The following is a 121,896-nucleotide window of genomic DNA, read 5'->3' on the forward strand; positions in this document are numbered from 1 at the left end:
CACACACACACACACACACACACACACACACACACACACACACACTCATCCCTCCACCTCCCTGGCCCCCCGTGGCCCCCAGGCCGGGGCCTCTCAGCTGGGACTCTGCAGCAAATTGAGTCCCAGGATCCAAACCAAAGTTATTATAGTGAACGAAAACTAACAAAGTAACAGAAAAAAAAAAAAAATGTATTAACTGAAATAAAATAAAAACGAGTATTTTTTAACCCTGTGGAGTCCAAAAGCTTCAAATAGTTCTTAAAGTTCTGGCTGTAAACTCCATGAGGCCAGTTTCAGTTTGATGATGATATACCAAGTAAAACTGGAGACAAGCTCAAATATATTTAGTATAAAATGATAGAAATAGATGTAACCCTCTTATATGTTAGATTTGACACCTTTGGTCACATTTGCAACATTTAAAATTCTTTATTGAGCATGATAGTGTTTTGAAAGTAAAAAAAAGATTCAAAATCACATTTTATGTTGGACTAAAGGACTTAAAATGACACAAAATGATAAAAAAAAGACACAAAATGACTAAAAAAAGACACAAAATGACAAAAAAAGACAAAAAAAGACACAAAATGACACAAAATGACAAAAAGAAGACATAAATGACCAAAAAAGACACAAAATGAGAAGACAGAATGACAAAAAAAAAAAAAAAACCACAGAAGAAGACAACCAAAATCATTATCAAGAAAACCATGTTGAATGTCTAGATATCAGCTCTTAAATTACTTAAACTCTCATGAGCTATTTTTGTTGTTATCATTATATTTGTCCAAACAAACATGACTCTAAATTTACTGCAAAAACTCTTAAAGAAAGCTTCCACTGATGGTTTAGTGTGAACAGCGCCCTCTTCCTGCTGTATGCTGCAAAATAATCTGTCAGATTTCAAAATAAAATGCAAGTGGGCAGCCTGACAGTCTTAACAAATGGCATTTTTTGGGATAATAAAAGCCATTTTTCAAAATAAATGATGTTAATATTGAGTGGATATCACTTAGCTTGTATAGATATGTAATAATTATATTTTCATTCACATTTTATGCACTGTGCAGGTGATTTCAACATACTTTTATTCCCATTTTATTCATATTTGATGCTTTATTCTAACAAACCATCCCTGGATTATTATTATTATATTGAAGGATTTTCCCATTTAAAGAGTCCAGACTGAAAGTGAAGGTGTTAATTAAATGACATCTCGCTGCTTTTACAATAACCACAAGATTAAAAACAGCATCTTTCATAACCTGCAGCCCACTCGTCTCTGTTCTGCTCATTCGGCTTTAATTTGACCTACATTTGCTCATGTTGCTGTCATGCATTCTGAGAAATATCATCGGAGAAAAGCCAGCCACCATAACTGAGCGCAATAATACCGTCACTAAGCGGACACGACAGTAAATGTAATATAAAGGCATTTCCTGTCCCCAGTGCCTTTCAGTGTAAACCGCGTTTTTTTTTTTATTATAAGACGTTGCACAAGGGAATAAAGATCCGGGAAGGGACGCTGTGACCCCCAGTACGAGCCCACAAACCTGCGTCAGAGGCCGGTAAGTGTTGGGGAAGGCTTTCCTTTTTTTTTTTTTTTTTCAAATCATTTTGTCATTCACAACCAGATGTAAGCATCTTGAGCCTGTCAGCGTCTTCAGTATAGAGAGATACTTGCGCGTTCTCTCAATGGGAATGACACGTAGCCTATGCCAGACTCCCTTAAAGAATCATACATTTTAACGTATTCCTGCCTGTCAGCGAAAATATGTGAATTAAAAACACAAGTAAACATGTTTTCTGAATGAATAAAAGACTAATCTTAAATTCGGCATAAATAAAATCAAATAACAAGCAACATTTAAGCCTCACACACGCTGGTTTTCCTCGCTACTCGCTGTGTAGTAGGGTACTTTTGATAGAAGGGGGCTGGATGGATTACAAGCGGGACACTTCAAACTTTTAAAAGTTGAATACAGACACACATACCTATATTCTTATTATTTATGCCGATTATTAGAGTGAACCCGCCTGATGTAGAAAAACACATTAAGTCCACTGTTTTCTTATTATTTTTTGTCTATGCGTGTAAAAACGTTTAATTCCTTAATTTCTGAATGGAGTTTTGTTAATCTGACGGGTCGACAGAAGCATAGTGCACGTTATGCTGCATAGCAAAGCTATGATTTATAATTAAAAAAATGCTGTTGAATACATTTTTATGTAGCTATGACTTAAAAAATAATAACAATCTGTTAAGCATCCTGAGCCTGGCAACATCTTCAGTATAGAGAGATACTTGCGCGTTCTCTCAATGGGAATGACATGTAGCCTGTGCCAGACTCCATTAAAGAATCACACATTTTAAAGTAATCCTGCCTCTCAGCGAAAATATGTGAATTAAAAACACAAGTAAACATGTTGTCTGAATGAATAAAAGACTAATCTTAAATTCGGCATAAATAAAATCAAATAACAAGCAACATTTAAGCCTTACACAAGCTGGGTTTCCTCGCTACTCGCTGTGGAGTAGGGTACTTTTGATAGAAGGGGGCTGGATGGATTACAAGCGGGACACTTCAAACTTTTAAAAGTTTAATACAGACACACATATCTATATTATTTTTATGCATGCCGATTATAAGAGTGAATCCACCTGATGTAGAAAAATACATTAAGCCTACTGTTTTCTTCTTATTTTTTGTCTATGCGTGTTTAAAACGTTAAATTCCTTAATTTCTAAATGGAGTTTTGTTAATCTAACGGGTCGACTGAATCATATTGTAGGTTATGCTGCACGATACCTGAAAGACACAATGATGGTTTATTAATGCTTTCTCGATATATGTTTTTTAGATATCAGCGTGCATGACTTTGATCTTTATCTTAACTCAGAGGCTTAAATCAATATCTGTCAATAATAATCGACAGCAGATGATTGTGTCTCTACTGACCCGATCCAAGGTCTTCTGTCCCGCATTTTAATGCCCAACAAAGCGGTTTTCACGTGTGAATCCTGCAAAATCAGATATATTTTAGATCATGGATGCAATAATAACATGATGCTGTGCATGCATGCAGACAAAATCAGATTATATGGCCTGTTTCAGACCATGAATCATTATAAATACCATTACATTCTAGCACAGTTTATTCTAAGAATAGCTCCTTAGTGTGTTCAGTTTCTATGATGTAAAAAAAAATACTTGGCCAATATTTCAGATGCTTTTTTAAGTAAGAATTTGTGAAATATTTGAAATAAGACATACATATGATTTACTACTGTCATTTATGTGTTTTTCCTCAATATTCAATAGGTTTGAAGAGTTTTTAGACATGCAAATGGCATAATAATACATGCAAATATGCCAAAAACTGTAACCACATGAAGTGATATTAATTCAGCTGCAGGTTTTATTAAATATGTGAGTAAATAAGGTGTCAGTCGGCTGTTGAAGAAGCCCATAATGAACCCCCTTCACACCACTAAACTGGTTCAAGTTTGGAAATCTGATAGGAGCCAACGTCGCATCAAGTTCACGAAAGTTAAGTACACTTGTACCGGAAGTGGAAACTTTCAAAAATAAAAACAGTTTTTTATCACAAGGGAAAAGGAACCCTTATTGTACTCTTTATTGAAATATACAAGCAAAAAAGAGAAAATGTAATGGAAAATAATTGAAATGGGCGAGTCAAACAAATGAAAATAATGTATAATACGACAGCCTAATAATACTTATGAATATAAATTATAAATAAGTATATGTTGTGGTATATATGAAATAAAATAATAATGCTGGGTGTGCATAATGTGCAGCACTAACCAGGACAAAGAGGCAATATCAGCAACATTTAAATGATCTCGACCTTCAGGGCTCCTCCCTGTGGGGCCTTTAGTTAATGGTTTTATTGATTAGTGGAAAGGGAAGTTGCTTTAAGAGGAACTGCATTTGGATTTAATCTTAAGAACCTGCTTTGTAGAGGGCCCCTGTGTCAAATATCTTCCTTTTTTAATACCTTTATGTTTCATTTGATATAACACTTGCATTATATTGTAAAAATTACATTTAACTATCTCACAATTAGACAAGACCAAGAAATACAAGAGGCTTAGTGTTGACTTGCAGCCACTTTAAATATTTTAGTGGTTTAAGTATTTTATTTTATTTATACTAGTGATATTTATGTAAAGCTATGACTTAAAATAATAAAAACAAATCCTGGTAAATAAATGTATATGTAATTATGACTTCCAAGAAAATAAATACTGTTTAATACATTTTTACATAGCTATGTTAAATTAATTTTTATGTAACTATGACTTAAAATGTTTTTTTAAATCCTGTAAAATATTTTTTTTTACAGAGCAATGACTTAAAAAACATTTCATACATTTTTACATAGCTATTTTTAAATCATCATTTTTACATAGCTATGACCCAAAATCAATACAAATCATGTTAAATAAATTTTTTATGTAGCTTTGACTTTAGATAGAAAAATCCTGTTAAATACATTTTTATGTACCAATGACTTAAAATAATAAAACAATCTGTTAAATACATTTTTATGTTGCTATGACCTAAATAAAAAAAACAGTTGAAAACATATTTATGTAGCTATGACTCAAATATAATAAAATAAATCATGTTAAATACATTTTACAAAGAAATAGTTTTAAAAATCCTAGTAAATACATTTTTATGCAATTTATAACTTCTAGTTCTAATAATCTTGTAAAACACTTTTATTTTATTTTATTTTACAAAGAAATGGCTTAAAGAAATTTTTGCATAGCTATGACCCAAAATCAATACAAATCATGCTAAATAAATGTTTTATGTAGCTATGACTTTAAATAGAAAAATCCAGTTAAATGCATCTTGTACATAGCAATTACACATTACAATAAAAACTAAAAACTGTTAAATATATTTTAGCGTAGTTATGACTTATAATTAAAAAAAACAACTTCATACTATAATGTAATACAATTTACATGTTTTACTTTGAAGGAGACCACCGGAAGCGTCGTATGGTACTGGGTGTAACTTGACCGTTGGCAGAGACAGACAGCAGTAACATGCGGAGCAGCTGATGCTGAACGGGGCTAAAAATAATCAACTTTTTACTCTTCAACTCTCACTCTATTCTGCTTCTTTTATTCTTTTTTCCTTCCCTCCGTTTGTTCTCCTTTGTTTTTAAAGAATCTGGACATCCGGAATGAAACGGTGTCATTAAGGATTATTACTTTTCTTCGAGGTAAGAGACTTTTTTTAATTAATTAATTAATTTAACGACTGCATTTATGACTGAAATTAGCTTTTTAATGTCGGTTGGAGCTGTATTTAGCGTTTTAAAATAATATGGTGTGATTAATTTAACTGTAGTCAAACTCAAATGTTGTTTTAAGTGAAAGCTGGAAGTTTATTTACGTCTGTCAGCTATAATTTAAAGATTTTTTTTTACGTTCCTCGCTACACCAGTTAACCCCCTAAAAGTTATATTAAAGGGTCACTCATGTAGTAAAAAAATAGTTCACAGAAATATAAAATAAATGGACAGATAAGTTATAGTGATAACCAGGAAATATTATTTATTGTTGTTGTTGAGAAAACTTGTTGTTAACTAAAATTCTGACAGTTATAATGGATTCCAATGGTGCCAAGTTTTAAAGTTTGAGAAAAAGTAAAAACGTATAAAAGAAAAATCTCAAACCATCTCTGTAATATAATATATATCTCTGTTATGAGGTCTGTATTTCCATCATGTTCCAAATAGTGATAATAATTCCACAATTAGGCACCAAACTACAAATAATCAAAACAAAGATGACCCAAACAAAGATGGCTGCAAGGTGACACTTTTGACCATCTTTGGTTTTGGTTTGGAGCGGAAACAAATCACTCTACAACTCATTTAAAAAAGACCAGCTATTATTTTACCCAGAGCAAAGTCAAATATTATACTGAATTCATCTTAAATCGCCAAAAATACATTATTTTTTGTAGAAAGAAATGGTAAAAACAGGCATTATCATCGGAACTTTAATTTTTTCGACGGTTCTCAAGCGGATCATAGGTTACAAAAGTTTCTGTCAAAAAGTGACCAAGACGAAGCTTAAAGTTGTGATATTTCTGTCAGAATCTCTTTATTCTCCAAGTGTCATTTAAAATAAAGTGTTACTGAAAATCTGTTTACACAGAGCAGAGAGGAGAGGACAGGAGAGGCTGGAAACATGACAATACTTCAATATGTGGAGAAAATTGTTTTTTTGGGGTCTCTTTACGTAGTTATTTGGTAATTTAGTGTCGCTTTTGGTAACTGTGTGAGTCGTTTTTTTTGTCATTTTACATCTTTTGTGGGTCATTTTATGTCTTTTTTTGGTCATTTTGAGTGTGTGTGATCAGATTTTTTTCTCACATGGAAATTCCATTTTATTCCAATTCTTTAGTTATTTAACAGAGAAATTCAATTTGCGCTTTTTTTTTTTTCTGATGCCAGACATTCTAACTGTGTTATTCTACACAAAAGACATGTTTGAGTTGTTCCTACTTCTAGCCATGATTGTGCTGATTCCACAGAGCTGCAGGACTTATAGATTTATATCGTTTTTTTAAATATTGCATTGAAATGAAGGACACAGAGAGTAAAATGTAAAAAGGGCAAAAAAGTGCCCTGATATGGCTTTCACTACACTTTTAAACCTTTAAGCCTGTCACTTTAAAAGTTGTTGACAGGATTCAGGTCAGTAAACAGTAAAAAAATAAACAAGGTGAGGCTCCTGAAAGTGAAGTCATGGCGTCATGACAACTCTTAATAACTCTCCAACACTTCACTTCATTCAGTAATGCACAGTAAGCCAGAGAGCATGGAGCTGGACGCTGCCCTCACATAGCTCTCATGCCTCACACCCGCCTGCATTTGTGTATGTGTGTGTGTGTGTGTGTGTGTGTGTGTGTGTGTGTGTGTGTGTGTGTGTGTGTGTGTTCTTGTACTTCCTACATAGTGAGGACCAGGACACGTTTTTAACCAACAGAGTGAGGACATTTTTGCAAAATGAGGACATTTTGGCCGGTCCTCACTTCTTTAAAGGCTTTTTTGAGATTTCAGACTTTGTTTTAGGGTTAAAGGTTGCAATCAGGTTTATGTTAAGGTAACTATGGTTACCTTAGGGTAAGGGGCTCAGGAACAAGGTTATTATAGTTAAGGAAAATTCACCGAATTAACAGAAACTAGAATTGAAAAAACATTTTCGTTAACTGAAATAAAAATGAGAGTTTTAAAAAAAAAACATAACTAACTAAAACTGTATTGTGCGGTTACAAAACTAACTAAAATTGTAGTGAAAATGTCCTTCGTTTTCGTCTTTGTCAACTTTTTTCATACATAATGAAGATGGATCAGACAAAGGAAATAAAGGCAAAATTTACTGTGACCTCTTTTAATCTCCCACCCAACAAATACCCCATTACAAAAAACTACAACTAATAAAAACTAAACGAAAACTAGCAAACTCACTCTAAAAACTCATTAAAACTAACTGAATTTGAAAAGAAAATTGACAACAAAATTAAAACTAAAACTAATGAAAAATCCAAAACTATTATAACCTTGCAAGGGAATTCACTGTTCCAATGAGGGTCCTCACAAAGATAGAAGTACAAGAATGTGTGTGTGTGTGTGTGTGTGTGTGTGACATGCCACGAAAATGTCTGAGCGAGTCTCCAAAGTTCAAGCCAAAGCAGTAATGACACAGGCAGCTAACTGTTTAAGGATGATTTAAAAGAAAAAGAAAAGAAAAGATAAATATAACACACAATAAAGTTCATATTCACAGATTTTTGCATGTCAGAATATTTATGTAATATGACGTTGAAGGATCTGATCTGGAGTGTTGTGTCCTCAGAGTGACTCGAGGCCTGTGTGAGTCGGTGGTGTTATGGCCTTTTCGTTTTGCGGCAACGACAACTTCAGCAAAAGTTCCCACAACCCGTACAGCGTGGTCAACGGCGTGCTGAACAATGGCTGCTTCGTGGACGCCCTCAACCTGGTCCCCCACGTCGTCCTGCTCTTCATCACCTTCCCCATCCTCTTCATCGGTAAGTGATGGAAACTGACTAACACATATGGGTGGTTGACGTGACGCTCAATTTTTGTGTTCCCAGTGAAAAATATTACTAAAATTTGATGATATTTCATTTAAATTCATGTTTTAATATGCAGTTCATTCTTCTACATCTAATCCATCTGCAAACAATGAGTATCGTTCTTCAACTATGCAAATATTCTGTTTTGAACATGACATTTGTCCACCGGAGCAACTGTACTAGGTAGCATTACTTATCTTAAAACAACTGTAATTTAATGAAAAATTAATCTAAATACATTAAAATACTTGAATGCATGTCATACGAGTGTCACATATAAGGGAATATAATTGTATGTCATTTGACATATATTTTTTGAATTATTCTTTTTTCACTTTTCACATCAACCGCCCATATACAGCTGCTGTATTTATAACCTATGGAATAAATTACAAGCAGGTGAGGCTAACAAATTATCCAATGGGACATAAACGCAACATTTGAAGAAACTCAACAAAAAAACTTAAATATTATATATATCATGTATTTTATTTATTTATTTTCTGTTATAAGTTCTGACCCTAAGTCACTTTTTCATTATTATGAAACAATCAATAATATAGCACTTTATTTGACTTATTTACTCTTTAGATTGAATAAATAAACTTGCACATGGTGAATTTGCACATATTTATACTTTCCAGTCTACCTCATTGCATTATTTCATTTAATTTATTTATAAATATTAATTTTTTTTAATTTATTTATTTAATTGTATATATGTTTTTGTTTTTTTTAATCTAGATAATAAAATCATATCGGTTTTTGTAAAAATTTCCAATATTACACCATTTATCATATCAAGAAACTGTAAACACAAGAAATATTGTTTTTTATTTTATTTCTGATGGTCCTTGAACAAGTCACATGTGGTGAATACTTCAGTCAAGAAAAAAAATCTTAGCTCCAAATAATGATATCTCCTCTAGATAACTTTAATCTACATTGTGCCAAAAATCAACATTTTGCACTGACCAGATCAAATAAAAAACATTAAATTCTGCACTCCTCAGCACAATTAGGAAGCCAATTAATGACTTAACTGACAATATGACAAGATACACACATTTATTCCAGTTCTATATCTGTATATTGGCCAGTTAAATAAATAAAATCCTCTGCTGAAACTATTTTGAAGAGGGAAAAAAGATAAAAATAAACATTTTCTGGAGTAAATATCTGGATATGTTTAGGAACAAAATGATCCGGATTAACAAATGAGTTTCTGTGCTTCTGCATAAAAAAAAAAAAAAAAAACCTCCCAAGTGTTTGAGTTTGTGTGTGGTGGCAGATGTTGAGGAGTTTCCTGTTTAAGCCTCTTAAAGCTTCACCTTTTCTGCTGGAAGTCTCAGAATGAGTTCAGCTGTCAGGAGAGGACTAATCCTGAGAGGATTACTGCAGCAGACAGTTTGATCTTTGTTTACCTTGTTGATACATATACACTATTTAATACATGTGGTTATGTAACACTTATCACAGTAAGCATGCTTGTTTGTCTCTATGCTAGATGTGTCAGAGGATCAGAGCTTTAGATGCTAATATGGACCGAGGAGCGGTCACTAATCCTGCAGCACTGACTCTGATTTTTTTATTACATACATAAAGTGAAATAGTAAACTTAATGAAAATTCAATACAAAACTTTTTGTTTAATATATCAAATTAAATCAAGGAACTCTCACTCACTCATCAGTCCTCCACATCCTCATTTATTGATTAAGATTTACTATATATATATATATATATTACAGCTGCAACAATTATTTGATTAATCGAACAATAATCGATTATTAAGTTAATCGTCAACTATTTTGATAATCGGATAATTGGTCCAAATTCAGACAATAAGTCCAAATTCTCTGATTTCAGCTTCTTCAATGTGAATATTTCTGGTTTCTTTGTTCCTTTATGACAATAATCTGAATATCTCTTTGGTTTGTGGACAAAACAAGAGATTTGAGGACGTCATCTTGTGGTTTTGGGACACACTGATTGATATTTTTATACATTTTATTGACCAAACAACTAATCGATTAATCGTTTAAATAATCGACAGATTAATCGATAATGAAAATAATCGTTAGTTGCAGCCTTAATATATATATATTCTCAGATTTTCAATTCATATATATATAATAAATTCCTGAACGGCTTGCTATAATATATATATGTATATATATATATATATATATATATATATATATATATATATATATATATATTTATTTATTTATTTATTTATTTATTTTTTAATTTTATGCACTTTTTTATCTTAAAAAAAATCGGAAAAAAGTTTTTTTTTAAATTTATTTAAAAAATAAATAAATTATATATATTGTTAAAAGATGCTGAATGCTGTGTGGAGAAAGACGTTCCTTCTGGTCTGTCTTTTGTCTCGTTGTGCTAATCAACATTTGGTCAATGCTGTCATAAATCTAAATGCTTGTCGTGTATTTGCTGATATTTCTGCAAATATCGGCATACATTTTGACACACAATGTAAAAGCTAAAAAAAAATAGTAATAATATAAGTGGTTCTACAGGTCACAGTCAGGACGATTTTAAACATAAAAGCAAAAGGTCATGACCTGTCCCTGTCTCAGAACAATGTTTCAACCCCGTGTCTCGGGATGTCTGCCGTCCTGATAAGACCGGACTGTCTCCGTCTCCTAGGAGACCAAAGGTTGTAGCTCAGACTCAACACACTGACCGACTGTAGATGAGCTGCATGTGGTCAGAGTGACATACAACAGGACTTAGGGGACTGTAGGTGAGCATAGCTTCTTATTTGGGCTCCAATATCCAGTAGAATCTTCACACACATATAGCTGAGCAAAGAATAACCTTATTAGGACATGTGGTGAATCTCGTAGGTCTATTAAAGGGTCAAATCCTCTCAGACAAGACGTAACATTCAGAACTGGCATCACACAGGGGACAATAAGTGCTTCTGCAAAAAACATCCATGACACGTCTCCTGAAACTTTTTCAATCACAAGTTAACCAGCTCTCAAGATTTCCTTTACAAAAGCCAAACATAATCAAAAGAAATGCACAAATGCACAAATAAAACTGTAAGTGATTACTAGAGCAGTGGTTTTCAAACTTTTTGTGCCCAAGTCACACCAAAGTGCAAGCCAAAATCTCAAGGCCCACTTGTATTCATGTTCTTTCAGTACTACTTCCAGTAGTCACACAGACCTTGTAATACTTCACTTCCAGCATTTATTTACTGTTTAAGGCTCCGTTCACACGAGGACGGTCTGAACAGAAGACGCAAAAGTGGCGTCGCGTCTTCACTTTTTATTCCTCGTTTAGACGAGCGTTTTCGGGAGGAAATCTGCTGCATACGGTGACGCAAAAGTGTGTGAAATTCGATTGTATGCAGCCAGGCGGCATCACTTAAAGCCATAAGAGCATCTTTGGGCATGCGGAAATTTTCACGCCACGCATTTTCATCAACTACTCCTTCCATAAAGTTCTCCACCATCACTAGATCTCCCAGGTCTCGTTCACAGCCGTCTGGCTCGCCTCCGACGAATTGCTGCATCCAGAATGTGATGGAGGTAATTCCAGATCCTTCTCTGTTCACTAATACTATCTGTACATATCCTGTACATTTGGTGGAAAGACTCCTGTAAGTTTATTAGAGCTGCCAGAGCAGCTTGAAGATCCGACGCATGGAAATAATCCCATGTTTGTTTATTTTCCTGTACTGGAGCATGGATGTGACGTAAACACATACGTGACGTGAGCAGATCAGATCAGAGTTTTGTGTCTTGTCAGTGTAGACGACACGCTACGGCGGAGCGGATTCAACTTTTCCACTTTGGAAGGTGGTTTCAGATTTTTGCATCTTTAAGCCCCCAAAACGCTGTCACCGTCTAAACGAAAGGCACTTCCGATCAAATATTTTGTCGTTTTCACCCGCGAGCGTCCTCGTGTGAAAGGGGCCTCAACTGTCTTCTATAAAGCCTTACTAGGATATCTTTTGACCTAAACCTACATCAGTGGTTTTGTAGCCTAAATTCAATGAAACTGCATCCTTTTTTTTACAACACAAACCATGTTTTTATGAATAATTACTTGTTTTTTATTCTCCGAGTGCTCTGCAATATGGGTCATTCTTGGTGATTTCAGCAGGTGCAAGTGATGTCGATCAGCCAAGCCACAGCACCTCCATCTAACTCTTTTTGTGCCTAAAGCTAAATAACCTGCGACGTGTTTAAAATATCAATTATTACATTTTGGAATGAGGACATGATGATCTCCTGCTGCCAGCAGCAGCTCATTTTGGCAACACTGCTGTGAGCCATACTGCATTAATAGTGTATGGTTGTCTCAAAATTCCACGGCACACCATTTGGGAACCACTGGACTAGAGGATTTTGAGGATAAATCATTTTACTTGCATGTTTTGTAGCTGTTTCTGTAGCTGGGCCCATTTTCAGCTTGATAAAATACCTGGATTAGATCAGAGTCAGATCAGAGTCAGATTTTCCAACAACAAGTACTAGGACAACGAAATTAGCCATCAACCCGTCCAAGCGTACACTTAAAACACACATATAATATGACAGAGGAGGACAGGGAGACAGAGATGAAAGAAAAGAAATACAGCACAACGAGAGGAGAGGAAAGGATGAAAAAACTATGGAAATAACCTCAGCAACATAATCACATACTCAATAAACTATCTGTTATCTCCTTTTTGAGCTTCCAGGTAGCCGGCTGCACATTTTCATGCAGCGCTGATGCTCGTTCCTTCTGCTTAGTTTAAATGACAAATGTGTCTGCTGGCAGATCGTATCAGCTGCCGTTGAATAAGCAACCCTTCCAAAAGTCAAAGTCTAGTCATATGTTTCCTGTAAAGCTTTTGTACCAAGATGCTCTATGAAGGCAAGCCTCCCTGTTAGCTGATTGTCTTTCAGCTGGTAATGCTGTTGTTGTTTTGCAATGTTTTTGTGAATGAATCCACAAAGCTGAACCAAGGAAGCCTCATTAGAGTGATCTAAAGTATTGCAATTTTTGCTCCACTGTTTTTCTTTCTGTATGAATATATATATATATTTTTGTGACTATATATTTTCCCAGAAACTATCCCTATAAACGATGTTGTTTTAGTTTTACAACGATATTGGAGCATAATAAGTACATCCTTTTCCACAACAATTAACTTTTTAATCTTGAGAATATTAAACATTGGAATTGAAATGTGGAAAAGAAATATTAAAACATCCTAGATAAATAAAACCTGAATAAATAAACTACAACCAAAACAAATACAACTTCAGTCTTTAAGGTTCTGTTAACAAAACATTGCAATGAGATAAACATTATGCATTATATTATTTTATTGTTAAAATAACATATAAACAGCTGGAATGGCTGCATGGGAAATATAGTTATTTTTCAGCAATTCATGCTGCCTGTCAAACATTTGCAGCATTACTTTAAACACAACACAAAAAAGCACAAAAAGTCAATATATTGAGTCCAGAAAAAAAATATAGGTCCATTTTTATATATCGAACGATAAGTCGATATAGTAATTATCGTGACAGGCCTATCTAGGGCTGCACAATTAATCAAATTTTATTCGTGATCACGATTAAATTAACCTGATCGTCGGCGATATTTCCATTTTAAAATGCAAGCTCACAGTCCTCCTGCAGCAGTCTCTCCCAGCTGCAGAGTCAGAAGGGATGTTAACCCCTTAGCGTCCAGTCTGCAAATTGCTAATAGGCTAACAGTTAGCTCTGTAGCAGTACAGAGTGTGTATGTGCTAACAGGCTAACAGTTAGCTCTGTAGCAGTACAGTGTGTATGTGCTAACAGGCTAACAGTTAGCTCTGTAGCAGTACAGTGTGTATGTGCTGCTGCTGTTCACTTAGCGATCTCTGTTTGTTTACAACAAGCACCAGACACGCTTTGCACTAAAAACACTAAAAAAACAACTAAAAACTGTTCCTATTGTTTGTTTAAAAGTAATGCAATAAAAATACAGATGTTTTCCCTAACGTGATGAATAATCATGATGAATAATCGTGATTACGTGATTATCATTTTGGCCATAATCGTGCAGCCCTAGGCCTTTCTATGTGTTTATAATGTGTTCAGTCCTGTATTCAGAGTGTGGTATAGTGACAGACAGGTGTTGGAGAATGCAGCAGTAAAGTTTGACCTTTGACCCTACATGAGCTTGTCATATAGCAGGTTTTGACCTTGTGAAACAATCATCTTCCATGCTTTAGTGTACACTTAATCCTCTTCATCCTCTATAGTACAAAGAGCCATAATGAGCTGCGTCCATTGTTACGTATCTATGGCGACACGTTGAACTTCACCCCAGGCTGAGGTCGTGTTCTTGGCTTGCTCACTTGACATAGTGGTTATTTATGGTCTTCCTGGTTTCCCAGTGCAATCTATTTGATACAATGTAGGGCTGGGCGAGATGGACCAAAAGTCATATCCCCATATATTTAGACTGAATATCGATATATGATATATATTCCAGTTTTTATCGCAAACTGAGAGCAAATGTTCAGTCAAAATCAAAGTCAAATCTGACATGTCACAAGTAGTTTTATTGAAACCGTTTATTAAAGTGAACATAAATACTGTATAAGAACAGGAGAACCTTTTTATAAAAATCAAAGATCCATAAAGTGCACATTAAAATAAAAAAATATCTTAAATAAGAATTGCCTATAAAATAAAATAGGCCAATCTTTTTCTGAAATTAATATATTTATATGAGAAAAGAATAATGAACATTACAAAAGAAGTAAATATTGCGAACCCTAGTAAGGGCAGCAATTAAATATTTAAAAAAATTGAACTATTTTAATATATGCGATATGGTCTCATTCCATATCACATTTAAAAAATATATCCATATATTTTTTATATGGATATGTCGCCCAGCCCTACTACAATGTTCCAGGAAACAACTGCCTTATTTCAGTGAAATTACTGCTACAACGTTTTCTCATACCTTCAAGTTTTTATACCTGAACGGCAGAATAAGACTGACTTCACATTGTATTTATATTTAGTAGATGGATCTTTGTTTATATGCCTTTTTTTTTTTTTTACTTTGGTGTACCCTGGACTTTACCCAAATCTTGCTTTATTTGGAGCAAATAGCAAGAAAAATAAGGCATTCAAATATCCTGCAACTGTCAGATGTACAGTCATGGAAAAATTATTATTAGACCACCCTTGTTTTCTTTAATTACTTGTTCAGTTTAATGCCTGGTACAACTAAAGGCACATTTGTTTGGAGAAATATAATGAAAACAACAAAAATATGTTCATAAATATAACATTTTCCATGATTTTAACCAAAATCATTATGAAGAAAACCATATAAAATGTCTAGATATCAGCTCTTAAATTAAACTCTTATGAGCTATTTTTGTTGTTTTCATTATATTTCTCAAACAAATGTACCTTTATTTGTACGAGGCATTAAAATGAACAAGAAATTGAAGAAAAAGGATGGTCTAATAATTGTTTCCATGACTGTATTTATGTAACTTTTCATATCTTCTGCTGCTCATCTCACTTTAATTTTTCTCTCAGCCACTAAAAGCTGATTACAGATCTCTCTAAATCCTAGAATATTAGTTTCATAGTTACTTAGAGATTAACATAAATAGATTTGAGATGATTCCAGTGCTGACACCTCTCAGCTCTATGTATCACCAGAACATTTTTCCTTGAGTTTTCCTAAGAAGAGCAGTGAACAAAGTAGAAATCTGAGGAGCAAAAGAGGAAAAAGAGGGAAACTTGTGTTGTTTCCCACTGAGCTGTGAGACAATAATCTGTTAGTCGGGGATCACTCCAGGTCATCTGACGGGCAGAGCAGATGTGTGAGTGATATTAACTCTCCACACAAGCTCATGCACACACACACACATTCTTGTACTTCTATCTTTGTGAGGACCCTCATTGGAACAGTCAATTCCCTTGCAGGGTTATAATAGTTTTGGATTTTTCATTAGTTTTAGTTTTAATTTTGTTGTGAATTTTTGTTTTCAAATTCAGTTAGTTTTAAGTGTGAGTTTGCTAGTTTTAGTTTAGTATTTATTTTTTGAAAAGCTTTATTTTTTATTAGTTTTAGTTTTTTGTAATGGGGTCTTTGTTGGGTGGGAGATTAAAAGAGGTCACAGTAAATTTTGCCTTTATTTCCTTTGTCTGATCCATCTTCATTATGTATGAAAAAAGTGGACAAAGACAAAAACGAAGGACATTTTCACTATAATTTTCGTTAGTTTTGTAACCACAAAATACAGTTTCAGTTAATTATCATTATCATGTAACCTTTAACCCTTAAAACAAAGTCTGGAATCTCCAAAAAGCCTTTAAAGAAGTGAGGACCGGCTGAAATGTCCTCACTTTGCAAAAATGTCCTCACTCTGTTGGTTAAAAAAAACGTGTTCCGGTCCTCACTATGTAGGAAGAGAACACACAGAACAGACACACACACACACACACACACACACACACACATTTCAAGTCACTTTCTTGTCACCAGTGTGAACATTAAGCAGCTTTGAGGAGTCGTTAATATGGGATTAGATCTGTTCAGTGATCCACTGGAGGCTGGATGTTGCTGCAGGAAATAGTAAAACAAACTGTAGTAGAAAAAAAAAAATCTGAAAATATTATAGAATATTAAGCGGTGAGGATGGGAGTTATTATCTTTCATTATGTTATGAAAAAAATTAGGAGTAAGAGAAGGGAAGACTTTTATTTTATTGCTGCAGAGAATTACATTTAATGAATCTGTGTGTGTGTGTGTGTGTGTGTGTGTGTGTGTGTGTGTGTCTGTGTGTGTGTGTGTGTGTGTGTGTGTGTGTGTGTGTGTGTGTGTGTGTCCAGTAGTTTATGGGAATAGTCCTGACCAGAAGCCCTCAGTCTGCTCCCTGAGGACTCACTAATTGATGCTTCCTGGTTCTAGTTTTTTATGCTCTCTGTCCCCTGAGCCTCTAAAAGAGCTGCAGTCCATTGAGTTAAGAGCAGAAACAAACCTCCTAATAAATATGATGCGTATGAATAAAACCCTGTGGTGCTGAGATCCCACAACAGCACCTTTTTTTTTTTTTTAAACTTTTTTTTACCAATAAACCGACACAAAGTGTATTAGAGTTGTGTAGGAGTTGCTGAAGAATTAGTACTTTGCCTTTTTTGTGTCCTTTTTTTAGTAGTTTTGTGTCTTTTGTTGGTCATTTTTTGATAATTTTGTGTCTTTCTGTTGGGTCATTTTGTGTCTTTTTAAAAAAAATAATTTTGTGGGTTTTTTAGTAATTCTGTATATTTTTTGGTCATTTTGTGTCTTTTTTGTAATTTTGTGTCTTTTTTAAGTAATTTAGTGTTTTTTCAGTCATTTTTTGTCTTTTTTTTTGTAATTTTGTGTCTTTTTGGTCGTTTTGTGTCTTTTTTGGTCAGTTCGTGTCTTTTTTTTTAGTAATTTTGTCTCTTTTTTTGGTCATTTTGTGTCTTTTTTTGGACATTTTGATACTGCCTCCAGCGGCCCCCAGGTAATTTGAGTTTGAGACCCCTGCCCTAGACCTAGTCAAGTCTTAACCTTCAAACAGGCCTTTAAAGAAAAAATGTCCTCAGTTTGGTGGTTAAAGCCAAGGTCCTCACTATGTATGAAGAATGCTGAAGAATGAGTACTTTGCCTTTTTAAGTTGTGTTTAGATTAGTCGATCAACAGAAAATCAAACTACAACTGTTTTTTCAGCTAATTCTGTCAATTTTTAAGCAAAATGACCAAATATTTGATGCTTCCAACTTGTCAAATTGTAGTATTTGCTGCCGACCACCATCCCCCTTTCTCTTCTGTGTCTCTTTTCCGTACAGGTTAAATTTTTCACACCATCCTCTATTCTTTTCTGTCTCTGTGTGTGTGTGTGTGTGTGTGTGTGTGTGTGTGTGTGTCAGGTTGGGGCAGCCAGAGCTCCAAAGTCCAGATCCACCACAACACGTGGCTCCATTTCCCCGGACACAACATGAGATGGATCCTCACCTTCTCTCTGCTTTTTGTCCACGTCTGCGAGTTCGCGGAGGGCATCGTCTCCAACCAGTGAGACCTCACAAAGACGTTTTACATCACATTATCACACAAAGTACTTCTTGTCTGCAAAGTTTTACAATAATCACTAGAGGTGTGAATCCCCAGAGGCCCCACGATACAATTTTAACCCGGTACTTGAGTCACAACACGATATTATTGCGATTTTAAGCTTTTTGCGATATGGTGAGTATTGCGAATCAATATATTGCAATTTAATTTTTTTTTTACAACAATATATATTTATTGAGTTTTGTTTTACAAAATTGACACATAGGTCACAAGAAAAATACAAAACAAGCAAACATACAAGAATTTAGAGATTATTGTTCTTAATATAATGTATATAACGTCCCCACACTCTTTGAAACACCTCTAGTTATAAACAAACAAACAGAACTTGGGTGTTTCCATCTACAGTAAGTAGTAAAAACAGATTAAAAAAAGAAAAAAAAGAAAGTAACATAATATTAAATAAAAGAAGGGCGTTTCGGGGCGATGTACAATCTCCACTTTTCCCAGATTTCCTCAAATTTGGCTTTTTGAAGCCTCACAGAGAAAGTGATTCTTTCCATTACAAAAAGTTCATAGATGATGTAGATCTTCTAGTTTCATATGATATTTTACGGGTCGCCGGAAAGCTAAATATGGATACTTGGTGGCCATGAATCTATACAATATCGCCTCGTAAAATATCGTGACACTATGCTGTATCGATTTTTTCCCACACCTCTAATAATCACATAAAACTGGAGATTTCTTCTCCAATGAACTGTTATTTTTAATATAATAACTGTGTTTTGTGCTTGCGTCTCGCTGTAGGATGCAGAATACCAACCACCTCCACCTCTTCATGCCGGCCTTCATGGGCTTCGTTGCCGCGACGACATCAGTGGTTTACTACCACAACATCGAGACGTCCAACTTCCCCAAACTGCTGCTGGGTGAGCAAAAAGTGACACGACTAAGTTTTTATGTTCTATATCTTTGCAATAAATTAATTTCATCATTCAGTATTGCAGGTTTTCCTCAAATAACTTGTTTTTGATCATCATACATCCTGATTTTTTGTTTTCATTTGTTACTTTTTGAATAAAAACCCTTTTTTTATCACTACGCTTTTAATGCACAAGGTCATTTTAGACCCATGTTGTGCATTAGAAGGTGTTTATATGTTGTCACCAATTTAAAACCTGAAAAAGAAGACACAGATATTAACTCTCCTACTTTGTTAAATTGTTTTTTTTTTCCAATGGAAATTATTATTTGGTGGCTCTAATAAGTCTCAAATGTTAAAATATGTGATTTTCCAATGTAATCTGGTGGTTCTAACAACTCTTTTAAAGTTAAACCTTCAAAATAAGACAAACATAGTTACACATACACTCAAATTGTTAATCTAGTGAACCACTTTTTGTATCACTAAACTTGATGTAATAATACAAAAACTATTTTTCTTTATAAAGTATGAAAGGAAAAATGGATATAGTAATCTGTTGTAATAAAAAAAGATATTCAAACACACAGCCAGTATTAAATAACATGGGAGATGAATGCAGGTAATTTTTGACCCATGTTGTGCATTAGAAGGTGCTTATATGTTGTGCATTAAAGGGTTAATATTAAACTATCACTCTTTTATTTTCCTGCACAGTCCTGTTCATCTACTGGGTCTTGGCGTTCATCACAAAGTCCATCAAGCTGTGGAAGTTTGCGGAGGAGCACATCGGCCCTCAGCACCTGAGGTTCTGCATCACGGCGCTGCTGGTGCTGCTGTACGGGCTGCTGATGGGCGTCGAGATCAACGTCATACGAGTCAGGGTGAGCCATCACTAGGGATGTGCAAACAAGCTTATTTTCCCAAAAATGGAACTTTAAACTTGGACTAGACAAAAGGTCTAAAAGCAAGAAAACAATTAAATGTAGCACAAATCAAGCTATTGTCAAACAGGCAAACACAGGTCAAATAAATATGTTTAATACTAGAAGTAAACACAAAAAAAGTATTTTTTTTTTCAAAGGCCTAAAGTCTAAAGGCAAGAAACACTCAGAAAACAATTCAATTTTTAATCTATATTGTTTTAACATTGTCTTAAGAAATATCGTGTATATTGTAAGAGCCATTTAAGATTGTTAAACACATTTTTAGATTATCAAATTATATTTTTAATGCAGCTAAAATTATTATATTAATGCTAGAAGTAAAAAAAAAAATGCTTTTTTCAAAATAAATGTAATAACCTATTTTCCAAAAAATATAAATGATGACTGGAAACTTTTCCTTTAATTTCTTTTAATTTTTTTTAAATTCCCATTTTCCTATATATTTAATTTGTACAGTGTGTGTAGATTTTTTTATTTTCTAAGACTAATTTTGTCCCTTCTCTCCCCCCGTAGAGATACGTGTTCTTTGCCAACCCCCAGAAGGTGAAACCACCAGAAGATTTACAGGATCTGGGCGTTCGCTTCCTGCAGCCGTTTGTCAACCTGCTGTCCAAGGTAAACACAAACACAAACACACATCACCTTACAGCCAAACATAGTGTCTAGGTCTCATAATGTCAAACATGACTCCAGCCATACTTGGCAGTGGAATAAATGACACAATTTCTTGGCTCGTTCTTAGGCGACATACTGGTGGATGAACCCTCTCATCATGGGAGCTCATAAGAGGCCGATAGAGCTGAAGAAGATCGGCAAGCTGCCCATCGCCATGAGAGCCCTCACCAACTACCTCCGGCTCAAAGACGCCTACGAGGACCAAAGGGTGAGCAGATGGAGCCCCTCACCTTTTTATTTTATTTGTTCGTTTATTTAACAGGGACAGTGCATGGCTCTCAGCCGTACCAGAGTTAGCTACTAGCTAAATGTTATCTGTAGTCCCTGCATGGCAGGAACAAATAACATCTAACACAAACAAACAAACAAGCCTTTTAAACAGCAACAACAAAGTTTCACACTCTTAAAACACAATACAACAATGTTAAAATACAACACTAAAGAGATTGCAAAATAGTGAGCTAATGTTAGAGTTTATAGTTGGTAGGTGCATGATTGAGTGGATTTAAGCCAGGATTTTATATTAGATTTAAAACCAACGAATGTGCTGATGTCTCTGATCTCATTTGGTTCTGAGTTCCAATAATTAGTGGCTCTTATAGAAAAAGCTGATCTGCCATTGCACCACCATTGCATCCACCTGATTCAACAGTTTTTCCTGCTGCTGACAGTTAACAGGAGTTCACATTTAAATGGCCTCTATCTCCACGCAGACAGCCGAGGACCCGAACCGCGCCCCGTCCATCTGGCGCTCCATGTATCGGGCGTTCGGGCGGCCCATCCTGCTCAGCAGCACCTTCCGCTACCTGGCCGACCTGCTGGGCTTCGCCGGGCCGCTCTGCATCTCCGGCATCGTCAAGCACCTGGAGCCCTCCAAGAACGCCACAGTGATGGGGGTACGTACGAGTACCTACTCTGTTCCTACTGTTTTATCAGCAGTGTTGGGCACGTTACTTCTAAAAAGTAATTTGTTATAGTTACTACTTACTTTTCCCAAAAAGTAACAAAGTTAGTAACTGAATTACTCCACTATAAAATTAACTAGTTACCAGGGAAATTAACTTAACGAGCCATGGGGGTCGGCAGCTTGTTAAGAAGAGTAAGAACGAGTCGAAGCGGCCCAGTCCTCCTGCAGCAGTCTCTTCCAGCTACTGAGCCGGAGGGGATGTTAACCCCTTAGCGTCCAGTCTACAAATTGCTAATATGCTAACAGTTAGCTCTGCAGCAGTACAGTGTGTATGTGCTAACAGGCTAACAGTTAGCTCTGAAGCAGTACAGTGTGTATGTGCTAACAGGCTAACAGTTAGCTTTACAACAAGCACCGGATACTCTGTGCACAGTTAGGGATGCCGGTTAATTCACCATCACTATGTTTATGATCAGCGGAGATGCTGTGCATAGTTAGCCATGCTGGTTTGTTTATGAGCAGCTGCTGACATTTTGCACAGTTAGTGACGACGGCCACAGTTGTGTCTCCCGTGTTTAATCCAGATTTAATTGTCAGTACCAGTAACGGCGTTGTAACGATGGAAATAGTAATTAATTAGATTACCCGTTACTGAAAAAACTAACATCGTTAGTAACGCCGTTTACAACAAGCGGAGTCGCTCAACACGAATGGATCTCGCCTAGGGCACCAAATGGGCTAGAGCCGGCCCTGCACAGGTATGAGGGGAGCAGCCCAAGAATAGATTTATAGATAAAAACTAACCAATGAGAGAGACATTCATGAGGTGCTGCTGTGACTTATACTGCACATTGTTTCTGCACCAGTTGAACAGAGCTTTTCTGTTCAGATTTTTTGTAAAATGCCACAATGTGAACAGACTAATTGTTCTAGCGCTGCATTGAATATCTGCACAAAATGTTGACTTCCAGGTAGATTAGGACCTGCAGCAGTGTTCATGCATCAATATCAGCTGCACCAAATGTGCAGCAATTCCCCTGCAGTAACACCAAACAATAGTATCTGGCTTCCCAGTCATGATTCAAAATCACATTTTATGTTGGACTAAAGGACTAAAAAAAGACACAAAATGACCAAAAATAGACACAAAATGACTTAAAAAATACACAAAATGACCAAAAAGACACTAAAAGACACAAAATGAGAAGACAGAATGCCCCCAAAAAAACACAAAATGACCAATGTGAACAGACTAATTGTTCTAGCACTGCATTGAATTTCTGCACAAAGTGTTGACTTCCAGGTAGATTAGGACCTGCAGCAGTGTTCATGCATCAATATCAGCTACACCAAATGTGCCACTATTCCCCTGCAGTAACACCAAACAGTAGTATCTGTCTGTGACAGCACAGTGAGGAGTGAGCAGCAGCAGACAGACAGAAAGCAGACTCTCTCCCAGCCGCTCCATTTGGCCCAGGAAGAGACGCTGGCAGAGCTGATCACAGACATCGACTCCTCTTAAATCCATCTCCGCCTCGTCCAGAGGTCATCAGACACACGGAGAGGCAGAGCAGATGCTCCTGTAATGGCAGGATATTTTCATTGAGTCCATTTGGCTCGATGTTGTTCTCGCTGATGAGTTGGATGTGAGATGTTGTCAGCTCCGTGCCGGCCTATTAAAGTGGGTATAATGGGCAGCAGAGATAAAGAGCAGAGCAGGGCTGCATTTCTGACTGACATGGAAAATTCCCCACTCACCTCACACTTTAATACAGGAGGAAGGTCTGTGGAGCGTCAGACGGGCTTTTACTGCTACTGTGTGTGTGTGTGTGTGTGTGTGTGTGTGTCTGTGTGTGTGTGTGCTGTTACTTCTTTAAGTAGTGCAAAAAACATAGACATTTCCCATATTTATATACATATAAATTAACTGAATTTTGATTTATTATTAACTTGTTATCAGGGTTAATGCTAAAAAACAACTGTTCTAACTAATCTAGATTATGGTTGCAAAATTGGAAACTTTCCATGGAAATTAGCAGGAATTTATGGGAATAAACTGGGCTTTATGGAGATAAACTTGATTTTTTTTGGGAATAAACTGGAATTTATGAGAATAAACTGGGAATTTATGGAGATAAACTGGATTTTTTGGCGAATAAACTGGAATTTATGAGAATAAATTTGAATATATGGGAATAAACTGAATTTATGGGGATAAACTATTATTTTTTGGAATGAACTGGAATTTTGGAAATAAACTGGAATGTATGGGAATGATCTGTGATTTATGGGAATAAACTGGAATTTTTGGGAATAAACTGGAATTTATGAGAACAAACTGGAATTTATAGGAATAAACTGGGATTTTTGGGAATACATTGGAATTTATGCGAATCAATGTGCAAACAGTAGTACCTATTGGTTGATTCTGTTGATTTTTTTCCCCTTTTGTTTCTTCAGTGCAGCCTTTTTTTAATAGCTTTGGTACTTTTGATGCTATCTAATGTATTGGAGATTGTATCATCAAAAAAGTATTGAACTGATGAATTAGCTGGGTAACATCAGCTGTTCATCAGTTCAGACAACAGATGTGAGACTTTAAGTTGAAACTGTGTGCAGCCTTTGTAAACAACTTGATGTTTTTTTAAAAGTTGAATGTATCTCTCTGCTTTGTTTGTAGGAGAGACATCCAGTCTCTAATCTGTACTTCATGTCCTCCACCGAGCTGCTGCAGAACACTTCGGTCCTGGCCGTGCTCCTCTTCCTGGCTTTAGTCCTCCAGAGGACCTTCCTGCAGGCCTCGTACTACGTCACCATAGAGACGGGCATCAACCTGCGGGGAGCTCTGCTGGTGAGAGAAACACGACGGAAATTGTTTCCACGCTGAGGTGTTGCTTTGGAAAGATTAACATGAGTCATCGTTCCTAATGTTTCCCAGGACAAATTAATTTTATCCTCATGCAAACAATCTCCACAGCAGATCATTTAAAATGCTGAAGGTAGCTGCCAGTTTAAAGCTTGTGCAGCACAAAACTTAGAGACCATACAAGTGATTTAAGAAGTTTTTTCGCTGCTAAACATGCACAAATAAGGCAAAAACAAATAAATTCTCAAAGCATCAGCAAAGGGTGAAATGCAGCCCTAACTGCACTGTCAAGCAAATTTGGTCTCGGTGATCCGGGTCTGTTTGCATGTTTTTAAATGAGATAATATGCATATGCATTCTGTGCAAAATTGTCTCATGGTAGCGTGACAGGTTCCCAGTGAAGTCAATAAGATAAGAAGAAATGTGTTTATTCTCAGAGGGGAAATTTAGGTGTTAAAAAGTGTACAAATAAGTCTAGATAAACAGAGAAAAGAAAGGCAAAAATAATAATTGGAAGTACATGAATAATGGGAATAAAAATAGAAACCATACAAGAGCAATTAAGCTAAAAAATAATAACTTGGCAAGCAGAACAAACAGTTCTTAACAGGTTTGAAATCAGCAGCAGCCACCAGCCAACTGCTGGTAAAATATACAAAATGCTGCCAGATATTCTTCTCTCACCAGCCAAAAAACCACAAGAATAATCCTAGTTGCAGATGGAGAAAGAAGTTTATTTCCAGCCATGGTACTAATAGTGCAGAAGAGAATCCATGCACAGTGCAGCAGTGCTGTGAGCCCGGATAGCTCAGTCGGTAGAGCATCAGACTTTTAATCTGAGGGTCCAGGGTTCAAGTCCCTGTTCGGGCGGTGATGTTTTTCTCTACTCTCTGTGGCCTAAAAGACAGAGAATTGGGCCTGTTACTATAGGGTTAAATGCAGAGGTTAGGGTTAAAATTCAAAAAAATTATTGAATGTTTGGTGGTTTTGAACATGTCTGAAGTTGTTTAAGAGATATATGAAAAAAAAAGCAGAAAAAATATTGATGTATGGTAATTTAATAGCAGTAAATGTGTGTGTGCCCATTTTTGAGGAGGACATAAGAGTAAAGTAATTGTGTGTTCGTATATAGAAATATATGTGCATTATGTGTTGTAATAAAACATTTATAACATCACAATATAACATTTAGTAACCTAACAATACAGTTTAGTAACATAGTGCTGCAATATGTAACATGCAATAGAAAATGTCATGTATGTGAAGGATGAGTATAGTGTACTGTGATATACACTACCGGTCAAAAGTTTTACAACACACCAACTTTTCCAGAATTTAATTGAAAATTATGCAATTTAATGTCTCAGTGTACTCTGAAATGAATGCACATTTGCAACATTTAAAATTCTTTATTGAGCATGATAGTGTTTTGAAAGTTAAAAAAAGATTCAAAATCACATTTTATGTTGGACTAAAGGACTAAAAAAAGACACAAAATGACCAAAAAAAAGACACAAAATGACAAAAAAGACACCAAAAGACACAAAATGACCAAAAAAAGACACAAAATGACTTACAAAGACATGAAAAGAATTAAAAAATGGACAAAATAGCCCAAGACTCCATATTTCCCTGAAAAAGGCCTACTTGTATATTTCTGAAATGTACATTATTTTTCAGTTTTGGTTAACCTTACCTTTTTTTATTTACCTCTGGCAGTTCACCACTTACCTTTGTACCCTTTCAAGCTGTTCATTTGACGTGAACTGCTTGAATTTCAATAAAAAACTGGAAAAATTGGGGTGTTCTAAAACTTTTGACCGGGAGTGTATATTAGATAATAAATATAGTAATAACTGTACTTTCAAAGTATGCATACACATTTCTGCACTATGCAGTCATGTCAGATAGAAATATCTTGTCACCGGGGTAGAAAAGCCTCTTGCGTTCAACCCACGGGACTTAAACTCTAAACTCTAAATCCAGGATCTGACTGCAGCTACTACTGCTGAATATTACATATATATTAATAAACCTGGTACATAATCTGCTGTATTAATCCGCTGTCAATCAAACACAAGCTCACATTTCTGAATGCTGTATCATATCCATCATGACATATACTGTATACTGTATTACACTAACATCAAGTGTCTGTTTCATTAACCAGGCGATGATTTACAACAAGATCCTGCGTCTGTCCACCTCCAACATGTCCATGGGGGAGATGACGCTGGGGCAGATCAACAACCTGGTTGCCATAGAAACCAACCAGCTGATGTGGTTCCTCTTCCTCTGCCCTAACCTGTGGGCCATGCCTGTACAGGTGAGCTCAACAACACCTCCATACTGCACATTTAGTCTCCTGTAGTGATCTTTGAGTGACTTTCTGTCTCTTTCTCTGTTGTTCCTGCAGATCGTGATGGGAGTGATCCTGCTCTACTACCTGTTGGGCCCCAGTGCTTTGGTTGGAGCGTCTGTCATCGTGCTGCTGGCTCCGGTCCAGTACCTCATAGCTACAAAGCTGGCAGACACACAGAAAAGCACACTAGTGAGCAGCATTCTTATATGATTGTTTTGGTTTGAAATGCTTTATAAGTCCTGCAGACTTCTTAGAACTTTTAAATATCAATATACGATATATATCCCAATATTTTTATCGTAGAGTAAGGGCAGATGTTCAGTCAAAGTCAAAGCCAAATATGACATGTAGTAGCTTTATTGAAACCGTTTATTTGAGTGAACATAAATACTGTGTAACAACAGGAGTACCTTTTCTTAACCCTTTGATGCACAACTTGGGTCTAAAGTGACCCTTCAGAGTTTTTATGTTCTATATCTTTGCAATAAATTATTATTAGCTCGCTAAGCTAACTACTTAGCTAACTTCTTGGCTAAGTATTTAGCTAAGTAGCTTGCTAAGCAAACTACTTAGCTAAATTCTTGGCTAAACTGTTGACTAAAAACTGTGGTCTCGTTCAGGAACACTCCACAGATCGTCTGAAAAAGACCTCGGAGATCTTAAAGGGCATCAAGTTGCTGAAGCTGTACGCCTGGGAGAATATCTTCTGTGACAGCGTGGAGGACACCAGAGGCAAAGAGCTCACCAGCCTCAAGACCTTCGCCTTCTACACCTCAATGTCCAGTAAGAGAAGAAAATATATGACCTGAGATAGATTCCCAAGGCTTCTTCAGGATCTGATGTGTTTCCATGTTGTATCTTGATTTCCTGTCACATTTAATGCTATTTCCATAATGTCATATCTAAAGAACTTGACGTATTTGAACCTTAGCCCATATATATATACACACAATAAAACTTTTCTCTCTCTGCAGTTTTCATGAACGCTGCTATTCCCATTGCTGCCGTACTTGCGGTAAGACCATGACACCTTACTTGTTCACAAATTTCATCCTGCTTTTGTAGCGGCTTGGTACTCTCTCTCTTGCATTGTGTAACTTTACGACGAGACGAAGACAACCATCTCAGTTGGCATCCAGCTGTTTATTCTGGCACAGGAATCAATTGTACAGTCAGTCAGTTTTGCTCTCTCACACACACATACATGCACATCTGGAAAATATAAAATGAGAAGATAGTGCAGGTTCGCTAACTTGTAGCACTAGCCATTTTGTAAACAAAAATAAAATAAAAACACCGTCAACTTTCTACGAAAAAGGACGGGCTAAACCGTAAGGGAGTTATATGTTTAAAAAAACACAACTTAAACCACCCATTTGTAGTGAAAATTATTTAATTAATATGGAAAAATGACGGAGCTAATAGCTCGTGCACCTACCAGAGAGCCACGAAAGTCCGACTGTTGTTGCCCCGCAGGGTTCACCACCCTAAACCACAGGGGTGCTGCGTTTAAATACTATGGTTGTTTAGAGAAATGCGTTTTTATATGGCAAGTGGAATCAAATTTCTTATGAACTCATTAAGTCAAGTCAAGTCAAGTCAAACTTTATTTATAGAGCACATTTAAAACAACCGGGGTTGACCAAAGTGCTGTACAGATATCACAGTTGCAGGAAATACGGTAAAAACTAAAAAACTAAAATACATAAACACAGTGCAACAATAGAATAAAATAAATTAAAACAAAATGCTGAGCAGACGAGGGAGATGAGGCTGAAGGCTTGCCACCACAGGCGCCATCTTGCACTCAACCTTTTCAAGCAATTGTGGTTTAACTCGGTTACACTTTTTAAACTTTTATACGATGTATCAATATCGACTAAGGCTGCTGAAGATGAACAAGGGATGGTAAAGTTGTGAATCTTGTCTTGTAGACGTTTGTGATGCATCACTTCCTGACTCAAACCGGTCCCACTCCCTCTGAGGCCTTTGCAGCTCTGGCGCTGTTCCACATCCTGGTCACCCCTCTCTTCCTGCTCTCCACTGTGGTCAGATTTGCTGTCAAGGCTCTGGTCAGGTAAGGGTACAACCTGCAATAGCTGCAACCAACCACATGCATGCATCCATGCATTCACACAAACAAACACAGCATCACAAACACCTAGGGGTGTGGCGGGATCTTTAAACTTGAAAATATTTCTCGTCGTGTTAAAAATCTGTCTCGTGAGATTTGTGAGCTATCCAAACTTCTATTTGTGAGCTGTGGGGTCAGTAAAAGGAAAAGAGGAAGAGGAGGAGAAGAACTTGTTGTGATTCAGCGGTGAAGTTGCAACATCATTGCATTCTTCTTTAATGCATTGTTAGCAGAGTATTTTAATGCATTGATCCGCTGGGCGATCGGATCCATTAGCCACCATTCTGTGGCTAAATCATTTGAAGACTTTGTTGTTTTTGTGTTCTGTGATCGTCTGACCATATTTGGATAAAGGCCTTTACTTCATCATTAGACCCAACTCTCCATGAGAAACTTTTTACATCCTGCTACTACTGTGACTTGCATTGATTCTCAAATTTCCACCCAAATTCAACCCAGAATGCTCTGTGTTTTGGTCGGCTTCCTTCCTTTGGTTCGGACTGCGTTCTCACCTGCAGAGAACTGAGCTCTGGTCACCTTGGAAGTAGAGTTGTTCCGATTCCGATACCAGTATCGGAAATTGCTCCGATACTGCCGAAAATGCTGCATCGGTATCGGCGAGTCCTGGAGTCCAGGCACCGATCCGATACCACGTAATTTATTAAATTAGTAATCTATTTACTGGTTCGGAGAACGTGTTAGACCCGCCTTCAAAATAAAAGCAAACACATCTAGCTTTCAAAATAAGAGCACATGGATGTGTTAGCAGAATCCACCACAGAATTTACAAGAAGACTGTCAAAATAAGATGCCTTAAATAAAACATAGAAGAACCCTTACTCTCTTTTGCAATAATTCTAAGAACGTGTTAGACCCGCCTTCAAAATAAAAGCAAACACATGTAGCTTTCAAAATAAGAGCACATGGATGTGTTGGCAGAGTCCACCACAGAATTTACAAGACTGTCAAAATAAGATGCCTTAAATAAAACAGAAGAACCATTATTCTCCTTTACAATAATTCTAAGAACGTGTTAGACCCGCCTTCAAAATAAAAGCAAACACATGTAGCTTTCAAAATAAGAGCACATGGATGTGTTGGCAGAGTCCACCATAGAATTTACAAGAAGACTGTCAAAATAAGACGCCTTAAATAAAACATAGAAGAACCCTTATTCTCCTTTACAATAATTCATTAAAATATGCAATGATTAAGATGGAATAGTGGCATTAGAATGTGCGAGAGGCACCAAATTTAGGCTTTTAGGGCAAAAACGTTCTCCGGGGGAGCATGCCCCCAGACACCCAGATTTATTTATTTAAGTTGCTGTTGCACTAATGTTTTATTTAAAATTGAATGTAAAAATAAATGGCTTGAATCTGCTGTATTTATTCATGTTTTACAAAGGGTTTAACCTGAGCCAGGCCTTTATTACAATGATAATCATATCACAGTCATGCAGGTGTAGGATGATATTTTTTTAATAACATACTGGTATCGGATCGGTACTCGGTATCGGCCGATACCCACAGCACAAGTATCGGAACCGGTATCGGGAGGGAAAAAAGGTATCAGAACATCTCTACTTGGAAGTGAACCAACACCCCAATTTTTAGCGGTTCACCAGAGTTCCTTTGAGCTTTCACTCCAGCAGTCTGTGGCTTAGAGGTTAGGAATCGGGCTTATAACTGGAGAGTCACTGGTTCGAATCCCGATACTGACAGTCTAGGAATGCATGGTGTGTTTACTTGTGTGTAAAAAAGGATGGGTTAAATGCAGAGGTTGGATTTCCCCATTGTGGGATTAATAAAGTAATCTTCTTCTTCTTAAAAACCAAAAAGACTATCCAACAAAATGCACCAGAGTTATTTTAAGTGGAGCAAACAGCTCAGGTGTGAACGCCCCTTATCAAAGAGAACTAAAACCTCGCCAATATGGGAACATTTTCGGCAAAAGTTAAGCCTCACTCTCGCCCCATCCTTACTTCATTCTCATTGTAAAGAGACTGTTACTGGTTCTGGTGTTCAGGCTGAGAGAGAGAGAAGGGCACTGGGACATGACTAAAGAAGGAAGACAAACTGGATGTGGTTCCTGATAAATCTAATTAAAGGAACACGGAGGAAACCTGACGGCAGCGAAGAGAAACTCTAAACTCCTGAGAGATTTCTGGTATTGGTATCATCACAATCACACTTATTCAAGGACTCAATGTGTGTGTGTGTGTGTGTGTGTGTGTTCACAGTGTCCAGAAGCTCGGTGAGTTTCTTCAGAGCGACGAAATTGGAGACGACAGCTGGAGAAACGGAGACATGTCCGTTTCCATGGAAGCAGGGAAAAAACACCTGGGGGTGGTGAGTGTTGATGAAGCTGAAACAATTAGCAAAAACTGAGCAGGGAAAATGTAGCATGACTTTTTTAATTTTTTTTATTTGAAAAAAAAGTGCACTTCAGATTACCATAATAACTTTGTGGGCTTCCAGGAGAGAAATTACCGTAATGACACCATATTGGCTGTAAAGAGCAACTTCTCAGCTTTCAGAAAACATTGGAATTTCACCGCTAGCGCAAACAGTTTAGTTGTTATGGTAACCTGAAGTGCACTTCCGCAAACGTGTCGCCGGCGCAACACTGTGCAAGTGAAAGTCTTCAGTCCAGCCATGATATTACAAATCACATTTTTTTTTTACGACGGCACTGAAAATCCAGCAGCGAAGGAAATAAAGCCAGCATTTATTATGACCTCTTTGAATCTGGCACCCAACAAATTGAAAAAAAAGTGGAACAGATTCCACTTCTTTTTTTCAAACAAATGCTCCAGACAGGAAGTCAGACTTTCTGTCAGAATCAGAATCAGAAAGATATTTATGGTCATTAAACTCTGGTACAATGACATTTTAAATGGCTTCTGTCCATGCACATAAAACAACCCACAAGGCATAAAGATATACAGTACAGGCCAAAAGTTTGGACACACCTTCTCATTCAATGCGTTTCCTTTATTTTCATGAGTATTGACATTGTAAATTCATCAAAACTATTAATGAACACATGTGGAATTATGTACTTAACAAAAAAGTGTGAAATAACTGAAAACATGTCTTATATTCTAGTAAGCAAAGGGTGGTTACTTTGAGGAATCTAAAATACAAGACATGTTTTCAGTTATTTCACACTTTTTTTGTTAAGTACATAATTCCATATGTGTTCATTCATAGTTTTGATGCCTTCAGTGAGAATCTACAATGTAAATAGTCATGAAAATAAAGAAAAACGCATTGAATGAGAAGGTGTGTCCAAATTTTTGGCCTGTACTGTAGAAGAATAAAAGATAGGAAAAAAACTGGAAAAAAAAGAATAAAGATATTCTACTCTGTGACTTGACGTCAATGGATGAACCTGCTTCAAAGACTGTCTGATACATGTCACATTAACTGACTTCTGAGTAATGAAGAGCTTCAAACTGCAAAAAATCCAAACATTTATCTTGTATTAAAACCAGATGGTGTTAACAAAGTACACCAGGGTGCCAAGAACTCTCTTTAATGTGCTGTTTAACAGTGCTGGAGCAGGGCTCTGGATCAATGAGGTGAGCCAGAAGACTCGGCACACATTCCTTCCATGTGACTGCAGGTGACTGGCGTCCTGTCCTGTCTAGCGACAGGTTGCTCTAACGGGGTGTTGAGGGACGTTGTGTAACTTCGTCCTGCTGCTGATTCCTGCTGCTCCTTAATGAGCAATGAGCACATCCTCCAAGGAACACTCATGTGTTTAGACAGTTACCGCGACTAACAGCAGGGCATCGAGTTCATACTAATTAATTTCAGAAGGAGAAACAGAAATCTAATCTGCATTGTTTTAATATCTTTTGAGGGAAGTTTGTGTTTCTGTTGGGGCGGTGAAGGCATTAAAGAGAAGAAAGAAATCTCCAAAACCAGAAAGGGTTATCTTCTAACATGTTTACTTTGCAGCTGGCAATAGATTTTTTTTTACCTTTTTTTAATTTATTTATTTATTAGAAAAGCTTATTTAAAAGCTGTACACAAGTTTAGAAACGTCCAGTTCCTTCAGTGCTTATCAGAGAGTCCAATTCTGAAATGTAAAAAAATTACACAAAAAAAAGTAATTTTTTTGTAATTTTGTGTCTTTTTGTTGTGTCTTTTTTTAAGTAATTTACTTTTTTCTGTCATTTTGTGTCTTTTTTTAATAATGTTGTAATGTTGTGTCTTTTCAGTAATTTTGTGTCTTTTTTTGTAATTTTGTGTCTTCTTAAAGTAATTTAGTGTTTTTTCAGTCATTTTGTGTCTTTTTTGGCAATTTTGTGTCTTTTTTTAAGTAATTTTGCATTTAAAGTTTAAATGTCACTTAAAGTCACTTGAATTTCAAAAACATGTCATTTTGGTTCAAGCTGTGATTGGCTGGTTGTTGCAACATAACACAGAACACAAAAAACCTGACGAGCTGAACAGTTAAGCCTCCAAATATTCAGAGTGATTCTGACATGAGGTGTTACTTTACTGATATTAAATGTCATGTTATTTCCTCCGGACTAATTGTTATGTTTTGGAGGCTGCGGGGGTCTTGGAGAACATCACCCCCTCAGTGACCTGCAGCCCAGACTTTAATCTCGTGGCTGTCTGAGGTTTCAGCCGACTGAGTCACATGGCGACTATTATGTTGCACAGGGATTAACACTGTTTGTGTCTAAAAAGGACAGTGAGCTCACAGAGCCGAGTGACTCACGGAGCCCTGCAGAGCTTTAATGGTTTTTAAATAGGATTTTAAGGCATAATGACAACACACAACACTTTTATAGTGGATTGCTTCTTTGAATTATTATTCAGGAGCTGAATTCAACCATTTTAGTAAGCTTAAATGGAAACAGTGATATTGTCCTCAAGCAAAGTTTTTCTGCTTGTCACTTTATTTTATTACCTCCTCGGTCTGAAAGCCCCATTTGCAGCCATTCTGTTGCATTATGTCCCTTTTTATGAAGCCATTACAAACTCAAAGTGGCAAGACTCTCATTTTTTAACATTTTCACCAGGATATCTGGAGGCTAAGTGGCCTCTGCCATGGTGTTATTAGACTTTGCTTTCCATAATATTACTGAATCAATCAGTGTAGCAAGCAATGTGACATTCTGTGAGCTAATGTGTCCTCGTCACAGCTACCAGTACTCAGCTAGCTAATTCTGCAACTCTAAAAGCACCACTTCCTTTATTGTGGAAGAGTTTTTCAGTGAAAGAGACCATTAGAGACAGGGTGTTATCATCAGCAAATGTAGAACACTTTATCAATCAATCAGTCAATCAGACTTTATTTATATAGCACTTTTCATACAAGAGATATGCAACACAAAGTGCTTCATATAAAAAAGGAAAAAGTAATAATAATAATACTAAACATAGAAACAAACACCCTCCGACAACCCTCCATCCCATTAAAAACAAAGCACAAACTTTATGATTCGCTGCCGGACAAGTTTGATGCTTTTGGTTTCCAGAGTTGCAGAGATTCTTCCTGTCGATTTTGTTGACTTACTGAGCTATGATCTAGCTTTCTGTCTGATGAAAATGTCCCTATGATCAGCACTTTGGTCATTGATAAGTAGGGCTGGGTATCGTTTAACAAAAATACAATACCACTACCAATAACAGTACCCTGAATAGTCAGGCGGCTGAGCTAAATAAAGGGGACACGCCGGACAAAAGCAGCAATTTTTTTCCACTTGCTGTCTTTCACTTTAGGTTTCAATTTTTGGTAGGAGCCACTTCAACTAGATTGTGGATTGGAGGTGGCAGCCATATAAAGTCTATGAGAACCAATATATCTTCCAAGCCACTTAGAAGGTCAATCTTGGTGTCAAAATCTACATTTTCTGGGTCAAAAAATAATTTAAAGCTATAAAGAATATCACTAGATGATTATTTGATCAAATAGATATGTTCATTTTTACCCAGACTAGTAGGCAACTTGCTTCAAGTGCTGCAGCAGGAATCCTGAGTTGAAAGTGTTTTGAATCTATGTTCACGGGAGAGTGCAGATTAGCTGCCATGTACACTGCTCAAAAAAAAGAAAGCTTTCATATCATGTCAGATCTTCTATGTAGTGGCTTGGAAGATATATTGGTTCTCATAGACTTTATATGGGTGCCATCTCCGATCCACAATCTTGATGAAGTGGCTCCTACCAAAAATTGAAACCTATAGTGAAAGAGAGCATGTGGAAAAAATTTGCTGCTTTTGTCCGGCGTGTCCCCATTCTTCTAAAATCTGGTCCTAAGCCGCCTGACAATGAAGTGATACCAACACCAATAGAGTCATTTATTTGCTATTTTTTTCTACTTAATTCGATACCTTTGATTGGAAGCATTCAGTCGATTTACATGCCATCACCAATGCATTAATGTTTGTCAGATGCCACAGGTGTGTAGTTTAGGCTTATTTTTTGAAAGTTTGCTGCATTAGTGAGCCAATCACACGTTGCATTAGCAAAAACACAAAAAATAGTAATTTTCTTCTAGATATGGGTACAAAATGGACCAAATCCAGGTTTCATTTGACTGGAAAAGTTTCGATACTCCTTGGTACTGGGTTTTCTTTCAGTCGATACCATATCGAGTACCAACACCAAGCACTATTGACAAGTTAACTTGAAAAGTAATGGAGATGAAATTTGACAAGACATTTGTAGCTCTAATCTTAATGACATTAGTTCCCCCCTGATCTTTCTTTTACAGTCATTTTTAACAAAATCCAATGGCCAAATTTCATGGATTCTTTAAAGAATATTCATGCTGCTCAGATGAATCTTTATTTACATTTTTAGCGTTGCAGCTGGTTAGACTTAACCACAGCGAAACTGGCAATGTGTAGTGTTTTGTCTCACTATTTTGAATTAATTGCAGTCTCTAGAGTGTCTGCAGTGTGCATGAAAACACCAGTGACAGTTGTTTTCTATGCAGACCTCCATAACTGGAGAGTGCCACCTTCTCCCAATACTCCACTATGCTATTTCACAGCATTAACACACATCAATGCACCAGAAAAGCGGCAGTTTTAACACATTTCCTGGCTACTGTAAGTCTGAGCACTTCCTCCGATGGATGCTTTCAGCTTCAGATAACATGATGCTACGTGACACGGCCAGTTTGATCTTTAGCCTCGCTAATGATGCAATTAATGTACAGCAAACACACAGCACAGATAACAGGACTTCACATGCACTACAAAGACCCTGGTGTGCAGAGTGTTTGTATGTATAGTGTGTCTGAATAAGAAGAACAGAATATTGTTGCTCCAGAGGGATTGAACCCTCTGGTGCAACATCCTCTAGGCTCATATCAGGAGGAACCCCCACACTCCTTCTTCTCCCCAAGGAGCTGAAGCGGATGCAAGAAACTCTTTAGTGTATTAATAAGCTAACTTCAAATCTCTCTCTCTCTCTCTCTCTTCCAGCTTCCCACAGAGTTACGTTCTATTTAAAACTATATTATTAGAGCATTTAATGCTTCATCCAAAAAATGAATCCAAAAAATAAAGAAAACCAGTGTTATACTGGCCAAGCTTTTTTCATCCAAATGTTCTGTTCCCAAGCACCCACAAGTGATCATGAAAGAAGACAATGGGTTTACTGTAATCAATGTTAGAGAATAGAAAGTTAAAAGTAAACTTAATGGAAAACACACATTTGATATGCCTCCACCTGGCCAGAGACTTTGTCCATCTATCCACAAAATTACTATAAAAAAAAGACACGAAATGACAGAAAAAAATAAATTACTTAAAAAAGACACAAAATTACAAAAAGACACAGAATTACCAAAAAAATCATATAATTACCAAAAAAAGACACAAAACTACCAAAAAAAGAAACAGAATTACCAAAAAAAGACACAAAATTACCAAAAAAGACACAAAATTACCCAAAAAAATCACAAAATAAAAAATAAAAAAAATGACAGAATTACCAAAAAAGACATAACATTGTTAAAAAAAGATACAAAAATATATATAAAAAAAGACATCAGGAGGCCCCCCCCCACTCCTTCTTCTCCCCAAGGAACTGTTGTGGATGCAACAAACTCTTTAGTGTATTAGAACGCTAACTTCAAATCTCTCTCTCTCTCTGTTTAATCTCCCCCTGAAGACCAAAGCCATCAACAGGAAGCAGCCGATGCGCTACCAGATGGACAACTACGAGCAGCCGACCAGGCGGCAGATGAGACCCTCGGAGACGGAGGATGTGGCTGTGAAGGTCAGGGTCGAGGTTCATGTGTTGGAGGAATGTTTGAAGGGGTGTAGGGACGGAAAGAGAGCATGAACTCTCAAAGACGCCAGGGACACGACTACAAGTGTCCAAGGGTGATGGTTCAGAAGAGTTTAGACATTTCTAGATAATAGTTTGTTAATGATTAAGTAAAGAAACTGATTCTTTATGGCATGATACTGCTGTTTCTTAGCCTGACTAACTCCAGGCTAATCACAAATGAGATCTAGTCTGGATACTACCAATTAATTTTTCCGTAGAGGAGGCGTGGTTTACGGTCCTCCAGAGCCGTTTATTGGGCGCTAAGAATGTCTATCATAAGCATCTGTAGGTAGCTCTTAGCCAATCGTATCAGTTATACCAGATGACGTATGTAGAGCGACAGAAATTGATGTTTACATAGCCAGACTAGCCTATTTCTACCTTGAGACTAAAATGCTCAATTCGGCTTTTGCAACGTTTTTCTGCAGCATGTTCTGACTCTGGCTGCTCTGTAGTTTCAGCTCACAGTCTACGTGTGTGTGTGTGTGAGAGAGAGTGTTGCTTGCTGCTTTGCTTCTCCAGTTCTCGCTTTCTGCAAGATTATTTATTTTTACGTCTTATTCCCCCTCATGTCATTCAGCCACACACATCCACTGATTTTATGGTCAATAGACGAGCTGCTGGGGGTCTCTGGGCGGCTCCGCTGTCCCCCGGCTCGTAGCCAGATCACCGTGGTTACAGCAGCGAGCGGTAGCAGGGCTAGTTGGTAGATTAGGCTTTGGCCAAATCCTGTCGGAAGCTAGGCTAAAACATCCTTTTTGGTGGTGAAACAGGAGTTTAAAGTCAAACGTTGTTCTTCTTTTAAAATCAACTTTGGCTCTAAACTTTTTAAAACGCCGTCTACAGCTAGATCCAAAGAGAGTTTCGTGTCTGCTGCAGCCATGTTGGATCTGAAAGAAAACTATAAAACTACAAGCTTCCATCGTCTTGCCGTCCCTCCCCGTTCTGTGATTGGATCCCTAAAACAGGGCTAAGAAACGGCCTTAGACACATTTGAAATTAAGTCGAGCGTGCAAGGCATTCTGGGTATACCCAGGCTAGGGCTTTAGAGGCAGAACCACATCTCTAAAAGTAACAGTATAAACTTTGTCTTGATGTCAGAGTGAGACTGAGAGAGGTGCTTAGAGACGCACATTCAGGAGAGATGAACTCAGCTCTCCAGACCGCTGCCTGGCACTTTACAGCCCCGTCGTAGTGATAAAGTTTAATGAGACCTCGGGGAAAAGACAAGTTTAGGATACGCAGGGATGAGCTGCCAGTTTGATGGAAATGAAGATTGAAGAGGGGGCAATTAACCAAAGAAAATAAAAACATGAGAATGCTAAAGCGAGATATAAATAGGGCTAATCTTTCTCATTTGATACTTAGTTTAAACAAAGAATATCAGCAGCGCTTCCCACAGAATCACATTCTATTTAAAACTATATTATTAGAGCATTTAATGCTTCATCCAAACAATAAAGAAAAACAGTGTTATACTGGCCAAGTGCTGATAGTTATATATTATATTCATCAGCTATTTTCATCCAGATTTTCTGTTCCCAAGCACCCACAAGTGATCATGTAAGAAGACAATGGGTTTACTGTAATCAGTGTTAGAAAATAGAAAGTTAAAAGTAAACTTAATGGAAAACACACATTTGATATGCCTCCGCCTGGCCAGAGACTTTGTCCATCAATCCCAGGGGTCTCAAAGTCAAATTACCTGGGGACCACTGGAGGCAGTATCAAAATGACCAAAAAGACACAAAATGACTAAAAAAGACACAAAATGACCTAAAAAGACACTAAATTACAAAAAAAGACACTAAATTACAAAAAAGACACAAAATTACAAACAAAAAAAAATTACTCAAAAAAGACACAAAATTACCAAAAAGACACAAAATTACTCAAAAAAGACACAAAATTACCAAAAAGACACAAAATTACTAAAAAAAGACACAAAATTACCAAAAAGAGACATAAAAAGACACAAAATTACAAAAAAGACAAAAAGGACCAAAATTACTTAGGTCAGAGGCTGCTAAAAGGTTTGATGTGGTGAAAATGAAAACAGATACTGATATTTTTGGATTTATTTCAGAGTCACCTCTTGCATCAAGTGTTTCATTGATTGGAGCTCATTAGCTCTCACACATACATGGACACTAAGGATCTGCTCCCTAATCCTCTCATTTATTTAACTTCATCAACAGCTGTTTCATATCTCCACTGTTTGTATCCACGGGTCAGTTGTTGGTGCGTGGAATCATACATGATGTGCCTCCGTGTGTGTGTGTGTGTGTGTGTGTGTGTGTGTGTGTACTCTCTGTCCTCTCAGGAAGTGTAGGATTCACACGAGAATTCGTTGCCCCTTAAAGGGCCTTGTGAATGTGTGCAGCATTTTCTCAGCCCCTCTGTGAAGGCTGCTCTTCCTGTCTCATCCCTGCGGAGTGACGCTCCGACCAGTCGGTGGTCCGCTAATTAAAAAGAGAGGGATGAAGAGAGAGAGAGAGAGAGAGCGACACTAACCCTAAACCTAACCCTAACCACAGTCTCTGATGTCAGCGTGGCATTTATCAGCTAATCAATTAAGAAGAATCTCTGTTATTGCTGATTCAGCAGTAGCTCTCGCTTGTTGTTTTTTTAGAGACAGACCATTAGATTAACTACATAAATAAATACATAAATAAATAAAAAAGAGAACAAACAACTGCCGATGTTCCGTTCAGGACCATTTCCGGCAGATTTTAACATTTTGTTTTTAATAGTTGTTCTTTGATTATACATCAGGGACCCCACATCTAACCCCATATGTCCCTTTTTCATGTTTCACTCCCCGTTTTACATATCTTTTCTCGACCTCTGCTCTCGTTCCCTCCCTCTTCTTCTCCTTTTTTTTCTACCTCATCCTGCTTCTGGCAAACTTTTTATTTTAATTTTATTTTTTTTATTAACAATGAAGGAAATACAGGCATTCAGTATATAAACAAGATTTACAAAGAAAAATGTTACAGTATCTGTATAATTAAATATGTATATATATATATATATATATATATATATATAAATAAAATAATAACATAATAAGGCACATAGGGTATAAGGTGCTTCCCTTTATATTATTCTGGGGTTTCTGAAAATAAGTTTTTAAAGTGTATGATAGTGCGTTCACATTTTTTATTTGACATCAACTCTAAAGTTTCGATATAAGCTTCTGGCAAACCGTTTGTTTATCAGTTTATTTAAGTATGATGCCGGCAACAGTTACTTTACGAAACTGCTCATTTTACGATGTATCTGAAATATTCATTTATTCGTTATTTATTTATTTATTGATTGGATCTCCATTAGCACCAGCACATTAGCATAGCTATTCTGCCTTGAGTCCAAACATTAAGTCAAATTGTCCCTTCTCCGAGATCATCAACAAAACAAAAACAACAACAACAACAACAACAGTCAATACAGTCACGACACACATACAATCATAGATGCTGACAAACATGTATCAAAACACATGATGCAACACTTGTACAGTAAAATTAAGAGTCCATACACAACATACAAACACCATAACACAACATACAAACAGATACCAAAAAAATTAATAAAAGATAAAGAAAAGAAAAGAAAAAGCGGCAAGTAGCAGGTCTTGTCAGATAATTATGTTGACTCCACTGACGTGAGAAAAGACAATACAAAAAGTTTGGAGACTTATTTATAATAATATTATGCTTAACCGCTTATCCGCAATTGTGTCGCGGCTGGGAGACAGACAACGACTCATGCTCTCATTGACACCTACGGGCAATTTAGAGTCACCAATTAAACCTAAGTGCATTTTTTTGGACTGTGGGAGGAAACTGGAGTACCCGGTGAGAACCCACGCTGACACGGAGAGAACATGCAAACTCCACAAAGAAGAGCCTTTTTAGTATTTAAGTATTTTTCCGCTCATCCCTGATGTCTAAAACCACCAAAAACAAATGTGAGTTTAACCTTTTCGCTGACTATTTACTCACAAAGGAACAAAGTTGTTTTATCTTTAAAAAGGCCTTTTGGGATCTGTGTCGTGGGGAGAAAGCCACAGTGGAGGAAAATACTGGGGGGGATTGTCAGATAAAATAAACATAAAAAAACAAATAAATGCAACAGATGGGAGGAATGTAAACAGAGTCCTAGCAGGAAGCCGGGTGACAGATCACTGAACAGGGATTAGATATGGAGGCCTTTTACATGTTGCTACGCTGTTGAACCGTGATCTCTTTCTCTGGGACCTTTAATGCTGCAAAGCCTCATGAAGATGGTTGACCATATACGTTGTTTATTTCATCAAGTTAAGGAACTAAAATTAGGACACAACAGCTTTTATATGCAGAAACAATGGAGGCTAAAGATAAATTACATACCGAGGGAAATCCCAAGCTGTTATCCATGTTTCAGACCAAATATTTATTCAGAATTGTCATTATGGTTGTAGGAAAAAAAGTTGGCACATCAAAGTTTGGATTAGAAGTTAAACGAGCTGAATGAGTCATCCCATTCCTTCCTAATGTTACATTTTTAATGATTTGACAGGAATTTGGATGCACAGTTATACTTTATTGAGACTGGGATGTTACACGACTATGTGAGTAGATTGCCTTCAAAAAGTTCAGCACTTCACTCACAAAATTCAAAACACCTGGAGCTGCGAGAGTTAATCACCTTATTGGGGCTAAGATGGATAAGGCAAAATTTATTCAGAATTTTTTTAATTTTCGCACGCAACAAATACCCCATTACAAAAAAATAAATTAAACCAATAAAAACTAAACTAAAAATCTTTCCAAAAAATAAAAACTAGCAAACTTACACTAAAAGCGAATTAAAACTAAGTTAAAAATACAATTCTCAATGAAATTAAAACTAAAACTAATAAAAAAATACAAAACTATTATAACCTTGCTAATAAACTTTAAAGATTATCCAACACTCCATTTTGTTTGAGAGAAGTATTTTTGTTTTATGTCCAAAAGCATAAAGGGATCTTTTATGGTTGTTGAATTAGTCATTCCAGTAAGCTACAACAGTGGGCCAGCATGAACAATAAGAAGGACCTGGCACTGGCATATTTAAGTGTTAATTCAGACATCATTAATGTTATAAGTTAAACCAGCGTTTGCTTCACATAAAGTAGTGACTCAAAACACTGGATGAATATATAAAGCTGGTTGTCATCAGCGTAAAACTTTAGATTTACATAATAGTGCCCCTGAACTCCCTGAAATGTTCTCATTGTTTTGAACCTAGATAAAGTTCAGGTTTATTACAGCGGCTTTAAAAGAAGGGTGCATCTTTGTTAAATAAAACTGTGAAGAAAATCTGGTTATTGCTTTTTTATCTGGTTTTCCCTCATCTGAACTGAGGGACTAGAGAGTGTTGCTTGCTCTCCAGTTTGCTAGGCCTTTTAATGCAAATTTGGGATTTATGGCCATAAAGATACAATTGGCTGGACTTGATTTAACTGTAGGATACTATTATTTTAGCCTCTGTGATTATTCTACCATTCACTATGTCAAGAACACAGCACTGAACATAGATCAGGACTACAGTGCCGGTCACTGTTGTGTAATGGGGTTTAATTTCTTAGCGTATATTGAAATGATCTCTCCAGAACCTGAGAAATGCGTCACAGGGTGACGTTTGTCATCAGTCCCACATACCAGCAGCACAGTATGTGTCTTTGAGCGTGTGTCATAGTGTCTTATTACACAATAAAAGTTTGGGTTTCTTAATCTCTGGGTCAGGACATAAAACGGGTCATGTACTTTGATCTGCTGGGTCTACACAGAACAAGAAAACAGCACGTAGTCATGTGTTGAGCAATGAGTGAGACGTCCACTGCAAAGAAGAAATAAATGCAGCATAAATTTTAAAAAAGTCAATTTCCAGTAGTTTAAGTCAAATAGCCCCAACCAAGTATTGAGTCATATAGATGGACATACTTTTCAGAGGCCAACATTTCCATATTCAACATACTTTTCAAAATTGGTCTTTTGTAATATTCAAATTTGTTGAGACACTGAAATTAAGGACTTCATTAAATGTAAGCCATAATCATTATAATTAGAAGAAATTAAATAAATTAAGACATGAAATGTTTTATTCTGTGTGTAATGGATCTATAAAATGTGTTATTTCCACTTCATTTTGAATTGAAATACTGACATAAATAAACTTTCTATGATATTCTAATTTATTGAGATATACCTGTTGTCGTTTTGAGAGACATTCCTGTATTGATTGTCTCTTTTTTTTCTTCAGGTGACCAATGGATTCTTCACCTGGGGAAACAACCTGTCCACGCTGTCAGACATCAACATCCGCATCCCCACAGGTAGGACCAACCATTTCACCAGACAATATGTAGTGGGGCAGCTTAGCTAGAAATTATAAGGATTGTGCATTTTATGATAAAAGCGCCAAATTTGGTACACTTAATTGTATTAAAAAAAAAATTAGATGTGGAGGCACGACAAATTTTCAATATGGCGGCCATTTTCAAGATGTGTGTGTGTCTTTTTTGATAATTCTGTGTCTTTCTTTGGTCATTTTGTTTCCTATTTAAGTAATTTTTTTCCTGTCATTTTGTGTCTTTTTTGGTCATTTTGTGTCTTTTTTTGGGTCATTTTGTGTCTTTTTAAAAATAATTTTGTGTCTTTTTTTGTCATTTTGTGTCTTTTTTAAGTAATTTAGTTTTTTTTTAGTTTTTTTTTTGTTTTGTTTTTTTGTCATTTTGATACTGCCTCCAGCGGCCCCCAGGTAATTTGAGTTTGAGACCCCTGTATTACATAGATACTGTGATGTCAATGGTCAATCTGACCCTGAACAGAAGAGGCGACTCGTGTTAATTTATCAACTCACTCCATAAAATAAAAAATGTAAAATAAAAAATAAAAAATCAATGTAATGTAAAACCATTAACCCACGAAAATGATTGCTTAATTTTAGTTCATCTGTTTCTACTCTGTGCGCTAAAAAGTTAAATGTGACTGATTCATGCAGACCTGTGGTAAGAGTGTTCCAGTAACGGTGCAGAGATGTCAGTGAAATAAATACCAGGTCTCAGGAGAGCAGGTCACGCTGATGATCCTGCACATACTCACTCCTCCTGGGAAGTGACCTGCTTGCTATCCCAGCCATGCTACTACTAAAGACAAACAGGATCTGCAGTCCTGCCAACTTCTGGTGTCGTGTTATTTGGAGTGGCTGAAGTGTGCTTGTATATCCTCACGTCTTCAAGGGATTATTTTAGCCCCAGAGTAAGACTAAGAGTGAGGTTAAGGTTAACTTTAGGCATGCAGTGCTGACGGTTAAATTTAGGGGAGAGGGATGAGTGATGTCACTGGAGGTATATAATTTCAAAGATTTGTATGTGTGTGTTTTTAATAACCAACATCAGAACTGTTTGAGCTGATCTGCAAAAAAGGGGGTGTCTAAAAACAAGATAAAAACACTAAATCTGAGGGAAATGCATGGACAGATAGTTTCACTTGGCAAGATTTCTTAAATTAAAATTGTTAAATCTAGAAATAAGCATGTTGAACGCTTAAAATAAGAAATTAACTCTTAAAACAAGATAAATTACCCAACACGTTTAAATCTTGCAGCTTTAATTTTTCTTGTTTTAAGAGTTAATTTCTTATTTTAAGCGTAAAACATGCTTATTTCTAGATTTAGTAATCATAATTTAAGAAATCTTGTCAAGTGAAATTATCTGTCCATGCAGCAAGATCATTTCCCTCAGATTTAGTGTTTTTATCTTGTTTTTAGACACAACTTTTTTGCAGTGTGGAAGAACTACTTTTTTCAGAGCGAGTATCAGTGTGTAGGAGGATTATTCAACCTTTTCTGACCTGTGACCTCATATTTAGGTCACAAAATTCTCACGACCCCAACATGCATTTGTCAAGTTGTCATTTAAATTTGGGTTGTAACATTATCATGCATTCTGGTTTTACAAGCATGCATGCAATATGAACAAATTACAATATAATTAGATTTTAAAGTCAATTTAAATCTATTTATTCTTTCGAATTAAAGCAGGTTTTAGGGTTTATTTTGGCAAAAATACCATAAAACCTTTCAGCATAGAACTAGACTTCTGCAACTCCTCTTGGCTCTGTCTTCAGGCTTCAGAAATTTTAGCCCATGATGGAGACTTAGGCCAATCACAGGTATTTTCCATTTCGCTTCAGATGGTGAAAACTGGATTCAATGCCAGTCAATCCTTCAGAACAGAATGCTTTCCAGCATTGGCAACAACTGCCAAAGTAACTCCAAAAAAGAAAGAAGGAATTATGAAGATAAAGTCTAAAAGAGAGTCCAGAAAACTGCCAAACCCAACTCGAATAAGTCAAATTTTCTGTTAGGCGACCAAATCTACCTACTGTATGACGCAACCCCACGTAGGATCCCAACCCAAAAGTTGAGGAGCATTGCCATATATATATCCACCGGGAAAGTCTCAGGCCACACCCTCTCTAAAGTCCGCTCACTCTGTGTGTCTCCACTACAAGTTAGCCCCAGAGGGATTTAGAGACTCTGGAGGTGACGTATGGTTTTCGACCGTCGCGTAATCGCTTAGTGACAGTTTCGTCTCTGATCATAAACATAGTGATCGTGAATTAACCGAGTGTCCGGTGCTTGTTGTAAACAAACAGAGATCGCTAAGCTAACACCTCCTGCGGCAGCAGCACATACACACTGTACTGCTACAGAGCTAGCTGTTAGCCTATTAGCACTTTGCAGACTGGATGCTAAGGGGTAAGCATCCCCTCCGGCTCTGCAGCTGGGAGAGACTGCTGCAGGAGGACTGTGCCGACTCTACTCGTTGTTACTCTTCTTAACGAGCCGCCGGCTTGCTAAGAAGAGTAAGAACAAGTCTCCAATAACACCAGAAAAAGTCCCTGGATTTGTCTCCAGTCGCTTTCTTGAAAAATTGTCGCTAAGGGGGTCTGAAAAAAAAGGGGGCCGCTCCGGACGGCTCGTGTTCAAATTAGGGGCGTTTCAGTGAGTGAGACCCGCCTCATTCCTGGTATTGGGCGGTAGTGGAAACAGCCCTAAAGTGTATCATCCATAAATGCCCATTAATGAAATTCGAACTCCATCTTTTTCATTATATTAGAGGAGTAAAACATCAACAATAACATTTTCCACCACTTCTTTCTGTTCAGGTCAGCTGACTATGATTGTGGGCCAGGTGGGTTGTGGGAAGTCGTCCCTGCTGCTGGCCATGCTCGGAGAGATGCAGACCAACGATGGAAGAGTCTACTGGAGCAAGTAAGAAATCACAACAACACTTTTCAGACCACAGTATGTCATAACGTTTGCAACAATTACTGTATATCTGGTATTACTTAGGACCCAAACAAGTAATTATGTCTTCATTCTAAGTGGTGATATTTTAATTTACTCCTCATTGAGGAATTTAAGGTTGTGAATATACACATCTTTAAAGTTTTTTAAATTACTTTTATCGAGTTAAATTTTTTACGTTTTTTTGAAGAAGTACCCTTTTAAAACATCTCATGATGCTCAAACATACATAAGAATTACTATTTACATTCCTAAATGCTAATCAAAGACTCCATTATTATATAATGTTGGTCAAGGCCTTTTTATTATTAAGAAAGTGCTTCTCATCTTTAAACCTTTGATGCACAACATGGGTCTAAAGTGACCTGATATGTATGAGTTTTTATGTTCTATATCTTTGCAGTAAATTATTTTCATCATTCAGTATTCAAGGTTTTCCTCAATTAGTTTGTTTTTGATCATCATACATCCTAATTTTATGTTTTCCTTGATTCATTTTTTTAATAAAATCCCTTTTTGTGTCACTACTCTTCTAATGCACAAATGGGTGAAAAATGTTCCATATCCATTTTTAGCTAAGTAGCTTGCTAAGCTAGCTACTTAGCTAACTTCTTGGCTAAGTATTTAGCTAAGTAGCTTGCTAAGCTAACTACTTAGCTAACTTCTTGGCTAAGTTGCTTGCTAAGCTAACGACTTAGCTAACTTCTTGGCTAAGTTGCTTGCTAAGCTAGCTATTTACCTTACTTCTTGGCTAAGTATTTAGAAAAAAAACAAGATATTTAAAGAATACTTGGAATATTCAATCATAAAATAAGTTGATATCAAAAGATAGAGCACAGAAACACACAGCAGCATTAAATAACATGGGTAATGAATGAGGGTCATTTTTGACCCATGTTGTGCATTAGAAGGGGTTAAAATATGTTGCGCATCAAAGGGTTAATATTCCATCAAACTGTTTGCGTTTCCAGTGATCTTTTTATATCTTTCTACATTCTTTGTTTCTTTTTTCACTTTTTATCAATTCTTTCCTTCGTCTTTCTTTCAAATGTTACTACCAAGGTATCTACTGGTCTATATCTACAGAAGAAACTGTGATGAAACAACATACAATACATTATACATAGTAGTTTTTTATTTTGGTGTTTACAAGGATGCATATTATTACAAGCATCACACATCTGATTACATACGGTGCATCTTTTATAATATATATTACAGTAGGGAAATCCTAGATAGAGGACAGAGCTTCGAAATAACTGTGTATGTTATGATATAATTTATATTATCTTGTTTGTGCACTTAGTGAAAGACTCTCCGTGTGAGAAAAGCTGACAGGAACAAATTATTTGTCCATTAGCATCCAGCGCCCAGCAGTTATCAGTATGATTTCATTTTCTGCTCTGATGGTTATAACAAGATTAAATGACTGTTTGGGTTATTGAATCTATTAGCTTCCTCACTGAAACGATTTATAAAAATGAAACTGAAAGCAATATGTTCTCAGTTGAATGTGAGTGTTTTTCAGTAGATTTTGGGGACGTTGAATCATAATTAACATATCAGTGTTATTATCAGTATCGTTATTAGTTTGTCTGTTTCCATTGCAACAGACAAATTAACTGGTCAAGTGATCTACAACATAACACCATGACAGTTTGTTAGAGTCATTAAATCATTATCAACTTAGCAACAGTGAGAAGAAATGACAATATTCTCAATTATTCATTCCTAAGGTAATTTGTTCCTGATGGACAGTTATAAGACCTTGTAAAATGACTGCTTCTGTCACTTCAGTATACAGTAATATCTATATTAATGAACTGATTAATAGACATTCATTAAAATTGACTCGTACTCTATGACAAGCCTTCTAAACATCACAGATGTCTCTCCACAGAACTTTATAACACCATTTTTGTCAAATTATACCAACAATGCATGGTGGATCGACTCCTGTGATGGTTTTTACTGTATCTTGTCATGCTAATAAAACATCAGACCTCTTATGATAACAATGAAGCATCTAAAATTACTTCAGTTGCCAGTTTTGATCAATTAGTTTGTTTTTGATAATCATACATCCTAATTTTATGTTTTCCTTGATTCATTTTTTTAATAAAATCCCTTTTTGTGTCACTACTCTTCTAATACACAAATGGGTGAAAAATTATCCATATCCATTTTTAACTAAGTATCTTGCTAAGCTAACTACTTAGCTAACTTCTTGGCTAAGTATTTAGCTAAGTAGCTTGCTAAGCTAACTACTTAGCTAACTTCTTGGCTAAGTTGCTTGCTAAGCTAACTACTTAGCTAACTTCTTGGCTAAGTTGCTTGCTAAGCTAACTACTTAGCTAACTTCTTGGCTAAGTTGCTTGCTAAGCTAGCTATTTAGCTAACTTCTTGGCTAAGTATTTAGCTAAATAGCTACTTAGCCAAGTAGTTAGCTAAGTTATAATACAGAAACGTTTTTTCTTCATAAAGTATGAGAGGCAATAATGATCTGTTTTGATCAAAAACAAGAAAAACACTTTTTAACACACTTGTTACTTGTACAACCCCAGTTCTATGAGTATCATGCGTGAGTTATACTAATTCCTCGGATTCCTGTTGTATTTTTTCTTTGCAATAAATCTGGATCTCTTCTTCATGCATAGTTCACTAATCTTAGATCAAAAGACCTGTAGATTATAGATGCACATGTGTATCATAAGAGAATCTGTAGCCTCCAGGGCTGCACAATAACCTTTGCACTGTCTGTGTGTTTGGCTCTTGTTTATGCGACTGCATGTATGTATGTATGAGGTTTCTTTCTCTTTACCTCCTGCCTTCTTGCCATATCAGGCTGCCTGATAATGAGACGCTCTACGAGGGGAACTTCAGGTACTTTCTCTCCGGTTCCTTCATCCTAAAACATCATCATTTACATAAACTGTAAACATTCATATTTACTTTTTTAAGCATTTGTCTAATTTACAGTGATTTATAAAAGCTTAAGTAGCTTAAATCAAATGCAAAATTCACCTGTGAGTTATTTTAAATTCCTTCTGAATGTAAAGCTTCAAGTAAAACCATTTTTGCCATTTAATTAAGATGTAAAAACTTCTCTTTAAGGGCAGTGTTGATATCTTTCTGCTCACTGAAAATATGAGATAATCTGCCAGAAGCCACCAGACCTGCAGAGCAATAACCTTTTTTTTTTAATTCCAGCTAAAATCTACAGTTTATCTGAAATACAGTCATGGAAAATATATTAGACCACCCTTGTTTTCTTCAAGTTCTTGTTAATTTTAATAACAACAAAATAGCTGATAAGAGTTTAATTTAAGAGCTGATATCTAGACATTTAACATGGTTTTCTTGATAATGATTTTGGTTATTATGAATAAAACCATGTTAAATGTCTAGATATCAGCTCTTAAATTAAACTCTTATCAGCTGTTTTTGTTGTTATCATTATATTTGTCCAAACAAATGGACCTTCAGTTGTACCAGGCATTAACCCTTTGGAGTTTGGGGCTATTTTGTCGGTTTTTGACGACTTTTCGTTCTGCCTGTATAAACGACTTAAAAAGTGTTCACCATGTCCTGTTGGTATCATTGTTTTCAGCTCAACCTCACCTATATTACAAAAAATTACAAAAAACATCATTAAAAACACACACAAAAATGACAAAAAACACATTAAAACACACAAAACAGACAAAAATTGACAGAAAACAAACAGAACACATTAAAGACAAAATATTGCATTAAAAATGCTGAATGCAAAATTTTTAAAACCTGCAAAAACCTACACTTGGTCAAGGTGTTCTTTTTAACTTTGCTGGAAAAGAGTTGATTCACTAAATTGGACATGGAAACTTCTGAAAAGGCTGACAGCAGGGCTCCATGCTGCTTCGACGAAGAAGTCTTGCTCCGGTGCTTTCGTTGACTCTAGAGGGTCAAAATAAGATATTGAAGAAAAAAATGCTCTAATTATTTTATCCATGACAATAAGTTTTTCTGAAATATCTCAAATTCTGTGGGTCCTGGATCTGTAAGAGCCTACTGAATATACTTAACACACATACACACACACACACACACACACACACACACACACACACATACACACACACACACACACATTCTTGTACTTCTATCTTTGTGAGGGCTTTAGTTTTAGTTTAGTTTTTACTCGTTGTAGTTTTTTGTAATGTGGTATTTGTTGGGTGGGAGATAATGAAAAAAGTTGACAAAGACAAAAACAAGGGACATTTTTTCTATAATTTTAGTTAGTTTTGTAACCACAAAATACAGTTTCAGTTAATTGTTAACTCTCTCTTTTTTTCAGTTAACGAAAATGTTTTTTCGATTCTAGTTTTCGTTATTTCGTTTTGTTTAAATTAACTATATTAACCTTGTTCCCTAGCCCCTAACCCTAACATAAACCTAATTGTAACCTTTAACCCTTAAAACAAAGTCTGAAATCTCAAAAAAGCCTTTAAAGATGTGAGGACCGGCCGAAATGTCCTCACTTTGCAAAAATGTCCTCACTCTGTTGGTTAAATACGGTCCTCACTATGTAGAAATTACAAGAACACACACACACACGCACACACACACACACACACACATACACACACACAGGCGCTTCTTGCTTTATATAAAGATATTTGTCCAAAGAAATATAACTTTTGTTGTACCAGGCATTAAAATTAACAAGCAATTGAAGAAAACAATGGTCTAATCATTTTTTAAGTTATTCAGAAATATCTCAAATTCTGTGGGTCCTCGTTCTGTAATGGCCTACTGAATATACTTAATCCTTTAACCCGGGACATAATTATCACACACACACACACACACACACACACACACACACACCCTCACGCTCATAAATGATGAGGCATTTTATCGAAGGAGCTACTAAACCTAATTATCACAGACAGACAGTGACAGCATCACTTAACACGGCCCGTCTGTAGTGGGTGGGAGGGTTAATGTGATTAAAAGCTGGCAGACGACATCATGTCTTCATTAACTGGGGTTTGGCATGAAAACACGTCTGTCCTTTCCATTTTTCTGTGTCTGTCGTCCTCTATTCTCTTTATCCATGTTTCCTCTCAACAGACAAGTCGTTTGTTGCTCTCTCTGTCCTCTTTTATTGCATTTTTTCACTCATAAACACAAATATACAGTCAGTTGATTGCAGTCGACTCGTTCTAACGCAATGACGTAACTTTGACAGTTGGTCAGAGACAGAGGAGTCTGACGAAGACATCAGGAGGTAGACGCTCTTCTTCCTGTCTCCTGCTTCCTCTTTCAGATCTGAAGTGACCTTTGACCCCCTCCTTTACCTCTCCTCCATCATGATTTAACTTTCCATTTTCCATCTCTACTCTCTATCTCTCTCAGAAGACAGTACCGTTCACTGTTTCACTGCACTCACACTGATTTATTGCAGTTTTTCAGGCTGTGTTGTTCATGGACACATACATATATAACAGACTATATTTATACTCTAGTTTAGTTGTACATTTGTATTTATTATACATAGTTTTTTTAATCTTTATTATAGATTTCTAGTACTTTTGCAGCACATGTAGATATGTATGTAATATTAAAACTTTATATTTCATCTTCTGTTCACAAAATAAAGTTTGAAGTGATTTTAAAAAGAAAACTGTTAAAATATAGAAGAGCTAAATTACTAAAGAGTACAAAAACTTCTGTACATGCAATGTTTTTTTATCTATGGATTTTTTTTTTTTTGCACTTATACATTTTAAAGTTGCAAAGTAAAGTTTTACTTTTAGTTTTGGTCACTGATAACCTCCACAGTTGGAAGAGTTAATGGAATAAGTAGCTTTGTTGTGTCAATAAGACAGATTTACAGCCAATCACATAGTTCTTCTTTAATATTTCTGCTACAGCAGCATTCTGTTAAAGAGAAACTTATGTATAATTCACCAAGGACACTATTTTTTCCCATGTTTTTGTGTCCAAGTGGCGATCCATTTTTATTTTTATTTTTCAGTATTAAGAGAAAAGTGGCTGCAATGTAATCTTTCAGGCAATTGTACACTGTCAGTGTACTTTCACTAGAAGTACATGTTTTTGTGACTGACAGGCTCAACTGTTATTATAAGTGTCTGACAACATGATGGAAAGATGGAGAGAGGAGTGCTGAGAAGATGTTGTTGTGTTGGAATACAGAAAATGTAGCTTATTTTTATGTAAAAGATTTTAATGCCATGGCTGAAAATTTAGATGATTTCGGCACTGTGGAAGAGGCCAAACAAGATCTCAAAACTTACTAAAATCGTATCTTTTTAGAGTTCTTTCCATAATGTTGTCCAACACTGAAAACAATCTGAGCCCCTCAGCAGTGAAAACAAACACTTATATATATCTCCTTTATTTAACCAGGTAAAAGTCTCGTTGAGATTTAAAAAATCTCTTTTCCAAGAGAGACCTGGCCAAGAAAGCAGCATAAAAAGTGACAAGTTACAACATTTAAACACAGTTAAAATAAACAATTAAATGCAATTAAATACAAATACAAACATCATCACAACATCAGTAAAATAAATAGCAGTCACAGGGGAATTAAGTTATTAAATAAGGGAAATTATTTCTTTATCCTGTAGAATCGATTCAAATTCACCGATTGTGATCAAAAGACGTATATTGACTCTCTACAGTCGCTCAATACTGGAGCAATTTCAAAAATTGTTGTTCTTGTTAGTCATTTAGACATTAAACATGGGGAAATAAGTTAAATAAATACCTCAGTATCCCTTTCATATGTGTGTGTTCAGGAACACGAGCCTTCACAGTGTACTCTCTTCTCCCATTACGATGGTTACTGGTTTTGTGCCCTCTGATCCCAGTATGGTTTTATGGTTTGTGCTTTTAATGCTGGGAGTCCTTACTTTAACAGACATTAAGAGTTTAGAGTATTATTTATGAACACTTTGTCAGACAAATTCACATCATAGACTGTAGATTCACATGCACATTCTTCACTTAATTTGCACTAAGTTGTATATAGTATATTATATATTGTCTTTTTCTATTAGATTGTTGTTTTTTTAATGTTTTTCTAAAAGGGAAATTATTTTGTGTGCAATTGTTGTGGTCGGCTGTAACAAAGAAATTTCCCCGCTGTGGGATTAATAAAGTTGAATCTAATCTAATAAATGTGTGTCTTTAGGACACATTTATGGCCAAATTTCTCCTATGTTTAACTATGAGATATTTGGTACGATACAGTTGTAAAAAAGAGTTTATGCATTGTATTTTTGGCTGCACATACACACATTTGTTTTACATATTTCTGCCTGTTTTTTTTTTTAGAAGTTAGCTCAAATATTTACCAATTCTTTAATATTAATCTCAACAAGTTGTGTTACAGTAAAGACTAAAAAATATTATCCCAACCTACATACTTTTGCATTGCAATCAAATTTTACATATTACAATAATTTCATTAGATTTTGTCTGTAAAAAGTATTCTGTTTTTTTGGGGGGAATAAAAATCTCAACAGGTCTCATTCTCAGACTCCCAGCAGAGTGCCACAGTTGTTGTTGTTGTTGTTGTTGTTGTTGTTGTGGTTGTATTGTTGCTCTTATTGATGTTTTTATTTATGTTGGTGTTTCAGTGGATTTTTCTGTTGCTGTTGTTGGTGATTTTGCAGCTCATCATTAACCCGAGCCATGATCCATATTTATCTCTCATTTCTGACCAAATACTTTTCATGTTGCGGTGGAGTGACAGTTTCCGAAACATAATCCTTCCTCTCGTCCTCCTTCTTTTTTTTAAATGTTTGGGTGTCGCATTTATAAAGCTGGTTAGAACAGGAGTACTGGTCTGAAAAAAACTGAGCTTATAATTCGTTTTAGGCACAATTTTTAAGCAAAAGATGGAAGGAGTTGCCTCTGAAACAGCTGTAAATGTATAATATGACTCACATAAGTGTGAAAGCAGTGAGTTTTTAGAATTTAGAATACAAATAATTGCATCTAATAGACTTATAAGTCCTTACTATCATTCAGATTTGCATTTTTATGAGATTTTTCTACTAGAAAAGCTGTTGTTTCACAATATTTATTGAATAAAAAACCTTGAAAACAATGGACAACAGTGGAAGGAATAGACTGTCTGTAGATCAGTACTCCTGCTCTTTAAAGCTTTATGAAGACAGAACTTGTAGTTCTTACTGGTCTGTCTGCCTCTGTTTCCCATGATGCACCCAGCAAGAACAGATACTCTGTGGCCTACGCTACCCAGAAGTCCTGGCTGCTCAACGCTACAGTGGAGGAGAACATCACCTTTGGCAGCCCGTTCAATAAACAGAGGTAAATAAAAACACACAGAATGTAATTACAGCCAGTGTCTGGAGTGCTTTTGGTGCTTTTATCACTCTGTAATGTTTAAGTTAATTAAGATTAACATGGAAATTGACAAAGAAGGGGTTGCGAACATAGCACCATGATTTGAGTATCACTTGCAATTTACTTATTCCTGTTCCAAGGTCCCATTTAGAAAATCTTTTGTGTTCAGGTTATTAGAGTGTACAGAGTGTTTGCAATGAGGCTCATTTGCCTAGAAAGTGGCTAATTTTGCAGCAAATGTATGCATATTACCTACAAATAGCAGAGGAGACACTATTTGCTTGGCAGCATAGTTAAGGGTGCGTTTCACCATTTGCAGGTGCTATGAGAATAAAAATGACTATATTTTTTGTCTTATTTGTGCAGATTCAGCAGCCACAGAAGCTGCACAATCCTTTTTTTGTGAATTCCCTTCTGTGTCTTGTGTAACAAAATGACATTGTGTGTTTCAAAACCACCTTCATTTCAAATAAATTTACCTTTTAAACTACTCCAAAATGTCAGTCTGGACCTCCTCTTACTCAGACAAACACAGCATCATCCTTTCAACTTCAGTGCTGCAGCAGGACGTAGGAAGACTTTGAGATTCTGGCCCCGTTCACACGAGGACGGTCTGAACAGAAGACGCAAAAGTGGCGTCGCGTCTTCACTTTTTATTCCTCGTTTAGACGAGCGTTTTCGGGAGGAAATCTGCTGCATACGGTGACGCAAAAGTGTGTGAAATTCGATTGTATGCAGCCAGGCGGCATCACTTAAAGCGATAAGAGCATCTTTGGGCATGCAGAAGTTTTCACGCCACGCATTTTCATCAGCTACTCCTTCCACAAAGTTCTCCACCATCACTAGATCTCCCAGGTCTCGTTCACAGCCGTCTGGCTCACCTCCGACAAATTGCTGCATCCAAAATGTGATGGAGGTAATTCCAGATCCTTCTCTGTTCACTAATACTATCTGTACATATCCTGGACATTTGGTGGAAAGACTCCTGCAAGTTTATTAGAGCTGCCAGAGCAGCTTGAAGGTCCGACGCATGGAAATAATCCCACGTTTGTTTATTTCCTGTACTGGAGCATGTATGTGACGTAAACACATACGTGACGTGAGCAGATCAGATCAGAGTTTTGCGTCTTGTCAGTGTAGACGACACGCTACGGCGGAGCGGATTTAACTTTTCCACTTTGGAAGGTGGTTTCAGATTTTTGCGTCTTTAAGCCCCCAAAACGCCGTCACCGTCTAAACGAAAGGCACTTCCGATAAAATATTTTGTCGTTTTCACCCGCGAGCCTCTGATCTAAAGTTTATCTATGATGATGTTGTTTATGTTGTTTTTCAGGTACAAGGCTGTGATAGACGTCTGCTCTCTGCAGCCAGACACTGACCATCACTTGCATTTCCTGTTTATTTATCCCTGTTCCAAGGTCCCATTTAGAAAATATTTTGTGTTAATGTTATTGCAGTGTTCAGAGTGTTTCAAATGAGGCTCATTTTCTTAGAAAGGGGCCAGTTTTGCACCAAATGAATGCATATTACCAACAAATACCAGAGGAGTACAGAGACACTATTTGCTTGGCAGCATAGTTAAGGGTGCGTTTCGCCATTGGCAGGTGCTTTGAGAATAAAAATTACTATGTTTTTGTATTATTTGTGCAGGTTTAGAGGCTGCTGAAGCTGCACAATCCTTTTGTGAATTCCCTTCTGTGTCTTGTGTTACAAAATGACATTGTGTGTTTTAAAAATCACATTCATTGAATGCTGCAGTGCAAAGACGTTCACCTTTCAAACTACTCCAAAATGTATCTTCTTTTCTTCATAGAATTGGATAAGTTTATGCAAACAGATCATATTCTTTTCAACTTCAGTGCTGCTGCAAGACGTAGGAAGACTTTGAGATTCTGATCTAAAGTTTATCTATGATGATGTTGTTTATGTTGTTTTTCAGGTACAAGGCTGTGATAGACGCCTGCTCTCTGCAGCCAGACATCGACCTGCTGCCTTTTGGAGACCAAACTGAGATCGGAGAGAGGGTATGCACAAGTTTAATGTTTTATTTATGATTATTACGTTGTTAGATTGAATACATTATTTGCAGTATCTTTCAAATCTAAGTTAGTGTCTTTAACCCTCCTGTAATGTCGGGGTCATTTCAAAGTTTAAAAATCTAAAAAGTATAGTTTAAAGTATTTTTTCCTAAAAAGAAAAAAAAAATACATTTTAAATAAAAAATTTAAATAATCAACATCATGTAAAATCATTGTATTTTATATGCAGGTCTTTCCAATGTACATACAAAAAGTTTTAACATGCATTTTTTTTATGAAAAACAAGTGAATAATCCTCTTTGAGCCATGATCTGTGAGAGGTAAAGAACACCATTGCACTAAATATTGATTGAGATGGTTAGAAATTGAATTGTTAAGAAAATATAAACAATGTTAAGTGTTTTTTGTTTTGTTTTTTGGGGGGATAATTAAACATGCCCCTGGTCAAATTAAACCACGAACATCCTTACTGTTCCTGAGAAACGAACATAACAGGAAGGTCTCTCAGAGACATTTTTACTTTGTTTGGTGCTATTATTTTTGAATGTTGCTGTGGTTCAGGGCATCAACCTGAGTGGAGGTCAGAGGCAGAGGATCTGTGTGGCCCGAGCTCTCTACCAGAACACCAACATCGTCTTCTTGGTGAGTTCAACCTCCTAAAAATGTACAAAACATTTGAGGTACTGGTGGCTCTTCTCTAACGCATGTGCAACACATACTCTGTTTTTATTCCACATTGGAAGGAATGAATCTTCAGTGATAACGAGTGTTTATATTGAGCTGAATTAGATACGATCTTCTCCCATTAAGATGGTTATTGGTTTTGTGCCCTTTGATCCTAGTATGGTTTTATGGTTTGTGCTTTTAATGCTGGGAGTCCTTACTTGAAATTTGTGCCAGAACCGCAAGCAAAAAGACTGGCATCGCAAACACAAAGACAGAATCGCAAATGCAAATCAAGCAGCAAACAAACAAAAAAAAAAACAATTATTCAAAGACCTAAAGACAGATTTCTTTTGCAATTACACAAATAATTTGATTGCAAGTTTTGAATTTTGTCTTTGACTTTATGTTTTTCGTTAAAATTTTGTATTTGAGATTTTGATTCTTTTTTTTTTTGTTTGAATTTCAAGAAGTGATTAGAAGAACATTTTGACACAAATCCACGGGCCACCCAATGCCCAGGTCTGCTCTAACAGGATATAATACTACATATGTTTGCATAACGATAACATTTTACAAATTTTGAATACTTTGAATATATTTTGTCTTTAAAAATATTCTGTTTTTCAGGGTTGGTAACAATCTCAACAGGTCTCATTCTCAGACTCCCACATACTCTGTTTTTATTCCACATTGGAAGGAATGAATCTTCAGTAATAACGAGTGTTTATATTGAGCTGAATTAGATTAATGTCCAGCAGAAAGTCACACCCTAACCCTACATTTCTTTATGATTCAACACGTCATACAGACCATGCTGGCCTCTGGGATCAGGAGGCGTCTGTTTCACACTGTCTCCTCTGTGCCGTCATGTGTTTATCTTTCCGAGCGGTTGCGTGATTTCCTGTTGCCACCGCGAGCTTTAATTGCTTATCAAGCATACATTCCACATTAAAAGCTCTCAGTGTCATTCTCTCATACGCTCATCACTCTCTGTAATGTCTAATGAGGAGGGAATGTTTTCTCTAATGAACATTATTTCAGCTGCTCGGGCTTCTCATATCTGATCTCCAGGATTGAATTATGATGCAGCATCATAAGATACATCAAATAATCATAACCAGGACTCCATTACCACTCTGCAGCAAACGGTGTATAGCATCGACTGAGACATTAAGGGAACAAAACAAAAGATTTAAGTGTTCACAAGTATGTCAACAATGTGATGAAGTGAATATAAACAGTGAGAGGAAATCCAATTATTCCTTTGATAAAGTGATGATAACTGACGGGGACACGCAGATATTTTTTGTTTAATAAACACGGTTTGTTTCATGGTTCTGGGAGAACCTTGCATGGATTTTTCATAATTTTCTACAAGCCTGGATAGTTAGATAGATAGATAGTCGGATGGATGAATGGATGGATGGATGGATGGATGGTTGGTTGGTTGGATGGATGGATGGAGTGTGTAAGCCCGAGAACCGCTTTTGTCCAGTACCTAATCAGTCCCGTCTCAGCTCGCTGGAATGACAAAAATCGATAACATAGCAGTTGCTATGGAGACAACCTTACTAGGCCCCAGACAATAGCAGACAGTCAACAGGTGTCTGTGGGAGGTTGAGGGGGGGCAGGGGAAGGAAAGTCTCGCTGCAGTGCTCAACCAGGGAAATTTTATTTTAGAAAGTAGAAATATAAAAAAGGTATGAGCAATAAAACAAGTAAAACATATAAAAAAGTATTAAACAAAAGGAAAATAAAATAAAGGAATTTTGAAAAATATTTGAAATGGCAAGATAGGGATGAAAAAAAAGCCCCAGCAACACATTAAATACTCTTTATAAAAGAAAGTTTTAAGAGATGATATTAATGTAGCCTGTCTAGTACGATTTGTAGTATAAAAACTTGTTAAATACATTTTAAAAAGCTGTTTTTCAGACTGAGAAAGTCCGATCTGTCAGCCACAAGTTCTCTGTTACATCTCAAAAGATGACTCAGTGTTGTTTACTTTCTTCTTTTACCCTCTGAAACTTATCGTTTTGTGTGTCTGGTAGGACGACCCCTTCTCAGCGCTGGACATCCACCTCAGCGATCACCTGATGCAGGAAGGAATCCTCAAGTTTCTGCAGGACGATAAACGGACTGTAGTCCTGGTCACACACAAACTGCAGTACCTCATACACGCAGACTGGGTAAGAATCCTGAACTGCTGTGAACAATGCAGAAAATAAACTAGTGGCAAGTAGCTTGTAGCAACTTTTTGTGCATCTTGTCCAGATTATAGCGATGAAGGACGGCTATGTGCTCAGAGAGGGAACTCTGAAGGACATTCAGACTCACGACGTTGAACTTTATGATCACTGGAAGACGCTGATGAACAGACAAGACACCGAGCTGGAGAAGGTACACTGTAAAAAATGTCTGTAGATTTTACGGTGAAAAACTGCGAAACAGAGACAGTAAAGGTAAAATGATAAATGGGTTAATTCAGTTTCAGTAACAATGAAACACCGTAAATGTATATATCAGCCGTATTACAGTTTTTTTAAACCAACAGTATTTTTTACATTTAAAAAAAAAAAATACATTACTCCACTGTAAAATACTCTGGCACCGTGTTTGTAGCTAAAATATACTGTAATATATATGCAAGCCATCATTTTTGCGTTTATTTAAAAGAAAATGCTTTTTCTCATGGTTAAATGTACTAAACACCATATATCTAGCAAAAATATACTGTAATCTTTAATGGTAAAATCAGAGGGACGTCTGGAATGCCCTGCTGCCCCCGCGATCCAGCCTCGGATAAGCGGAGGAAAATGGATGGATCTTTAATTTCTGCAGCATTTATAAAGTATTTTCTTGTCAATTATATGGTAAAACAGCGTTTCTTTTGATGGAAAAACTTTTTATTTATATGATAAAAAATTTAAATAAAATGGCAATCTTAAACATGAAATCAACAGTGCCAATATCTTTTTACTGTAATATTTAAAAAAGTTGCACCGTATTTAGTTCTGGCAACCATAGCTGCTGGTTTTTTACTGTAAACACAACAGGTTTTTTTTACACTGTAGTGTTTCATTAATATTACCCAAATGTCACAACCAGCATTTATATACAATTCATGTTCAAACCAAACAGTGTGCATCTATTCAATGACAGGAACAGCCCAGTAAAAGCTTTATTCTGTTTCTAGTAGTAATAATGTTTCTATTGTGTCTCTGTATCTGTAGGACATCCAGCAGGACAGTCAGACAACTCTAGAGAGGAAAACACTCAGACGAGCTTTTTACTCCAGAGAGGCAAAGAACCAAGTCGACGATGACGAGGAAGGTAACCGATTCACCACTTTGTTTTTGAAGTTGTCAATTTTTACAACTCATACTGTATACAAAGGTTAGAATAGTTTTGGACTTTTCATTAGTTTTTTAGTTTTAAAATCCAGTTAGTTAGGGCCCGAGCAGGCAACGACCTGCGAGTTCCCTATTGTATTTTTAATTAGTTTTTAGAGTGAGTTTGTTCGTTTTTATTAGTTTTTATTTATTGAAGATGTTTAGTTTTATTTTAGTTTTTATTAGTTTTATTTTTTTTTTATTATTGGTTGGGTGTGAGATTAAAAGAGGCCATAATAAATTTTGCCTCGTATTCCTGTATGATAAAAGTGGTGATTAGATATTGCTTTTTTTAAAGCTTGTTTTCTATTTTTATTTCAGTTAACCAAAATGTTTTTTTCAATTCTAATTTTCATTATTTCGTTAGTTTTCATTAGCTATAACAACCTTGATATAAATATAAATAAATGAATTAACAGAGGTAACAGAGATGATAAAACTTCAATCAATATTCATATCTAAAACCTGATTTTCATCCTATCAGAGGAAGAAGAGGAGGAGGAAGATGATGACAACATGTCCACGACCACCAACAGAAGATCAAAGATCCCCTGGAGGGTAAAATATCTGTACAGCTGCACACAAACTCTTCATACAGAGCTGTTCAACAGAATAATACTAAGTTAAATATTACTAGCATCATCGTTACATATCCCACTTGCCTGGTTAGTTAACTAAGTAGCAAGAGTAATATAAGATACCTTTGTCTTTTCTGCTTGCTTTTTCGACAAGTTACAATCTATGACCACCGTTTCTTTAGCTCTGCACAAGTGCATGCAACTAACAGTTCTCCTCAGTGTAGATAGATCTAATTATTACTGTTTCAGTGGGTCAGTTGATTATTTGGTCTGATAAATAATCACATACCTGCAACAAAGTGTCATGTTTTCCCTTGAATTTGAATTTATAAAGGATACAAAATTCAAGAAAATGGTTTAAATGGAACCTTTAAAGAGCAGAGCGCCACAATAAAAGACAAAACGGCAAGTAAAAGGGGGGGCAACAGATGAAAAAAGAATAACGATTATTTAAAATTCTGCTGTATCAGTGACTTCACTCCTGCCTCTGAGAAATATTTGTGGAAGTCACTTTTGAATCTGCCTTTAATTCTTCCATCTGTTCTACTCACTGTCAGGTTATGTTACTTTAAAAGTAACTTGTTTCATTACAGTGTTACCTGCTGAGAAAAGTACCTCAATAGCCGTGTTTCCTTTAGGGGGAAGAGTGGCCACCAGGAAAGTCTCAGGCCACGCCCTCTCAAAAGTCCGCTCACTCAACGTGTCTCCTTTACAAAAAGGCCCCCAGAGGGATTTACGAGACTCCGAAGGTGACATCTGGTTTTTGATCGTCTAGACGGATTAAATACGGGAGACGCAACTGTGGCCGCCGTTGCTAACTGTGCACAACGTCAGCAGCTGATCATAAACAAACCAGCATGGCTAATTATGCACAGCGTCTCCGCTGATCATAAACATCATGATTGTGAATTAACCGGCATCCCTAACTGTGCACAGAGTGTCCGGTGCTTGTTGTAAACAAACAGAGATCGCTAAGTGAACACCTCCTGCAGCAGCAGCACATACCCACTGTACTGCTACGGAGCTAACTGTTAGCCTGCAATTTGCAGACTGGACGCTAAGGGGTTAACATCCCCTCCGGCTCTGCAGCTGGGAGAGACTGCTGCAGGAGGAATGTGCCGATTCAACTCGTTCTTACTCTTCTTAACGAGCCGCCGGCCCCCGCAGCTCGTTAAGAGGAGCCGAAAAATGGCTTATTATAGCAACAAAGTCGCTAAGTTGGCAACACTGCTTCGCTGGCTTTTACAAATGTTGCGTGTTGTTGTGGTGTCGAGTACTACGTCACATCCTGCTTAGCGATCTATCCAATCAGTAACCAGGCTTTTTTCAGGGGAGAAAAAAGACCCTGCTCTTCTACCGGGACTAAAAGTCCTGACAAAAGCCCACTCTGGACGGCTCGTATTCAAATTAGGGGCGTTTCGTGGAAACAGCCCTATTACAGTATCTTTTGCATCACCAAAAATGAAAAGCCCATTGGGATTTATTATGCATGTTGGTTACATGAAACGGGAAAATGTAATATTTTACATTTACGTTAGCTTGCTTGTTATAACAAAAATGTAATCTTAGTACTTACAGTAAACTGTTAACGACTGTTGCCTCCTTCTTCTCCTCAGGTGTGCTGGTGTTATCTGTCCTCTGGTGGCTTCTTCATGGTCTTCCTCATGGTGTCCTCCAAACTCCTCAAACACTCGGTCATTGTTGCCATCGACTACTGGCTGGCTATCTGGACTAACTCCAAAACCAAAACCAATGCAGCAGCAGGAGCAGCAGAAGCAGCAGGAGCAGCAGGAGCAGCAGCAGGAGCAGCAGGAGGAGGAGCAGGAGGAGGCATGTTGGTTGGATCCAGCCTGCCGACCGTTATCAGCAGCACACTGACCACGATCGCTCCTCCAGCTGAGGTAAAATATCTACTGACAGTGGGTTCACTGATACCAGCTTTTTAAGGTTTGGGCCAATAATTTTGGATTGAAATGCAATAATTTAGGAGAAAAATGATAGTTATGGCGTTTTATTTCCAAAAGGTCAACCTCACTATGACATCATAATGTGCAAAGACATTTTCCTACACATTATTCAACGGGAAAAACTTGCATATCTATTCCATAAACAGGTGCGTAGGAGAGGGAAGAGTAGATAAAAAATAAGAAAAACACTTCTGCACACTGTCTCACTTGCAAGATATTTATTGCAACATTTTGGATACTTGACCTTCATCTAAATGGAGCTCTAGTACCCGAAATGTTGCAATAAATATTTGTCTACACAGTGTGCAGGAGTCTTGTTTGGATATTAGGCTGTTATTCAACGACATAACTCAAGAAAATTTGCTTGGATACTGAATCTTGGGTGCCCAGTTGTATAGATCTTCTGTGCTGCCGGGTTGAGGATGTGTGTCAAGCATCCACATGTTACAATGTGCAGTTTTTTTGCAGCAACATCCCTATTTCAGTTCATTTAATATCTATTTAATAGGGACAAATTCACAACAAGTATTCAGTGCAATCTATCAGCATGTATAGCTTCTGACAGTTTCAATGCACGTTCCAAGGAAAAACCAAGGGAGGGAGGGAGGGAGGGAGGGTTGGTTGGTTGGTTGGTTGGTTGGTTGGTTGGATAAATGGTTGGATGGATGGATGGATGGATGGTTGGTTGGGTGGGTGGGTGGATGGATGGTTGGTTGGTTGGATGGATGGATGGTTGGTTGGTTGGTTGGTTGGTTGGTTGGATGGTTAGTTGGATGGATGATTGGTTGGTTGGTTGGTTGGTTGGTTGGATGGATGGATCTTTATTGTTTTAAATCTTTAAAAGTCTTCATTAAATGTATATTATGAGTCTGAACAGACATGAATGCCTGGTGGAGGCATACAACTGTGAAGAGGTGATTCTATTTTGACAGTTTGTGTGTGTGTGTGTGTGTGTGTGTGTGTGTGTGTGTGTGTGTGTGTGTGTGTGTGTGTGTTTGACCCACAGAGTGACTGGTACTTTCTGATGGTGTTTATCATCCTGTGTGCGGCTGGCATCACGTTATGCCTCATCACCTCCCTCACCGTGGAGTTCCTGGGTCTCTCTGCAGCCACCAACCTGCACCACAACCTGCTCAACAAGATCATCCACGCTCCCATCAGGTGCACAAACACACACACACACAACTGGAACAAGAGGCATTATCTCATATCTATCTTTTGGGAAAACTGTGCAAAAAAAGTGTTGACACAGGTTGCTTTAAAAAGGATAAAAGACAAGCACTTCAAACATGAGTCCTGTCTCCAAGGAAACACTTAGTGATTGCACCTGAGCTGGCTTTCTGTGCACGTCCACTGCTGAGCGGGCTTTTTCTGATGATTTTATTAAGTAACCACAGTGAAGTTGAAGTAAAAAGCTCCATCAGTGTGCTCTCTCTTCATGTGATTTACTTCCTCTCTTCCACTGGGAGGAGGAAAGGTCAGATAGTGGGTTACATAACCCTTTTTTAAATGTCAGAGCTGGAAAAATATGATCCTAAATTTGTGTTTACGGTTTTATTTGGTGCATTTATTACTTCTCTCATCAGGTTCTTTGACATCACTCCCCTGGGTCAGATCCTCAACAGATTCTCAGCTGATACCAACATCATAGATCAGGTGAGGAAGATAGCTTCAAGGTCTTTTATTCTGAAAATTCAACATATTTAGATGTTTATTTAACATCTGTTTTTCTCGCAGCATATTCCTCCGACTCTGGAGTCGTTGACCAGGTCCACGCTGCTCTGTCTGTCGGCCATCGGGGTCATTTCCTCCATCACTCCAGCCTTCCTCTTAGCCTTGATTCCCCTGGCCGTGGCCTTCTACTTCATCCAGAAGTACTTCCGAGTGGCCTCCAAGTGAGTGCACGGTATATTTGTTGTAGATGAAGAGCATTATATTTGTTTTTTATACATTTAAAATACTGTGAATTTTAACCCTTTGATGCACAACATGGGTCAAAAATGACCTGCATTCATTCCCCATGTTATTTAATGCTGCTGTGTGTTTCTGTGTTCTATCTTTTGATATCAACTTGTTTTATGATTGAATATTCCAAGTATTCTTTAAATATCTTGTTTCTGATAACAGACAATTTTTTCCATTTTGCGTCTCATACTTTATGAAGAAAAGTTTTTTTTTGTATTATTACATAGCTAAGTAGCTTGCTAAGCTAACTACTTGGCTAAGTGGTTAGTTTAGCAAGCTACTTAGCCAATAAGTTAGCTGAGTAGTTAGCTTAGCAAGCTACTTAGCTAAATACTTAGCCGAGAAATTAGCTAAGTAGTTAGCTAGTTACTTAGCTAAAAAATGGATAGGGGTCACTTTAGACCCATGTTGTGCATCAAAAGATTAAACTTATCAGCTCCTGTTGGAAAGTATATGTAGTATACCTAGAGTTATATTTAATGTGTCTGATAGTAATAGTAATAATTAAAGCCGGTATTAACCACAAATAATTAGCATTGATGTATGTATGAATGCTAAATGAATATGGTCCTGACCTGTTGTAAGAGAAGAGGGCATTATACAGTTATCATAACATGTGTAATACATGAGCATACATGCATAACTAATATATACATTTTTATATATTTTTCAATCTCATATTGCTTCCTCTCTCTCAGGGACCTGCAGGACCTGGATGACTCCACACAGCTTCCTCTGCTCTGCCACTTCTCTGAGACAGCTGAAGGCCTCACCACCATCAGAGCATTCAGGTATAACACACACACACACACACACACACACACACGAAATGACCAAAAAGACACAAAATTAACAAAAAATTACTTAAAATTACCAAAAGACACAAAAAAGACACACAAAAACACAAAAAAAGACACAAAAAGACAAAAGTTACCAAAGAACGATGTAAAATGATCAAAAAAGACACAAAAATAATACCAAAATAATATATGAAATGACCAAAAGAGACACAAAATGACCATAAATTGATGTAAAATTATCAAAAAAGACACAAAATGACCAAGAAACGATAGAAAAAGACACAAAAAGACATAAATTACCAAATAACAATGTAAAATTATTTAAAAAAAAACACAAAATAACCAAAATATATATATAAAGTGACCAAAAAAGACACAAAAAAGACACAAAATTACCAGAAAATGACTATTATTTGGAGTAATATGGTGACTGTAATGCAGCAGCAATTGATACATTATTAAATACAGATCCTGAACTTAAATGCATAGAATCATCTGAACCCTACGGAGACACACACACACACACACACACACACACACACACACAGTTAACCTACATACTGTCTACATTCAACGTATTTCAGCTTTAAGGCTTTTATACAGCTGGTGTTCTTATTGTATGATTAATTTGCACTTTAGTAAATCTTTTGAAATGTATGTCATGAATACTTTCACATATCACAGGAATAGCTTTTGCACCGCGAATAAAATAATCATCCAGTCATGTTGTTTTCTGCACTCATGTCCGTTATAAAACAACAACACAGAGGCTCAGTAGTCAGCAGGACAGCAAACTTAATTGCTCCTTTCAACCTCAACAAATACCAGAACCACTCTTTACATTACCTTTCACAATAAAAGCCTCAACATCTATACTGTCTAATTGCTTAATGGAGGGAATTTAATTTTACTTAGAGCGTTTCACTCAAAGGAAACTCAATAAAATAAGTAAATAAATAAAAATAGTTCTTACACTGTATCGAATCAAATCGAATTGAATCGGATTGTAATAAAAATAGATTGTTTTTTAATCGTATTGTAACCTGTGTATCTAGATATGAACTGAATCGTTTATCACAGAGAGATGTGCAACCCTAGTACGATTTATATTCAGTCCCTGGAGGATTCTTGTGTTCCTCTGCATGCCTGACCCCCAACTACTAAAACAAAATACTTAATGGTAACATAACCCAGCCTCCCACCCACACTGTGACTGTATAAAGAGATCTGTTGAGCCACAACAACACTAATAAATGCGTCCATTAATTGAAGGGTCGAGGGTTAAATCCTCCTTCAGTGTCTATAAGTTGAAACTGAACCACATGTGCCCCTGGTGGTAAACCCTGACAATGCACGGCTTCCTGAGTGCCTGTAAAGCACTTTGCATGAATGCAGTCCATCATACAGATAATAATGATGATTAATAATACATTACATGCATGTGTATTAGTGAGTAGTAGCATTATAGATAAGAAATCTTATGCATTATGATGATGTTAGCAGTACACTATTCTCTCTAATGTGCAATATCTGTAAAATGCAAAGTACTGTCAGGAAAACAAACCAATGCAAACAATATATATTAACTAGAAAATTTCCTCTAGGGAAATTCTGAAAGGGCCACGGGGGCTACTGCCGGTGTGTGTACACTATGATGAGATTCTTCAGAGATTTCAAACAGTTAATACTAGTAATGTTATGATACTATATTATATACAAGGAGCACACCTACAACAAGCATTCCTTTTCAAGTATTTTTTTATACAGCAACCTATGACCTTTAACCTCAAAATATGTGTGTGTGTGTGTGTGTGTGAAACGTGTATCTGGAGGAGTGAGCGCTTACCCTTGTGTGTGTGTAACTAAAATCACATAAAGTTACACGTGTGTGTGTGTCTGGTTCTCTTCTTCTGTGGTTGCGGTCGACCAATCAGAGCAGAGCAATCAACAGAATTAACTGCCACCTGTAGAATATCCGGAACAGTGACAGCAGAGGTGAACAGACTGGAATTTCTGGCCTCGAACAGAAAGCATTTTTGGCAAAACCATAATACCTATCATTGACCCGACTTCACTTTGAGCGTCCTGAGTTCTTCCTGAACGTCTACATATGTTTTTCGTGAAGAAAAATGAAGAAATAGTTTTGTATGGGCGATCTGAAAAACTGTTAAATATGCTTTTCTCCAGAAATCTTCCTGCGTTTTTAATATGGGAGCCAATGAGGCTGTTTGTGCGTGTTGGTGGCGCATCTGTGCGTCCTATGCCCAAACTATAACTCTGACAGCTTTACCAGAGGATTGTGAGTGAGAAGACACATTTTCCTACGTTTCTATGTATAAATTATTTCTGAAGAGTGGAATTTGCGGCCTGGATTCTGTTTTTTTATATCTACAGTCATGGAAGAAAGATATTAGACCACCCTTGTTTTCTTCAATTTCTTGTTCATTTTATCTTATCTCATCTAGTATTAGTGGTTGCAGCGTCTAAGTTTTAGTTGTAGTTTTCCTGCAGCAGTTTCTCTTTGTATTTCTGTCCTCACTCTCTTTCCCATCGTCGGTGTAATCCAACATTAAACAGCTCTCACGCTGTTTTTCTCCTCTCCTCCCCGAGGACTTCCTCACACACACACACACACACACACACACACAAATATACACTGAGAGACTCGCACACGTAGACAGAAACAGTGAATCTGGTGTAGAGACAGATTCTTGGCAATCATTGGACGGTTCCCATTATCTTTACCCACTGGTCTCCCTCCAAACCCAGTCTGGTTCTGACTAACTACTGGACATGATAATGAAACCTTAAGGTTATATTACCTTTTATATTCTATATTTTGTCGATTTTTGCTTTGATTGTATTTGTCTATTTAATTGTGTATATGTGTATATGTGTGTGTGTGTGTGTGTGTGTGTGTGTGTGTGTATGTATATGTATATATATATTTACACACACCCTCACTTGAAGTGGCCCTCAGTTCAACTACATGCATTTGAGCATGAAATCTTAAAAGTGCAGTGTAAAAATGCACAAAATGACTTCTTGCAATTAATGTTGGTCTGCTGTTCTTGCACTAAAAAAAAAGAAATCACAGTAAGTGGTTATTTTTTATCTGCTTCAAACCTTTTATATTCCTATTTATACTGTTATACATGCATTTAAGCATGAAATATGTTAAGTTACTGCACTGTAAACATATTTAAAATTGTTGATTCATCATATCTGGTTAAGTGCACGCTCCTATATGTGGCCCTGTGGTAGTGAACATGAAAAATTGTGGCCCCCTGCAGCATTTAAGTTGCCCATCCCTGACATATATATACTGTGTGTATATATATATATATATATATATTTTTTTTTTTTCCCCCATTTTTAACACAGAGAAGTCTGTAGCTTTATTCAAGGTAACAATGCACATCATAAGGTCTCCATTCAGCTGCTTTACATCCTGTTCAAACCCTCCAGTTGTTCAGAGGATGCTGCGAGTTCAGAGGCCAGAAACATGAAGAGGAGCGTCTTTTAGACTAATGGAGGAATGTTTTGTGTGTTTTGTGTGTCTGTTAAATGTTTGTTTCAGACACGAGGCTCGTTTTAAACAGCGCATGCTGGAGCTGACGGACACCAACAACACGGCTTACCTGTTCCTGTCTGCTGCCAACCGCTGGCTGGAGGTCCGCACGGTGAGCAACTGTTTCATTTTTATTTATTCTCTCACATATCACACATACTGTGGAACAGGAAGCCACTGCTGCACAAATATATAAGTTGAATTTTGGTTCTTCAGAAAGGTTTTGTTAAGATGTCAACCCGATCTGAGTCCCATGCCTCATCTGTTCCTCTTTTTCAGACACTTCAGATACTTGTTCATGACATCAATATCCCTCAAATATGTGTTTTTATTTATAAGGTATATTCGGATCAGGAAAACTTTCGACTCTTATCCAACGCATCAATCTTTAGATCTTCATCCTCCAAGATTTCTGACATGCAGAGGTCAATTTATTGTTCAATTTAGGAACTAAATTATGGAATAAAAACCTTTTCCCATCTGGCTCCATCTCTATAAAATGTTTCTAAAAGCTCATTTAACTGCTGGTTTAAAATTCTAATTCATACAAAAATACACTTTTATATCATGTTCATATTCTTGTTTTATATTGTTATTTTTGTTGTTGTCATTATAACTTGTTTTTGATGTTATATAAGTTTTTTAAGGCTTTAACCGTCTGAAATCTTGGGCCAATTTGTCCATTGAAAAATCTGTGAAAAAATGTTCACCATGCCATGTTGGTATCAGTTTTTTCAGCGTTACCTCACCTATATGTCCTGATAATTAATGTTTAACTTTGACTTACTTGATCAAAATTTTGAACCCAAAAGAAACAAAAGAAAACATAAAATCTGATCTTGAAAATTATGTTTCAAAACACAGAAATGTACTTGTTGCAAATATGAATACAGGTTGCAAATATAACATATAGCAGGTAAAATGAGGATAATATCTAGTTCTATATTTTATACTAAATATATTTGACATTATCTCCATTTAATTTTGTTTTGTTTTTTGTTTGTTTCTTTTTTTCCTTTGTCCATTCTGTATTTTATTGCATTTTTGCACTTTTATGTGAAGCACTTTGGTGCGGCTCAGCCGTCTGTAAATGCGCTATATAAATAAATTTGACTTTGACTTTGACTCCAGTTTTACTTGGCCGAATATCATCAAAAAAAATCTAGTATGGAGTTTCAAGCCAGAACTTTAGAGGGAAACTGATGGAGAGACTCAATGTTGCTTCATTTTTATGTCTTCACGTCATTAAGAAGTTAATGTGCAGGTTGTTTCATGGACTCCAGAGGGTTAAATTCTAATTCTAACTGTGCAAATAAATAAACCTAAACCTAAACCTCTTCCACTTGGTTTATTAGTGATTCAGTTCATTTGTCCTGTGAGTAAACATGTCTTGTTTCTCTTTCTTTCCCCAGTTATTTAATTATTATTATTTTTTTTTAAATCATAATTATTGCTATTATTATTGTTATTATTTTTTCTTGTATGTGCCTTCTTGTTCTATGTTGTTCACCGTTTGTAAATTAACAAAATGTGCAATAAACATATGTTAAAAAAAAAAACAAACATGTAATTTCCTCCTGCAGGACTACCTGGGAGCAGTGATCGTGCTGACAGCAGCAGGGGCCAGTATCTGGGGCTCCGGCTCCTGGCTGCCGTCTGCAGGCCTGGTGGGCCTCGGACTCACCTACGCCCTCACTGTTAGTCTACTCTTTAATATGTTATATTAATGATGATTTGATGATTTTATATCACTGTCGTCTAACACACTGAAAAAAATTGGAGTGACATTTACTTAAAAAAAGCTAGGCACGTTTTTCCACACAGGAAGTGTTTGTAATCTTTACTCAGGCTGTTTCTAGGTAATATTTATTAAATAGAACCACTTTAAAAAAAAAAAAAAATACACAAGTAAATTGCAGATTCACTGATGTCCCTCAATTACATTTTACTTGGCAATGAACTGGTTTAGTGAATATTACTTGGAACAAATGATTCAATTTACATACAAAACTGAGGACACATAATAACAAACAATCACTAAGTAATGCACAACATGAAAAACTGCTTTTTCAAAGTAAAAGCACTGAATTCGTATATCTTTGTAGAATTTATAAGAAGATTGAAATAATAATTACAGGGCGGAAAAATCTTTTTTTTCAGTGTACCTACTTATAGTCCTGGAAAAAATGATAGACCACTCTTGTTTTCTTCACGTCATTGTTCATTTTAATGTCTGGTACAAGTAAAGGTACATTTGTTTGGACAAATATAATAATAACAACAAAAATAGGTCATAAGAGTTTAATTTAAGAACTGATATCTAGAGATTTAATATGGTTTTCTTGATGATGATTTGGGTGACAGAGAGCTCCTAGTTGGGTTATTTCCACCATTTTCACTGTAGATATCAACATTATATTGACAATGGAGACATGATCCGGTCCCTGTGTCCCTGTGCAGGTCACCAACTACCTGAACTGGGTGGTGAGGAACCTGGCGGACCTGGAGGTCCAGATGGCGGCTGTGAAGAAGGTCAACAGCTTCCTGAGCACCGAGTCTGAGAACTACGAGGGATCTATGGGTAACTGAGTTCTTGTTATCAAGCATCAATCCAGTCTGATGGATTACATGGAACTGGCATTAAACCAGGGGTCTCAAATTAGCTGGGGCCCGCTGGAGGCAGTATCAAAATGACCAAAAAAAGACACAAAATTACTAAAAAAAAGACACAAAGTGACAGAAAAAAAACGAAATTACTTTAAAAAAAGATACAAAATGACCATGAAAATGACACAAAATTACTATTAAAAAAAAGACACAAAATGATAAAAAAAAGACACAAAGTTACTAAAAAAAGACACAAAATGACAAAAAAAAGACACAAAATAAGTGATAAAACACTAAATTACTTTAAAAAAGACACAAAATGACAAAAAAGACACAACATTATTTACAAAAAGACACAAAATGACAGAAAAAAACTAAATTACTTAAAAAAAAATAAACAAAATTACCAAAAAAGATACAGAATTTCCCAAAATACTCAATTTTTTTTTAAAAAGAGACACAAAATTACCAAAAAAAGTAATTAAAGGGACCTTCCACACACAATACGGTAAAGTACCATTCATATAAAACTCACATTAAATTTTCATATCAATGTGGAGGCCACAAAATATCATCACGAGGCATTAAACATTGAATTAAACGATACAAGATCAGACAGATCATCTGACTTTGCAGAATTGCAGAGAAACTGTATGTTTTTATAAACATTTCATAATGACCGCGATAATAAGAGAAACCACATCGTTGGCGCTTATGAATTCACTTGTCAGATCTGATTTCTCAGACTGTAAAAAGTGTTGGGAAGTATCTTACTGCTGCATTCCTGCACGTCCAGATCAATTTGTTTCTAATATATCAGCTATACAAGCAGCAGCTCTAAAAAACAAGAGTAAAAAAACTTTAACATCTGCAGTTTAACAGGATAAAGTCAGTAAATACAGTCATGGAAAAAATGATTAGACCATTTCTCTTCAATTTCTTCTTCATTTTAATGCCTGGTACAACTAAAGGTTCATTTGTTAGGACAAATATAATGATAACAACAAAAATAGCTGATAAGAGTTTAATTTAAGAGCTGATATCTAGACATTTAACGTGGTTTTCTTGATAATAACCAAAATCATTATCAAAAAATGTACCTTTAGTTGTACCAGGCATTAAATTAGCAAGACATTGAAGAAAACAACAGTGGTCTAATAATTTTTTCCATGACTTTAGATTAACTCTATGGAGTTTTGGGCTATTTTGTCCATTTTTGAATCATTTTCATCCTGTCTGTATTCACCACTCGAAAACTGTTTAAATGCCATGTTGGTATTTTTTTTCAGCACAACCTCACCCATATGACCTAATAATAATATTGTTTTTATTCTGACTTACTGGATCAACATTTTGAACCAAAAAGAAACAAAGAAAAACCAACATGAATGTGATCTTGTGATTGTGTGTGATCCTGTCATCAACTCTGGTTTTTATTCTAGTGGGACTCTATTTTATTTGTGTCTTGTGTGTTTAGTGTAACAATTTTGGTCTTTTTTTGGTAATTTTCTGTCTTTTTTAGTCATTTTGTGTCTTTTTGTGTCTTTTTTATTCATTTTGTATTTTTTAGTCATTTTGTATCTTTTTTGGTCATTTTGTGTCTTCTTTTAGACATTTTGTGTCTTTTTTAGTAATTTTGTGTCAATTTTAGTCATTTTGTATCTTTTTTTTTGGTCATTTTGTGTCTTTTTGTGTCTTTTCTGCTTTTTTTTTACGTGTGGATGTGATGAAGAAGTCCAAAGCATGACTTCTTCTTCAAGACACAAAAAGACACAAAATGACCCAACTTTTGGTGACTCCAGAGAGTTAAATGTCACCTTCCATGTACAATTAGACATAAAATTTCATAAATTATACACACATCACAACCCAAAATGATTTTTTTAAGGTAAAACGAGGCAAGTTGTGTTGATTTATATGATAACAGAACGACCTGTTCCAATGATAGAGCGTGTGTGTGACGTAAATGGGTTCATGCCAGTGTGTGTGTGTGTGTGCGTGTGTTTGTGTGTGTGTGTGTGTGTGGGCAGTTTCCATTTTTGCAGTAGTGTTTTGGTTCTGTGGGATGTGCTGTTGCCGTGGTGAAATACAAATGCTGCTGGAACTTTTTCCTGCCAGGACCGACAATAAAACAAAGAAAGCTTATCTTATCTTCAATATTTTAACTTTGCTGCACTGAGATTACTAATATCTTATATTTCAGTTCTTGAACAAAGAAGAAAAAGTCTTTAGTGAATCTGTAAAAAAAAACAACCTTTAATCACAAAACAGAGCAGCTATTTGGAGAAACATAACCAAAACAATGCCTGATTTTGAGGGATGACTGAAAAAAAACAGACAAAGAAAGTGAAAAGAAGCCAAGAATTAAAAGATTCATTATCATTACACAAAAAAAGTTAAAGAAACCAGTTTTTTTTTCATTATTACAGGTTGAGAAAGTTGAGTTAGAAATAAGGCTTCCCTCTCTCGGTCTCATTTAAAACTCATTCTTCTCACTGACATATTTCCTAATAAGAAAACAGATAATAAAACCAAGACTTATTTTAGATTATTAATATCTAATATTATCTAATATCCAAATAAAATCCAAACTGAACCAAACTTTTTCAATTCTCGGAACATAAAAGGAAAAATCTTTCAAAAGATCTTTAATCATGAAACGGAGCAGATGTTTTTGGGAAACAAAACCAAAACAGTTCCTGTCAGTTTGAAGGATGACTGGAAAAAATAACAAAGAAAGTGAGTCTGTTTCAAGATTAAAAGAATCAGAAAAATGTTGGAAAGTTGAGTGAGAAACAAGGTTTCTATCTGTGTGTCTCACTGACTTATTTTCTTATAATAAAACATATAGATAGTTCTATAGATCTTGACATAGAGTCAAAAGCAGCTTTAATCATGAAGCAGTGCAGATATTTCGCGAAACATAACCAGAAAAAAATCCAGATTTTGAAGGATGACTGGAAAAAAACAAATACAGAGGGAAAAAAGCCAAGAAAAAAAAAGATAGAATGAAAAATGTCTTTATTTCAAGATTTAAAAATTAGAAAAAAGCTGGAAAGTTGAGTAAGAAATAAGGTTTCTATCTCTCTGTGTGTCTCCTTTAAGGCTCATTTTTCTCTTTTATTTAATCAGGGTAGTTCCACTGAGTTAACTAATATATAACTGAGTCAACTCAAATCACAATGAAGCAAACCTTTTCAATTCTTGAACAAAAAAAGGAAAAATCTTTAGTGAATCCGTCAAAAAAAAGGACCTTAAATTATAAAACAGAGCAGATATTTGGGAAACATAACCAAAAAAATAACAGATTTTGAAGGATGACTGGTAAAAGAAATCAAAGACAGTGAAAAGAAGCCAAAAAAGAAAAAGATAGAATGAAAAAGCTCTTTATTTTAAGATTTAAAAATGAGAAAAAGGGGGTAATGTTTAGTTAGAAATAAGGTTTTTATCTCTGTTTGTCTCCTTTAAGGTTCATTTGTCTTATTGACTTATTTTCCTATAATAAAACATGGAGACTTTTCATTATTTTAGCTTTTATTTAATAAGAATATTGCCACTGAGATTACTAATATATAATGGAACCAAAAAAACTGAAACAAACCTTTTAAATTCTCAAGAAAAAAGGAGAAATCTTAAGTAAATTCATCAAAAGCAGCTTTAATCATGAAACAGAGTAGATATTTAGCGAAACATAACCAAAAAACATTCCTGATTTTGATGGATGCCTGGAAAAAAAATCATAGACAGCGAAAAGAAGCCAAGAAAGAAAAAGATAGAGTGAAAAAGGTCTTTATTTCAAGAATACAAAATTAGAAAAAAGTTGGAAAGTTGAGTTAGAAATAAGGTTTCTATCTCTGTTTGTCTCCTTTAAGGCTCATTTGTCTCACTGACTTCATGTTTTACAGTCAATGATCCCAAATCCCCAAACCCCCCCTCCTCTCTGACATCATGGAAGCTTCCAGTGAATTGATAAAAGTTAAAAAAAAAAAAAAAAAATGTAGGGAGGTAGCGACAAGAGAGCCCTGCAGCAGAATTATGACATTCTTATCTTGTTACCACAGTAATATGAATAATGTGGCAGGTTTCCTACAGAGCTGAGATGTTACATCACTTGAGTCGAGATTACACTTTATTACTGGAAATACTGTGTTACAGACTGGAGGAATGGAGTTTAAAAGAAATTCATATTTTAGACATTTACTAGACATGGAGGTTCTAATGAAATATGCTGCCCAGTTGCATTATGGGAAGTGTAGGATCTACTATAACATTTACTTTTACGTTACTTTTTCATTTTAAAATGCATAAATTTTGCTTGCATCTCCTAAGGTTGTGACAATTTGGTTTCCTTCAGATATTATACTAGGGTGACAATTATTTATTGCTGTTTTTAAGTACAGCAAAACTGCAAGCAATGCAACTCTGATATGACCTTTATTTATTTATTTATTTATTTATTTACTGTCTCTACACTTAATTAGAAAAAGTCGGATTATAGATTGATGCATATTTCAAAAAAAAAAAATACACATATTTTAATTCAGTCTTAATGACTTTTATCTCAGCAGCATCATATATACTGTCATGGAAAACATTATTAGACCTTTGTTTTCTTCAATTTCATTTTAATGCCTGGTACAACTAAAGGTACATTTGTTTGGACAAATATAATGATAACAATAAAAATAGCTGATAAGAGTTTAATTTAAGAGCTGATATTATTACTATCATCAAGAAAACCATGTTAAATGTCAAGATATCAGCTCTTAAATTAAACTGTTATGAGCTATTTTTGTTATTTTCATTATATTTGTCCAAACAAATGTACCTTCAGTTGTACCAGGCATTAAAATAAACAAGAAATTGAAGAAAAAGGGTGGTGTAATATTTTTTTTTTTCCATGACTGTATATATACTGCACAGAAAAGTGGTAAATGAAATATACTTGTACATTAGAATTAATAAAATATAAATAAATAAAATATATACCAAACTGCTGCAGATGCCTAAGGTCAACTAGGCCGTCACATATTGGTTTTCTATTTTTTAAAATGGGTAATATCTTGCTTCTTTCTTATTCTACTGTCAACAGATATGATGCCACATTACTCACAGACTACCAAAATAAAAGCACTGAAGCCTTTTACATTTTTTTAATAATATGTGCAAAGCTTTTGCTAACTGCTGGGTCAGACAACTGGCACATTTTCACATTTTATTTTCCAGAGTATTTGACCTCCTTTGCATTCCAGCAGCCTGCAGCCAGACTTTTACAGCACACTGTGTCTTAAAGCTGCAGAGAAGATACCACTATCATTTGAAACTAGAAGGAGGAATCAGTTGGTAATAATGGTGTCATTATATGAAAATGTATTACAGTGTAGCTTTTAAGTGGTGGATAAATATCACCGTTCCGCGCAGATCGTCCAAGTTTGCAGAACTTTGCAGAGAAACTGTGTTTTTATAAACGTTTTTATACGTTCGACTGCAATAAGAAGAGAAACCACATCGTTGGCGCTTATGAATTCTCTTGTCAGATCTGATTTCTCAGACTGTAAAAAGTGTTGGGAAGTATCTCACCGCTGCATTCCTGCACGTCCAAATCAATTTGTTTCTAATATATCAGCTAAAAAAGCAGCAGCTCTCCTCTAAAAAACAAGAGTAAAAAAACTTTAACATCTGCAGTTTAACAGGATAAAGTAGAAGATACTGGTGTCATATGAAACTAGAAGAAGGGCCATTATCTGTTGGTACCAAGGTTATTATAGATAACGAAAACTGGAATCGAAAAGACATTTTCGTTAACTGAAATAAAAATAGAAACGATTTAAAAAAAAAAAAAAAGGTTAACTAACTAAAACTGTATTTTGTGGTGACAAAACTAACTAAAACTAACTAAAATTATAGTGAAAATGTCCTTCGTTTTCATCTTTGTCAACTTTTTTCATACGTAAACCTTTTTGGTTGATATGAAATCTATTTCATCTATCTGGTTTTATGACTTAATAAACTTATTGGGGCTGAGATGGATCAGACAAAGGAAATAAAGGAAACATTTATTGTGACCTTAATGAATCTCGCACCCAACAAATACCCCATTACAAAAAAACTAATAAAAACTAAACTAAAACTAAGCATTTTCCAAAAAATAAAAACTAATTAAAACTAGCAAACTCACTCTCAATACTAATTAAAACTATCCTTCCATCCATTTTCCTCCACTTATCCGGGGCCGGGTCGCGGGGGCAGCAGACCAAGCAGGGCATTCCAGACGTCCCCCCCCTAATTAAAACTAACAAAAAAATAAATAAATTGACAACGAAATTAAAACCAACACTAATGAAAAATCCAACACTATTATAACCATGGTTGGTACCAATGGTGTGTGATATGCAAGTTAATAACAGTGTAGCTTTTAAGTGTGGGGTTAAACATCACCGTTTTAAGTACTAATATTCTACGGTTGTGATGTCAGTGGGGAAGCTCAGCAGCACTTTAATAAGACAACTCTCCTTCTGTATATCTGCAGTGTTATGATTTGGTCCATATGGTCTATATGCTGCTGTTTACACCAGACGGCTCTGTAACATAGACAACCAGCCACTCTGTTTCTCTTACACTACAGACAGAGTTTTCCAGTGTTTTCTGCTCCAGGAATAAACCCTCCTGTCTCTCTCTCTCTCTCTCTCTCTCTCTCTCTCTCTCTCTCTCTCTCTCTCTCTCTCTCTCTCTCTCTCTCTCTCTCTCTCTCTCTCTCCCTGCAGACACCTCTCAGGTGCCTGAGAACTGGCCCCAGGACGGTGAGATAAAGATCCAGGACCTGTGTGTGCGCTACGACCCCATGCTCAAACCCGTCCTCAAACACGTCAACATGTACATCGAACCAGGCCAGAAGGTAATTAGCACCAAGCTGTGAGGAGAGCAAGTATCAGCGTGCAGCATCACGGTTAAAACTGTTAAAATAACAAGTAGAGTGTGGAATGGACGGCCAGTAAGACCACTGGGGGTTTTGTTTAAATGTGAGTTTTCCTTTGAAGTCGCAGCCAAGTGTCTCCATTAACCTGCCAGCTGACACTTGGAGACCAAACTCGTCCTCACGTGTCGTCTAGCTGCCACTCTGTTGTCACACAGGTGCCTGATGTCTCACAGCGGTGTCACCCTGCAGCTTATTGCCTCTCTCTGTTCTCTCCCTCAGGTGGGAATCTGTGGACGCACCGGCAGTGGGAAGTCCTCTCTGTCCTTGGCCTTTTTCAACATGGTGGATATTTTTGAAGGTGAGTCTGTCTCCTGTTTGCCTGGGTATACCCATACTGCCTTGCACGCTCGATTTCATTTCAAACCTGCAGGCGGTCTGGCAACTACGGCTGTTTCTTAGCCCTGTTTTAGGGATCCAATCACAGAACGGGGAGGGACGGCAAGACGATGACGTGTACTACTGGACAGATGGAAGCTTGTAGTTTTGTAGTTTTCTTACAGATCCAACATGGCTGCAGCAGACACGGAACTGTCTTTGGATCTAGCTGTAGACAGTGTTCTAGATAGTTTAGAGCCAAAGTTGATTTTAAAAGAAGAACAACGTTTGACTTTAAACTCCTGTTTCACCACCAAAAAGGATGTTTTAGTCTTGCTTCCGACAGGATTTGGCCAAAGCCTAATCTACCAACTAGCCCCGCTACTGCTCGCTGCTGTAACCATGGTGATCTTGCTACGAGCCGGGGGACAGCGGAGCCGCCCAGAGACCCCCAGCAGCTCGTCTATTGACCATAAAATCAGTGGATGTGTGTGGCTGAATGACATGAGGGGGAATAAGGCGCAAAAATAAATAATCTTGCAGAAAGCGGGAACACACACACACACACTGCCGGTAGACTGTGAGCTGAAACTACGGAGCAGCCAGAGTCAGAACATGCTGCAGAAAAACGTTGCAGAATCGGAATTGAGCATTTTAGTCCCAAAGTAGAGATGGGCTAGTCTGGCTATGTAAACATCAATTTCTGTCGCTCTACATACGTCGTCTGGTATAACTGATTCGATTGGCTAAGAACTACGTACATTAGACATAGACATAGCCATTCTAAGCGCCCAATAAATGGCTCTGGAGGATCTTAAACCACGCCTCCTCTACGGAGAAATGAATGACTGGTTTCCAGACTAATCTCATTTGTGACAGTAAGAGAGAGAGAACGCTGGTTATTTCCACTTTCATCTTCGTTTCAGCTTCATCTTCCTCTGGTTGAGTATGTTTATGTCTCATTAAATGGAGTTAATCTCCTGTCTGTTTGGGAACATTGTCCAAGGATTTCCCTCAGGGTTTACCGCCTTGAGGAGCTCTTGACCCCACGAATCCCATTTTACCCAAAAAAAACCCTCTCGTCTAGGTCTTTGAATTGTCATGTTCCTTCTTGGCCATTTCCTCTCATCCACTTCTAAGATAAAGAAGATACTTCAGAATAAATTGCCGTTAGACAGGAGGGCACTTATATGCTCTACAATGATTTAATAGATCATAAGTTGATAGCTGAAAACCTTTAAAGAGCAGCTGGTGGACTGGTAGTTCAGTCAGGACCACTTTAGTCAAAGAAAACCATCTGCAGTTAGATATACGGTGGTATATTTCTGTTCTGGGACCTCCCTGCTGGTGCTTTTGACAGTTAGAGCTGAATACACACCACATCATGTGTTGCAGTGATTATCATGGGGTTATTTGTCTGTGTTTGTGTCAACAGAACACATTTACTTTAAGTTACTAGCAAGGATGCAAGATCTATCAAAATAATGGGTTTTAAACTGGTGCAAAAGGCTGAATCGAGTGACGATATGAAATATAATGGTACATTCCAATGTGTTGTGTTGAAACCAGTCTGAGTGGTGAAATGCAGCCTGTTGCAACAAAAATCTAGAATAACATCAGCTTTATCTTTAACCCTCTAAAGTCCATCTATTTATTGAAAATACACGTTTTAATTACAGTAATAACTTTATTTATATATGATATGTAGACAAGCTGAGAAAGCCAGTTGAAGTTCAATCATAGGAGCTTTCACAGTGTGACATTTATGTTTCTAGACCATTTTTAAATTGTGAATTTTCTTTCTACAATGAAAACTATTACTATTTTTAATTTACATGCAAATAGACAGAGACTTTTGTAGTTTTATTATTTATAATTTTTTCTTCTGTTCCATAGAAACCTGTGTCTTTTTGGGTTCCTGGCAGCTTTATACTTTGTTAATTAAAATAAAATGAAAAATCTGACTGATAGCCAAGTTTGTGTGGAGAAAAAGGAGCCATGCATGTGATGTAAGGGCAGACTGAAAGATGCTAAACAGAGACAGAAATGAATGCATAGGAAGTTGACAAATTTGAACCAAAATCTCCTGGACTTCAGAGGGTTAAAAGATCAGGAACCACCAAACACAGACGGTCTGCTCTAAAGTTTATCCAGTAAGTTATATTTGGACTCAGTTGCAGACAAACGTGACGTCCTGAAGCCAAACACAGTCATTTTTAGGTGGAGGTGATTTAACATCAGATCTCTTAATGGGTTTTGGTGAAAGCGAAGCTCTGCTGAAGTTAAATGAGTCATCTGGACTCCTTAAGGAGACGTTCTGTGTCATGTCTGGTGTCTCCTGTTGTCTGTTTATGTTCCAGTAAATATTTATCTAAGCGTCCTCCTTGTGTTTCAGCTCTTTAAACACTGGAGCAGTTCTCTCTAAGTGATGATCTGAAGTCTTTTTGTTCTCCGTGTGTGTCTCAACTGTTAAATACTGTTAAATACCTGAGAGGACCAGACACAAGTAGCTTCTCTATCACAGGATTCAAATAGGGAGAGAACAGACAGAAGACCTGGAGCCTTTTATCCTCCAGACAGTTCATAGGCTGCAGTCATACTCCTCCTCCATCTTCTCCTCCTCCTCCCCCTCTTCCACCATCTTCTCCTCCTCCTCCTCTCCTCCACCTCCTCCTCCATCTTCTCCTCCTCTTCCTCCTCCTCCATCTCCTCCATGTTCTTCTCCTCTTCCTCCTCCTCCTCCTCCTCCTCCATCTTCTCCTCCTCTTCCTCCTCCTCCATCTCCTCCATGTTCTTCTCCTCTTCCTCCTCTCTCCTCCTCCATCTTCTCTTCTTCCTTCATCTTCCTCCTCTTCCACCATCTTCTCCTCTCTCCTCCTCTCTCCTCCTCCTCTTCCTGCTCCTCCGCCTCCTCCATTTTCTTCTCCTCCTCCTCTTCCTCCTCCTCCTCCTCTTCCACCATATTCCCCTCCTCCACCTTTTTCTCCTCCTCCATCTTCTTCTCCACCTCCTCCTCCTCTCTCCTCCTCCTCCCCCTCCTCCTCCATGTTCTTCTCCTCCTCCTCTCCTCCTCTTCCACCATTTTCTCCTCCTCCTTCTTCTCCTCCTCCCCCTCCTCCTCCATGTTCTACTCCTCCTCCTCCTCCACCTCCTTCATCCTCCTCCTCTTCCACCATCTCCTCCTCTCTCCTCCTTCTCTCCTCCTCCTCTCTCCTCCTCCTCCTCCTTCTCCATCATTATTTTGTCATGTAACAGTTTCTTAACAACTTTATTTTCGTCTTCAGGGAAAAGAACTTAATGTTTCATATTTTAAAAACAGCACAATGTGTCTTTATTTACAGCCTGACAGTTAATTATCTGCATGTAAGACGGAGTAAAGTAAAAAGATTTAACATTTAAATATCATGTTACAAGTCGTTTCCAAGGCTGCAGTCATAAAGTCCTAAAACTTTTTATTTATTGCATTTTAATTGTGAATCGTATCGTTCTGTTTTCACTCACTGCTCCAAGACTGATTATTGGGACAGAGATGAGATTACACAGGCTCTTTTTACACACACACACACACACACACACACACACACACACACACACGCACACACACACACACACACACACACAGAGCTGGGCAAACATTTCATTTAACAGTAAATTAAGACGTGTGTGTCAGCAGCATTTCCTTATAAAGAAGTGGAATAAAAGCAGAGCAGCGTCTTGTGTTCAACAGAACAAAACTATTTATTCAAGACGTTTCCATGCAACGAGTTTTGAGTTTTAAGGAGATTATTTCAGTTTTAAAATGGCAAATAAAGAGCAGAAGGTTGTGTCTATGATATTGTGTTTGCAGGGTTTTGTTATTCAGTAATAAAAAGTATTTTTTCTGCTTGACCAGGTGATGAGAGTTTTTAAACCTCATGCACACACAGTCACACATATTTGAACTATTAAGGCAATAAAAGATAAATCTCCGGCTATAAGAACTGATGCCAAAGCAGTGTTACTCAAGTATTCAGCCTGCTGATGTATTACTGCTGTAAAGGGCATTTGTATTGGCTGCGTGCTTTAATAGCTTCACTCCTTTGTTATAAAACTTTATCAAAACATAGTTTATTGTTTAAAATACAGACAATTATAGCTCAAAGAGAAGGCAGCGCTGTAGGTTTAAATAGTGCAGAAACAATCACTTAGTCAGTAACAGCAGCAGCAGAAGGCCGTTATACAGAATGTAAATGTTTTTATTGAGTATTTAAACATTTACACATTATACATTTTACAGTATGGCAACATCTGCAGCAAACCAAGAGTGGGGGGCGAAATATTATTATTAGTATTGATATTAACAGTAACAAATATTATAAATAATGTAAATAAATAAATAAAAATGTACCTGCTAATAATAATGATAATAATAATAATAATAATAACAAATATTATAAATAATGTAAATAAATAAAATAAAAAATGTACATGCTAATAATAATGGTATTATTATTATTATTATTATTATTATTATTATTAATAATAATAATAACAATAATATTAATGAAGTGGGGAGGAAAATAAATAAATAAATAAATATAATAATTGTAATAAATAATAATAGATGGAAAGAAACATGCAACATTACATGTAAAATTATTGTAATACAGTTTTTTAATAAGTAATAATGAAATAAAAAGAAAATAATAAAAGGACAAATTCTGTATCCAACTCACCAAACACTGGCCAACACACAAAGAGTGGCGGGAGAATTAAAAATAATAATAATAATAATTATAATAAAAATTTAAAAATGTATATACATTTTGCAAAGATACATGCAAATATAGCAAAAACACATGCAAAAAAATTAATCCTAATTAATCAAAAATAATGAATGAATATACATATATCCATAAAATTTTCTCACATTTGGGCATTCCCACAAGGAATGAATGAGTTGAGATATATAAGTATTCAACAGTAGTTAAAGTTGTGTGCATATGTTTGATTTTTTTTCAGGGAAGATCGTCATCGATGGCATCGACATCTGTAAACTTCCTCTGCAGACGCTCAGGTCCAGACTCTCCATCATCCTCCAGGACCCGGTTTTATTCAGTGGATCAATAAGGTACACACTGTCAAATAATTTATATCATATGTAAAAACCATTAGATCTATCTAAATGTTAATCTTTGCTTGGTTTATATTTCGAAGCCCAGTTTAGTCTGTCTCTGTCGTATGAAATGTCCAGCAGAAATAAATTTCACTTGACCTGACATGAGTGGAAATAAGACCAGCTGGAGAATGCACTGAGTCACAAAAACCAGTAGAATAAAGGCTCTTAAAAGCAGCTGTAGTTGGCAGTTATCTTTGGAAAAATGATGCTAAAACAGCACATCTTAAGCTCTGAGCCAGATATTTAAAAAGAGAAAAAAAACTCTGCAAACTTGAGAATCACTAACGAGCAGGAAAATGAATCTGTTTTCTCCTGAGAGACGTTTGTCACATGACGACACTGAGTCCCAGCTGTGGGGTGAGCAGTTGAAACCACAGTGGGAACTGTGACTTGGACCTAATCTGACTTTTGTCACAGACGTCACGGGCTGAGGAGGTCGTCCTCCGCCTCACACACACTCTGTCACACACACTCTGACACACACACTCTGTCACACACACTCTGTCACACACACTCTCAACCTCGGCCTGTTTGTATTACTTGACGATACAGTGACTCTGTGTTTGTTATAAAAGACAAAGAGCATGTGCTGTTTGTTTGGACAGATATGCTGCTCTGGATAACTGTGTGTGTGTGTGTGTGTGTGTGTGTGTGTGTGTGTGTGTGTGTGTGTGTGTGTGTCTTGGCGTGTCCACCGGCTCTTGTTTATGTGAACATAATCCGGGGGTGAATGGTCGACAGTAACTGTTTCACACTGTTATCTTAGATGTTGCTGTTATGTTCTGACACTCTGCCACACAGGATTAAGAGTTTAGGGTTTGAATTAGACAAAGAATTAATTAAGTGTTACATTAACCCTCAGTTATAACATTAACTGTTTAACAAACAAGCTTTAGAATGATTAATTCTGTGTTGGATTCTGTTAACACATCCGTGTGCTTTTATTTTGAAAGCCACATGTGTTTATCGACAGGAAGTCATTTATACAGTTAGTAATAAATACCAACAGTGTACAGAGTTTAGCTTTTTGCAATTAAAACAACTTTACATTAACTGTATAACAAACAAGCTTTAGAATGATTAATTCTGTGTTGGATTCTGTTAACACATCCATGTGCTTTTATTTTGAAAGCAACATGTGTTTAGCGACAGGAAGTAATTTATACAGTTAGTAATAAATACTACTAATAAATAACTAGACTTTTCACCTTCACTTTGAACCATTTCCTGTTTATATTCTTAAAAACAGGAGTGTTTGCTACATCAGAACAAATTCTGTGATTAGCGCAACAACCCAGCTTTTCTAATGCAATACTTTCAGTGTTTCCTCTTGAATTTTTTTCAGGGTTATTTGTCCCCTAGATAGTTTGCATGTGTAAATATCAATCAGCGATTTAGAAAGTATAAAAAACAACACTCAACTCCAAAACAAGCTTTAGAATTATTAATTCTGTGTTGGATTCTGTTAACACATCCATGTGCTTTTATTTTGAAAGCTACATGTGTTTAGCGACAGGAAGTAATTTATACAGTTGGTAATAAATACCAACAGTCTACAGAGTTTAGCTTTTTGCAATTAAAACAACTTTGCATAGACACTTTAAGGAGGTGTACTATTCTATAAAATGTGCATAAAAATACTTTTACTGATTAATTAAAGAATTAATTAAGTGTTACATTAACCCTCAATTATAACATTAACTGTATAACAAATAGGTCCTTTTTTAATGCTTTTACTCCAATATTTAATCTATGTGTGCTATTATTTCTCCAGAATTAGAAAAACTTTGATTTACAAACCTCCAATTCTTTCTGGAGGCTTTTTTCTCCTTTTTTGGCCTTCACAGCATAAAATTCTATATAAACAATGCACATTTGACATTAAAAAAAATTGTGCAAGTTAGTGGAAACAATCTTAATGTGTTTTTGTCCAGTTTTTGTAGTTTCCTTTAGGTTTGTTTTGCTTTATATCATTAAATGCAGCAGTGCCAACAGGGTCGGGCAGTTTTTTTAAATTTATATATTCTCCAGTCGAGGAAATTCAAGAGCACCAGTAGGTGATCCTATTAGCTACTATGAACAACTAGAGCAGTCTAGGGTCAAAAAAAGCAACATAATAATTTTATTCCAACCATTTTAACTATGTTTTGGATTTCTAAGAATAAGTCAAAAAGTAATTTGTTTTCCGAACTTGATTAGTGTGAACAGTTTATGGGTAAATAAATACATTTCTCCCGAAATATTTTTATTACCTCAATAGTAACAACATTTTCAGTGGCAGTAGTTGTCGTGTATTTATTTGTTTTTATGACATCATTCATTATCTGTTCAGCATTTTCCAAATTCTTTGCTCAATATCTGAAGGAGTTTAGAAATAATCAAATTTTTAAACTTTTGACAAGTGAAACAAAACAAAAACATTGCTGCTGGGAGGACATTTTATTGAAAATATTTTAATGGCATGATCAGATCGCCTATCAGTACAAGTCTAAGTGACAAATAAATTAAAGCTCTATTAATCTGCTTCTGTCAACAAAAACCAATGTTTTGCTGTGAACTGTGTCCCGGTGCTGCAGGTTTAATCTGGATCCAGAGAGGACGTGTACTGACGATCGGCTCTGGGAGGCTCTGGAGATCGCTCAGCTGAAGCACATGGTGAAAGCTCTGCCTGGAGGACTCGGTACTCTACATAAAATATGTTTTATTGCACCTTAAAGTCCTGCAGGATGCATGAATTATCATCAGGAATAGAAATAGTAATGTACTACTTGTGTTTGTGTGCAGACGCGGTGGTGACAGAAGGAGGAGAGAACTTCAGCGTGGGGCAGAGGCAGCTCTTCTGTCTGGCTCGAGCTTTTGTCAGAAAGAGCAGCATCCTGATCATGGACGAGGCCACGGCCTCCATAGACATGGCCACGGTGTGTGTGTGTGTGTGTGTGTGTGTGTGCGTGCATGAGCATTATGAGTACTTTTAATACTTCAGGCTAAGTACAATAGAAATAAAGTTTAAATAACAACTAGAAACTTTATGATTTTAAGGAAACATTACACATCTGAAAATACACTTACACCAGAAATATTTATGGAAAGTGCTTGCAACAAAAATTTGGAACAAAAATATTTGGAAATTAACTAAAAGTTAACTTTTATTTGCTTAGCTTTTATCTGTTTTTCTATTTTTCATTTCCCTTTCAGAAAAGGTTAAAGTTGTCTTTTGTCCTTTACTATTTATTTTTTTTACTATTTAAGATAAATTCTCTTTTTTTATTTATCTATTATTATTATTATTATTATTATTATTATTATTATTATTATTTTATTAATACATTTTTAGCACCTTTACCTCTTTGTTGTTGTATTGTTAAAATTGTCTTTTGCCCTTTACTATTTTTTTTACTATTTAAGATAAATTCTCTCTTAATTTTGACTATAAATATTATCATTATTATTATTATTATTATTATTATTATTATTATTATTATTATTATTATTATTATTTTATTAATACATGTTTTGCACCTTTATCTGTTTAGAAATAGGTATTTAAATATAAAAATTGTATTGCTGATCTATCCATGTATGCCTGGAAAATTTAAAGAAGCAAAAAAATATATACAAAAAGAAACAGAAAAATGTTTAAACTCTTTCTTTCTGTGAGAAACAAATCAATTTTCTCTTTTAATTAATAACTGTAATAATATCTTTCCTTTGTTGCAGGAGAACATCTTACAAAAAGTGGTGATGACTGCATTTGCAGACAGAACGGTTGTTACAATCGCAGTAAGTCAGTCAGTCAGTCTGCTCTCTTCTCATTTAGTTGTTAAAAGTCAAAACACAAACAAGTTTTATATGAAACCAGACGATCAACAACTTCACGGTTTGTTCAGGTTGATGGATGCAGATATGAGGCTCGTTTCCTTCGAGCTTCATGTGCATCTATTGCTTTATATTTTCCTTCAGGATGCTTTATGCATCCTTTTCCTGCACCTTTTCACACTAACTGTTCCATACAGTATCCACTGTATCTAACATGCATTTAGTGTCTTAAATCTGAGACCTCTTTGCCATTTCTTCACTTATCTGCTTTCCTTTTCTGACTTTTTTTCTCCCTTTGTGATGTTGTCTCCCCTATCCTTTTTCCTTCAAACATTCCCCTATTTTCTCTTCTCTTTTATTTCCCATTTTTATTATTTTCCATCCACATCTTTACCTTCCCCTTCACCTTTTTCTTTTCTATCCTTCTACGCTTTTCTATCTCTCTCATTCTCACTTCCTCTTTTCTTTCCACTTCCCCTCCCTCTTTTATTTTTTCCTCGTCCTCCTCTCTGTCCCTTCGTCCTGCCACCAGCACCGCGTGTCCTCCATCTTGGACTCGGAGCAGGTGCTGGTCTTCTCCTCAGGGATCTTGGTGGAAAGTGACTCGGGTCCCAACCTGCTAGCTCAGGAGGACAGCCTCTTCAGTGTGCTAGTGAGGACTCACAAGTAGACCTGGATCAGCACAGACCCCCTTTGGCTCTGCCCGGCTTTTCTCTTCCCTCCATCTTTTTCACCTGTTTTCCTACTTTTCCTGCTGGGTCTGCTGAAGCCTCACTGCCACTGACAGCCTGGTTGGTATCAAATCAACTCTACTGCATGCTGTTTTACAGATATTTCACATACATGCAGTGCATTCAGTGCTTCAAGTATTTAGTTAAAGCATGTAAAATGACCTTTACTTTAATTACCATCCAACTTGTGCACCACCTGTTAGGTGCAATATAAGCTTCTTCAACCACGTCAATTTTCTTTATCTAGGGGTATACTGAGAGATTTAAACCTGCATTTAACACAAGAATATCCACCCAATTGACTAAACTATGTTTTGGATTTGCACTATTTCGCTCTTTGTACTGCAAAAGCAAAGTCGTATCTTATGGTTCAAAAGTCCCTCCCACAGCTTATAGTACAAAGTCTGCATAATGTCTGATTGAGCTCTAGTGTGGATAGAGTAGGTCTTTGTCCTGGTGTGAAACCAGCAAGTATACAAACATCTGAGGGTGAAGAAGAAGGATCATTTACACTTGGACGCCAGTGAAAATGTTTAACTGGAGACAGGACGAGATTTGGGAACTTTGGTCATTAAGGCCCGTCGGATATACTCAAATTATGTCAAGAGACTTGATCAGACAGACAGATAGATAGATTGCAGTCTAAAATATTGCAAACTTTCACAAACTTTGAACTACAAAGAAAGAGCAGCATCATCTGCAAAGAAACGGACATCCCATCCTGATGCCTTTGATCTGGACATCATCTGAAGTTCAAGTCACTCTATTTCACTCTTTATTTTATTGCAACATATTTAGGAAGCAGCTTCAGTAAACTCTAGCACTAAAAAGTCATGAAATGTGATCATTTGATGTTTTAATTTTGGAACAGAAAAAGGGAAAGAAGTGAATACTGAAAATGATCGATATATCAACCCACAAAGCCTTGACAGTTCAAGGTTCAATCATATGTCCATGAATGTGATTATTTTATTGACATTACCACCTTTGCAGACCCTGACTGTCACTGTCGCTCTGTGTCCCCAGCACCGCGTCCACACCATCCTCACAGCCGACCTGGTCATCGTGATGAAGCGAGGGAACATCCTGGAGTACGACAAACCTGAGACTCTTTTGGAGCAGGAGGACGGGATGTTCGCCTCGTTCGTCAGGGCTGACATGTAGACATACAAGTCAGTCAGCTACGCCCCGACAACCGACAGACATCTTTTATATCTTAATGAGGTGGACAAACCTCTAGAAACACTACAACACTCCAAATGAAGCCAATAACGTGTCTCTTTAACGAGAGAAAACAGATCCAGAAAAACCAGTTATTACATATTGTACTTGAATCATTCAGTCAGCCAATTAAATGTTGCCTTTCTTTATAGTGGAAACACCATTTATCATTTAAATGAATTGCCAAGTTCATCCAGTTTTTTTAAATTGGAAAGCAGCAGACGCACATATCCGGAGTTATTCATGACGTTAAACAATGGACAAATCTTGGTTCTAGTTCTAGTATAAAGAGTAAAAATATGTGAAGCTACTGGGTAGATTTTGATTAATCAGAGATAATTTGGTTGCAAAATATGGCTTTCTTCTCAGTCTCATTCTGGGAATATTGAAATTCTTATGCTTATTCTGTGTCAACAAATCCCATAAAAGACAGATATACACTACCACTCGAAAGTTTGGGGTCACTTAGAAATGTCCTTATTTTTTTAGAAAAGCACAATTTTTTAAAATTAAAATACCAGACACACAGTCTAGACATCGTTAATTTGGTAAATGATTATTAAAGCTGGAAAGGGGCTGATTTTCTTATCAAATATCTATTATATATTGTCCTGTGTTCCAGTGGCACATTGTGTTAATCCACGTTTATAGTGTTGAACGGCTCATTGATCATTAAAACACCTGAGCATTATTTTAGCACAGCTGGAAACTGAAAAACAGCAATAAAATGATCCTTCCTTGGGATTTGTTGAGACTTGTTGAGACTTGTTGAGTATCTAGAGGTAAAGTTGGAGATGTATGCAGCTTAAAATGATTATTTCTCCCCTTTTCAATGTCTCCACTATATTTTTGATTTATTTTTTTAAAAACTTATTTCATGAATAAAACATTTGTTTGTTTTCATGGACATTTTCTGGGTGACCCCAAACTTTTGAGCGCTTGTGTAGCTGAAACTTTTACGAGGCAGGATAGGCTTTATTCTGAGTTGAATTTTAAGATGCTGATTCTTATCACAGCAGTCCAAAATTTAACCTCAAATGTTGGAGCAGAAAGAAAAAGGGCAACATCATCTGCAAAGAAACGGAGAATCCCGTCCTAACGCCTTTGTTCTAAAGGAACTGAACTGATAAAGAACATTTCCAGACTTTTGATTTAAGTTCTGACCAGGACTTCGATTGATCAACACATCAGTTAAAAAATAGTCACAGGTCTTTAGCTGATTTAACTTTAATTGTCAAGTCTTTATTTACCATTTTCATTTCAGGTGTTTCGAGGCAGTGAAAACTGCAGTGATGTGAAGAGATTTTGGACTGTATCTGTGAACTTCAGACTCGTTTATTGGATAGTTTTAGATTTAGCAGAACTTTTTAGGTTCTGTAAAAATCTTTTTTAAATTGATAGAATTATCAAAAGTCTTTAATTATCTTTGTTACAATTATTTTATTCACATTAACACGTATCAGTTTTATTAGCACTTGTATTATGCAATAATAAAGAACGGGAGAAACTTGTATTTAAACTAAGTGAATGTTGGCTTTGGCCAGTTTGTTTCTGTGCTCTGCAAACATGAAAGCATTGTACAGTCTCTCACTGTAAAGAAGTTTTAATAATAATTATCTAATATTTTAGACCCTGGTGTAGTATGTGCTAGTATGTTTTATGTTGAGTTCTGCCATCGAAGTAAAACTGATAGACGTGACACTCAAAAAGCTGTTTTTATAAACCTTTTGATGCATCAAATTGTCTTGAAGTCAGAAGTTGGAGAAGAACCAGATGATGTCTCTTAGCTGTAGCTGCAACTTTGGGGTTTTGAAATGAATTTTTGTGGCAACTCTTCTCCAGAACTCGAAGAATTTGCTATTTTTTATGTCATTTTGAGACTTTTTTGCAGCTTATAACACCAAAAAAGGAGACTTTACCAGACTTTACAATGTCTTTACTTGGAGTTTCCACCAGGAGGTTGACCTGTGTGTCTTTTCATTTCTTTGGGACAAGATCAGAAGACGCATCTGATGCAAAACCAAAACTTCCATCATCAGAAAACATTTGGAGCATCATGTGCAGCCACTTTGGTGTAAAGAAGGTGGAAATACACCAGAAACAAATCCAAAAAGATTGATTTACAACTATGATGATACTACTATGACTACTACTCATAGACTACTATGAAAGATTTACAACTATGTTTAATGCTACCATTCCAATTGTTTCTATTTTTTTTAGGAAATGTGTAACTCAAATGTATCAAACTTTTATGACAGCGTATTAGAGCCAAGTATGAAAGAAAAAAAAAATATGGATCAGGGGGAGGAGGTAATATTTCGAGAAAAAAGTGGCAAATTTAAGAGAAAAAAGTAACAGATTTATGAGATTAAAGTGGTAAATATACGTGGCAAATATTTAAAAAAAAAAGGAGCAGATTTATGAGATTAAAGTGGCAAATCTACAAAAAAAAGTTACAGATTTCTGAGATTAAAAATGGCAAATCTAAGAGAAAAACGTAATGGATTCATAAGATTAAAGTGGCAAATCTATGAGAAAAAAGTAACCGATTCATGAGATTAAAGTGGCAAATCTAAGAAAAAATGGAGCAGATTTATGAGATTAAAGTGGCAAATATATGTGGCAAATCTACAAAAAAAGTAGCAGATTTATGAGATTAAAAGTGGCAAATTTACAAGAAAAAAGTAACAGCTTTATAAGATTAAAGTGGCAAATCCACAAAAAAAGTAGCATATTTCTGAGATTAAAGTGGCAAATCTAGGAGAATTTTTAAAGCTTGCAAGCAAGGACGGCAACAACAACACAGTTTCCTTTTAGCCAAACATGTCTTCATTTTTTATTAATTCAGAATTTATCACATTTGAGGTTTTCTAATTGAACCTGAAAACAAAAATAAGGAGACCATACAGTAAAGAGTTTCGTGTGAATTCAAAAGCAATACAATTAGCAATCATTTGGATATTTTTTCATGGTCTACTTCCACCTTCAGTCTGTTCTATCAGTTGTGTTTCTGTGCCTACACTAGTACAAACACTGTAGGGCGTCCCGGCTCTGCTGCAGCCGGAGAGCCCGCTGTCTGTCTGCGGTCATGCTTTGCTGAACGTATTATCCTCGGGGACAAGAGACGCCCGGCACGAGCTCCCCTTAACTCCAGAGACGTTCCTCACTGTGGACTCAGAGTGATTTCTGAGATACTGAAGAGTTACAGTGGAAAGATTTTGAAATGATCCAGAATCAAATGATTGAAAGATTTTTTTAAACCTCAAAGCTTAAAGCTGCATTCAGGTTTTTACAGAGAATTATTAACAACTCTGTGGTGTCTTTTAGTTCATTATATTGTGGTTTTCCAGCCCACAAACTCAAAAATTTTTAATCCAGATACAACAGCTGGGTGCTCAAATAATGGGGCACTTTGCAGCTAAAGATCCAGATATTTTCCTCTGGAAATTGTTGGAAATAGTCCAAACAAAGAAGAATGAACCAGAAGGACACTTCTGGAGCTGTGTTAAAGCCATGCCTTATCTTGCAATGTTATTAAAAGTAGTTTGTGTCCACCCCGTGATTCAGATTTGCTCCCAAATTAAATTGTTATTCTTCGGCCCATGCTGCCAATTTGACAAAGTGGCCAAATGGTGAAGTTGCAACTTCCGTGTTCGTTTTGGCCCAAAAAAAATCCTCTGTAATTCAGCAAATGCTATTTTTTTGACCCACACAAAATCACTTTGTTTGATTAATTCAGCCTAATAATAATAATAATTAGATAATAGGAGTCTCTGGCATAAAACAGATATTTTTCCTGTATTGAAGCTGCCTCTCAGTGTTTCTGGTCACTCTTCGTCTCTGTGGAGCTCCGGTGCTGTTTTGTCCCTTTTGTATTATTGAGATTGATTATTTTTACTCACTTTGCTCTGAAACGAGATTTTAAAAATGACTTTGTACTGTACAGACGTGATGCCAAACAGATTCTTTTGCAAGAATTTCAGCATTTTTTATTTTTATTTTTATTTTTATGTAGTAGTCTACTCACAGATGTTTCATCTCAAGAAGCTGACGCCTCCAGCTCTGCTTTAGATTTACTCCTCTGATAAAAAAACACTTTAACATGTTCTCACATGCAGTTACCCCTCCTCCATCTTCATCTCCTCTTACTCCTCCTGCATCGTCTTCTCCTCCTCCTCCTCCTCCTCCTCAATCTTCTTCTCCTCCTCCATCTCCTCACATCCTCTTCTCCTCCTCCTCCTCCTCCTCCTCACATCTCCTCCTCCTCTCATCTCCTCCTCACATCTCCTCCTCCTCTCATGTCCTCCTCCATGTTCTTCTCTATCTCCTCCTCCTCCTCCTCCTCCTCCTCCTCCACCATCATCTCCCCCTTCCCCTTCTACATCTCCTCCACCATCTCCTCCTCCTCACATCTTCTCCTCACCCTCCTCCTCCACTTCCTCACATCTCCTCCTCCTCCTCCTCCTCCTCTAACTCATGTAATGAAGCAGGACTTGTGTTTCAGCATATTTTGTCATGTAACAGTTTCTTAATAACTTTATTTCGTCTTCATGTTTCATATTTTAAAGCAGCACGTTGTGTCTTTATTATTTACAGGCTGACATTTAATAATCTGATGTAACACGGAGTGAACAGGAAACTGTCATGAATGCACATCTGACTGTTAAAAAGAAAATGCAATTTAAATATCATTTTTACAAGTACAGGTTGATTTTTTAAATTCTAAATGTATGTACGTGTACATTCTGTATATCCAAGACTTTTTAAACATATATCAAAGTATTATTATGTGTGCCTAATTTTTTTTTACACTTGAAATGATAATAAAACGGATTTGAGTGACATTCGTCTATTTCTTTCTTAATAAACTGGCAGAAAATCTTCCTCAACACGTTAGTTATTATAAGATATCTTGCTAAATGGCGCCCCCTGGTGGACAGGTCTCACTTTTTGTGGATTTGTTCTGTTTAGAATATAAACCAAATAATATCTCATATAAGTAAGAGTATAGTTAAAATTATTTGTCTTGTAAACATATTAATAAACTTATTCTTCTTCATATCCACTTTTTTATATTTATATACTTTAAATTAATAAGCACTGGAAAGTTAAAACGTATTCCCATACATAAAAAAATCAAATTATAATAATAATAATATAATAATAAATAATTACCATTACTGGCAGTCACAATATATGTAAAAAAAAAAAAAAAAAAAGCCACATTTTAAGACTTTTTTGGGGTTTTAAACATTATTAAACATTAGGTTTTTATTTATGTTTTAAATATTTGGTTTATTTATTCTTTTATAACAATTACAGCAGAATTGGAAACTGCTTTTTATTTAAACCCTGGTTTGTGTTTTTATTTAATTATTAAAATTATTCAGGTGCAAAACAGACACATTTGACCTTTAAAGTTATATTTTTTAACAACTAACAATTCAGTCTATTTTATGTATGATCATATAAAATGATAATTAGTTTGTTTGAACACATTATTTTATATTATTTTGATATTATTTTATATATTTACTTATTCAAAATGTGATAATTACAATTAAAATTAGGTTAAATAATACTAGAAAAAATAGATTTTTAAAAATCCAACAGCATATCCATGACTAAAAAAGATACTCTGCATTTATTGCACATTTTATATTTAGTAAATTGATTTAAATTATTCAAGACAAAAAGGGGATAACTGACTTAAAATAATATTATAATTCAATCTAACTTGTATCTCTTGATTGCAACTAAAAAACAAGGTAAAAATGCAAACTTTAAGTAATTAATTCTCTCAACTCAATTTTATTTGTAAAGCACCTTAAAACAACCACAGCTGCAACAAAGTGCTGTACATAAACAATAAAATAAACAAAACAGGAATAAACACTAAAATAAATAGTTTCACTGCTTTTTAAAAAACAATAAATAAAAGCAAACCATAAAACACTAAAAACAAGAGCAGAGTCTCATGCGTGGTTAAAAGCCAAGGAATAAAAATGAGTTTTAAAAAAAAATGATATATTATAGCCCATAAAATGTTGCTGTGGGACCATTAATTACATCCTGCACTCTTTAACATAAAGTATAAAGACAAAGAAAGGAAAACAAGGTCCATAATCCAACCTGAATGATTAAAATAAACATCAGAAATGACACAAAATATCTAATTTAAATCAGACATTAAATAAACATTAAAGTGGAAATGTGTGTGAAGTGAGTCTTTTAAAGTCTAAAATAAGTCAATCTGAGGGTGTTTTATTGATGTTTTGGACTAAACTGACTTTATTTAAGAGGATAAATAAAGTTGTGTGGTTGGTTGAGTTTGATGGGTTCGTCTGAGTTGAAATGTCGTCAACAGCAGAGAGCAGACGGTCCCAGCCCTCCGAGGAGCAGAGCAGAGGAAACGTCCTCCAGATGTCCACAGAAGGGAGAGACTCCGTCCTGCAGGTGGACATGTTGGATCCGTGCGTAAAGACGCACTGAAGACGGATTTTTTTAAAAAGTCGCTTTTACGCGTTTTTTCCCTTCTCTTTCTTGAGGAGCACCAGCAGGAGAAGAATGCTGGCGAGAAAAAGCATCATCCCGGAGGAGTTCGGTCTCCCGGGGCTCGCCTCCCGGATGCCCCGCAAGCCGGTGTTCAGGGACCGCGTGAACAAGGCGCGCTTCATCGCCAAAAACGGCTCCTGCAACTTGGCGCACAAGAACATCCGCGAGCAGGGCCGCTTCCTGCAGGACGTCTTCACCACGCTGGTGGACCTCAAGTGGCGCTTCACGCTGGTCATCTTCACCACCACCTTCCTCAGCAGCTGGCTGCTGTTCGCCATGAGCTGGTGGCTGGTGGCGTTTGCGCACGGAGACCTGGACCTGGAGCGGGAGACCGGGACCTACTGCGTCAACGACGTCAAGTAAGGCAGACACAGACCAGAGTTATGTTATAAAAGGGACATTTAAAGCTGTGGGAGAGACTTTAAAAGTGTGTTTGGTGAGACTTTAGACGTGTTTTTTTTTTTTTTAGTGCGGTCTGTAAAACTCTTTCAATGTCTTGATCCCTCCCTTTCTTCTTCTCTGCCTCCATTTTTAAATTCGGTAGAGCAGGAGGGGGAGGAGGAGGAGGAGGAGAGGCACAGAAACATATTAATTATGACAGGAAGTCAGGAACTTTTTGCTCTCATCATTCCAGGGAAATAAAGTTTGTAGGAGGGAAGAGAGAGAAAGTCTGGCACCTCCCTCTGAATCTATTTCTCCTTTCATTATTTCTTATTTTTCCATTCCTATTTATTCAGAGTGATCTTGAGTGTTTTAAATCTATATGCACGTTTAATAATGATATTTGACAATATTGGGTTCTTTTCTAAAAGACTGAATCTATGTTTCTCAACCAGCTGCAACTTACGATCATTTTCATTATCCAATCCACTTTATTTATATTATAGCACAATTTTATCAAACACAAGGTTTCCAAAGTGCTGCACAAACAATAAATAGATAACACAATACAAAGAGATGTAGTAAACAATAGAACAGTAAAATGCAATAAGATAAAATAAATTAAAAATGGGATAAAAATAAATAAAATAAAATGTAAAATGTTCTTCCCGCACAAAATAAAATATGTATGTATACAATTAAAAACAAAAAAACATAAAATCAACATAAAATCAACACTCCACGTGGTTTCATCTGTTGGGGTTTTTTTTTGCAATTAATCGATTTTTGTCTCTAAAATGTCAGAAAATGGTGATAATGTGTATCAGTGTTTCCCAAAACCAAATTATGTCCATAAATGTCTTTTTTTTGTCCAGAACTGAGCAAAATATCACAGTATAATGTGAAACATTTCCCCTCCAAACTTCTCACATGGTCCTATTTAAATAACTGTTTAAAGTAAAACTCTTTAATATTTCACAAGAAAAGGTGCACAGATTAGATAATAGTTTGAAACATGTATCCCATTAAAGACATAATGTGTAAGTTTTCTGCAGAAAAAAGTCCAAAAGAACCACTAGACCTATTTTATATAGTTTGTTAAGTTGTTGACTCACAGTATCCCAATTTTTTCAAAGAAATCTCTCATTTTATTCCAAGTAATGGCTCGTTTCATTGGGTCACCTGTCAGTGGCGCCATATTCTCTGAGCACAAGCTGCAGCATGGTGGTTACCTACCTGAAGCTGTCATAAACTTTTTTTTTAATCCAGTTTAAGCCCCTTTTTCATGCTCCACTTCAAAGATCCTGGTGATTTTTATCTTTATATTTTAACAGGATGAAGGATTTTAATTATCAAATGACGAGATCTCTAAATCTTTACGATTTCTTTTACCTTTCTTTAATCGATTAGTTCTTTTTGTCTCTAACATGTAAGAAAAAGACAAACAAAAAGTACAAGTATTGCCTTTGAAATGTATTACTAAGTAGAAGTAGAAAGAGGAAGATAATAAAATTGCATTTACCTCTAAATTTAACCTTTTTTTACTTTCCTTAAATAGGAGCAAATGTATTTTTAAAAAGGGTCACATTGATTTAGGATGAATTCACGAAACATCTGAAAGATCTAAAGCTCCAGGAGACTTAAAAAATAAATAAAAATATACTCATCATATCTGCTAAAATCTCAACAAGAAGACACAGAGGACTGACTCTGTTTGGCAGAATAAAACGGTTCTGTAACTTAAAAGATCCTGGTTCAAAAACTCAACTTTTTAAACATTTTAATGTCAAGTCTTTAACTTTGGAGTTGATGTCTCCTCATCAGGTCGTTCACGTCGGCCTTCCTGTTCTCCATCGAGGTTCAGGTGACCATCGGCTTCGGAGGACGGATGATAACGGAGCAGTGTCCCACCGCCATCACCGTCCTCATAATGCAGAACATCGTGGGACTCATCATCAACGCCGTCATGCTGGGTGAGAGTTTAGAACATCTCAAACTCGCGGCCCGCGGGCCAATTGTGGCCCTCGTGACAATATTTTGTGGCCCCCACCTTGATATGAAAGTTTAATGAGAGTTTTATATGAATGGCACTTTACCGTGTTGTGTGTGGAAGGTCCCTTTAATTACTTATTTTGGTCAATTTGTTTCTTTTTTAAGTAATTTAGTTTATTTCTGTCATTTTGTGTCTTTTTTGGTAATTCTGTGTCTTTTTTTTGTATTTTTTTGTCTTTTTTGTCATTTTGTCTCTTTTAAAGTAATTTAGTGTTTTTTCAGTCATTTTGTGTCTTTTTTGTAATTTTGTGTCTTTTTTGGTCATTTTGTGACTTTTTTGTAATTTTGTGTCTTTTTTAGTAACTTTGTGTCTTTTTTTTGTCATTTTGTGACTTTTTAAAGAAATTTAGGTTTTTTTCTGTCATTTTGTTTGTCTTTCTTGTTTTTTTAGTAATTGTTTGTCTTTTTTAGTAATTTTGTGTCTTTTTTTAGTAATTTTGTGTCTTTTTTTGGTCATTTTGATACTGCCTCCAGCGGCTCCCAGGAAATCTGAGTTTGAGACCCCTGATTTAGAAAGTACAGCAGCATAGAAATACTTTAATGAGCTTAAAATGTCCCGTCCACTCATCAGGTTGTTGCCGTGTGTCCTGTGTGTCCTGTGTGTCCTGTGTCTGTCCTCAGGTTGTATCTTCATGAAGACGGCTCAGTCCAACCGGCGAGCGGAGACGTTGATCTTCAGCCGCCACGCCGTCATCGCCGTCAGGAACAACAGTCTGTGCTTCATGATTCGTATCGGAGATCTGAGGAAGAGTATGATCATCGGAGCCACCGTCAGGCTGCAGGTCCGTCTCTGCTTTACTCTCAACACTTTATTGAACAACAGCTGGATGTTTTATCAAGAAGCTCTGAGAGCAAAATGAGAAACAAAACATTCTGCTGATCAATTTTCTGAGTCTGATCTTTATTCATTTCTGTGTTTATGACTTAGGAACAGGTGAAAAAAAAAGTTTTGTCGGGATAATCTTTCCAAATTCCTTACATTTTGAAAACGGGTTAAAGAAAAAGTTAATAAAGTATATATAATTTGTCTTAGCATGTCATCTACCTCCTGTTTAGAGTGCGTGGATGAATTAAAACTCACTTGGAGTAAAATTATGAATGCTCTTATGGAGTAGTGCCCCTGGTGGCCAAAACGGGCATTACAACAACACTTATTTGTTTATCCTGACAAAAAAAATTAAAAAAAAACTTTCCTTGTGAAAGCAGATTTTTTAAAAAGTCATTAGAAAATGATCCTGGATTTCTTTTTCTTTTGCCTGTTCTTAAGTCAGATAAATACATTTTGATAAGACTTTGAAAATGGATCACCAGATTGTTTTCTCTCTCGCCTCTCAGGGCTTTCGTATATTTCTTCTTGATGAAAGAATTTGCAGAATAGTCTTCAGTAGCTTTTGGATTATTATTACTACTCATTGTACATAAGATCCATGCATTTGTTGTTCTGCTCTCTGAGAGAAAAGAAACCATAGAAACAATATTACCTGTCCAAAAAAGTGCAGAAATAAGCCTCTATCATAGTGCCATCTCGCTATATTGCTGCCGAACACTCTGCGCACAGTTAGCTATGCTGGTTTGTTTACAATAAGTGGGGGTGCTGTGCACAGTAATTTGATGAGTGTCAGACCAAGTGGGAGGTCTGTGTTAGACGTCAAGCGCAACGTCAAATATCCAGGCTTGCCTTGATGTCTCGTTCATAGTGGTCCCGCTTCCAAAATACCCACCAATTTTCCACCTCTGTGACCTCTGGAGGCGGAAAATTGGTCCGATAATTTGATTCTGGCATCTCACTTCATAGTAGTTATGTGTCGGTCACGAACGAGCCAGTTCAAAGAGCCGGCTTTTTTTTTTTTAAGATATTTTTTGGGCAATATTGATAGAGACAGAGGGGAAGACATGCAAGAAAGGGCTCCGAGTCGTATTCGAACCCGGGCCGCCCGCTTACGAGGACAATGCCTCTATGGTACATGCTCAACCAGGTGTGACACCGGGACGCCCAAGAGCCAGCTGTTTTAAGTGAACGATGGGAGCCGGCTCACGTCCATCAGCAAGCCGTTCCTCTTTTTTTTTTTTACTTTTCTAGTTAGGAAAAGTACCTGCGAGTACTGTGGACGCTGACTACAGGTGTGTGGTGCAAAGATGAGTTAAAGTCGAAAAAGAAGTAGCATTTGAATGCATTTTGACACTTGTGACTACATGAAAGCACAATTTGTAAAGTGAAGCTCTCCTGTATTTAATTTCTATTCTTTCAGTCTTTTTTATTCATACCTTTATTTTATTTTATTTTATTCATTATTATTATTATGCTCAGGTTTTTAACGGCATTTTCTATCTGCTTTGTGTAGCAGAGTGGTTCTTCAAGCAAGTTAGAGAGTTACAAGGGATTTTACAAATGTAAATGCAATTGTTATGGCAATTTATTGAAAATTAAGTGATATATATATAAGTGGTTAAATGAAGAGCCATTTGGGAGCCGAAAGAGCCGGGTTTTCTTGGTGAACTGAGCCAAATGATCCGGCTCACTAAAAAGAGCCAAAAATTCCCATCACTAGTTCATAGTGCAGGCGAGACGTTACAGAGCTTTAAATGTCCCGGCATGAAGCGTCACTATGAAAGTGAGTGTGAAGTGAGTGAAAAATGAGTGTGTGTGTGGTGTGCAGGTGGTGAGGAAGACGACGACCCCGGAGGGCGAGGTGATCCCCATCCACCAGATCGACGTGCAGACGGAGAGCGCCGTGGCCAGTAACAGCCTCTTCCTGCTCGCCCCGCTCATCATCTGCCACATCATCGACAAGACCAGGTACAACTTCCTAGAGTCAGGGTTGGAATAAACTTTAATTATACAGAACTTAAGCCAGAAAGTGTTTTACATGGTTGAAAACAATTCAGGACTGCAACAGACAAATAAAATAATACAAAAATACAATACACAACCTAACTTTTTTCAGTATCTGGGTGATATAAATATATTTAGAAAGACCCTGTGTGTGTGTGTGTGTGTGTGTGTGTGTGTGTTTCAGCCCGCTGTACGACCTGTCGGCCATGGAGCTGCAGTGCAGCGACCTGGAGGTGATCGTCATCCTGGAGGGCGTGGTGGAGACGACCGGCATCACCACGCAGGCCCGCACCTCCTACGTCTCCGAGGAGATCCAGTGGGGTCACCGCTTCGTCCCCATCGTCACCGAGGAGGAGGGCGTCTACTCCGTCGACTACTCCAAGTTCGGCAACACGGTCAAGGTGAGAGTCAGAAAGAGTCATAGAGATCATACTAGGGCTGTTTCTACTACCGCCCAATACCCGGAATATTAGGGTCTCACTCGCCGAAACGCCCCTAATTTGAATACGAGCCGTCTGGAGCAGACTTTTGTCTGGACTTTTTTTGTCCCTGTAGAAGAGCAGGGTCTTTTTTCTCCCCTGAAAAAAGCCTGGTTACTGATTGGATAGTACGCTAAGCAGGATGTGACGTAGTACTTTACACGACAACAACAACACGCCATTTGTAAAAGCAGACGAAGCAGTGTTGCCAACTTAGCGACTTTGTTGCTATATTTGGCGACTTTTCAGACCCCCTTAGAGACTATTTTTAAAAAAAGCGACTGGCGACAAATCCAGGGACTTTTTCTGGTGTTATTGGAGACTTTTGGAGACTCGTTCTTACTCTTCTTAGCAAGCCGCGGTGCAATTTTTAATTTATTGCACAAAATCAGACACACTCGCGCGCGAGCAGAGGTTAGGGTTAGCAAGCAGACTCCCGCGCGCAAAGCGTGTTTTTCTCCTCGCAGGCTACAACATTGCTCTAGGGAGCTGAGGTGCAGGATACAAAATAGCTCGCGAGTGATTTGAAAGCGCTCGAAAAAACAATATGCCCGTGCGGATGTTTGATTTGCACGCGCGTGGGTCTCATAACGAGTGTGCGATTTATGTCAGTGTTCTAATCCCATACAAGGGGGTGCACGTCTAAAAACGTTTGGAAACCGCTGATCTGGACAACTAAAATAAAATGTTGTTCTGTGTTGCTGTGTCAGGTGTCGACGCCGCGCTGCAGCGCCAGAGAGCTGGACGAGAAGCCGTCCATCCTGATCCAGACGCTGCAGAAGAGCGAGCTGTCGCACCAGAACTCTCTGCGGAAGAGAAACTCCATGCGGCGCAACAACTCCATGCGTAAGAGCGCGGCGAGCAGCGGCGGCCTGCGCAGGAACAACTCGGGGCTCGCCACCACCAAAGTCCAGTTCTTCACCCCGACCGAGGTGGGCCAGAACCCCAACGCCATCACCTGACATGAGGCCGGCCTCCTGCTGGCGGCCCTGCTCCCCCTGGTGGCCAGGAGGATTGTGGGTGTTGGAGTTTCTCCTGCTCTGATGGGACTCGTTGTGTTTCTGTTCCCGGCCGTGTCGCGGCTCGTCTGCCAACACTGTTACTGCTAACGGCGTGATTTTATTATTATTCTAGAGTCGTTCCTCCTCACCGATCACTGAAGCAATAATTACAAACGTTGGTCCTTTGTGTCTGTTTTAACGTTCTGAGGGAGAAATATTTTCTTCTAACTGATTAAAGTCACAGTTTATCTACTAGTTGTAGTAACTAGTGGCGATCAATCACTGTACTGTATGTGTGTGTGTTTCACTTTGTCTTGTGTGTTATTTGATAATAAACAAACTCACATCTTCATCTTAATTTGGGTCCAATATCTGAACAGCTCTTTTGACACATTGTGTAAAATTTGATATATGCCATAATGTTGCAATGTAATTGGTATTGTATTTTTTTTTTCTCATTTTAGTTCACTTTTGTTTTCCTGTATATAGATATAGATATCGGATTTTTATGGGGGAAAAAATACTTGTTGCACCAACTGACAATGGATTAGATCACATCACTGACCCATGTACAACTGAACCACTAAACCCAGACATGATTGATTAATATGATGCATATTTTCTTGATACATTTTTACTTTACCTAAAGTTACAGTCCAAAATATTCAGTTAACAACAATATTATACAGAAAAGCAGCAAATCTTATAATATCTTATAACTATTGTAAAAGTTGCCTTTAAAACAACTCATTAATGGAGTAATGGAGCTTTTCAACTATGAAAAGCTCCATAGACTATATATATATATATATATATATATATATATATATATATATATATATATATTCTAATTGATCAGTTTATTATATATATATTTAATGTGAGTACTTCTATGTTTTATTTACTTTTCTTTTTCCACTGCTGTCCTCAACTTAATGCACAACTTAATGTTCACTTTGAAAATATTAATATTATTTTTAAATAAATATATTTTAAAAAATAGTGTTTTTACAACAAATTAAAATGTATTTATTGAATATTTTAATATTATATTAATATAAATAAATAAGTAAATAAATAAATAAATACAGACATTATTATTAATAATAATGACTAAATGTATTCTTTTTTTGTAAATATTTTAAAATATAGAAATTTTTGAATTTCTGATTTTGGCTCTTATTTAATAATTTAATATTATTTAATTTTATTTAGTATTATTTAATTGCATTTCATTTAACTTGGTTTATTCTTACGTTGCCTCTTACGTACCTCTGACGTCATCGCGCCCGGAAGTGGCCAGTGGGAAGGTGAAGCTGTGAGGGTAAACATGGCTCTGGGTTTACTTCACAGATCTGTCGGTGTGTTTCAGCTCAGCAGGAGCTCCGCTCGGCTCGCAGCGGCTCGGTTCTGTTCTCAGACGGAACCGGAGCCGCTGACGGTGAAACAGCAACATAACGGGATCAGGTGAGGAAACGATGACGTGTCTGAGCTGACGTTAACAGGTGATCTCAGGTAGAAACAGTCCATTAATGGAGAATATTAGATTTTAACAACAATAACATGTTACAGTGGAACATACAGGACTTTATTACACAGGTCGAAGTCTGGAGGTATATTCGGCATACATATTATTCCTGTCAAATACATGTTATTGTAATAAAAGGTCAATATTTGGCTTTCACTACGTCAGTGTTCACTTAAATCAACATTTCCTTTCTCCGGGACTGGAGGAGCCAGTAATAGATTACTTCACATACTCCTGAGTACTTTCACCTAAAGAAACATTATCATAATTAATCCAATGCTAGAAAGAAATTAACCCATGTGCCTCATTTTACAAAGTTGCTCTAAAGTAGCCTACTTAAAGGACAAAAGTTTGTGAAAAATCTGCTGTAAATGTATATATTCATATAATATTTTCAACACATTTTCCACATATTTTACTTTTCTTCGGTTCTATTCATCAAACCAGGAATTTGACATTAATTTGTCTCGTATTGCCTCATAGGGCGAATATGAGACAACAGCTCCATCTGGTGGAAAATAGAAAAAAACCTACAATTTTGTATTTAATTTTTGGGTCTCAGTGGAGACATTTTTCTCCTTAGGGGTCTTGAGTGTCTATATTTTTGACACACTCTTTATTATGGACTAATTACTTGGGATGCTTAAAATATTTATCTTGTAGTTTTCTCTGTAGTTTTCAATAGTGGGATTAAAGAATCACCATTTTTTTTATTTCTAGGAAACACTGCAAAGTTTGGTGCCTCTTTTAGCCACTAATATGGCTGCAGATCCCTGTTAATAGAAAACTACTGTAACAAAAGAACAAATTCAAAAACCCCTACGTAAATGTAAAATGTATTTTCCAGGAGGATAATACTGAACAATCCCAAGAAGAGGAACGCTCTGTCTCTGTCCATGCTGGAGTCTCTCAGAGAAAACATCCTCACTGACGTGGACAGTGATGATCTCAGAGTTGTCATCATATCAGGTAGGTGTTTATTGTGAGAGTGTGTGTGATACAGAGAGGAAGCTGGTGGTTTGAACTTGTGTTTTATTGTGTGTGTGTCAGCCAAAGGTCCAGTGTTTTCCTCTGGACACGACCTGAAGGAGCTGACGTCAGCTCAGGGACGAGAATATCACACGAAGGTGTTTCACACCTGTTCAGAGGTTAGTTTCCTCTTTTTCTCCTCTATTTTCCTCACAGTATTTTAACAACATAGACAAAGCTTTATTTAGTGTGACGAACAGTCAAAAAGCCAAATGTATTCAGTTTAAAGTGACAGAGAACAAACATACATTTTGACATTTGAGAAGCGGAAACCCATAAATGTTAATTTAATGTTTATTTTCACTATAACATAAATTAATAAGATAATTAAACAATTGTCAATTGTCATTATCTTGCCATTATCTTAGTATCAATATAAAAATATCATAACATACCTTGAAACATTACTGCTTTGTTATTATATCATCTGGAAATTAGGTTTTTATTTATTTGACAAATCACAGTTATATTTTAGCTATTACATCATCAGATGAGCTTTAATAGTAAACACATAGTGTTGCTTTAAGAAAATGAAAAAGCTAAATATTTTATATTTTATTAAATATTTATCCTTTTGAATTTTCTCTCGTGTTTCAGGTAATGACTCTGATACAGGACATACCTGTTCCAGTCATCGCCATGGTGAACGGTGTTGCCACTGCTGCCGGTTGCCAGCTTGTTGCCAGCTGTGACGTTGCCGTGGCGACAGACAAGTCCACCTTCGCCACTCCAGGTGTGAACGTGGGTCTGTTCTGCTCCACGCCGGCAGTCGCCATCGGCAGAGCGGTGCCGAGGAAGGTCAGAGGTCAACTTCAGCAGAGAGAACTGATGTTTAATTTATTTATATAGACAAGTTCATTAAATTAAACATGATATTTTATATTATTTACTGTGATAATAATAAAAAATATTATAAAAATGTTGATAGATCTTAAGACATACTTGTGAAATCTGATCATAGATTAAACGTCAGAATCAATTCATGTTAGGGGCAGTTTACAATACAGTAGTACCAGTCAAAAGTGTTCCATCCATCCATCCATCCATCCATCCATCAATCCATCAATCCGAACATCCATCCATCTATCCATCCATCCATCCATCCATCCACCCATCCATCCATCCATCAATCCGAACATCCATCCATCCATCCATCCATCCATGCACCCATCCATCCATGCATCCATCCATCCATCCATCCATCCATCCATCAATCCGAACATCCATCCATCTATCCATCCATCCATCCATCCATCCACCCATCCATCCATCCATCAATCCGAACATCCATCCATCCATCCATCCATCCATGCACCCATCCATCCATGCATCCATCCATCCATCCATCCATCCATCCATCAATCCGAACATCCATCCATCCATGCACCCATCCATCCATGCATCCATCCATCCATCCATCCACCCATCCATCCATCCATCCATCCATCCATCCATCCACCCATCCATCCATCCATCAATCCGAACATCCATCCATCCATGCACCCATCCATCCAGCCATCCATCCATCCATCAATCCGAACATCCATCCATCCATCCATCCATCCACCCATCCATCCATCCATGCATCCATCCATCCATCCATCCATCCATCCATCCATCCACCCATCCATCCATCCATCAATCCGAACATCCATCCATCCATCCATCCATGCACCCATCCATCCATCCACCCATGCATCCATCCATCCATCCATCCATCCATCCATGCACCCATCATCCATCCATCCATGCACCCATCCATCCATCCACCCATCCATCCATCCATCCATCCATCCATCCATCAATCCGAACATCCATCCATCCATCCATCCATCCATCCATCCATCCATCCATCCATCCATCCATCCATCCATCCATCCATCCATCCATCCATCCATCCATCCATCATCCACCCACCCACATGTTTTAACTATTATATTGATATTGGCAATAGCCTACAGATATCCAGTATCAAGCTCTAATTGATACACACCTTTTCTTCCATCTTTTTCTTTAGGTTGCGATGGAGATGCTGTTCACAGGAACTCCCATCTCGGCCCATGATGCTTTGCTGCACGGTCTGATCAGTAAGGTGGTACCAGAGGAACGTCTGGAGGAGGAAACGTTAGCCATCGCCCAGCGGGTGTGTCAGGCGAGCCGACCTGTTGTTGCCCTCGGCAAGGCCACTTTCCAAAGGTGACAGTTTTCAGAGTACAGACACACCTCTTACTACCTTTACCTTGTGGTTAGTAGTGTTAGTTAAAAGTCCCAATGGGGTCCAGAAACAAGAAAAGATTGAATTTCACTTTAAATCACATCTAATAATCTAATACCTTGTTCCAAACAAATTATCTTACAAGTTATTATTCTAAGCTTTCAGAGGTGTTGATCATTTTCATTTTTTCATCTATTGGATCTCCATTAGCACCAGCACATTAGCATAGCTATTCTTCCTGGAGTCCAAACATAAAGTCAAAATGTCCCTTCTCCAAGACAACATCAAACAAAACAAAAACAACCACAACAACAACAACACACGACACAATCATAGATGCTGACAAACATTTATCACAAGACATGACGCTACACTTGTACAGTAAAATTAAGAGTCCATACACAACATACAAACACCATAGCATAACATACAAACAGATACCAAAAAAATAAATAAAAGATAAATAAAGGAAAAGAAAAAACATCTCACAGGATAGAAAGATTGTTTATACGAAGACCTTTGTGCACCTGTACAGTTTAGCTACTGCAGCTGCACCATTAAGAGAAACTGTTTAAGCAAAAATGTATACCTCTCTTTGGAATCTATTAATATGATGTAATGTGGCTAATGGTGGCAGATAGGGGAGAGAGTATAAAGATGATTGGTAAAGTAAAAACAATAAATTGGTGTTTAAAAATGCTGCACTTTACATCTGTAGTTAATGGGATTTGTGCCTATTAGAGAAAGTTTTCAGGCAAAAATTGAAGATGACGACTGATAAAATGTGATAAAGAACTCTACATTTGCCATTATAATTAGGATTACTCATGGTAAACGTTCCAAAACATTGTGATTTATACATTGCTGATACATTTCCCTTCATGTGTTTTGCTCTCTTCTTCTCTTCTGCTTTGTTTCCTCCAAAGACAAATGGCTCAGGGTCGAGATGCAGCGTACGCCACCGCCTCCAAGGTTATGGTTGACAACCTGGCTCTGAGAGACGGACAAGAGGGGATCCGGGCCTTCATAGAGAAACGCAAGCCAGTGTGGAGCAATACAGCACAAAAAGCCCATGACTGATGGACTGTTGACTTTGACACAGGACATAGTGATTATCCTGACTGGTACATGCGGTTTTCAGTGACTGGTGAGGACTAATTAGCACCAGTGCCAAGTTAATTTATGGGCTACACTACTTTCCAAATGTACATGTGTAATTTTCAAGATCACAATGATTGAAGTTTGACTGTTGACTTCATGTTCCCTGAGGATTTCCTCCTTTTTGCTGAGACTGAGGACAAGTGGGTGAACCATTGTGTGCCTTAAAAGCTTTGCTGTGGAGAAGAGAAGGAAATATATGTTACCACCCAGAGGACTCCAGATGTTAATGATGTAACAGACTTTTAAAGGCTAAGGAATGCTTTTCTCTGTATTTGTATGATTTAAAATGCAATAAATAGGATTGTCGGGTGATAGTCGAAGCTCTTCCAAGGCTCGGATGGACAGAAAACATACTTTTTAATAAAATATCCAAAGTAAAAGCATTTGTACATAAAAAGTAAGTAGAGAGTACAGATGTGTGCACTGTAAATGATGAATAGAAGCTAAAGTTTGCACAGATAAAACACTAAGCAGTTCAAGTCAATTTTTGCTCAGATTCTAGGACAGTTTTAAATTCATTTTGTATCTATTTTTCAAATCAATGTTAATAAAGCAATTTCTCTGAAACAAAGATAACACAAAGCTGTATTACAGAATTATACACATTGCATTAAATTAATCGTAATATTAATACCTCAGAACATCAAGGATATAAAAAGAAAACTTAATAATGAAAGTGAAAAGTGAAATTTTTAAAGGTAAAAAAATACTTCTGGAGGCAGCTGGTTACTTCCACTTTGCAACACAGTTCAAGTCTACAAGGTTGCAAAAAGAGTTACAAAAAAACAAATTAGTGTGGATATATGGTGATACAAAGAAGATGCATTGTATTTTATTGCTCAGATGGCTAAAGCAACCATAGTGTAATTCTAATTCTATGGTTAATGCTAATAAGTAACTTTTCTAGCTAATCTAGGTCAGAATAAAAATGACGTGAGCAAAAACTTGATATGTAGTAGGTGAATCAATAAAACAGTGTGTTACCACAAACATTTAGTTTCCACTGCCATGTTTCATGTGTCATCAAACTTTTCCAAATAATTGTTTAATTTTTTCCAGAAGATTACAAATTTTTCTGATCATTTTGACACCACATAAATGCAGCAATACCCAAAGTAATACATTTATCATGGCCAAAATAGTTTATTATTTTTGTATTATGTATAAACATTATATGTAACTTATATTAATGTCATTTTCTATAATTTAACATTTATTAATCATTTTTTGTATCGAGTTTATAAATAGAGGAGGTCACATCCGGCTACTTACGGTCGCCATCTTTGTTTCGTAAAGCGGAAATTCTGTGAAAAAGAAGCATTCGGAGAGTTTTTATTTTTATTTTTCAACTTAATCCAACAGAAGAGTGAGTAAAGGATTATTATAATTATTATGTTCACTTATATTTGTGTAATATTCTATCATTTTTATTTATTAAGCTTTTTTTAATCGAGTTTAATTGTAAGAATGAAAATAACATAACAAACATGGCTGTCTGAGAAAACCCTTCCCCAAATGGTAGCTCAGAACCCTGAACAAAATAGAGCCCCCCAAACGAGAAAACAAGAACAAAGAACATCCTTATAAAGGTGTTAAAAGTCTTAGGGCAGGTGAGGCAGAGAGGTATCCTCCCACCTATGAGAGAAAAGCCAGCCGTAGTATCCCACTGCCGATGTTCGTTCTCCGCAACCCTCCCGCTCCCCAGCTATACAACTGAAGTGATGAAACAATATCCTCTAGGTAGTTAAGTGTCCCTGAGAAATAACGTGGACATATTACCTATATGTCCATAACAGAATTAAGTAAGCAAGTAAAAAACAATAATAATGATAATAATAATAGTAACTAGAAAATTTCTAAAGAAATTTTGATTGTGTCCTTGCCTCTGGACCGTGACTCTCGTGGGTTATCAAAAGGGGCAGGGATTAAACAGGGACTTTCTGCTGAGTAATCTGACACCTCATACAAGTCTCTAGGACAAACGGTTCACTAGTTAGTAAAAGGGGGCGTGGCTAATCAAAGGGGCGGGGTTATCAATCACCAGTTAAACAGGGACTCTATCCTGAGTAATCTGACACCTTATACAAGTTTCTAGGACAAACGGTTCACTAGTTAGTAAAAGGGGGCGTGGCTAATCAAAGGGGCGGGGTTATCAATCACCAGTTAAACAGGGACTCTATCCTGAGTAATCTGACACCTTATACAAGTTTCTAGGACAAACGCTCGGAATTAACCGTTCTTGCTCAGAAAATCCTCCGCTTCCCGTGGGCTTTTGAAGGAGCGTTCCTCCCCGTTGAAGAAGAAGAATAAGCTGGCCGGGTAGCGCATCTGGAACCGTATTCCTCTCTGGATGAGGCGTTCACATACCCCGTTGAACTGACGCCGGGCTTCCCTCACCTGGGCTGATAGGTCCTGACGGATGTAAATCTTGTCACCCTGGTAGGTGACTTCGCCTTTCTCTCGGACAGCAGCCAGGATCCGTTGCTTGTCATTGAAATTGTGCAACTTGATAATAACAGGTCGGTTATAATATTTCTTCGGCGGACCTAAGGCTCTGTGCACCCGATCAATTTTAACTGAGCCTCGTTTGGTCTCCAGCCCCAATGTGTCTGGAAGCCAGGTCCCAAAAAAACTTAACAGCCTGATTCCCCTCTGCACCTTCCTTGAGCCCGAGGATCCGTATATTATCTCTGCGGCTCCTATTCTCGCTGTCCTCGGCTCGGTCGGTTAACATCTTCACTCTTTGTCCAAGTTCAGCTAGCTTGTTTTCCAAAGTGGTCGTGCGGTCCTCACCATCAGAGATGCGGCTCTCAGTCTCAGTTATCCGTTTTGTGTTGTCTTCGACGCGGCTGCTTAGTTTGTCCAGAGTAGAATGCAGCTCGGTAAACTTCTGCTCCATAAGAGCGCCAATCTTTTCAATAACAGTTTTGGAAACTGTGTTAGCCACATTTTCCTCGAACGACATGCTGTCGCCATCATCCATGCTAGCCTCTGCATTAGCCGTGTGTGGCTTCTTTGCTTCGGGACGTGTTCTACGCGATGCCTCTCTTGTGTTAGTGTTCCCTTTAGTGCCGGACATGTTCCCCAGCAAATGTAGCCAAAGTAATCCTGGTTTAGTCCGTCATAAATCAAATTTATCAGCTGAGGAAGCGGGAGGTCGGCAAAAGGATCCTCTCAGTCTGAATGCATCACGTGACCCCCGACTCTTAATTTCTAAAGTTTAAGATGATGCTTCATATCCCTCAGCCATTGAGTGCAACTCTGTGGATGAGGTGTTTTCCAGTGATGAAGAATCAATCTCCGGGTTAACGGTGACAAATTTTACTATTTTGAGTTTAGTTCCAGAGAGGTTGTTGTTGTTGTTTTCTCCTACTATGTAAAACATTTTTTTTTATCAATTGATAGCCATAAAGAGATCAAAATTAATTTCCATTTTGAAAATATCTGGCAGTGTTTTAAAGATTGAGCTCCAGACAGTGGACAGACTTTGATGATGTCTATGAACTATTACTACTTTAATTTTTATATTGGCCACTTAAATGTACATAACTTTGTAAGACACAGGTGTGTGTATGCCACATGGGAATTTAAAGGACCTCAATCACATTTACGAGATGCAACTATCTAGATTTCATGTGGATTTTGACCAGTTTCCCCAAAAGATGACCTGGAAAAGAAAGAACATCAGGGCAGCTGTGACTATGACAAACAGTTGGAAAGTGGATGATTTTGCAGACAATAAATTTAGCATTAAACATCAATGTGACCTTACTGCTCTTTGTTATATAGAAAAATATAGTGATAATTATAGCAGTTATGTATTGAGCACATTTTAAGAAAGAGAAAAAATATGCATTAAAAACTGTATAGCTATAAAATACAATGTTGGACATCATCATGTATGATGAACACCCACTTCAAAGTGTATTGGTTCATTAGGCCTCTCTGCTTCCATCTGTATCACAAACACAAACAAATCATTTAAAATGTAATGGGGGGAAAAGCCACACATCGCTGAATTAAAACGGGTTTAATTTAGTGTTTCAACAAACAGTACAGCAGATCTTATTGGTATGCAGCGCCCCCAGTGGAATCTTAGCCGGATACAGTGGGATGTACACAAACTTGAATGAACCATAGTCTTAAAGTGAATATCTTAAAATCTTTCATTCAGTTCCTATTCTACAACCTGTGGTCAAAGGCCCCGAAGCGAACACAAACATCATAAATATATCTGCAATATTTCTTTTTTTTAAAGTGAGTTTCTGTGGCACTTTTTATTTGTTCTCCCTTTTTCCTTTGCTTTTATTAAAACCTTTCTTTTAATCTTCCTATATGTTACTGTTACCTAAGTTGTTACTTAGCAACAGTTAACTGCATATTTTTTATATCCAAATCTATTAAATGTATTTTATTCTATTGCTATTATTATTACTTGTTCTTTTATCTCTTTTCCCTTTGCTTTTATTTAAACAGACAGTTTTAATTGGAGTTCAGTGTGACAGTGTGTCAGTAGATGAAAGCACCTTGGCACAGCTAAATATCCATAAAACCAACAACAACCTGTGGCTTAATTTATTGAATAGTGTTGCGTTCATTAGTTCAATAGTTAAATATGGACACAGCCAGGCTCACTGGTTCTCTGTACGGGTCTTTGTGCTAAACTAACGTAACAAGCTACTTCAGCTTGATATTGAACGTATAAATATAAATATTTGATTGGAATTAAAACTTTGCAGGCAGTCACAATTTTTGTCCAGTGCTACCCCCGCGACCCGGCCCTGGATAAGCGGAGGAAAATGGATGGATGGATGGTTCACTTCAGCATAATACCTTTTGTCTGAACCTTCAGATGGTTGGTCAACCATTTACTAAATCATCAGGTTTCAAGATGAGATTCTGAAGTGAAGAAAGGTTTTATTTATTTACATATTTACATATTACAAGCACTAACTAATAGTCTAGACGGATTTCAGAAAAAAAGGCTGTGTGAGGAGCATTTCTGGGTACAAGTCGGGAAGTACTTTTTGGACAATTCCGTCTAGACTATAAGACCAAAGGATGGAGTTCATTGGAGTCAGTTGGCTCAGCCCAATGGGTGGTCGGTTGTGCAGGATTAGGAGAACCAGGGGTGGAGCAGAATCTGCTCTAGAGTGCCGTGCTCCTGAGGGTCCACAGCCAAACACACCTTCAACAAGTCCTGGCAGTCTGAGAAGAAAGCAGAGTTTAAGCTGCAGTTCTTTGGAAAATGGAAGGAAGGAAATAACTTTTCGCACTATAAGTACCACAACTCAGGACGGTATTGAGGCTTCTTACCTTTGGACAGCTCAGTGTTTATGGTAATTTTCGTTTGAAGGATCTCCAAGGTGGTGAAACTTTTGTCGCTGTACACCAGTTCATAGAGCAGAGCGCCCAGCTGCCAGACTGTGCTGGGTTCCGCCTCGTATGTGCCAAGCCAGCGAAACTCTGGAGGGACGTAGGCAATGGTTCCTACAATACACAGAGAGAAACATATCATGAGTAAGATTGACTGATCAGTCCAGAGATCAACTGATGGATGAAGAGCAGAGGCCAGCAGCGTACCAGAGGAGGAGCGGTACGGTATCTTCTTCACCAAGCAGCCACATCCAAAGTCTATGATTCTCACACGAGGGACATCCGAGCTTAAATCAACGAGGACATTTTCTGCTTTAATGTCCCCATGGAAGACTCCAAGAGAGTGCATGTTAACTGCTGCTTCCACCAGCTGCTTCATGATGTTCTGAGACAGAGATAAAGAGTTGGAGCAGAGCGGAGAAGGAAGTGTAAGGAGACACTTAAACCATTATGGGACAGTTTTGCAGCTTTCACACAAAAACGTTAGTGATTGAGTTTGGTTTAGGGCTGCACGATTTGGGGAAAAAAACCCCATTATCATTATTTTGCACGTCACGGCTGTGTGCATCTTCGATTAGTGTCCTCTGGAAACACTTTCCATTGTGTATGAGCTTCTTGCAGTGCTTTTTCTAACCTGGCGTTAATGGTGTAGTGGGTTGTAAAGTTGGTTATTTTTTTCTAAATGCTACACATAAAGATGTTTCTTAATTTGCTAATTTTTTCTCTATTTGCTGCGTGCTGAGCTCTCAGGGCCGACATACATTTTTCATTTTAGGAACCCTTTATAAAGGTGGATTACTATTAAGTGGTAACCAAATAGGCTAAGTTTGGTATGCACTGCATTGACGCCATTTCTAATGAGTACACTGTGCAAATACAGAAAAATCTGCATTCAACTTTTCCACATAACAAATACACACATGTAGTCTGGTGCGAATGATCCGCTACATTGGAGCTAGTGTCAACAACTAGCGAATTTCGGGTCTTATTAATTTCTGCATTGGGTAGTTAATGTCACCTACATTATCATCTTCAGAGCATTCGAGACATATTGTCTTTAATTTAAAGGTTGAGGTTGTTGTTATGGTGTTTGTCGTACAAAATATGGATGTTGAGAAATAAAATGAATACTCTGGTGTGCACCAAAACAACCGGTCTGAGACCTCTTGCAGAGAGGGTCGTGGTCCGTTTCCAAACGGACCCTACTGCGGTTCTATTCCACTGTGAACATAAGCCGATCAGAATCCGACCCAGTAAAAGGAAATGAACCAAAACGCAGTGGATTGTGGGCCACCTGTGTCGCGGAATTTACTCAGATAATATTATAAAGATGAAATTTGTGTCATTTAGTTTCACTCTGGCTACCACTGAGCTAAAGCTAATTTGTCATTGCAGAATTATCATAATTGCTCAAAATAACTTAATATGTACCTTTGTGGTAGAAGCAGATCGTTGTAGGAGCATCAAGGCTCGCCGTCTCTGATTATACAGCTGTCTGATCGCAGCTCGTTGTAAATAATGGATCAACACATTATTGACGACCCCCAGCCTCAACAGGAGCTCCTTCTGAGCATTTCTCTCCAAATTAGTTTGGTCGGAACACCAGAGCAGATTAAGGCCAGTAAAATTAAACACACTCAGTTTGCGCTAGGTTCCACGTTGCTTTGTTTAAATTTTTCACCGCCAACTTTTCAACCAATAAAAAATAATAGTGTGAGTAGATTTCCAGCTTTCCACCTTCATACACGCCCCTCTTTAAATCTTTTTTTGTTATTTGGTCCGCTTATATTTCTGCACTTTGAAAGCAAACCAGACTAAATACAAAATGAACCAAATGTAGCAAATTTCACTCTGATTGGGACCAAGGTTATAATAGTTTTGGAATTTTCATTAGTTTTAGTTTAAATTTCGTTGTGAATTTTTGTTGTCAAATTCAGTTCGTTTTAATACGTTTTTAGAGTGAGTTTGCTAGTTTTAATTAGTTTTTATTTTTTTTGAAAATGCTTAGTTTTAGTTTAGTTTTTATTAGTTTTAGTTTTTTTGTAATGGGGTATTTGTTGGGTGCCAGATTAAAAAAAGTCACAATAAAGCTTTTATTTCCTTTGTCTGATCCATCTCAGCCCCAATAAGTTTATTAAGTCATAAAACCAGATAGATGAAATGGATTTCAACGCAACCAAAAAGGTTTACATATGAAAAAAAAGTTGACAAAGACGAAAAACGAACTTTAGTTAGTTTTAGTTAGTTTTGTAACCACACAATACAGTTTCAGTAAGTTATCGTTTTTTAAAAAACTCTCGTTTTTATTTTTATTTCAGTTAACGAAAATGTTTTTTCAATTCTAGTTTTCATTATTTCGTTAGTTTTCGTTAACTATAATAACCTTGATTGGGACGAACCAAACGGACTCGGGTCTTAAAACTCTACTGACAAAATTCAAAATGATCTCAGTGCAGCTTTAAGGTCACCTCTTGCACACATAGACACAAAAACAAGCTCCAGCCAGCTCCAGTACCTTTGCCTGGTCTTCCCTCAGGAACCCATTGTTGTTATCGAGGTAGGTCAGCAGGTCCTCACAGGGGACTGGTCTCTCCATGACAAGCAGGACCTCTGAGCCCAGATCATACCAGTCTAATAATGACACGGCAGCATGTTTCCCCAGTGACCCCGCTCCACCTGCCACTCTCAGCATGAGAATCACCTCCAATGGCACCATGTGCGTCTTTCCATTTAAAACCTACAAACAACACAATGTTTCAGTATAGATGTGGGTGTTTGTGGATGTTTTTCTAGCAAAGTTCAACATTGATTTTGGTGCTGAGACATCAGATCAAATCACTCACCACTGGTCGAGTCCGCACAAGAGCTTTAGGGATGTGTTTGATCGCCACCTACAGGACACAATCACCACAACTTTACCACACTTTTGGTGCAGGGAGAGACGGCTGTGTGTGCATGTGTGATGTGAGAATACCATATATTTATTACTTACTGGTAAGTTGTCAGTTTTTCTTTCTCCAGCATAAACCGTTCCGAAGCCGCCTTCTCCGAGCTGGAGAAGCTGCAGGTACTTGGCCTCAAAATTTTCTTCAAACACAAACACAGATTCATGTTTTAATATTTTTAAACAAAAGATGAGCTTGATGGTTGAAATCAGTTATTGTTAACCTGTGGTTCAGTAAAGTCTTCTTCTAGTTTTTCCCCCATTATAGCTGACAAAACTCACTTAAAAATCACAAACTTTTGCTTGTTTTGTATTAGTTTTCTTCAGTCACAGAGGCAATACTTTGATATTTGGGGAAATACAGTTAATTGCTTTTTAGCCAAAAAATTGTACGGTAAATATAAAACTATATATATTTAAAGCTCAATCAAGAACTAATTGAAATATACTTTTAAAAAAACATTGCAAAGTCAATATCTCTTTTTAATTTAATAATTTAAAATATAGAAGGATCCTATTCATTTTTATTTTGTCTCATTATTATACTTATTTACTTATTTTTCTTCTTTTTCTTTTTTTTAAAAAACATGACCTAATACCACCAGTAGCAGGTTAACTAGCTAAAGACTAAAAGCAGGGGGGAAGCACCAGCACATCTAAAGCTCACTTAATAACACTTTATATCTCGTTTGTTTTAGCTGTTTACCTGTAGTTGCTGCAGTGTTGACGCATTTTTGAAGCATGAATGATTTTTTAAGCATAAATGTGATTGCCAGAGTAAATAGCAAGTGTTATAAACACTACAAATGACCTACACCACAGTCATATGACTTCAACAGCAACACTGTATACGTAGACAATAGAGGTGGGGGAAATATCCATACGGCATAGTATCGCAATATTTTGCGTGGCAACATTATTCATGGCCGCCATGTATTGATATTTAGCGGATGAGCCATCAGTATTTTCGCCATATTTTTTTATATACTGGAGATACTGGTTTCATAAGAAACTAGAATATCTAAGGAATCTATAGGCACCATGTGTCAGGATATCGTATATATTTTGCGTGGCAATATTATATCGATTCATGGCCGCCAAGTATCGATATTCAGGAATATACTGGATTTACTGGTATCATATGAAACTAGAAGATCTAGGGAATCTATAGGCACCATGTGTCAGGATATCCTGTCGTAATAAAGCTGCAAAGTTAGGCTTTTTTTATGTTTCAAAGTCGAGTTAGTTAAAGTACATACATGTTTGATATCAGTTCAGTTCAGTTTGACTGAATACTTTGTTGGTCAGTCTGTGGGTTTGACTCTCATTGTGGAGAAATAAAAAGACTGAAGTGAGATGAATAGACTGAGAATTTTCTCTTATTTGACAAAACAATTCTTGATTGAATTTAATTTTGTATACACAAAATGCAGTTAAACAGTTAAATCGCAATATATTGTATTGCAATACTCACCATATCGCAAAATGCTTAAAATCGTAATAATATCATATAGTGACTCAATTATTGGGATAAAATATGTATGTTTACGTATATGTTTGGACGGGTTGATGGTCCTTTCATTGTCCTAGTACTTGTTACTCTGTTCAATAACAATAAAGTTGAATCTCATCAAAATGGTATTATGGGGCCTCTGGTGATTCACACCTCTAGTAGACGATGACCTTTTTATATCCCCAACAAACCTCTGTATCCCAGTTAGTCACCAACCAGAGACTCCCTTATCGGCTTATATTCTGTTGTAGAAGAAAATCTCTCAAGCTTGTTCTAACCATAGACCTTATTTCAGGCAACAAAACAAAAACTAATCGAATGAAACTGAATCTAGATGAGGGACCCAGAAGTGCAAAATTGCTGACTCAGTTCTGGGTGTTAGGAGTCCTACCACACACAGTATATGCTCACACACTCTCCTCTCATTCTCTTTCACACTGTCAGTGTACCTCCGCTGGTCCTGACGGAGCAGGATGGCGTCTCGTTGTTCTGCCGGGAGGTTGAAGGGCTGCAGGAGCTCGGGGAGACTTCACTGGGAGACTCCTTGGTAGATTCACCAGCGTTGGTGTCGGAGTTTCCAGTTCTCTGCCTCTTACAGGGCGTCTCTCTTTCGGTGCTGGCTTTTCTCTTGGTCCCTTTAGCTGTCACATCCTCCACTGGCACCTCAGCGGGTTCACTGATGCCGGAGTTGTTTTCGTGACCCCTCTGCTTTTTTCCGGGGCTTTGGTCTGCTGTTGGGGCCTTTTCATTGGTCTCTCTGGCTGTCACAGTCTCCACTGTCACCTCAGGGGGTTCGCTGGCACACCTCTGCCTTTTTCTGGGTGGCTCTGAGTAACTTATGCTGACCTTGCGTTTGTTACTTGTCACCCTAACGTCGTCGCCCATGCAGTAGTTGAGTTCAGTAGTGCTGCCACTGCTCTCTACACATGAAATAAACCCAGATAACTGGTTCATATTGCATGATTCTGCAAAACTCTGTATTGTTAGTTCAACATTGTTTTGTAAATTTTTACTTTTTACTCCACTAAATTTATTTCACAGCTCTAGAATAATACTTAGCCATTAAGCCTACTGACTACCTTCATTTGTTCAGTTCATTTGGCTTATAAATACTTTATTACTTTTACTTGAGTCCAATCTTGTAACACTGGACTTGTAATAGTGTTTTTGAAGAGTAGTTCTGATACTTTCAAGTGATTACTAACTCTTATTTAGCACACAGCCTACCTGCAAAATAATATTATCACACTGCAACTAAAGTCCAGCTGATAAAGTCACTATGTAGAGTCTTTCAAAAATGATTTATCAAAACAAGTGAAAAAAGTGACTATGAAGTCACAATTTAACTCGTTTAAAGAACCTTCTGTTTGTATGTTGAGACAAGTAAGAATAAACCAGGTATATATACATACTTAAATCAATATCAACAAAGTTCACGTCTCTTCAAGAAGACAGGAACTTTCTGTCTACAGTTATTTAACAGGATTTCACACTCACTTGAACCATTCTCTGAGTCCAGAGAATAAAGAGTCTTTTCATCCATGTTGCTTTGTAAGCGCTCGGTACAAATATTTGACAATAGAAAATATTTCACTGTGAGTATCAAGAAGTTGTGTGTCTCTCTGCTGATAATATGTGAGTGTGAGTGAATTTAAACATCTCTCTGAGAGTTCTGAGGTTCTGTGTTCTGATTTTTGAATATCAAGGTTCTATTCCGTGACATCACTAATGGAACACAGGCTGAAATAACTAGAGTGGCCAAAATAACTGCTAAAAACACAAAATAGTCCAAAAGCTAAATCAAAAACAATAAAAAGAGACTAATAATGATTATGTCTGGATTGTTTGGGCACCGTAAGCACAACATCATAATGGTGAATGTGTTAGCAAGTTTTTTTTTAACACACATCAGATAGTTATG

General features: G+C 36.9%; 4 protein-coding genes and 1 non-coding gene across 6 annotated transcripts; 4 read left to right on the top strand and 1 right to left on the bottom strand.

Annotated features, from left to right (window-relative positions):
• Positions 1 to 1,457: 1,457 nt before the first annotated feature.
• Positions 1,458 to 91,555, top strand: abcc9 (ATP-binding cassette, sub-family C (CFTR/MRP), member 9). 2 transcript variants are annotated; one of them, XM_059325778.1, is made up of 42 exons: positions 1,458 to 1,568; positions 5,214 to 5,268; positions 7,916 to 8,108; positions 18,109 to 18,250; positions 19,061 to 19,182; positions 19,893 to 20,059; positions 20,636 to 20,737; positions 20,865 to 21,005; positions 21,511 to 21,693; positions 24,385 to 24,555; positions 26,741 to 26,896; positions 26,987 to 27,121; positions 27,553 to 27,715; positions 27,907 to 27,947; positions 28,867 to 29,009; positions 31,309 to 31,417; positions 37,215 to 37,322; positions 43,668 to 43,740; positions 46,580 to 46,685; positions 49,566 to 49,604; positions 54,966 to 55,067; positions 57,043 to 57,127; positions 57,704 to 57,784; positions 59,860 to 59,997; positions 60,083 to 60,208; positions 61,042 to 61,141; positions 61,685 to 61,758; positions 63,395 to 63,679; positions 64,752 to 64,906; positions 65,332 to 65,401; positions 65,483 to 65,640; positions 66,409 to 66,501; positions 70,091 to 70,193; positions 71,665 to 71,778; positions 72,542 to 72,662; positions 79,453 to 79,583; positions 79,884 to 79,962; positions 84,981 to 85,089; positions 87,714 to 87,817; positions 87,922 to 88,055; positions 88,855 to 88,917; positions 90,711 to 91,555. In XM_059325778.1, the coding sequence occupies exons 3-42, from the start codon at positions 7,949 to 7,951 to the stop codon at positions 90,846 to 90,848; spliced, it is 4,824 nt and encodes a 1,607-aa protein (XP_059181761.1). In that variant the 5' UTR covers positions 1,458 to 1,568; positions 5,214 to 5,268; positions 7,916 to 7,948; the 3' UTR covers positions 90,849 to 91,555. The 2 variants fall into 2 exon arrangements, with proteins under 2 accessions (XP_059181761.1, XP_059181762.1); XM_059325779.1 differs by lacking the exons at positions 1,458 to 1,568; positions 49,566 to 49,604 and having other exon boundaries at positions 5,066 to 5,268.
• Positions 25,368 to 25,440, top strand: trnak-uuu (transfer RNA lysine (anticodon UUU)). Its single transcript has one exon. It is a non-coding gene; the product is annotated as a tRNA-Lys (tRNA).
• A 5,822-nt stretch (positions 91,556 to 97,377) lies between the features above and the next one.
• kcnj8 (potassium inwardly rectifying channel subfamily J member 8) lies at positions 97,378 to 104,567 on the top strand. The gene is made up of 6 exons (XM_059325833.1): positions 97,378 to 97,822; positions 99,669 to 99,817; positions 100,518 to 100,678; positions 102,554 to 102,693; positions 102,914 to 103,130; positions 103,919 to 104,567. The coding sequence occupies exons 1-6, from the start codon at positions 97,476 to 97,478 to the stop codon at positions 104,168 to 104,170; spliced, it is 1,266 nt and encodes a 421-aa protein (XP_059181816.1). The 5' UTR covers positions 97,378 to 97,475; the 3' UTR covers positions 104,171 to 104,567.
• Positions 104,568 to 105,520: 953 nt separating this feature from the next.
• echdc3 (enoyl CoA hydratase domain containing 3) lies at positions 105,521 to 111,113 on the top strand. Its single transcript, XM_059325907.1, has 6 exons — positions 105,521 to 105,676; positions 106,585 to 106,706; positions 106,788 to 106,885; positions 107,364 to 107,564; positions 108,784 to 108,962; positions 109,908 to 111,113. The coding sequence occupies exons 1-6, from the start codon at positions 105,540 to 105,542 to the stop codon at positions 110,059 to 110,061; spliced, it is 891 nt and encodes a 296-aa protein (XP_059181890.1). The 5' UTR covers positions 105,521 to 105,539; the 3' UTR covers positions 110,062 to 111,113.
• A 3,998-nt stretch (positions 111,114 to 115,111) lies between these two features.
• On the bottom strand, positions 115,112 to 121,518 carry LOC131961133 (serine/threonine-protein kinase pim-2-like). The gene is made up of 8 exons (XM_059326406.1): positions 121,473 to 121,518; positions 120,425 to 120,895; positions 118,511 to 118,605; positions 118,362 to 118,409; positions 118,034 to 118,255; positions 115,726 to 115,903; positions 115,459 to 115,632; positions 115,112 to 115,350 (listed from the first exon to the last, which is right to left on the bottom strand). Exons 1-8 carry the CDS (start codon positions 121,516 to 121,518, stop codon positions 115,259 to 115,261), a joined length of 1,326 nt encoding a protein of 441 aa, XP_059182389.1. The 3' UTR covers positions 115,112 to 115,258.
• Positions 121,519 to 121,896: the final 378 nt, after the last annotated feature.

The sequence above is a fragment of the Centropristis striata genome, chromosome 22 (assembly GCF_030273125.1).
Source record: "Centropristis striata isolate RG_2023a ecotype Rhode Island chromosome 22, C.striata_1.0, whole genome shotgun sequence".
In the NCBI taxonomy this organism is placed as follows: Eukaryota; Metazoa; Chordata; class Actinopteri; order Perciformes; family Serranidae; genus Centropristis; species Centropristis striata.

Coding starts and splice junctions, on each gene's coding strand:
- abcc9 (XM_059325778.1), top strand. CDS start 7,949: ATGGCCTTTTCGTTTTGCGGCAACGACAACTTCAGCAAAAGTTCCCAC. Junction 19,183..19,892: donor CTTCCCCAAACTGCTGCTGG/GTGAGCAAAAAG, acceptor TTTCCTGCACAG/TCCTGTTCATCTACTGGGTC. Junction 21,694..24,384: donor AGAACGCCACAGTGATGGGG/GTACGTACGAGT, acceptor CTTTGTTTGTAG/GAGAGACATCCAGTCTCTAA.
- echdc3 (XM_059325907.1), top strand. CDS start 105,540: ATGGCTCTGGGTTTACTTCACAGATCTGTCGGTGTGTTTCAGCTCAGC. Junction 106,707..106,787: donor CAGAGTTGTCATCATATCAG/GTAGGTGTTTAT, acceptor TGTGTGTGTCAG/CCAAAGGTCCAGTGTTTTCC. Junction 106,886..107,363: donor TGTTTCACACCTGTTCAGAG/GTTAGTTTCCTC, acceptor CTCGTGTTTCAG/GTAATGACTCTGATACAGGA.
- kcnj8 (XM_059325833.1), top strand. CDS start 97,476: ATGCTGGCGAGAAAAAGCATCATCCCGGAGGAGTTCGGTCTCCCGGGG. Junction 100,679..102,553: donor GAGCCACCGTCAGGCTGCAG/GTCCGTCTCTGC, acceptor TGTGGTGTGCAG/GTGGTGAGGAAGACGACGAC. Junction 103,131..103,918: donor AGTTCGGCAACACGGTCAAG/GTGAGAGTCAGA, acceptor TTGCTGTGTCAG/GTGTCGACGCCGCGCTGCAG.
- LOC131961133 (XM_059326406.1), bottom strand. CDS start 121,518: ATGGATGAAAAGACTCTTTATTCTCTGGACTCAGAGAATGGTTCAA. Junction 120,896..121,472: donor GGACTCAGAGAATGGTTCAA/GTGAGTGTGAAA, acceptor TTTCATGTGTAG/AGAGCAGTGGCAGCACTACT. Junction 115,633..115,725: donor ACCGTACCGCTCCTCCTCTG/GTACGCTGCTGG, acceptor TGTGTATTGTAG/GAACCATTGCCTACGTCCCT.